At 42.2% G+C, this 144,179-nt stretch overlaps 1 protein-coding gene across 1 annotated transcript; it reads left to right on the forward strand.

Annotated features, from left to right (window-relative positions):
• The first annotated feature begins 854 nt into the window (after nt 1-854).
• LOC126235407 (probable glutamate receptor) lies at nt 855-120,861 on the forward strand. The gene is made up of 7 exons (XM_049944129.1): nt 855-957; nt 2,880-3,174; nt 69,514-69,684; nt 71,785-72,008; nt 87,211-87,410; nt 112,808-113,061; nt 120,630-120,861. Exons 1-7 carry the CDS (start codon nt 855-857, stop codon nt 120,859-120,861), a joined length of 1,479 nt encoding a protein of 492 aa, XP_049800086.1.
• Nucleotides 120,862-144,179: the final 23,318 nt, after the last annotated feature.

Here is a 144,179-nt window from a genome sequence, read left to right on the forward strand (position 1 = left end):
ATTTCCATTATCTCCTGCAACGCCAGCAACCTGCAACGTAGTACCGTTGTGCGGGTCGTCACTCCAGCACCGCAGGGGCGCCAGCCAAATGCAACAGAACTCCGCATGGCCTGCACGAAGGAGGCTAGTTACGAGGGCGCGCAAGGGAGCAGTAGAGGCCGCCAAAAGGACCTTCTGGTGCATCCACCGCGCCATTTTATTCAGCCAGTAGAAGCCCACACTGCTAGACCAATAGCTGTCTAGTGGTCATAGGCCACGCGGGTATAACAGCCTTTGCCCGTCGAGCAACAGGTAGTTCGTCACGCGCTCGACGCAGTGGAGTGCCGCTGCTCCACCGTGATGATCTCATCGATGTGACCTGGCGCACTTCTTCCGAAGAACAGGGTGGCGGATTTACGCTCGGTTGAACCTGCTTCGAACAGGAGTCATCCGGCCTCTCATGTACGACGACGGGAGAGGTTTTGCGTGTAGCAGACCAGCGCCAGGCGGAGCTACACCGATCGCGCCTCTCTCGGACTTCGGGATGGAGGATTCGTGTGATGATGAAGACGTACTGGTGTCCGACGCAGCACTGGGAGCGCGTCCAGCTGCGAAGTGGGAGAGCCGCAAAACCGCCAGCGTGCTGTTCCGTCTCGATGGTGAGTGGCGCGAGAGATCAGCTGCGGCGCAAATAGGCGTCCAAAAGAAGACACCAAAGAAGAAGAGACAGCCCACTGTCTCAACTACAGGGTGAAAGAAGAGCACCTTAGCAGACAACAGCGTGGCTAGGTTCGCCTGGACCGCCGTCTCGAGCGACGAGGCCACCTGCGACCCCCTCCGCACGGCCTACATCTACTGCTAACGGTTTTAACGCGATGACGGAAGAAGAGATGCCAGAGCAGCCGCCGCCAGAGAAGGATGGGAACACTACCGCTGCCTATAGAGGCCGCCCTGCACGAGAAGAAGATCAGCCGGCCGGTCAGAGAGAAGACTTCTCCCATTGTCTTACTAGTGGAGGAGGACTACCGAGGATTCCTGCAGCTCCTCACTAAATGGACTACCGCTGACTACATAGTGTGGGAAGTAGAAGAAAACCTCATGCGACCTCACCGGACTACCTGACTGTGACGGCCGATGCATCAGTACGGGTGATCCACTGGTACTCAAACGCCTCACACCCGGAGAAATTTCTGAAGATCGTATTCAAGGGCTTCCCCAAGGCGGATGGTCCTGAATTTCTGAAGAAGATGCTGACTGACATTAAATTTGGCGTGCCCAACGTGTCACACAGAAGGAGGCGACATCGCTGTTGGCCATCACCGCTCACACGCCTGAGAACAGACAACTCTTCCGGCTCTACATCTACATTTATACTCCATAAGCCACCCAACTGTGTGCGGCGGATGGCACTCTGTGTGCCACTGCCATTACCTCCCTTTCCTGTTCCAGTCGCGTGTGGTTCGCGGGAAGAACGACTGCCGGAAAGCCTCCGTGCGCGATCGAATCTTTCTAATTTTACATTTGTGATCTCCTCGGGAGGTAAAAGTAGGGGGAAGCAATATATTCGATACCTCATCCAGAAACGCACTCTCTCGAAACCTGGACAGCAAGCTACACCGCGATGCAGACCGTCTCTCTTGCAGAGTCTGCCACTTGAGTTTGCTAAACATCTCCGTAACGCTATCACGGTTACCAAATAACCCTGTGACGAAACGCGCCGCTCTTCTTTGGATCTTCCCTATCCCCTCTGTCAACCCGACCCGGTACGGATCCCACACTGATGAGCAATAATCAGGTATAGGTCGAACGAGTGTTTTGTAAGCCACCTCCTTTGTTGATGGACTATATTTTCTAAGGACTCTCCCAATGAATCTCAACCTGGCACCCGCCTTACCAATAATTAATATTATATGATCATTCCACTTCAAATCGTTCCGTAAGTATAATCCCAGATATTTTACAGAAGTAACTGCTACCAGTGTTTGTTCCGCTATCATATAATCATACAATAAAGGATCCTTCTTTCTATGTATTCTCAATACATTACATTTGTCTATGTTAAGGTTCAGTTGCCACTCCCTGCACCAAGTGCCTATCCACTGCAGATCTTCCTGCATTTCGCTGCAATTTTCTAATGCTCCAACTTCTGTGTATACTACAGCATCTTCCGCGAAAAGCCGCATGGAACGTCCGACACTGTCTACTAGGTCATTTATGTATATTGTGAAAAGCAATGGTCCCATAACACTCCCCTGTGGCACGCCAGAGGTTACTTTAACGTCTGTAGACGTCTCTCCACTGAGAACAACATGCTGTGTTTTGTTTGCTAAAAACTCTTCAATCCAGCCACACAGCTAGTCTGATATTCCGTAGGCTCTTACTTTGTTTATCAGGCGACAGTGTGGAACTGTTTCGAACACCTTCCAGAAGACAAGGAAAATGTCATCTACCTGGAAGCCTGCATCTGATATTTTCTGGGTCTCAGGAACAAATAAAGCGAGTTTGGTCTCACAAGATCGCTGTTTCCGGAATCCATGTTGATTCCTAAAGAGTAGATTCTGGGTTTCCAGAAATGACATGATACGCGAGCAAAAAACATGTTGTGAAATTCTACAACAGATCGATGTCAGAGATATAGGCTTATAGTTTTGCGCATCTGCTCGACGACCCTTCTTGAAAACTGGAACTACCTGTGCTCTTTTCCAATCATTTGGAACCTTCCGTTCCTCCAGAGACTTGCGGTACACGGCTGTTAGAAGGGGGGCAAGTTATTTCGCGTTCTCTGTGTAGAATCGGATTGGTATCCCGAGCGCGAGGCCAACACGAAAGCTGCCGTGAAAGCGTGAAGGAGAGGAAGGGGATGGTGCAATGTTTCCACTGCCAAAAGGTGGGGCATGTAGCTCGCCACTGCTCGTTTCCTGAGGTATGCGAGGAATGCGCCGAGAATCAAGCCAGCGGGCACTGCCGGTATCCAAAGAAGCGTACACCCAAGTGCGGAAACTGCGGCGGTCCGCACGTGGTGAGCTGCCTAGGCTGTGAAGTTATAATAGCCGCCGTAGCAATCCATCGCGACAAGGCGCCGCCCAAGCAGACGGCCGACCGCTCCGGCTGCCGTCCGCGGCGTGGCGCGCAGGCAACGGCGAGGCAGGCCCATGTGAAGACGACGCCGGCCAGCGAGAACGACACCCGTGGCCAGTCAGCAGGTAACAACAGAAGAAGGCTGCATCCATGCCGCGAAACCTGTCCGGAGGGTACATCATAAGGTCAACGTGCCGACACACCAAGAGGGAAGGCATGCAGAGCAGACGAAGACAACAGGACGGAAAGCGGAAGGAGTGGCAACATTCCGATTGCTACCAGCTCACCAATTGCATCTATGAGTCGTGAAGCGTCCTCTGCGAACAACAGCGACCTGGTTGCAATCGTTGAGTCACTTTCTGCAGTACTCAAGCAGGTGTCACACCTGGCTAGGCACTTGCAGGGAGTATCTGAGACCGTGCTGACAACCGCGGCCGCGCCGACTGCAACGCGGACAGCGGCCTAAGTCTCTCCCAGCACCGTCCGCGCCCGGAGTACTAAAGCCTGGGCCTCCCGAGGCCTACATCAGCCGACTGCCTCCGTCAGCACAGAAGCTAAAATCCTGAACAGGGCTAACCCCAGCTGACAACAACGATAAGAGAAGAAACTCACCAGTTACCAAAGGAACAATAGGGAAGGCATAGCAGCCAGGACTGCTGGTACTCCACTGAACGACCTCTGAACAGCCTCCCCACCCGCAACAGGCAGTTCTGTCTCCGTCAGCAGAAGCAGAGATCGCCAGCACCACGCCACCCGGACTCTGCGTCGTTCTTGCCACCCGGGATCACTGCGCATCGCGACCTGTTGCTCCGGCCGTGGACTCTGATGCTGGAACTCCTTGTACTGCTCGTCAGATGGGACTTTAATTTTCTGCCTACCGTGCATGTCTAAGAAGATAATCGTTTTCGTTTGCAGGAGAGCTTTTCAGAAGATAGTCTCACGCAAAGAGTTACTTATACTGTTCCCCAAGAACTTTAAGTTGTCAAAGAAGTTATTCATTTATTTTCAAGAAGGACTTTTCTTATTTGCTCTGCACTGCTAACGGGTCACAGAACTTACGTTGTGGACATAAACTGATTGTGTCAATAAACTGATTTGGAAGCGTAATCACTGTATTACTGTCAAAGTGCCACAAACCGGAACACTTCAATTTTCAAAGAGGATATTGACAATTTATGAAGGATGCCAGCACGAACTGTCACACGCTTGTTGGCCTTGCGGAATAGAATGACGGAAATTCTGAAAAAACTGAACTGAAGAGAGATCTCAACGTTCAGCGGAAAGCTACTTACAGAGATTCTTGGACCATTATCAACTGAGCAGCTTAAGAATACAACACAGCCATCTACGTATCACTCCTGTTGGGACTGCAAAAACAATGTGAGAATGGTTACATCGCGCACAGAGGTATTTAAGCAGTAATTCTTCCTGCGCTCCATACGCGAATGGGTCAGGAAGAATCTCTGATACGTGGCACAGTGAGATATACTCTATGACTTCATGGTGGTTTACAGATGTCGAGGTATTAAATTATATCGAATTACGTATAAAATCAAGTAGAACAGGAAAGTTTTGTAGTAATGAAAGATATTCCCGAAGGACTGTAACAGTCGAGGATATCCGAGAGGAACCAGGAACGAAGTGTGTTTTAGTTTTATCATGAAGTTAGGAAATAGACTGAGAACAGAATGTTAGAAGGTACCGAACAGAATGAAAGAAAGTTCTCGAAAATATTGACTCATATTCTGACCCACTTATTCTCATTTAATTATTTCACAGCGTCGTAGTCCGCCTCAAGAAATGTTTGCTTGATAAGCTGAAACTTTTCACTCCATCGTAAGATACAGACTTCCACGGCCGATTAGAACTGGTAAACTTATTAAACCAAAGATGAAAATCTATCATGCTGGGTGGTTATAACTAAAGCGCAACTATTCACGGATATATAGTGTGGGCTGTTGTTATTGTATGACAACGAAACTTGGCAGAAATGCTATTGCGTTAATGCAGAACCGATTTACCTTCTGAGACGCCCTGCTAAACGCGCAGGACAGGACAGGTAGTTTAAATTGTGGAAAGGGGCCAAATTGAGCGGCTGTCAGTTACACTCGAACATACAACTCTATTTATGTGACCAAACATTACGAGAGCCAAGAAAATTTAAAAAAAAAACACAGCATTAATTTTTGGAACTTAATAACCGGCTGAATACGCCATACAATCTCATGCCTTAAGGGCAAGACCACTTTAATTCAAAGGCCCTTCACTTAAGCCTCAACAAAATTAAATTTTTAAGAAGGCCAAATGCCTTACTTAAAACAGTTCTTTAAATTAGGCTGAAGACCCAAACAATCTTACGCCTTAAGGGTAAAACAAACTTAATTTAAAAATCGGCTAGAAGCCACACAAATGCAATCAACAAGAACAAATAGGAAAAGGCAGAACACCCAAAGGCGCTCAGAAGTTTCCGAGGGCCGGCCTGGAATTCAAACACTAACGTTCGCTTAGGTGAGACAGGCAGTCGGCCCCACCATTTACGATCCGACGACAGCCCAACCGACTGACAGTCAACGGACCCACTGACAAGATAACTTCCGCTCCACCTGACCAGCACGCAACAGGGAGTTCAATGGATCACTGTAGAAAGTATTGGTGCCCACAACCAATTACACATTGAGCTGTCAAATTACACAATGTGCTGGACAGCAACAACACGATAAGGAAAATACACTGCCTGAATTTACATCAACGGCCAGGGTCGGTAATCGGTATGTTAACGGCCCCTAGGTAGAAGATTCGGCTGCTGCATTTCAATCCAAAATAACCAAGTACAGTTAAACTCCACCGGAAGGTGGCTAAAATTTGCCAACTTGAAAACACACATTGTTGTTCGTGGGAATGTCCCAACAGCCGGCAACGAAATCCAAACGACACAATGTGAACAGTCATGGCTTGCCGGTAGATTAAGTCAAAACTCAACATTCATGTCAGGGTGGGTGAGCCACGAACCTCGTAGCAGTGGGAACAGCACCACACACTCCGACCGTGCGTAGACGCCACCAGTGGGCCCAGCCAAACTACGCGCGGCGGAGATTTCCTCGCTGCTCCACGCCAACCGACCAGCTCCTCGCACACAGCACAGCCGGAAACTACACTCCTGGAAATTGAAATAAGAACACCGTGAATTCATTGTCCCAGGAAGGGGAAACTTTATTGACACATTCCTGGGGTCAGATACATCACATGATCACACTGACAGAACCACAGGCACATAGACACAGGCAACAGAGCATGCACAATGTCGGCACTAGTACAGTGTATATCCACCTTTCGCAGCAATGCAGGCTGCTATTCTCCCAGGGAGACGATCGTAGAGATGCTGGATGTAGTCCTGTGGAACGGCTTGCCATGCCATTTCCACCTGGCGCCTCAGTTGGACCAGCGTTCGTGCTGGACGTGCAGACCGCGTGAGACGACATTTCATCCAGTCCCAAACATGCTCAATGGGGGACAGATCCGGAGATCTTGCTGGCCAGGGTAGTTGACTTACACCTTCTAGAGCACGTTGGGTGGCACGGGATACATGCGGACGTGCATTGTCCTGTTGGAACAGCAAGTTCCCTTGCCGGTCTAGGAATGGTAGAACGATGGGTTCGATGACGGTTTGGATGTACCGTGCACTATTCAGTGTCCCCTCGACGATCACCAGTGGTGTACGGCCAGTGTAGGAGATCGCTCCCCACACCATGATGCCGGGTGTTGGCCCTGTGTGCCTCGGTCGAATGCAGTCCTGATTGTGGCGCTCACCTGCACGGCGCCAAACACGCATACGACCATCATTGGCACCAAGGCAGAAGCGACTCTCATCGCTGAAGACGACACGTCTCCATTCGTCCCTCCATTCACGCCTGTCGCGACACCACTGGAGGCGGGCTGCACGATGTTGGGGCGTGAGCGGAAGACGGCCTAACGGTGTGCGGGACAGTAGCCCAGCTTCATGGAGACGGTTGCGAATGGTCCTCGCCGATACCCCAGGAGCAACAGTGTCCCTAATTTGCTGGGAAGTGGCGGTGCGGTCCCCAACGGCACTGCGTAGGATCCTACGGTCTTGGCGTGCATCCGTGCGTCGCTACGGTCCGGTCCCAGGTCGACGGGCACGTGCACCTTCCGCCGACCACTGGCGACAACATCGATGTACTGTGGAGACCTCACGCCCCACGTGTTGAGCAATTCGGCGGTACGTCCACCCGGCCTCCCGCATGCCCACTATACGCCCTCGCTCAAAGTCCGTCAACTGCACATACGGTTCACGTCCACGCTGTCGCGGCATGCTACCAGTGTTAAAGACTGCGATGGAGCTCCGTATGCCACGGCAAACTGGCTGACACTGACGGCGGCGGTGCACAAATGCTGCGCAGCTCGCGCCATTCGACGGCCAACACCGCGGTTCCTGGTGTGTCCGCTGTGCCGTGCGTGTGATCATTGCTTGTACAGCCCTCTCGCAGTGTCCGGAGCAAGTATGGTGGGTCTGACACACCGGTGTCAATGTGTTCTTTTTTCCATTTCCAGGAGTGTATAAGCGCCAGGCCAAAGATAGTACAAGGTGCGAATATCGATACACAGCTCTGCTGCCACTCGTGGAGAGAGAGGATAACGGCATAATCGCGATAACCGCGGGAGACTAAATACAGAATAGCCACCGAGGTTTAACCCAACGCATAACATGAGCCAGCCACGGCTCACGATGAGAAACAATTAGTTCAAATGTTGGGTACCAAGTGCAAATATTATGTTGTACACCGTTTTTATAGCGGTATGACACGCACGCTGCCATTTGGCAAGCCATAACGTGAGTAAACAGTATGGCTAACGGGAAGAGAGACGCTGCCCTGTTAGTGATACAGTATTATGTGAACGGCAGCGATTACAACGCTGCATTGCGAGAGTATCGCCAACTGAAAGTTCTAAGGAGAGGCCCGATGTCATTAAGACTTTTAAAGAAGATGATAATGAAATTCTAAAACACGTGTGAGCATAGTGAGATATCTGGAAGAGGAAGGCGTCCTATTACGGTGGAAGTTATTGACGAGGTTGCTGTTGCTGAAACTGATCATTCAGCACGTGCCGCGGGTAGTGTTAGTGCTCGTGCAGCGTCACGAAATTTGTACATCTCACGGTGAACAGTACTGAAAGTTTTGCGATCTATTTTGCACAAGATCCAGACGGTGCGGCAACCGAAACCTCGTCATCCACAGCAACATTCTGTATTTGCTCTTCAGTTTCTGGGACGGATCGATGTTGATGACATATGGCCGTGCAATATTCTGTGGAGTGACGAGGCATATTTTACACTGCAGAGTGCAGTGAATACACAGAACTGTTGAATTTTGGGTACTATTGAAACGCCGTGGTCTAGGGGTTGCGTCTTTGATCCATAATCAAAACGTCCTCGGTCCCGGGTTCGATCCCCACCACTGCCTACATTTTGATAAATGATCAGCATTGGCGGCCGAAGACTTCCGGCATAAGAAGGCAGCCTCATTCTGCCTACGGCCTTGTCAAAGAGGGCGGAGGAGCGGATAGAGGTTCAGGGCACTCTCTTGTCCTAGGGGTGGGACATGGCCCCTAAAGACGGAAGAATCTGCAATGATCAACGACATGAGGATGCAGAAGGCAATGGAAACCACTGCATTAAAGACACGTAACGTGTATCCACAGGACATGTGGCCTGTAATTGAAGAAGTGTCATGATGATCTCTCCATTGGCAAAAGATTCCGGAATAGTCCCCCATTCGGATCTCCGGGAGGGGACTGCCAAGGGGGAGGTTACCATGAGAAAAAGATTGAATAATCTACGAAAGGATAACGTTCTACGAGTCGGGGCGTGGAATGTCAGAAGCTTGAACGTGGTAGAGAAACTAGAAAATCTGAAAAGGGAAATGCATAGGCTCAATCTAGATATAGTAGGGGTCAGTGAAGTGAAGTGGAAGGAAGACAAGGATTTCTGGTCAGATGAGTATCGGGTAATATCAGCAGCAGCAGAAAATGGTGTAACAGGTGTAGGATTCGTTATGAATAGGAAGGTAGGGGGAGGGTGTGTTACTGTGAACAGTTCAGTGACCGGGTTGTTCTAATCAGAATCGACAGGAGACCAACACCGACAACGATAGTTCAGGTATACATACCGACGTCGCAAGCTGAAGATGAACAGATAGAGAAAGTGTATGAGGATATTGAAAGGGTAATGCAGTATGTAAAGGGGGACGAAAATCTAATAGTCATGGGCGACTGGAATGCAGTTGTAGGGGAAGGAGTAGAAGAAAAGGTTACAGGAGAATATGGGCTTGGGACGAGGAATGAAAGAGGAGAAAGACTAATTGAGTTCTGTAACAAGTTTCAGCTAGTAATAGCGAATACCCTGTTCAAGAATCACAAGAGGAGGAGGTATACTTGGAAAAGGCCGGGAGATACCGGAAGATTTCAATTAGATTACATCATGGTCAGACAGAGATTCCGAAATCAGATACTGGATTGTAAGGCGTAGCCAGGAGCAGATATAGACTCAGATGACAATATAGTAGTGATGAAGAGTAGGCTGAAGTTCAAGACATTAGTCAGGAAGAATCAATACGCAAAGAAGTGGGATACGGAAGTACTAAGGAATGACGAGATACGTTTGAAGTTCTCTAACGCTATAGATACAGCAATAAGGAATAGCGCAGTAGGCCGTACAGCTGAAGAGGAATGGACATCTCTAAAAAGGGCCATCACAGAAGTTGGGAAGGAAAACATAGGTACAAAGAAGGTAGCTGCGAAGAAACCATGGGTAACAGAAGAAATACTTCAGTTGATTGATGAAAGGAGGAAGTACAAACATGTTCCGGGAAAATCAAGAATACAGAAATACAAGTTGCTGAGGAATGAAATAAATAGGAGGTGCAGGGAAGCTAAGACGAAATGGCTGCAGGAAAAATGTGAAGACATCGAAAAAGAGATGATTGTCGGAAGGACAGACTCAGCATACAGGAAATTCAAAACAACATTTGGTGACATTAAAAGCAATGGTGGTAACATTAAGAGTGCAACGGGAATTCCACTGTTAAATGTAGAGGAGAGAGCAGATAGGTTGAAAGAATACATTGAAAGCCCCTATGAGGGTGAAGATTTGTCTGATGTGATAGAAGAAGAAACATGAGTCGATTTAGAAGAGATAGGGGATCCAGTATTAGAATCGGAATTTAAAAGAGCTTTGGAGGACTTACGGTCAAATAAGGCAGAAGGGATGGATAAAATTCCATCAGAATTTCTAAAATCATTGGGGGAAGTGGCAACTAAACGACTATTCACGTTGGTGTGTAGAATATATGAGTCTGGCGACATACCATCTGACTTTCGGAAAAGCATCATCCACACAATTCCGAAGACGGCAAGAGCTGACAAGTGCGAGAGTTATCGCACAATCAGCTTAACAGCTCATGCATCGAAGCTGCTTACAAGAATAATATACAGAAGAATGGAAAATAAAATTGAGAATGCGCTAGGTGACGATCAGTTTGGCTTTAGGAAAAGTAAAGGGACGAGAGAGGCAGTTCTGACGTTACGGCTAATAATGGAAGCAAGGCTAAAGAAAAATCAAGACACTTTCGTAGGATTCGTCGACCTGGAAAAAGCGTCCGACAATATAAAATGGTGCAAGCTGTTCGAGATTCTGAAAAAAAGTAGGGGTAAGCTATAGGGAGGGACGGGTCATATACAATATTTACAGCAACCAATAGGGAATAATAAGAGTGGACGATCAAGAACGAAGTGCTCGTATTAAGAAGGGTGTAAGACAAGGCTGTAGCCTTTCGCCCCTACTCTTCAATCTGTACATCGAGGAAGCAATGATGGAAATAAAAGAAAGGTTCAGGATTGGAATAAAAATACAAGGTGAAAGGATATCAATGATACGATTTGCTGATGACATTGCTATCCTGAGTGAAAGTGAAGAAGAATTAAATGATCTGTTGAGCGAAATGAACAGTCTAATGAGTACACGGTATGGTTAGAGAGTAAATCGGAGAAAGACGAAGGTAATGAGAAGTAGTAGAAATGAGACAGCGAGAAACTTAACATCAGGATTGATGGTCACGAAGTCAATGAAGTTAAGGAATTCTGCTACCTAGGCAGTAAAATAACCAATGACGGACGGAGCAGGGAGGACATCAAAAGCAGACTCGCTACGGCAAAAAAGGCATTTCTGGCCAAGAGAAGTCTACTAATACCAAATACCGGCCTTAATTTGAGGAAGAAATTTCTGAGGATGTACGTCTGGAGTACAGCATTGTATGGTAGTGAAACATGGACTGTGGCAAAACCGGAACAGAAGAGAATCGAAGCATTTGAGATGTGGTGCTATAGACGAATGTTGAAAATTAGGTGGACTGATAAGGTAAGGAATGAGGAGGTTCTACGCAGAATCGGAGAGGAAAGGAATATGTGGAAAACACTGATAAGGAGAAGGGACAGGATGATAGGACATCTGCTAAGACATGAGGAAATGACTTCCATGGTATTAGAGGGAGCTGTAGAGGGCAAAAAATGTAGAGGAAGACAGAGATTGGAATACGTCAAGCAAATAATTGAGGACGTAGGTTGCAAGTGCTACTCTGAGATGAAGAGGTTAGCACAGGAAAGGAATTTTGTGGCGGGCCGCATCAAACCAGTCAGTAGACTGATGACAAAAAAAAAAAAAAAAAAAAAAAAAAAAAAAAAAAAAAAAAAAAAAAATTAAAACGCGTGTTGTGGGTGAAGAGGCATTGCAGTCGCCGTATGTGACTGTGTGGTGTGGATTCAGAAGCATCTTTATTCTCGGTTTTCTCCTTTGTTGAAGGTGTACCGTGACGTATGCACGTTATCGGTACCTCCTGGCACAGGATGTGACTCCTGCTTTGGAAGAGTGCCAACTGTTTAGAAACCATTGTTTTCATGCAAGATGGGGCAACACCTCATGTTGCTCGAGCAGTGATTTGCTAACGCAACCTTCCACGAACTTGTCTCCAGAAGTTTTCCAGATTCATGGCCTACGAGATCACAGCCACGAGGAGTGGCCGCGTGGTCTGAGGCGCCATGTGGCGGAATGCGCGGCCTCTCCCGCCGGAGGTTAGAGTCCTCCGTCGGACAGGGGTGTGTGTGTTGTTCTTAGCATAAGTTAGTGTAAGTAGTGTATAAGTGTAGGGACCTATGAACTCAGCAGTTTGGTCCCTTAGGAATTCACAGATATTTGAACATTTTGACAAGATCATATGGCTTAAATCCATGTTACCTTTGGCTCTGTAGATATTTAAAAGGACGCGTTTACCAGATATACGTTCAGCTCTACTTGATCTGAAGGCCAGTATAAAGGAACACATTATTCAGATTCCACCGTAACTGCTGTGAGAAACTGTTGATCACATCGTTTTACGGATGCAGCGTCTCGTTGACGTCTCCGGTGCTCCTAATGAACAAACTGTGTACGCGGCGGTTACAAATAAAAATCTACGTTATGCCTTTTTCACTTGCTTGACCTTTCTTGCCCACATCTCATTCCTAATCCATCACATACGGACACATTTCTATATGTCTTTCTAGTATTCACAGGGCCAGATTTGCGACTAGAACTAATTTTTTCCAGCGTAAAGCGGTTCCGCATTGTTGCATTACGTCTACCATTTTTCACTGCCGTACCGTAATGAAGGCCATACTGGACTTCTGCTAACATACGATAATTACAGCCCACGTTCCATCTTTGTGAGCAGCTACACTTTACTTAGAATCACATGCTATTTGCGGAACGTGTTATACTACATGTATGCCACACGCATCAACGCTCTCATGTTGTAAAAGAAGAAATGAATAGATCGATCACAACAAAAAGTATTAAGATGGCCATTAAATTAGTGGGCCTTACGCTGTGGGAACTTCCTTCAAATCCGTTGCTCAGGAAAGTAACTTTATGTAAGTAGAGCAATGTTCGCTTTAGCAAGACCACATTTGATTGGCTCCCCAGACACGAAATGACGTGACAGACAGTTGTGCTCAGCCACAGGAGGACAAGCTACTAATCCAAGTACACTAGTTAGACATGATGATGTTACTTTTGGTGCAGGAACTGCTGCGTAAGTGGAAAACCTTCATATTACTAACATAAGCTTTCTCATGTATCTAATTGATTTCTGGTTTTCAAATTACTAACATATGATAGTTATTAGATTTGATTTCTGAAAATTTCTTGATGTCAAAATATTTCAGTAGACAATGATGGGTTTTTAATATTTTCCAGAAATGCTGGGAATATCAAGGATCCTAACGGGACTTCTCAGACAACTGGCAAAGCATCACCAGACGAGAGTCCTGCACAATACATTCCAAGAAACGTTTGTTCACAGTTGTGCAGGAATGCCGCTAGTCATTGTCCCGAACAAAGATTTGCTCTTTATAACCTCCAATCTAACGGTAAGGGAAGAATGTTTTTTGTATTCAAACACGATTCTCTTGCAAATCGTTGATGACGCCTTGAATAACAAATTTCAGAATGATGTATATGGGCCATCGTAACAATAGTTTAACATGAAATTTTCTTCTTCTGTTTGCATAAATTCACCCGCTAATTATCCTAAACTTATACTGGATATGGAAAGGAAAACAATTTGACTCTGATTTGTTCGCGAAGCTAACAGCTTTGTGTGGGATGAGCCACCACAACACAACCAGCTACCACCCGGCCAGTAACCGCATAGTAGAGCGTTGGCACCACACTTTTGAAAGCAGCCCTGATATACGACGATGCCGGGTGGACAGAAGCTCACCCGACGGTCCTGCTTGGCTTACGAAACTCATACAAAGAAGATCTAGACAGTTCCTCTTGTAATGCCGCTTCCTTTGGACGAAAAATGAAGAATATAAAAATAGTACCCCAAAGCTCAAAAGTCCCAAAAATCAAGTTCCAAATTTCATAAATGAAAAAAAAGAGAAAAAACAAAGTCCCTCTTGGAATAATGTTGCTTGAATAGTAGCTCGTAGTTAGAAAAGAAGTTCAGTACCAAGTAGCTTAGTGTTTTGAAAAAGAAAGAAAAAAAAGAAGATAGAATCCCATTAGTTTCAAAATAAAAACATAGTAGATCGCAAAGTACCGTAATTAAAAATCACGGAGTACGATGAACGATCTCAAAGATTACTCCTTATGAGTACTCTTTGAGAATAGTGTGTAATACCTAAGAAAGAGCCATGCATTGTTACTGTGTTACGAGAGTTTGCCGGAGCAAGTCGTACGTCAGCGTGTGCTCGTATACGTGAGCGCGACGAGATTGTTTTTTGAACGCTAAAGGTTTGCGATCTACTACGACGCACTGAACTTGTAAGAAGTAAGTCAGAAACTTCAAATAGGATATCACGTACAATCCAGATAGTGAAAGATTCGAAATTGTCTTAAATTGAATATTTTCAATAAAGAACTGGACATTACCCAAAGTTAGAAACTATTAATGATGGACCGATATAGAGACTAAACTTTGACTGAACTGTGAGAAAAGAATTAACTTTCGTAAAATCAGTTAATGGACTCAGGAACTTGCATAATATGTTGGACTGAAGTATACGTTATTAATTCCACCCAGATAGGAAAAGCTACTTCCTTACGGCAATGTTAGGATGTGCAGAGAGTGCAATAAACCAGCATTCAGTGTTATTACTGCGTTAATAACTTCTTTCAGTCCATTCAGTATTGTGTACTCAAGAAATAATTATCTGTGCGACGACATTAATGGTCCAAGGAACGCGGCGTGCATAAGTACTCTTTGCCGCATTAACAAATTACCACTCTGTTGCCGGCCGCGGTGGTCTAGCGGTTCTGGCGCTGCAGTCCGGAACCGCGGGTTCGAATCCTGCCTCGGGCATGGGTGTGTGTGATGTCCTTAGGTTAGTTAGGTTTAAGTAGTTCTAAGTTCTAGGGGACTTATGACCTAAGATGTTGAGTCCCATAGTACTCAGAGCCATTTGAACCATTCTGTTACTAACTATTAGGCTCTAGTAAACTGAAAAAAATTAGTGGAGATATTGATGTTGTGTATGTACTGAAGCCATAATTATTACCAGAATAGGAACTGATGTATCCCTACGTGTAGCTGTGTTTAAATACGCCGGGGAGCAGGTAATTGCTTGACCTGATCGAGACAAATAACACGCACTCGGTGGGATTTCAGCGCAGCCGAAATAGATTTTTTATGTAACGTCAATATATACAGTTCTACCGCTAGTTAGCCAGACTGGGACGTTATACTCTGCAGAACTAATGTACGGAGAGCCGTTATGACTGCCTGGCGAATTTGTAGACGTGACTCCACAGCCTTGTATAGACCCGTCTAACTTCGTCTGTCGCCTTCGTGATTATGCCAGGAAATCCCGGCCTCCGCAGTCGTCTAGGCACTGAACTGTTGCCACCTTTGTACACAGAACCTTGTACACCAGGACGTGCAGTCGCGTTATGTTACGAACTGATGGCGTCAAACCGCCCCTCCATGCACCTTACACCGGGCCACATCGAACCATCAGTAGGAGAGGTCGCAGCCAGAATATTCTTGTGAATGGAAAACGAGCCACTGTTACAATTGACAGGGCCAAACCAGCCTACATCTTCAACGAGTCGAGTCACCCCCCTGAGAGTCGGCGAACACAGCTTGGCCCACAACTTGACCCGGCAACAGCAGCTCCGGTACCACCACCGACCAGGACGTCAGCTGCAGGGGACCAGTGCACCACGAGGTCTGGTCGGCACGTCCACTTCCGGCGCGCTACCTGCACGGCGTTCCACTCCCGCCGAGTGGGCTGTTGAAGCGACTACATTAGCATTGCAGCGCAGAGCAGTTCAGTGCAATTCGGTTCACGAATGCATCACCCGCGTGTCGCATTGCAAGTATTTTATGTCGCGCGGATAAATTAGTTTCGCGCCGGCGCCAAGAGCGCTGTGTTGTGTCTGTTACTCCGTGCCGTTTATTCTTAGTATTTAGTTTTTTTGCATGTTCTTGTTTTCTCCATATTAGTTCTTAAATACCTTTTTTATATTTAGTCCTTGAGTAACCAGGCAACAAGTCACTTATTCGTTTTCGTGCGAGTATTGCCTTGACGTACACTGCCTCTAAAAGACGTCCTGTATTAATTGCCGAACGAATGAATAAAGATCTTGTCATCTCAGCATTGGAGATATCGTTGTGCGTTATTTATCGCAAACTAGAAGGCTAATCGGTCGGACGGGCCAAACACTCACCCACCCACCCATCCACCCACCCGTCCACACACACACACACACACACACACACACACACACACACATGAAATCCCTGCAGGCTAGCAGGAGAGAGCGGATGCTGTTATATTTGTGGAAAGGGGCCAAAATAAGTTACTGTCAGTTGCACTCAACTTATAAACATTATTTGCTAGGACAAAAAAAGATGGTTCAAATGGCTCTGAGCGCTATGGGACTTAACTTCTGAGGTCATCAGTCCCCTAGAACTTAGAACTACTTAAACCAAACTAACCTATGGACATCACCCACATCCATGCCCGAGGCAGGATTCGAACCTGCGACCGTAGAAGTCGCGCGGTTACAGACTGCAGCGCCTTGAACCGATCGGCCACCACGGGCGGCTTGCTAGAACAGACAATCACACAAGCAATAATGAAAAACTCTCAAGGTTTTAACGAAAGACCTCCTTCGATTTAATTTAGATCGGCTGAAGATCACATCCAAAATCCAAGGCACAAAGCCTAAGCAAGGAACTGAGGTACAGAGGAGTTCTTCTGGAGGTTTCACTTCTTTAGCAATTTTTTTTTATCTTCAATACAAATAGGCTGAAAGCCTTAGCTTAAATTTTTCCCATAGAACTCGGCTGAAGGCCTCACATTCAAAAAAATGGTTCAAATGGCTCTGAGCTCTATGGGACTTAACTTCTGAGGTCATCGGTCCCCTAGAACTTAGAACTACTTAAACCTAACTAACCTAAGGACATCACACACATCCATGCCCGAGGCAGGATTCGAACCTGCGACCGTAGCGGTCGCGCGGTTCCAGACTGTAGCGCCTAGAACCGCTCGGCCACTCTGGCCGGCGGCCTCACATTAATCAAGAACAGTGTTACGGCTTAAGGCCGAGATAAAGATTTTCAATGTTTAATCAAAATACGCTGAAAACTCGGCTGAAGGCCGCATATCAACAAAACAATTTAATGGCTTAAGGCCTAGGAAGAAGAACATTCAATTTGAAAAGGCTGAAGGGCTCATCTTAAAATATTTCGTGCAAAACTCGGCTGAAGGCCTAATACTAAAGAATAGCAGTCTTATAACTTAAGGGCAAGATTTTGAATTTTTAATTTAAGAGAGGTTAAAACTCGGCTGGAAGCCACGCACAATGAAAAAAACAATTTTGCGGCTTAAGGCCTAAAGGTAAGAGCTTCTAAATTTCAACTAAAATAGGGTAAAGGCTTTATCCTAAAATGTTTCACATAAAAATCGGCTGAAGGCCACATACGAAACCCAAACAATCTCACAGCTTAAAGCCCAGACAAAGAAATTTCCAATTTTCAATTTAAGCTGGAAAAATCGGCTGAAGGCCACATACAAACAAGAAAATATTTCTTACTGCTTAAGGCCTAGACAAAATTTTTCAACTTTTGATTTGGAAAGGCTGAAAACTCGGCTGAAGGCCACATACGAACTTCAAACAAATTCAGAGCTTAAGGCCTAGGCACAAGGGAGTTTCAATTTTAATTTTGAAAGGCTGAAACTCGGCTGAAAGCCACAAACCAAACAAGAAACTTTTTTTTTACAGCTTAAGGAGTAAGAAAAAAATGCCTTGCAATTTTAATAAGCTAAAACTCGGCAGAAGGCCACACAGAGTACTTAAGACTAAAAAGGAAATCACTGTGTAAAACACAAGGAGCGGCGCTCAGGAGGTTCCAAGGATTTGCCTGGGAAGGTAACACTAACACACGTTTAAGTGAGACAGGCAGCCAAACTGACAACCTCTTAATCGGAAGGAAACCCAACCGAAAGCCAGCCGACGAACCAACCAACAAGATCAGTTCTGCTCCACCCGACCAGCAAAACGACAAGATGTCAATAGCACAACGTTCTGGATACTGGTGCCCAATCCAGCCAAGTCATAATAAACGCCCAAAACTACCAACACACCTCAGCTGTCGAACTACACGCCGTGCAGGACAGCATCAACATGACGAGGAAAATACACTGTCGAAAATTACGTTAAGGCCCAGGGCTGGTAATCGGAACATCAATGGCCACAAGGCAGAAGATACCGGCGGTACACTTCATTAATGAAGGAATGAATTAAATTAAGTTAAACACCACACAGGAAAACGGCTGCAACACGTTGTTGCTCACAGGAATCTCCCAGAAAGCGACAACCAGGATCAAACGAAGAGATGTGATAGCAGTTGAGGCTTGATAGTAGGTGAAGTGAGCACTCAACGTTACTGTCCAGGATCGGTGGGCGACGAACTTTGTAACCCTCACAATGAGCGCCTCACAACTCCAACCACGCTTGCACGGCGCCAGTGGCTCCGGCCTGACTACGCACCACGCAGACTTCCTCGCTGCTCTGCCCCAACCGACCGGCTGCCCAACACCCGGAAACGGTCAAAAGATCAAATATACTTCGGCCAATGAGATGACCGACTGAACGACCAACCAACGGTCGTACCCGCCTCAGCCTTCTTCAGTCAGAGAGTACATGTGCGTCGCCAGCGGTCGGCAAGTACTGGCTGACCGCGCCTCACTGGCGCTCCATGCCCGATGCTCTTACCTCCCTGACCGCTGCTCCGTCCCCGACTGCACTGCTGGTCCGTCTCCAACAGACTTCCATACACACTACTGTAGGGAAGCAGCCTACTTACGCCGTAGTAAAAATGGTTCAAATGGCTCTGAGCACTATGGGACTCAACTGCTGTGGTCATAAGTCCCCTAGAACTTAGAACTACTTAAACCTAACTAACCTAAGGACAGCACACAACACCCAGCCATCACGAGGCAGAGAAAATCCCTGACCCCGCCGGGAATCGAACTACGCCGTAGTAAACTCACATCAGTCTTTCCATTGTGTGCCAGCCTAGTCCGCTGTAACTAGCTCTGACGTCATAAATGTTGCGCAATAGTTTAAAAATCAAGTAAATAACCTAAAACATTTCTAGCATGTCAGGAGTAATACTAAATTAATATGTGTTGAATATCAGTTCGATAACTTTAACCATTTTCGAAATTTGGACGTTTTTGTGTAAAAATCATTGGCGCAACTGAAAAGAGCTAGAGAATTAAAAATTTATATTTATATTCCTTTTTCATAATTATTTAATAGAAACAGTACTTTGGCTCTCACAAATTAAGATTTTAGTTGAAATTCATAATTTTCTGGTTTTTAACTTAAAAATTAAGGAAGCAAGATAGATTAAGTAGGCTAATAAATAAGGCTAGGATGTTTATATTTAAGTAGAATGGAGATCCGCTATAACCATAAGGATGTGAGAAGTTTCATTTGAATACCTATAAAACTATAGCGATAGCGTATCTCCGAAGGGCCAGTTCAGAGCTCGTCTACTGCGTGCAGTGTAATTAAATTAATTCTCTCGCCCAAAATATTTAACTTAGCCACGTCAAACTTTTATTATGATTACTTACCTGTGTGTTGAATGCACATTTAAATTAAAAGCTTCATCGGCCATCAGCAAGAGAAGCTATGATTTATTCGGTAACTTAATGTGGTGCATTACTAGCCCAGCGGCTAGTCGGGAGAGCCGATTTGATCAGGCGTTCCCTTAGCCGTCCGCACCGCGGCTTTATATATAAGAACGCTGCGCGAGGAAAAGGCCCCAGTTCTCTCCAGACGCTGAATAGCACGCCATCTGTGTCGGGAGTCGCGTCGCGTCGGTATCATTGCTATTAGAGATGGGCAAACTGAAACACGTAACTGTTTCGAAACAAATGAAACAGTACGATGTAATGTTTCGATACGCTGTTTCGAAACAGTGAAACAGTTTTTGTTTTGTAATCTAATAAATCTACACATTTTATCATCTTGAATGTCTACTGTATAAGTATGTTCACATAAACATAAATGACGTGCGAGAGCGCTAATCATATCGTAGAAAGTATGAAACTACCACTTAGGCGTCTTGGCAGTTTCGTATTTCCTTCAGCAAATGCGCTGCTTTCGTGTCGTGTGACTTTCATACTTTTCAATTGGCTGAGGACAGCCATAGCTGAACACAGAAGAACCACCACGAACGGAACTGGAGGTGGGAGCAAACTGCAGAAACAACGGATATGCTACAATGATTCCCACATTCCGTTAGTATGGGTAATATACTCATCTTGCTAATTTCCATGCACACAAAGGGAATCATTGTGGATAATAGGCAGTGACTATAGACTCACAAATAAGGCCAAATAATTCGAATAAGTAACAAAATATAACAAAAAAAATTGTCTTTCAAGGTGTTTCGAACCGTTACTATAAATTCACCATGCTTCCCAGCCCTTCCCGTTCACCATTACACTATCAGTGATATGTCAAACAGATTGCATGCAATTATACCTACATCAAATTTATCTATGTGTCTAATAACTGTCACTCTACGCCCTTTTTTATTCAAAATGTTGTAGGCTTACTTGCGTTTCTTAATATGATTACTGTGGATGACCAGAGAAACGTATGTTATGAAAAAAGTGTAATTTAACTGAATGATTTTCACGTATTTATTATTTTGAATGTGAATAGTATACGTTGTTTTATTGTTTGGTTAGTGTTTATAAAGCAGATGTTACGCCATTTCGGAATGGGACAGTCAAATAGAAACGAAGCTTTATTTTCGGATATCTTAAGCTTCATGCTATTGCATGTCAAAAAGATTTCGACACTCTTGAAAGTGTTTCACGAAGTGGTATGTTGTGTTTCAGTACCTGTGCCAAGCCCGAATCTCGTCCGACACAGAGCGGAATGAAACATCACTGTTTCGATACAATTTGTCCGTTCCAAGCACAGGTGGACTGAAACAGCCTCATTTTGAAACAATGATACAGTTTCTGTGCCTGGCTCGAGATCGAATCTGGTCCGGTTGTCCGAGACAGGGGCGGAATGAAACACCACTGTTTCGAAACAGTGAACCACAGCCGTTCCGAAACACAGAAACAGTTCCACGTATCGATACACTGTATCGAAACATAGAAACAGTGGCCAAGTCTAATTGCTATAAACAGCGTCGGATGCCGTATTAAGTTCTCGGGATACGCGTAACCATGAAATCATTTTCGAGTGAAGTGTTAATTCTGGGTTGACTTTAATTATCTATCTTCAGTTTGCGTATGTCGTATTTTCACGTGCCGTCGCGGGACAGATATTCTACCATTATTTAGCGTGGCGTTTGATGAACCTTATCATCAAATTATGGCGAGCATTCATTTAAATATTTAATTTGGACAGTTATAGTGGCATCAGCGCATTAGACTCTGAACTGCTCTGTTAGTTAGATTGTGTGGATTCTTTTGTTTTCATCTGTGACTTTCAGAATACAGGACGTTTTTTCACGACTATTTATAAATCCCAGACAATCATATAATTCCTCAGAGCTATAAGCTGTAACTATAAGTGTATTCTCAGATGAAGTGGGCACTAGGAATTCTAATTACAGGCTTCACGTTTTGCTAATCACTTTCTGGTTGCCAATATTGTAGTTAGAGAGCCAGTGTTGAGAACGGTGAAAGACAGCATAAATAACATTCTAAATAATAGGAACTGGTTTTACATTCTACAAACCAAACATTTATATAAACAACATAAAACTGATTAAATTCCACCCGCCGCCCCACACTACGGCCCGGAAATACTATCTGTCGCTCCAGAGATGGTATGACAGTGCACTACCGATACGCGCTGCTGCTGCCACTCATAGGCAAGTAAGGCAGGAAGTTAGAGACGCCAGTAAAAGGGATAAGATAACGATGCGGCAGTACCGTAATAGAAGATGACAAACAATAAATGACATGAACAGGAGCCGTGCACAGTTCAACACCCACATGCACACCCACCCACCCAACTACACACACATACACACACACACACACACACACACACACATACACACACATACTCATTCATACATACTCAATAATGTCTAATGAATAGAACTACTTAGAATTATCGCTGCAGCTTTCAAAGTTCACGCGATATGTGATACATCTCGCGACACACGTCAACAGGAAGATGGAGTGGTATTCTTATAACTGCCAAAGTGAGAGTCCTGCTTTCTTTTGTGGCTTTATGAGCAAATAAAGTCTATCGACTGGCGAGAGCATACGACAGAATACTTTTCAATCTAGTGTCCACCAAAACCGATCCCATAATATAGCCGCAAATTTCATTTTCATAACACAGATTTTTGAACTTCATATTTTCGTATATGTTAATGAGAGCTGCTCGTACATTTGCAGATGAGATGCTGTGTGCCCAAAATCCACAACGATCATAGAAATATGCAATGAATATTAAGTAAAAGGGTGCTATTGGATTATTCGGACATGTATATGAAACCAGACAGTACAACATAAAATAACGCTTTTCGTGGAGTAATGCACCGATATTAATTTTTGTGTTTAAGCATAAATAAATCCTTGAAGACGGCGGTACATCGCCGAAAAAGTCTGCGGAGTTGAATAAGAAAAACTGTGTGCATCAATGTGATAGGGACGCGAAAAACAGACCGATAAAACCAATAACAGCATTTTAATTTTGAATTACAGGTATTTTTAGGTATTTGTTGGTCTCGGTTATAGCACATATTTTTTACTTGTTAAGAATAATCGAGTAAAGAAACGAAATATCAATTAGCTACAGCAGTAGTGCTAAAATTCATCGTTTTCAATTTTTTTCTTTGAGGAGTAATTTTTATTCGTAAAACTTGCATTGGGTTGAAATTTTTCTTTAGTATAAAAAATGGGAAAAGAAATCACGGCTATTTCAGTAACAATGCAGACAAAAACGAGCAACAAACCGTAGTATAAGAATTGGATCAGCGTTACCGAGACAATAAACCACTCGTTGCCGTGTGTTGTGGCTTACGGTTCGCGTGCACGTGCGGTGTTTATAAGGCTTGCCCGCAGCTCCTCAGACGGTAGTTTCTCGCTGTCGTCGCCGGACATCATTGTATTCCAGAAACGCACCAATTCTAGTCTGGAAATATTTTTAGAAAATGATGGAGTAATGAAGCACAAGGCTTCACTTGCTTTAAGAGATAAAACATTTGTCTGCCGCTTTCATGAAATAACAAAAGACGAAGGAAATTATAGTAACTGTAATAAATAAAAACTTAATAAAATTTCCAAATAGTGGTATGATCCGCATTTACAATATAATTTTCTGAACAGAGTTTCAAAAAATTAGAACCTAGAGAAGAGTACGTGTGATTTTTTGTAGTATTCAACCACTTATCAATTTTCGTGAAAAGCAGCGAACGGTGGACAGACTAAGTTTTCTTTTATTTCCCTATTTAATTAAATATTTTCATTATATACATCTTGAAACTGAGTCAAAATTTTTCATTCTTTGCTCCATTTCTAGGTTTATTACATGAAATAATAGGATTGAAAACAGAGAAACGTTCATTTCAGAAACCGGTTGTTTTGACCGGTTTTGTCAGTCAGATTAAACTGACGTGGAGACAAAAACCTATACTATAAAAAAATACAGTATAGAAATTACAAATTGATATCTTTTACAAATTAATTGAAGCGTTTATTACACCACAAAACGTTGTTTTTTCATTTTGTGTAGTAACAAGAAAAATTTCTTCTGTGGATCTGCTCTTGAGTAAGCTATGGACGCTAATATCAGTCATTTTTCATTATCTTACCATGTAATCACATGTCTATCATAACCGCCGTGTCTAGATGTGCTTGACGGCCCTAGTGTTTTCCAATCCGCCTAGAGATTTAGAAAAGTATGTGTTTGACGATAATGGGCAGCAGTAGGCCCCCGTCAGTAATTTTCGATTATTTCTGCACGCTAGTTCTACTGCACGTCTACACCCGCCGGCCGAAGTGGCCGTGCGGTTAAAGGCGCTGCAGTCTGGAACCGCAAGACCGCTACGGTCGCAGGTTCGAATCCTGCCTCGGGCATGGATGTTTGTGATGTCCTTAGGTTAGTTAGGTTTAACTAGTTCTAAGTTCTAGGGGACTAATGACCTCAGCAGTTGAGTCCCATAGTGCTCAGAGCCATTTGAACCATTTGAACCACGTCTACACCCACCTCTATCCCAACCAAATCGTTGGGGAAGAAACGTCTTCAGAACTGCCACTCACCTTAGTGAGCCAGTTGCGTATCTCCTTCCAACTCCTACGTCCACTTCTAAATGCGCTAGGGGCTTCTTCTTTTCCTTCGTAGTAATTGATATGTATGCTACGTTTGGTAGAAATTTCTATAACTGCTCCAGAGTTATGCACATGCGTAAGCAAAAAAATGTTTAAATGTGTGTGAAATCTTATGGGACTTAACTGCTAAGGTCATCAGTCCCTAAGCTTACACACTACTTAACCTAAATTATCCTAAGGACAAACACACTCACCCGTGCCCGAGTGAGGACTCAAACCTCCGCCGGGACCAGCCGCACAGTTCATGACTGCAGCCCCCAAGACCGCTCGGCTAATCCCGCACGGCTGCCTAAACCCATTCTCTCCCCAACCCTCACCTAATCCGTAGGAGTTCTGGGACGTGACAGCCCCACAGCATTGCTCTCAAACAGTACGTCATACGTGTACCAAGCTTAGTTGAAGTATCCGCATTCGTTCCAGAGTCGTAGTTTATTTGTCACATTTCCTGCTGCCAGTCCCACTCAATTGTGGGACTGTTAGCAATCTGCTAAAGTACTCCGAAAACGGCTGGTCCCACACGAGTATCATTAGTTTTCGATTGTCTTTTGTTGTCATTGCTCCACATCTGCACTCCACCCATAGGGTGCTAAGGGTCTGCCAAACTAACAGTACTTTTTTGGGTAAAATTGCTTCCGGTGTTGCAGAGTTGTACTGAACGCATGTAGTATCATACCCAAAAGTTCCCGAACGACCGTTTCGCATAATTTGCACGCAACCAACATAACGTAGCTGTCTTCTACGTCCTCCAGTCTCTTTACAATACCGTCGTTTGATTATATACAATGCATATTACAAGAGATCAGTAGAGAACAATGTTCTTTAAGGTAATCCTCCCACACTTAAATCGACACCACAATATTGTAAATACTGGGAAATGCATCATTAGAGATGAGACAGCCATTGATACTTGTAAACAAAATTTTATTACTGTAAGTGACATTTCAAAATCACTACCACACTCATCAGAATTAGAGTTAAATACCTGTATTGCTTGAGACATTCCAGAAATCTTTAGGTAAAATTAAATATTCTTAATTTTGAGACAATATCCGGACTCCTCGAGTTCTATGACTAGTCGATATCTTTTTGCTCTTTAAAAGGTTTTCCCACATCTGTGAAACGTTGTTCTTGACACTAGAGTTTTATTATAAACTGGGTGTTGAAGCAACCGGTTAAAAGCAAAACTATTAACAGCCGTAAGTGCTGTATCGGAACCTAAAAATTAACATCGTATCACCTATAGTTTCTCTTTTCTCATCACATGTTTGAACTTTAAACGATATGATGAACTATTTTGTTCTGGATCTGTATTGAAACCAAGCACCTATAGCCATTGTAACTAAGCAAAACTATCGTGCCTGAGTGAGAGTCGATCCTAGCAACGTTCGTCATTGTAGCTACGCATAAAGCGTCGCGAAATATCGAAGTTTTCGCCTGTATTAGTTAGCCAATCTGAACTTGAAAATTTCTGTGCTGTGCCTGGAATCCTGTCGAGACCTTTATCTCCCTGTTACCTAACCACGAAAACGTTTAATATAATTTCAAGTGACAGCATTTGCACGTGTTTAATACGAAGTGCCGTGATGTTAAGTTTTGTGACAGGGACTCGAACCCAGCATGTAATTAGATTGTTGACTAAGAAAAATTAGATGTTAGATATCGAATTTTTTCACCAGTAAGGAGATTTTTGAATTTTAAATGAGGATACAGTTTTCTTTTTACCTAACCGTGAATTGAACCCTGCACCGTCCGCTATTGTTATCTGTCCGCGAGTTGCTTGTTCACCAATAATGACAAGTGTGCCTGTTTGACGAGAAGTAACGGGACCTATCGTTACTATTAACAAGACAAGAAGAGACTTTAAAAATGAAAGTTATTTATCAGAAGTAGTTCGGTGTGCATATGGTAGGGCTTGAAATGAAACCATGAATGTATTTGTGCTGGATCAGGATTCCATCGCACATACACTATGTGATCATAAGTGTCCGGGCACCTGGCTGAAAATGACTTATAAGTTCGTGGCGCCCTCCATCGGTAATGTTGGAATTCATTATGTTGTTGGCCCACCCTTAGCCTTGATGACAGCTTCCACTCTCGCAGGCATACGTTGAATAAGGTGCTGGAAGGTTTCTTGGGAAATGGCAGCCCATTCTTTACGGAATGCAGTACTGAGGAGAGGTATCGATGTCGGTCGGTGAGGCCTGGTACGAAGTCTGCGTTCCTAACCATCCCAAAGGTGTTCTACAGGATTCAGGTCGGGACTCTGTGCAGGCCAGTCCATTACAGGGATGTTACTGTCGTGTAACCACTCCGTCGCAGGCCGCGCATTATGAACAGGTGCCCGATAGTGTTGAAAGATGCAATCGCCATCCTCGAATTGCTCTTGAACAGTGGGAAGCAAGAAGGTGCTTAAAACATCAATCTAGGCCTGTGCTGTGATAGTGCCACGAAAAACAACAAGGGGTGCAAGCCCCCTCCATGAAACACACACCACACCATAACACCACCGCCTACGAATTTTACTGTTGGCCCTACCCACGCTGACAGATGATGTTCTCCGGGCATTCGGCATACACACACCCCGGCTTCGGATCGCCACACAGTGTACCGTGGTTCGTCAGTCCATACAACGTTTTCCCGCGGTTCAATCGACCAATGCTATGCTACTTACACTAAGGGAGGCGTCGTTTGGCATTTACCGGCGTGATGTGTTTCTTGTGAGCAGCCGTGATCGGGATGTAAAGTTTCTTTCAGCCATCAAACCCTCGATTCTAAGCCATTTTGAAATTTTAACTATTTCAAGAAATTTCTTAGATCGAGAGATAGCATTCGTGAGTAAAAAGTTACCAAATACTTCGATTATTACTGCCATTATCGCTGTTGCTCCTTCATTCTGCTGCTGATACAAGCTTGCTTAAAGGAAACATTTTATGGTTCTTGGTCATTTTTAGAGCCAGTGGCCCAAATGCAATGGAAAATTTAGTTCGCAGCAAATGGCTGCGATGTTCTGTGGCGACTGTGCCCTTTTTCCAGCCATTGCTACTGCGAAATACTGGAGAACGTAATGTTTCATTCTTTTCGTCAGAGATTTTCGGAGGCAGAATGATCTTCCAACATGAACGTTCTCCTGCCCATACAGCGAACTGTGCAAAACACTGGCTTCAAATGAACGGTTATACTGAGCTGTTGAACTGGCCTCCCAAAGATGCTGACCTAAGTCTCATGGACCACGTATGGCTAGATATGGAGAAAATTAGTACACCAGCACCGGCAACGAAGACAGCGCTGTCCCAAGCAATTGATGATGCGTGGGAAGAGTTGTCACAGAATAATAGATTCATCCGGAAACGTGTTGCCTCTATTCCCCGGAGGAGGAATAAGTCAGATGTTACAAGGCTGGAATGTATTTTATTTTATTTTTGACTTGAGCATAGCTACTCTAAATTCTGACCGTTGCTTTCGCACGAAGTAATTTTAGGGTTTCTCAAAATTTCATTATGATGAAGCCACCCTTAGTAGGTATCGAAAACTAGATCAATTGTACCAAACAGTTATTTTCAACCGGTCGGCTGTATAATTCCTACGTTTGAAATACTGTTGAAGATTAGTTTCTGTCTTGTGTTTATTGTTGTATTCAATAAAATGCACTGTAATAATTCAAATGAAATTCTGGTAACCACGATATCCTTATGTCCATTTTAATGAAACATGAAGTATATGTAACAGGAGCAAGCCTATGCCAGCACGAATTAGTGATATATTACTCATTCTGGCCTTCGAAACGGACTGTGTTTCGTTGCTGTCCTGTGTCACAATGATGTAGTATGGAAATGTGTCATATCATCAGTAAAAATTTCTTATTGACATTCGATTTTACTACCTGCAGCTCTGTCACGAAACAGCTAAAAATGTAGCCTTCAGCCGAGACTGCAACCAGGAACTACAGCAGCCCTCAGTTAACAAGCGACAACGTTACTACACAGCTAGTGGAATATTGCAGCGATCTGCTCTCCCTTGTTACTCCAGTGGGGGCTAGAGCAGTTAAGATCGCAACGTAAAAGACGAGATTAATTCCAAATTTCATGCTGAATGACTTTCCTGGACCGAAAACCACAAATTGATAACTTTATTTCATGCCTCGTGTGAAAATCACTCAGATTATTTAATGGAAACGATACGAACATAACAAGTGAATTTTGTAGGCTAAGTCTGTCATCCAGGAAGCAACTCGTCGTTCACAGTGTTGCCAAACATATCCTGCGTTGCTGTCAAGATTCAGTTCTACTTCTAGCTTGAGTGGTCTAGGATGTGACTACAGTTTGTGACTTAAAGACGTGGCGGCTGACAGTCGAAATAGCCAAAGTATATGTCAGTGAATCCTATTTGTGTTTCTGTAATTGGGTTCAGAGACTAGAGCGTCGTCACTAATAATATTCAGATGAGTCAGCTGTTTAGCTTTTAATCGACGCATCTGTAAACTAAACAACACAAATTATTAACTGCTACAATTATTTATGTTTTTCTGCCTTAATCGTACTGAAACTAAAAATGTCATCGCCGGACACGTTTCACAATTTTAGAATATCTCCAATAGTTATACTGTAAACGTTATGAGTAGACAACACATCTTTTTTTTACGATCATAGACTTGGAAAATATCTTTCTTGAAGTTGGTGTCATCGGCACGGTCCACGAAAGACAGTAGCTCAAATGAAGAGACAACAACACAGCATCGATTGAAAACTTCGTAAGGTACGACAAACATGAAGTTGCAAATCAAGAAAGGCCGCTGCGCAGTAAACATTAGGAAATCATAAAAAATGCAGGCTCAAAATTCCGTTGAAAATTAGACTAGCGAATGCAAGCAGCGCTACTTAACGTTCCAGCTCCTACTGACGCAGTTACTATCAGAAAGTGCAGCAAGGAACAAAAAACGCTGGCAGTAATGTCTAGAAAAGTCAACCTTGAGTAGAACTGTCATACAGTTAGTAAGAGAAAGATACGTATCATCTATCCGTTGTAATTACAATTTATCAGCTGCTGATACTTTGTCAATAAAAGCGAAAAGCGTCTGTGTTGAAGAGTTTTTCAACATTGATTATGCTTAAGACAGAGAGAACGCGAAATAACAACAGGTTTACCAAACCGAGCGTGGTACTGAGATTCTACTCGTCGCTCGCGCTGAGTGTTATTGATTTAGCACCTACCGTTTTAATACTCGTACAAACAGTTTCTTTTGGCTACCCCAGTAGTCAGTCACATGATAATTATGAATTTCTATTGCGACGGCACAGATGGTCAGTCGGTTCTAGAATTTGCGGGGACTATCCGTATGCTGCTGAATCATAACACCAAACCGCCACTACATCAGATTATAGACCTTACTTAATATCTACCTCTGAAAGAATTTCTCAGCAGACCGTGAATAACATCAGCACCACTGAACCTCACCCTATACACTACACAGTCCCAGTATACGCCAGTTAGTCACTGCAAAATGTTTTATGCTCGAATCTTCCTGCCACCGACTTAATATCTATCACAGGAATGACGTCCCATTACCGAGGCAATAAACAAGTGATATGGTCTACCGCACCATCGTTCACGTTCACTCCTTCCCCCCCAACCCAACATATCTACTGTAGACGTTTCATAAATTATGACACCAAACGCAGTTTTATAGTTAAGTTAACCAGCTTCCTATCAGATTTTCTAGTTGGGTGTTCTGCCGTTGCTCTGAAGAGAAATACTTAAGGCAAATACGAATATCCTGTATGGCTATCATCCATTCTTCCAGGTTCATTATTCGAAAATTTGTGAAAATAAGCGGCAGAGAAGCGTCTATGAAACAACAAATAATCACATCAAAAAAAGTTTTTCATCACCCTGGTTCCCACAACTCCTGAAGACAGACCATGTCTTTGGATATTGTATCACAGACACAGTCCCTTTGACTGTTCAGAGATGTCACTAAACCCACCCAAAGATGTAAACAACCATGCATGAGCAGAGCCTATTACACGGAGGGGGTCTGACACCCGATCAGCTCCACTCATTCCACCAGGGAGGAGGTACACGGCTCGTGTTGTCTGTAGTTCAACCATGCCTAGACGGCCAGTACCGCGGTTCGATCGCGTCCGCATTGTTACTTTGTGCCAGGAAGGGCTCTCAACAAGGGAAGTGTCCAGGAGTCTCGGAGTGAACCAAAGCGATGTTGTTCAGACATGGAGGAGATACAGAGAGACAGGAACTGTCGACGACATGCCTCGCTCAGGCCACCCAAGGGCTACTACTGCAGTGGATGTCCGCTACCTACGTATTGTGGCTCGAAGGAACCCTTACAACAACGCCACCATGTTGAATAATGCTTTTCGTGCTGCCACAGGACGTCAGGTTACGACTTAAACTGTGCAATGGGCGGCATGGTGCGCAACTTCACTCCCGGCGTCCATGACGGGGTCTATCTTTGCAACCACGACACCATGCACCGCGGTACAGATGGGCCCAACAACATGCCGAAAGGACCGATGAGTGTCGCATAATCGTCGGAGAAGTGTTTGGAGGGAACCCGGTCAGGCTAAACGCCCTAGACACACTGTTCAGCGAGTGCAGCGAGGTGCAGGCCCCCTGATGTTTTCGGGTCGCATTATGTGGGGCCGACGTACGCCGCTGGTGGTCATGGAAGGCGCTGTCAGGGCTGTACGATACGTGAATGCTATCCTCTGGCCGATAGTGCAACCGTATCGGCAGCATATTGGCGAGGCATTTGCCTTCATGGACGACAATTCGCAAATCGATCGTGAGCATCTTGAGAATAATTTGCTTCAGGATAACGATATCGCTCGACTAGAGTGGCCAACATGTTCTCCAGACATAAACCCTATTGAATATGCCTGGTATAGATTTAAAAGGGCTGTTTGTGGACGAGTTGACCCACCAACCACTCTAAGGGATTTATCCCGAATCGCCGTTGAGGAGTGGGACAATCTGGATCAACAGTGTCTTAATCAACTTGTGGGTAGTATGCTACGACGAATACAGGCAAGCATCAATGCAAGAGGATGTGCTGCTCGGTTATAGAGGTACCGGTGTGTACAGAAATCTGGACCACCACCTCTGAAGGTCTGGCTGTGTGTTGGTACAACATGCAATGTATGGTTTTCATGAGCAATAAAAGGTGCGGAGATGATGTTTATGTTGACCTCTATTCCAATTTTCTGTACACGTTCTGTAACTCTCGGAACCGAGGTGATGCAAAACTTTTTTTCATGTGTGTAATAATCAGTGAAACGTGGCATACTCCAAAAGCCATCTGACTATTATGAGAAACTACATTTTGACCTACACAGCACTGCAGTACAACTTAAGGATTTCGTAAGAATATGTTACTGAAATTAGTTGCAGTCTTCATCAGTTAAAATAGAGGAGGAGGAAAAACTATGGCTTTAAATATACTATTCCAGTGATATTTGAGCCTATTACTACAGCTTTAGTAGTACCCAGCTGCTGAGGAATCAAGAATGTGAAGAACATTTTTTCATTACTGTGGTACACACTAAGGCATAGAGAAGAACTTAACACATTGCAACGCATTTAAAGCGTGTTTTGCTCATCATCAGGCGCTTATGCATACGGAATACTGTTACATAAAGATAAGTTATCTTAGTCTAACTTGAAACAGAACTGTATTGTTCACTGTTCGCTGCTGGAGCAGCCATTGGAGTATCTGGAAGTGGGGGTGTCAGTGGGTGGCCACAGATCAACGTACAGTGGTGCCTTCTACTAGCGTGGATCTGTGTCTCGTTGTGATTCATACAATAGCCTGTGCGAGAAACATAATTCAGCAGCAGTATCGTGGTGTGGTATCATGTGATACACTTTTTACATGTCAGTTGTTCGCTCACGATTTAGGATTCGCAAACTTTATTTCTTGGTAACTTTAGCAGATATCCGATATGCAATTTAAAGAAATTAGGGAATGAAGTGGATACGAATGCACGAGTTTACGTTTAACAGAACACGAAGCTTACCACAACGCCACGAGGAGATACGTTTCCGTAACACCTCGAGAAGAATGACAGAACTTCCTCCAGTCACCTCCGCATCCTACGGTGTTGCAAGATCCTGCGTATGACCAGACGTAGAATTTTGTGGGGCGGCCAGGAATATTGGTCACCTAAAGTGAACAATTCGGTCTTCGTCTCTGAGGTGGCTCGTCTGCTGCAAGGTTTTACGTCTAATACTGTACTTTCTTGTCATGTCCATGAAATGTTCTAAATGGCTTCCAGTTGAGATGTGACGCTGAGTAAGTGAAATTAATTGTTTGAACCCAAATTTGGCGTTTGATACCTAAGCTAAGATTGCTCTCTAATGTCACGTTCCGAGCAATCTACGTTAGGAAATATGGACGTAATGAAAAAAGATGTACCGCAGCAGTGACATGATGGCTTCCCATCGCACCCCACTCATACTTTATTGTAAGATGGTCCAATGTATAGCCCCTTAAAAACTGAAGACAGATCAAGCGTGAAAACAGGAAGAAGGTGTATTGAACTGTGAAAAAAAGCAAAATAGAAACAGTGCACAGTCCAAGCTCAAGATGTGTGACATATAGCGGAACTGCATAGTCGCAGCATCATGGTTATGTGGTCACGGTGTTGGACTGCGAATGGGGAGAGCCGTGTTCAGATTTCCCTTGTGCCTCCCCCCTTTTATTCACAAAATTATGAACTGTCCGTCGGTCATTGACGTGACTGTCCTCTGTATTCAAATTTGTGTCTGTATCGTGGTGTAAAGTCCACTTGCAACAGCGAAGTGTAAGGAAGGACCTTCCAGACGTATGTTCCTCCTATTTGTTGTACAGAAGTATCATATTGTATGACCCAGTTCGCAAGTGTGACTGAAATAAACAGTTTTCTTTCATTACACCCAACTTTCGTCGTTATGAGAGAGACGACAAGTGTAGAATTCAGCTGTATTTTCAGAGACATTTCAAATATGGTGGTAGAATACATACTTCAAAGATTCTCAAGCCATTTTCTGCACGAACTATTGCTAACTGAAATGTTATGACGTGTTAGCAGCTATTAAGTTTTCAACTCTCCCCCACATGGCATCTGTAAAACACGCAAATATGATAAAATCAAGCAGAATATTTACTAGTAACTTTCAATTATCTTATGTTCTTCGTAACTCTGTTCATGTAATTCAAAGTCAGATGGACTGACTGTATTACCTCCGAAGACACACTGCGCTACTTTCACTCGGTATACCATTTCTTTTTCAGGAGAAAGTGTAACACTACAGGCCGTATCAGAACATTTCGCAAGCGTAACATACGTGACTAGTAGAATGGCGTACCGACTACGGCGGTCATTTTCTAATCTGCAGCTAGGCGTTTAGAATTCTGTCACTTCCATGAATTTTAATTGGTGGTAAGGGTTATTGGTTTAGGAGGACAACGAGAATTATTAAGTATTCATACGAGGGTTGCTAGAAAGTAATGCACCACATTCTTTTTCTCAGCCGAAAACAATGCTACGAATGCCAAACAATACGTATGTATTATTTGAGGTCTGATGAGTGAGCGCTCCAACTTTCCTTCACTTCCGACAGATGACGTAGCTGCAGGGCAGTTTCAAAATGTAGTCTGTAGGTGTTGCACGTTACAAGCAACGTCATTGAATTCCTCACTGCTGAGAAAGAAACTGTGGGGAATATTCACAAACGCTTGTGCAACGTCTATGGAGCATCTGCTGTCGACAGAAGTACAGCTTCTTGCTGTGCAAGAAGGGTGAGGTCATCATAAGGAGGTTCGGCGGAGCTCCATGTTAGCAGCGGTCGGGGAGACCATCTACGGCTGTCACACCTGACATGTTGACCGAGCTGATGTTGTCGTTTCCGAGGACAGATGCATACGACTCGACAGTTGACACTGTATCTGTCAATCAGCAAAGGAAGTGTGGATTCAATTGTCCGCACTCTTGATTATTCAAAAGTGTGTGCAAGATGGGTCCCGCGGTGTCTAACGGTGGATCACAAATGACACAGGAAAAACATTTGTCTTGATTTGTTGCAACGTTTACAAGCTGAGGGGGAGGCCTTCTTGTCCCGGGTTGTGACAGGTGATGAAACCTAGGTTCACCATTTTGAGCCCGAAACAAAGCGACAGTCGATGGAATGGGGCCATTCCAACTCCCCACAGAACAAAAAATTCAAAGCAACTGCTTCCGCTGGCAAGGTAATGATCACCGTGTCCTGGGACTGTGAAGGTGTGATTCTCATCGATGTCATGCCAAGAGGCGGTACCATTAATTCAGAAGCATATGTCAACATATTAACGAAACTCAAGACGCGTTTCCAGCGAATTCGGCGCCAAAGCAACACAGGAGATGTTTTGCTGCAACACAAAAGTCTGAGGATGCTGAACACATCGCAAAAGAGGGTTGGATAGTTTTACCCCATCCACCCTAAAGCCCTGTCCTAGCCCCCTCGGGCTTCCACTTGTTTGGGCCATTAAAGGATGCCATTCATGGAAGACACTTGAGGACGATGAGGAGGTGATTCACGCAGTAAATCACTGCTTCCGACCCAGGAAAAGGACTGGTACCGAAAGGGCTGACACGTCCTTGCTTCGTGCTGGAGGAAGACGGTAGAACGGGCTGGAGATTACGTGGAAAAATATGGCGTGTAGATAAAACATCATTATTTCGTCTGTGTAATTCTCATTAAATAGAATAAAGAATTGTTGAAGAAAAAAGTACGGCACTTTACTTTCTGGGCGACTTCGTAATTGGAAAGTTTTTCGTCTACACCGCCGGTCTTTCACCACTTTCCTCTTTAAGTGATGTGATTTCTGCTTGGCATTAGAAGAAAATGCTATCTCTTTTGTGCTTTCGTCGGTGTTGGTGTCCTGCCATCATGTAAATAAAAAGAATACAATGTCATTTTTTTGCTTGACGTAAAAAAAACTTAAAACATTTTCTTTGATAGCTTCATCAGCATTGACAGCATGCTCCATGTGCCAAAAAATTTAGTTTCACGTTTGTCTCAGTTTTTTGGATCAAAAGCCGTAAAAAGATTTAAAATCTGGAGTCTATTGGACGACTGAGAATAGTGAAATAGACAGCCTAGTAGTTACGTATTATCCGCCCGGTCTTTTTTTTTTGTTTAGGAGATAAATCGCAAAAATTTTCTTCTTATTCGAGGGAGAACAAAACGCTCATTTGTCACAAATAATTTTTCCCTAACAGCACAATAATTCAGTACCGTGTCCAGTTGATGTCCTATTCTACAACTGCATTTAGCAGCCAGAGAATAGAGGCAACAAGTTTCCGGATGAATCTGTTATTCTGTGACAACTCTTCCCATGCGTCATCAATTGCTTCGGACGGCTCTGTCTTCGTTGTCAGTGCTGGTCTATCAATTTTCTCCATCTCTGCCCGTAAGTGTTCTATGGGACTGAGGCCAGCACCTTTGGGAGACCAGTCCAGCAGTTCAAACTCTTCGTTCATTTAAAACCAGTGTTTTACACAGTTCGCTGTTTGAGCAGGAGAACGGTCATGTTGGAAGACTATTCTACCACCCGGAAATCTCTGACGAACAGAAGGAATAAACTACGTTCTTCAGTATTTCCCGGCAGTAATTACTGGAAAAAGGACGGTCCAGTTGCCACACAACCCCTTAACCATTTGCCACTTGCTGCGAAATAATTTTTTTCCTGAATTTAGGCCATTGATTCCAAAAATGATCAAGAACCATTAAATGTTTCCTTTAAGCAGGCGTGTAGCAGTAGTAGAACGAAGGAGGTTTGAGCAATAATGGCAGTAATAATCTAAGTGTTTTTTATACTTTTGAATGCTACTTCACGATCTAGGAAATATCTTGAAATAATGAAAATTTTAAAATGGCTTCGAATAGAGTCTATGATGGCTAAAACTATCTTTACATCCCGATGATATGAGATTAGCATAATCTCCGTCTCAGAAGCCTGCTGATAGACCAATTAATAGAGAACTGAATTTATAAGCTAAGTACACCATACGTTACGACACAATCATGAAAATAGCAAATTTGGACTTCAGCAGTCTATGTGTATTGATCCTACTTTCTTAGTAATGAGCTGTGGGTTCGGTTCCCCTTTCCGACATGTATTTTAAACAGCCATTGACAGATCTCTTCACCTATAGGTTTGCCAAGTAAACAACGACATGTTGCCTCGTAGTTCAGAATACGCATTATAAACATCACATTCCTTTGTTACCAAATAGGGCAGAGCCGGTTTAGGTTGGGCCGCAGCAGAGGCGGAAGTCGCTGCAAACAGAAACTCTGTCACCAGTGAGTTTCCTTACACTAGAAACTTTATTTTATTTAATATGTCGGTGGCTATTTGCGGTCATAGGGCTCTTATCGTATCTGAGCTTGAGACATTGTAGAACTTGGTGCTGGATTGGAATTCAAATTCAGATCTCGTCTTTTGTGGTATCTGACCCAGACAGAACGATATGGTTCTATCATTTCATTGTTTTCCTCAAGACCGCAAGCTCCTCTAGGTCTCCACAGTATCTGGGTTCGAATTCTGATCTAGCACAAAAATATCCACGGCTTCATTTCAAGCCCTACAATGTGCACACCGAACTACTTCTGATAAATAAATTTTCGTTTTTAATGTCCCTCCATGTGTTGTCAACAATAACAATAGGTGCCGTTACTTCCAGTCAAACATGAACACATCACACTCTTGGTGAGCAAACAATTCATGGACAGAAAACAACTACGGTAGATGCCGGGTTCGATTCTCGGTCAAGCAAAAAACGCAGGATTCTCATTTCAAATTCAAACAACTCCCTGCTGGTGAAAAAAATCGATATCTAACATCTAATTCTATTTAGTTAACAATCTGATTACGCGCTGGGTTCGAGTCCTCCTCAAAAAACTTTACATCAGGGCATTTCGTTTTACACACATGCAAATTACTTCACTTGAAATTTTATTAAACGTTTTTCGTGTTTGCTTAACTGGGAGATAAGGATCTTGACAGGATTCCAGGAAGAGCACAAAAATTCTAAAGTTCAGATTTGCTAACTGATACTGGTGAAAACTTCTATATTTCTGCACTCTTTATGTGTAGTCACCAGTGACGAAAGTTGCTATGATCGAGTCTCGCTCAGGCACGAAAGATGCTCTTGCCACTGTTAATGGCACTGCTTTTAACTGGTTAGTTCAACATCTAGTTTATGACAAACCTCTCGCATCAGGAACGACGCTTCACAGGTGTGGGAAAACCTTTTAAAGAGTAAAAAGACTTCTACTTGTCATAGAACTTGAGGCGTTATGGTATTATCTCAAAACATCTTGTTTAGAAAAATATTTAATTTTGCCTAAAAATTACTGGAATGACTTATGTGATAGTCAACTCAAATTCTATCGATTGTGGTAGTGAATTTGAAATGTCCATTATTGTAATAAAATTTAGTTTACTAACGTTAAGGTCTGCCTCATCTCTAATGACGTATTTACTAGTATTTACAATATTGTGATTTTGATTTACATCTATCCTGATTACCTTAAAGAACGGTGTTCTCTAGTGATCTCTTGTGGTATCCACATTACATAGTCAAGCGACTGTACTGCAAAGAAGTTAGAGGACTTGCAAGACTCCTAGATGCGCACGCAGTCACTGCGCAGAAAGATCTAACCCCATATTTTACAGAAGTTACATGAAAATTCCTAAGGAGGACCTCGTCGGAGACTCAAGATTAACGGCCAATTATCACCGCCATACCTACTCAAACAGGGAGTGTGACAAAGATGTCCTCTCCCGATGTCCTTATACGCAGTAGCAATAGAATTACTTCTCCAAAAGCGTGAGATGTAGTTAAAATGCTTGGAAACATGAAGTGTTGAAACAGTCTGTCACGCATACACTGACGATGTCAGAGTGATCGTCAACACAAATTAGTAGCGTGGAGGCCTAAAACGAATTGTCAAAGGTTACAGCAAAGCTAGTGATTCCACAATAAACACCCGAAAATCTAAAATAATGCCCAGATCACTTTTAAGTTTCTTGGCTAGAAAGTACGAATGAGAAGAAACAACTAGGTATGAAACTAAAGCTTAAATCAACAGAAATGTCAAAGGACAAGTGGCAAAATAAACTTAACATATTACGAGCAACGCTCAAAGATCGTTGCATAAGAGCGTTCGATAGGTTTCAACGAACACAATACGTAAACGGTTACGTATGAAGCGATGTATGTAATATCGTAGGTGTGATACCCGTACAGCAGACTGTATCACGAAGTATCTTAGTTCTGTCCTATTGGCATGGCTGGAGAGGGAGTATATTCAATATTCTTTCAGACAGCGATTTTACACCGAACCGAAAACGCACTTTATATTAAAAACGCACTTAATGTGACCGTTTTTATAACAAGAACATGCAGAATTATAAGGAATAATCAAATGGGAATTAGAAAGACGTTTTCACAGACTTGGATTTTCCACCAATGAACGTTGGCCACATCTGCTCCGAGTTAGGCCACGGTTGCACCTTTTATGTAAAAAAAAAAAAAAAAAAAAAAAAGTGTCTACAAGATATACCGCGTCTCCCTAATACGTAAACTATATATTATGAAATCATCGAACGACAATTACTGAACCAAATCGACAGGAGGTACTAGAATAAAATGTGGAAGAACGTATAAGGGAACATTAATAGCGCCATATTTCAATCTAAAGTCATCTCGGCTTGTTCCGACGTCACAAATTGGTATTTCGGATAGGAGAAAGTCTCCACAAAAACAGTCTTAGAGCTAGGACACTGAAAAAAGCGCAACCGGGTTGAGACTTTAACTCACATTCTAACTTGTGGAGGCAAAAGCCGAGTTCAGAATTGGAAAAAAGTGCTCTTTATATAAAGAACGTCACATACCATAATAATTATCAACCAGGCACTCCATCCAGAATGGAAACTATTCCCTGACGAAAACAGCAGAAGTCATACCTGAAGTCCAGAACAATATGTTTACTACATACAAAAGACGAAAACAGAAAGCATGCATGATTTGATCAACAACCTAGAGGAAGAACGTCATAATAGTAAAAATCATACGAAGTATGAAAGATGGTTCAACGATTTCCTGGAAACTGAATTATCAATAGCACGAAAATGTTTTAACTGTAAATTTATTCATCGAAAAAACATCCAGACATTAAAAAATTTACGTTTTAACGTACGTAGGATAAATAATAATCGCGAATTAGTATGAGCAGAAGCATTCGTCAGTTCCAATGCAAATACTTATATGCCGTCAAGAATTTCAGTTTTTTCTTTTTGTTAATGAATCAGTTTCCATGAACGTTTAATTTTTAGAAGTAAAGTTTTATTTCAATTTGGAATTACAGTGAAGACTTTACTATAGCCTTAAAGTGATATTTTAGTTAACCAAGAAGTTTTATTTACTTAATTTTCATTACTATTTTAAGAATACGTTTCAGTTTTCCAAAAGTTTTAAAGCAGAAACTATGCTTTCAATTATTTATAAATACCTAAGATATACAAGGACTTAACAGATGGCCCTATAACACTGGTAAAGACACATTTAAAGCAGAAAAGTGAGGCCACAGAGCGTATGCAAAAAACGATATCGTTAGAACACTTCCCTATGGTAGTGAAACGGACTGTGGTAAAACCGAAACAGAAGAGAATCGATACGTTTTAGATGTGGTGCTACAGACGAATGCTGAAAATTAGGGACTGAGAATGTAAGGAATGGGGAGGTTCTGCGCAGAATCGGAGAGGAAAGGAATGTGTGGGAAATTCTGACCAGGAGAAGGGACAGGATGGTAGAATATCCGTTAAGACATCAGGGAATGACTTCGATGGTAATAGAGGGAGCTGTAGAGGGCAAAAACTGCAGAGGAAGACAGAGATTGGAGTACATCCAGCAAATAATTGAGGACGTAGGTTGCAAGTGATACTCTGAGATGAAGAAGACGTTGGCACAAGAGAGTAACTCATGGCGGGCTGCATCAAACCAGTCAGAAGTCTCATGACCCCTTGATGATACTATATCTTTCTTCATCACTAGCTGATAAGCTACTACACGCACACAGTGGGTATTTAATCTTGATCCTCGCCTCGTGCTTTTCTTTGATATGGTGCTATTGCCTATTGTGTAGCTTCAGTGATATTGGCTTTCTTAAAGTGGCCGGGAGATGAGATGAGACCCTCTCCCCCCTCCCACCACAAGGGCCCCTCAAATCACACACTGCTTGAAACGGTCATTCGCCAGGGAATTCCATACGCAGTAACCTATCGCTTTACCTGCTGCCCACCTGACCGATGTAGTTTACTTCTTGGTCGGTACAATCCACCAATAACGGTGACTCACCTGTTGTCTACACATGTCTGACAGCTGCAACACGTCACCTCCTAGGGAACAATGCGCGCCTCTACGGGTAATGCCAGTCCCCACCATCTCTCAAACCTGCGCATGTTGGTCGTCCTCGTATATGAATAAAATCTATCAGAAACATACAAAAATTAACTATAGTTTAATCACAATAATTACTTTGTCTATTGCGTTCCCCTAAGATCAGAAACCTTGTTACATACACAGAAGAGCCAAAGAAACTGCTACACCCGCCTAATATCCTGTAGGGCCCCCGCGAACACGCAGATGTGCCGCAACACGACGTGGCATGGACTCGACTAATGTCTGAAGTAGCTGAGGGAACAGACACTACGAACCCTGCAGGACTGTCCATAAATCCGTAAGAGTACGAGGGGGGCGGAGATCTCTTCTGAACAGCACGTTGCAACGCATCTCAGATATGCTCAATAATATTCATGTATGGGTAGTTTGGTGGCCAGCGGAAGTGTTTAAACTCAGAAGAGTGTTCCTGAAGTCACTCTGCAGCATTTCTGGACGTGTGGGGTGTCGCATTGTCCTGCTGGAATTACCCAAACGCGTTGGAATGCATAATGGACATGAATGGATGCAGGTGATCAGACAGGATGCTCACGTACGTGTCATCTGTCAGAGTTGTATCTAGACGTATCAGGAGTCCCATATCACTCTAACTGCATACGCTCCACACGTTTACAGAGCCTCCACCAGCTTGAATAGTCCCCTGCTGACATGCAGGCTCTATGGATTCATGACTTTTCTCCATACCCATTTGCGTCCCTCCGCTTGATACAATTTGAAACGAGAGTCGTCCGAACAGGCAAAATGTTTCCAGTCGTCAACAGCCCAATGTCGATGTTGACGGGCCCAGGCGAGGCGTAAAGCTTTGTGTCGTGCATTCATCAAGGGTACACGAATGAGCCTTCGACTCCGAAAGCCCGTATCGATGATGTTTCGTTGAATGGTTCGCACGCTGGCAGTTGTTGATCACCCAGCATTGAAATCTGCAGCAACCTGCGGAATTGTTGCACTTCTGTCACGTTGAACGATTCTCTTCAGTCGTCGCTGGTCCTGTTCTTACAGGATCTTTTTCCGACCGCAGCGATCTCAGAGATTTGATGTTTTACCGGATTCCTGATATTCACAGTACACACGTGAAATGGTCGTGCGGCAAAATCCTCACTTCATCGCTACCTCGGAGATTCTGTGTCCCATAGTTCGTGCGCCGCCTATAACACCACGTTGAAATTCACTTACATCTTCACACCCTGCCATTGTTGCAGCAGTAACCGATCTAACAACTGTGACAGACACTTGCTGTCTTATATAGGCGCTGCCAGCCGTAATGCCGTATTCTGTCTAGTTAGATATATCTGTATTTGAATAGACATGTCTGTACCAGTTTCTTTGGTGTTTCAGTGTATTACCCAGTTTCTTGAAATATTACGTCTCTGTTGAACGAACAACAGCTTTGGCTGATTCGGTCGCAACAATGGACACAATGAGTTGTGTTACGGTCTGTGCCATCACGTTATTGAAGATGTCAGACACTGTGTTATGCAGTCTGTCGACTCCTGAGTCGACCTTAAACATCACAGTAAAAAGTAGCGAATACGAGGTGTCGCTAGAAAAAAACCGGACTAGTACTGGTGAAACAATAAAACGAATGCAATAAGGCTGAAAGTCGCGTGGCCTGTCACGTGACTCTCGCTCCGCCTACTGCTCGAGTTTCATCTGTCTCCTGCACTCAGTCTGCCCGTGGCGTCTGTTTTAAGTAGTTGACGTTTTGTCTGTGCGTCGGAAAATGTTGAGTGTACAGAAAGAACAGCGTGTTAACATCAAATTTTGTTTCAAACTAGGAAAATATGCAAGTGAAACGTTTGTAATGTTACAACAAGTGTACGGCGATGATTGTTTATCGCGAACACAAGTGTTTGAGTGGTTTAAACGATTTAAAGATGGCCGCGAAGACACCGGTGATGACACTCGCACTGGCAGACCATTGTCAGGAAAAACTGATGCAAACATTGAAAAAATCGGTAAACTTGTTCGACAAGATCGCCGTTTAACAATCAGAGCAGTGTCTGAGTTAACAGGAGTTGACAAGGAAAGTGTTAGGCAGATTCTTCATGAAAGTTTCAACATGAACAAAGTGTGTTGAAAAATGGTTCCAAAGTGTCTCACAATTGAACAGAAGGAACGCCGAAGAATGATTTGTTCTGACATCCTGGAAAACATTGAAAGTGATCCCACCTTCTTACAAAATGTTATTACTTGCGATGAAGCGTGGTTTTTTACTTACGATCCCGAAACTAAACGCCAATCGATGCATTGGAAAACTCCTGGTTCTCCACGACAAAAAAAAGCACGAATGTCAAAATCGAAATTCAAGGCAATGATGATTGTTTTTTTGACACCAAAGGGATTGTGCACATTGGTTGGGTACCAGAGGGACAAACAGTGAATCAGCATTACTACATTAGCGTCCTGGCTACCCTACGTGAGCGAGTACGGAGAAAACGGAACGATTTGTGGAGAAAAAAGTCGTGGATCCTTCACCAAGACAATGCCCCAGCTCACAGTGCGTTGTCAGTGAAGACGTTTTTGGCAAAACACAACATTCCCATCTTAGATCATCCACCCTACTCACCTGATTTGGCCCCCTGTGACTTTTTTCTTTTCCCTAAAGTCAAGTCAGCTTTGAAAGGAACTAGATTTGAGACTGTTGAAGCAGTAAAAGAAAAAGCGACGGAAGTAATGTATGGACTTACCGAAAATGATCTGCAGCATTGCTATGAACAGTGGAAAATTCGTATCGAGCGGTGTAGAGACCGAGGAGGAGAGTACATTGAAGGAGATAACATGAAATTGTAAATAATTGTAAATAAATTTTTCCAGCATCAGTCCGGTTTTTTTCTAGCCGCACCTCGTACATGTTCTGTTGCAAATATGTTACTGAATAAACCTACTTACGATAGCATCGAAATCAAAGTTTTTGATGGAAGCATTGTTTGTGAAAGATGTAAGTAATTCAGCTCGTAAATTCCTTTGGTTAGTAATTTTATTTTTTGCAACACACAGGATCTGTTCGAGAAGCGGCAATCAGAGTTCATGTGGCTGTTGGTACTGAATGAAAGGAAGCCAGATTTGGTGTTGCACGATCTGCACATTGAGTTCAATTCGAATTTCTACGTAGTGGTGCCATCTGTTCGAGGTAGACTCAACATACTGGAAGCTTACAGGGTAGGCAAGGGCTATCCTCTGGTTACGAAGAAATACTGCACGTGGCATGCCAGCAAACAGCTTATCTGTGGAAACGAAACCGTCAGTATGCGCCGGAAAGACCTGATGGGATACAACATGAAGGTGGGGACAGTTGTGGTAAGTCATCTTTCAATTTACTAAAACAAAAAAAGTTGAAACTTCTAAAACTGAAAAATCGTTGAATTATGTCTGGCGCTTACTACTGGTACAATGTGTCAACTAGAAGTAAGCACCTCTATTGGGGCTGGTGGAAGCTAAAGGGTAGAGCAGTGCAGAATGAACAGCCATCTCCGAAATCAGAAGTGACGAATGGAGCTAAAATAAGCTTAAATGTTATGTGTAATCGAAATGAAATTGTCTTTTATAGTGACATGCTCAGTAATGATATTTGTTGCTAGAAATGAAATTCAGGGTGTAACAACGACTGCACGTGGTAGTGCACGAATTAAGGTTTCCACGGTATGACACTGCAATAAAATTTCTTCGGATTTCTTGCTGCGCCTATGCGTAGTGATTCCATGACTTTTCAGCTCCTTCCGTCTGCTCGCGCACTTCCAGTGAGTCAAAGTCCGTCTCCTTTATACAGTCGTCTGCGGCGGGGGTTGACATTTAAAATTCTGCAACGCTGGCTCCACAACGCTATTTAACTAGCACTCCATCACCTTTAGAGGAGAACTTCCGCGTGGTGGAATTTTAGGAAATCAAACTAACGCTCTTCGCAGTATTTGAATAAATGCGTAGACGATACGTTCGTGATACGGCAACATGTGAGGGACTCCATCGACAAATTCCCTGACCTATTAAATAACATTTATAAATACATGAAGCTCGCCATATCTGTCGAGAAGAATAGCTGCCTATCATTTATGAACTTCTACGTGAAGAGGAAACCTCACGGTGCTCTGGGACGAGGGTATACAGAAAACACTCTCACACGGACCTGTATCTGCCCCTGTGTAGCTGCCATAATCGAGGACAGGCATTTTCATCTCGGTGGTGGTACGTATAAGGCGCTCGACAGAGTGGTCATCAGCGCCTGTATTCAACTGATAGAAGACGAATGTTGTTTTGTTTTGCGAAAAGTATGCAACATATTGTAAAATATAAAATATAATCCTCAGCCACCCTCGGACACTGTCTCTCACTCGCACTCACACTTTCGTTTCTGATTAAAATAGACAGACTATAATTACACACCTAACACAGTGCAACAGAAAACTGTGTGTGGCTTATGAATTGGAAAATAAAAGTTGAGGTAACCACCCTGGAAACACGTTAAAACTTCAAACTAGAATACTGTTAAGAGAACCAGACATCACACAGGAACCTAAAACACGGACCTCCTTCGATTTATCATCTCCTAAAATAGAGGGCACGCCAGCTGCTAAGTTGGTTGCAGCCACCATGATTTGGTATAAAAAGGTTCAAGAACGGTATTAAAAATTCAAGGTGAAGAGGTATCAACGATAAGATTCGCTGATGACATTGCTATTTTTGGTGAAACTGAAGAAGAATTACAGGATCTCTGAATGGACTGAACAGTCTAATGAGGGCGGAATATGGATTTAGAGTAAATCGAAGAAAGACGAAAGTAACGAGAGGTTGCAGAAATGAGAACAGCGAGAAGCTTAACGGTAGAATTCGGGATCAGAAAGTAGACGAAGTTGAGGAATTCAGCTACCTGGGTAGCAAAATAAACCATGAGGGACGGAACAAGAACGAAATACAAAGCAGACTAGTACTGGCAAAAAGGACATTCCTGGCTATTAAAAGTTTACTAGTATCAAACATAGGTCTTAATTTGAGGAATAAATTTCTAAGAATGAAAATTTGGAGCACAGCGTTGCATGGCAACTAGTGATTGACTGTGAGAAAAGCGGAACAGCAGAGAATCAAAGCATAGTAGAAGTAGTGCTGCAGAATAATGTTGAATATTAGTAGGACTGATAAGGTAAGGAATGAGGACGTACTCCGGAGAAAAGGCGAGGAAAGGAATGTATGGAAAACACTGACAAGAAGACGGGACAGGATGACAGGAAATGTATCAATACACTAAGGAATAGCAGCCATGGTACTAGAGGGAGCTTTGGAGCGTAAAAATTACAGAGAAAAATTGGAATATATTCAGCTGATAAGAATTTATGTAGGTAACTGGCTACAACCTGAGATATTTATAGAAAAGCACAACACCACATGGTGCCAATACTGAAATAAATTATGTCAACTAGTATGTGACTGTAGGCTTTCCCGGCGTAAACTGTTGATCTGACCTTTTCACCCTGTATTGATACAGTCGAATATTCACTTATTTTGTCGATGGAATACGTGTAATTGAGGAATGAGTCCATGACCACCATGGGCTTTCCTCCACAGATATCAGATGAATGTAGTTCACATATTATTTGTCACTGATGCTGTGTCATTTCTTGCGTTGTAGTTCATTACTGTTTATTATTTTCAAGTACTGGCTGCTTGTGGCGATACTGTACTCCTTGTGTTTTTATAAATGAATTAATAATGCTGAATCATTGTTTTACATTTAGTTAATAATATGAGCACCTTATTTGTACTAGACAACCTATCACAACAATTTAATTGTTGCAGCCATTCCCCTAATAATTCATTGTATGTCAATTAGGGATTTAGTAGTATTTCCTCATTCGCGGTGGTTCTGTAACTACTAGGTTCACGGGGACTGTCCTTAGCATATAATGCGCCAAACGCCTTCAGCTCGAAGAAACGCATCACTTGATAAACTAGCCTCAACTTATAATAGACTTTAACGTTCTAGGAAAATGAAGAGTTGGTTTAGTTGTTTGTATAGTTTTCTTGTATTTTTGTGTTAAAATGTTGTAGACAGGAGACACCTATGTTCGAGGAAAGCTACGTTGTGTCAATTCAGCGAGTTTCCAACGCCCAGCCGGCTGCTGAACCGCGGCGTGCTTCAAAGATAAGAAGTACGATGCAGCTGGCCACTACAAACGTTGGCCGGCGGCTGCTAAGAAGAAAAAAATGTTCAAATGTGTCTGAATTCCTAAGGACAACATACACACCCATGCCCGAGGGAGGACTTGAACCAACGGCGGCAGGGGCTGCACAATTAGTGGCAAAATGGTTCAAATGGCTGTCAGCACTATGGGACTTAACATCTGAGGTCATCAATCCCCTAGAACTTAGAACTACTTAAACCTAACTAACCCAAGGAAGTCACGCGGTTCCGGACTGAAGTGCCTAGAACCACTCGGTCACAACGGCCGGCGATTAGTGACATGGCGCCTCCAACCGCGCGGCCACTCCGCGCGGCCTTCTAATAAGAAACACTTATTGTTAAAGAGAGAATTAGCGTGGTATGTTTGTTCGCAGAGATTGGTTCTTGGCTTGTCGTTTTAGAACTTCAGTTGAGCATCCGAGTATTGTTCGAGTAGTGAGTCTCGAGAGAGATTAGCTCAAGAGTGTGATAATATCGGTTCACACGTAGGATACGTGAATTAGTCTGCAAGGAGGACAGAAGTCAACTGTGTTCAAAAGAGTGCTAAGTCGCTCAGAAAGATTATCGGCTTGTGTCGAAACTGATTATTTTGGCGATTATGGTAGAGTGTAGACTCGCCACGTATAGGAAATGTCCGATTTATTGAAGTGTGTGATTAGTTCCTCCTACTTGTGATTAATGGTGCGTTGTGCTGCTTAATAGTCATGTGTTTGTAGGCGAACCATGTTTCAGTATTTTTGGCGGATTTACCGTTGGATGATGTAAGTGAAGAGACGTGTTCAGGCGAAGTCGTTTAGTTATTTTGTGGTTTTGAGGATTAAAGCACGCACTAAAAGATAGAAGCGCTGCGTTGCATTATTGTTGTTATGTAAATGTACGTAAACACTGTGGAATAGTGACTTAGCGATATTTGGTTAGGATTTATTGTGTGACTTCGGCATGAACGTCGTAATATCGTAAATTCAGTGAAATATCGTTGGATACACTGAATGTGTAGTCTATATTAGGGAGAACGGTCGTCCTACGAAACAGTTATTTATTGAGAAACAATCGGACGTTTATTGCGAATTTGATAGCTCTTCCCCTTGTCCCTAAATGACAAATCAAGAACCATTTGCTAGCTCCGTCTACGTTTCTCTTAATGTTTTTAGTTTCGACAGACATAATATTGTGACTATGCGTCTTTATCCTGTTTTAATTTTATTCTGTTACATGGCCAACGTCTGACCCTCAAAATAATTTAATTTTTGTAAGTACCACGATTTTCTTTATTTTGAAATCATTAGATTGATGATATATTTCAATGTGTAAAATATGTCCGTATGGGTTAATTTATAGGTTCTGAAGAAGATACCATTATTGGCACCGAAACCTAGGTAAACTACTAAAATTTTACCTTGCAACTGAAGGCTGAGTTTTTTAATTTCCGAACAATGCACTGTTGCTGAAGAGCTACACTATGTTAAAGATTTGTACATTTACTAGAAAACACAGTAAATCTTTATGAAAGAGATCATCGAAAGCTGTGTTTCGAGTTTTAAGTATTAGTGGGTCGCGGAGGTCAACGCCTGACGTGGTTAACCTTTGTTTGATTATTTAAAGCTCATATAGGTTGCTGTTACTGGTAAAGTAAATATAGAATTCCTACTGCCTGTAGACTCTCGCATTTAGTATTTTTCTGGTGATTGATATTAGCTTTGGTGGTAGTTTATCTTTCTAACCAAGTGAACCCTGGTAGTCAGACGCGTTGTTGTAATTAATTCCCAGATAGCTACCGCTGACCCCATTATACCACTAAAAGTGTTATTGTGTCCATCCTTTTGTACATACTGATGTCGTAGCGAGCTGTAACGTAATTTATAGCGTGAGAAGCTGAATATCATATCTGACGTGGCTTCGTTGTGTTAGAACAGACGACTATTTCAAATCACACAATTACGTCGTTGAGTGTAGGCAAGGTCTTGTCAGTGCAACTTGTTGTAGTATTACGAAAATGAGCTACATTATCTGACGTTGCTTTTCATCTACGTATTGCGGTACCGTTAGAGCCCGTTCATACAGTGTATCTCCTACGAGTTAGTGGTACCTAAAGGATGGAGCATTACGAACACTAGTTCCAGAGTGTCAGGAAATAGTACGAACTTTGCTCCATCAGCTAAGCATGTTAATCGTATTGTAAATGTAGAGCGACAGTTGTCTACTGTTCTCACGACTGAATGTAACGTCTTGTCATTTTGTAGGTGCTGTTTCCACAGCTCATAAATCGTGACATATGTCATGGAATATGGTCTGCGAAAGTAGGTGTATATGGTTAAAGACAGGATATAAGCGTAATTTTTCTTTTCCTGCCGTCGTAGACCAAGTAACCAATTACCTAAGTTTCAAGAAAGAATGCTCACCAGGTTTCGAGGCAAGTAGAGCAAAATTGCGTATCAGTTTCTGAAACAAAGAATGTTAACTGTTTACTTGCTTCAGTACTGACACAGCATTGTAAACAGAATTATGACATGACTGGCTAGAATATTCATGGAAAATGCAGAGATCCCCATTCCACTGGCCTCAGCATTCAAGGTCAGCGACGATGATGCGTGGAGACCAACCTAATCCCTTTTGTGGGGAGGAAGCCAACCAAAAGACTCAGGTAACAGCCAGACTCTTGTCCACCACGACACTTCAGGCAAGTCTGATTCCGTGGCAGACGGGGGTTGTTTAAACTCATACTAACGACGGTACAGCGACGAGATTAACTTGGACTGGTTCACAGTATACAAGTTGGAACGTAATTTAAAGGTAAATGTGAGTTACGATCTATACTTACTAGGAGAAAAGGACGCCACCTATTCCTGGTGGGAACATTTGATGATTAACACTCTGCAGCGACCGTTGGAAGAAGATGAGGCATTGACTGGAACACAGATGACTGGAACGCCACAATTAAGAATTCAAAGTCCTTCCTCGTTTGTACATTCTGTTTATTATAACCAAACTGAAAATCACTGTGTTCGTCTTGTTCACTGTACACACACCCATCGCAGAAACTGTAACCCTTCTACACACTTTAACTTTTTTCCTATGGCGTTTGCCAATTGCAACACGCCAGAGCTTTGGTGTACAAAAGGTAAGAGAACTACCTTAATTGTTACTAGCAAATGAAACAAAGGTTATAGATAATTTTATACAGTGGTCTATATTCAGATTGTATAGCTGTCCTGAAAATGATCACATATTGTGTATGTCAACAGTATCGATCAGATACTGGTTTTCTGTGGTTGATCTCCAGTTTTATTTATTTTGCACTTGTATGAAAATAATAAGTTGCAGACGTTGTCCATTGTGTATACATGGGAACCAAAATTTAAAATTGGGTATCAAAAGGGCGCTTTCAATTATTTTTTTAAGTCGCGAAACCTGTCTTCACAATCTTTTCACAAGGACACTCTGTGATCAGTAGCGATGTGTTGTACAAGCTCTTTGTGTTTATGTCTCATTACGATATGGCAGTGGTAGAGTATGATCCTCTGGTGAGTTTCAGTCGCACTCAGCCTATCAATACAGCGAGCAGTATTGTACCATGGTAGCGAGGGTCTTTAACACATGCTTTGTTCCAGGGTCGCTGAGGCGAGAGGTCTTGCATTTTGGAGAGGGAACCTGCAGTTACAGTTTTTGTGAGTCTGCTTCGGCTATCTGCCACGACTGTTAATAGGCGACGTTATCACTCGTTTCACTCGTGTGATATTCGTGTTCTCACAGTTGCTTTACGATCTTTGCTCGCGCCGAATTTGTGATAAACTGCGAACGTGTTCTCTTAGTTAAACGTGAGAGGTTACGGAGCCTCGCTGTTTTTCGTAAGTTAGAAATTGGTTACAGAAGCAGGTCATAGTCAGTCAGTCCTAAGTTTATACATTCAATTTTGTCACTCTCTCCCGCATTTTAGGTTATGCAGTATTTTACTGAAAGTCGTGTGGAGAAAATCTATGTTTTCGTGACAGCTAGAATTTCGACTCATGTTTCGCTTGTAACTCCCACGCGGAAGATGCCCAGTGTTTGATTATTCTGTCCTCAATGTAAAATACCAGATCAAATTTGCTGCTGCTCATTTCCACATTCCTCAGTTATTTATTGAATTATCGTACGTAATTGTGATCCATGATTTGTGTAACATCATCTTATGCACACCTATTATGAGGAGCTCCTTTTGTAAAGGAAATTGCCCATGATGTAAGCTATGAAACAGTTCAGCTTATATACATTTCTCCCACATCAACAAAGACAAACACCCTCACTCTTGCATGTACGATTTTCAGGTCGTGAAGGTTAGATTTTTGGTCGTTGGTTCCAGTATTGCTGCATTCCTGTTGCAAATTTTCTACAGTTATATTTGCTCATGTCTCCACAAAATAACTTGTACGAAGTGCGATGTTAATGCTATGAGCAGTTCCCAGTAAAACTCACCCATGAAATAGTTCAGTGGTTAGCACAGAGAACTTGCATTCGGGAGGACGACGGTTCAAATCAGCGTCACGCCTTCCTGAATTAGATTTACCACGATTTCCACAGATAGTTTAAGACAATTACCGGGATGGTTCCTTTTGAAAGGGCACGCCCTATTTCCTTCTCCATCCTTCCGTAATCCAAGTTTATATTCCGCTCCTAATGATATCATCTTCGATGGAACATTGAACACTAATTTCCCTCTTTCAGTAGTACTTGCAGAGAGTTTCTTTCGAATCTCACAATTGTTCAGTTGCTTTGGTGGAGCCTTAACAATAGTTAACTATTTAAAATTTGCGTTTACAGTCCAGGCGAACCGTTCCATTGAATAGCGTCTGGCTAAAGGTTGATCCCTTCTGTACTCTGCAGCCTTTATAGGATTTCACGAGCGATTGTTTGATGTTCAATAATACAAACTACGCCTGCTAGTTTCTAGCTGGCTGTTTCTTGTGAGTTTTTCCTACTATAAATGTTTCTTTTTCTTATTTTCGAAGTCAGATTGAGTTACAAAACTGATAATTGGGACATGAATACATCTATAACAAGGCAATATATCAGAGTTTCGTCTAACTATATATTTTAATAGACTAGTTCGTAACACAGTAGGCCACCTGCAACATCAGGTAGATTTCTATGGTGAAAGTGTCGGGCCTCATAATTTTTGATTGGCTCTTCGACACACGTGGCCGATATCTTTATAGACAGTTAATCCAACTTAAAATTTTTTGAAACTGGCAATGGCTATAAAATACTATTAAAATACAACAAAAACAGTTTAGACTGCTTAAAATATTGTATTTAACAGTCTAGGGATGATAAAAAATTGATCGAAACCAGTCACCGTTATTAAAATAAAATATTTTATGAGATGTTTAATCCGATGTTCGGTGGTTTCAGGATTGGCCTTATGTGACTTTCTCCAACAAGACACACTGTAGAGGACATCTCTGTGAAGTGTGGAAAGTTCTCTCGCAGCGGCTTAACGTCACGTGAGTATGTTTTTGCTTAGGACGTACACGGAGTGGAGAAAGAGCAATATTTCATAAGCTGAAGAAGTGGCCTTTCAGAGCAAACGAAGATGTGCTAGACATGTCCTCTGCATCGATGAAATTGCGAGATGAATCCTTCTAAATACTATATTTAAAAAAATTGATTTACCTACTGTATTCTAAGATTACAAGAATAAAATGATGTAGAAAGAGTTTTCTAGAAAGCCACAAAATTTTTAAAAAGTCCTTCATGAACTTCAATACACTCTTATACTCAGGAGAGAAAGTTCAAAAATGTTCAAAATGTGTGTGAAATCTTATGGGACTTCACTGCTAAGGTCATCAGTCCCTAAGCATACACACTACTTAACCTAAATTATCCTAAGAACAAACACACGCACCCATGCCCGAGGGAAGACTCGAACCTCTGCCGGGACCAGCCGCACAGTCCATGACTGCAGCGCCTTAGATCGCTCGGCTAGTGCCACGCGGCGCGAGAAAGTGTTATACCGCTGTATTATGGTTTATATATGTTGCTTTATGAGAACAGCAATGTTGATGACATTTATAATGTGCCTATGACGATACCTAGCAGTTTATCTCACGTAGTGCACCACAGCTGTGGTAGAATATGAAGGGATAACGCAAGCTGAAAATTCATTCACATACCCTACTATATGTCTTCTAATTGTTCAACTAAGATGTTGTTTTAAAAAGACGCAAGCAAATGTATCCTACCATTCATTGTTCCAAAATAAGAGGACTTATCAATAAATCACCCATCATGCTCCTAGACACTTTGATAGACCCACAAACTTCTGAAACTTCTGAATTCTTTTCACCTGTGCCTTGTGACCTGTCCTAGAATAATCGGTGGTTCTTATGTCTGTTCTCGACTGCGCCCTGTGTAAGTGTAACTCCAACACTAAACACTGTTTTGGAAAGCATGTCTCGATTGGTATAAAACCAGTGACAAAACTGAAATCACGAACTACTGTCTCGAATGTGAAGATGTTGCACACACACCTTGGTGACATGGGCGCAAGGTTTCAGCATGCTGTGCTCGATTTACAAGTGTTCGTGGAATATCATAACGTGCAGGAAGTTGTCGAATGCTGCTGTTTCCTGAATATTTTTGAGTAGCGAGTAAATGACATGTTGTCAGTTGTTGTACAAGAAATCTATTTACACAAACAAGTTTTGAGAATTTAAAATCTCGTCATCAGTGCAGTACATAAAAGGAAATTACGAACACAATAAGTCGAATAAAACTGTTTTCTCACAATTTAAAGCAACTAACATCAAAGTTTTCCATTAGGCGTACTTTTGTTTTTGAGGTAGCATCAGCGCTGTTGAATGATTTTAAGAGAAATTCAGAATACCGGCTTGATTTTATATGTATTTGTTTTGCTTACGCTACTAGTTTAGGGATTTAACGATACCATTATCAGATGGCAGAAGCTCACAACAGGTAGCGTTTGTATTCGCGCCACAGTTCAACAATTATCGGCCATCATGTGTACTGAGGTGCTTACAGAATATACATGCGACTCTAGTCACCATTTAATTTCATCTTAGTTTGTGATGTTCCATTCTTATTTTGCTTTAGTGGACTTGTGAAACGGCGAAGTATCCAAAGCAGTATATACGAAATTGAATGTTCACGAGCAGACCTGAGGAAGATTATTTACTAGCCAAAGTATTCCAGCGGTAGTGGAAAATATAGAAATATACCAAGAATGAACATTTAATACTAATAAATAAATAGATATGCGTTCGCTTATTGGTTTAGGCACTTGCTCTCTCTATAAGACCCTCCTTCCAACTTTATTACCTCTCCCTTTCCTTCCAACTTTTTTCCTCCTCCCTCTGCCTCTTTCTCTCACGAACATGAAACTGTTAAGAAGAGAGTGTAATATCGGCGGCATATTTTTGACGCCGGTTCAAAGCTGTAACTTATAAATTGTGATGTGACATAAACGGTGACGTGACTCATCATCAGTGAAGAAAGTTTCAGAATCGAGAAACTTAACATTAAAATTCAGTACTACGAACTAGACGAAGTGAATTAATTCTGTTCTGCTATCTTGGAAGCAAAACTATGCATGATAGACGAAGCGAGAAGGATATAAGAAGCAGACTTCCACAGGCTAAAATGAGTCTACTTGTATTAAACATCGGTGCTAATTCGGGGAAAACATTTCTAAGAATGTACATTTGGAGCACAGTATTGTGTGGAAGTAATTCACGGATAGGGGAAAACCAAAAAATAGCAGGGTCGAATCATTTGAGATGTGGTGCTATAAAAGGATTTTGAAAATTAGATGTACTTATAAGAAATGACGAGGTTGCACACAGGATCAGCGAGGAGAGGAACATCTGAAAAACATCGGCAATAAGAAGAGGTAGGATGATAGTACATTTGTTGGGACATCAAAGAATAACTTCTAAGCCACTAGAAGGAGCTATGGGGGCAAAAGTACAGAAAGAGATAGAGGTTGGGATATATCTCACAAGCAATTGAAGACGTTCGTTTAAGTACCACATCGAGATGAAGATGTTGGTACAGGAGAGGAAGTTATGGCGAGTTTCAGGAAACATTTCAGTAGGTTGGTCTAGATTTTATTAGCAGTAAAACGAAACGAAGTTTTAGTCTGCATGATATTGCTGGCCAATGTAGCGAGGGGGGTGAAACACACGAGTGGAGGTTTGTAGTGAGCCATGCGGAGTGCTAGGGTAGCAGTAGTCGTCAGCACACATTGTCTGGAATTCTCAAGCAGTTAAGAGCCCGCTCGGTCTGCCTGCTCGCAAGCAAGCAACACCAGCATGACGAGACAATGGCAGTGCCGGTATAAGAATAGAATATTCACGAAAAATCAATATTGTTAGAAAAACAGTATTGTGAGAAACAGTGATAAATAGGAAAGCTGTTGAAAATATGCAACCTGTTATTGATGGTAAGGTGGGAGGAAGGGAAGAAGTATCATTTCTGTAGTAACGGAATCCTTCAGTCAGCAAATTAGGTGCAATGGGCTGATAGAACTAGCAGTAACTGAAGACAGATTGGCACAGCAACAGGAGCTAGAAGCAAGCCCATTAAAAGGGAAATTTTATTGCACATCTGCACAGTGGAAAACATAGTTGTTAACACTGATGATGATGATAATGATGATGACAGAAAGAGAATAGGATTCCATAAGGAATTGACATATAAAAAAATGACGGCTCATTTAAGGATAAAACAAGATGACAAATTATTTGGTTGTGGTCAGATGTAGTTACAAATATCTTCTGGTTTTTGTCATAATGTATATATACCGAAGAGCCAAAGAAACTGGTACAGCTGCCTAACATCGTATACGGCCCCAGCGAGCAAGAAGAAGCGCCGCAGTGCCACGTGGCACGGACTCGACTAATGTCTGAAGTAGAGCTAGAAGGAACTGACACCTTGAATCCTGAGGGCTGTCCATAAATCCGTAACAGTACGAGAGGCTGGAAATCACTTCTGAACATCATGTTGCAAGGTATCCCAGATATGCTCAATAATGTTCATGTCTGGGAGGTTTGCTGGCCTGCGGAAGTGTTTAAACTCAGAAGAGTGTTCCTGGAGCCACTCTGTAGCAATTCTGGACGTGGGGTGTCGCATTGTCCTGATGGAATTACCCAAGTCCGTCGGAACGCACAACGGACATGAATGGGTGCAGGTGACCAGACAGGAAGCTTACGTACGTGTCACCTGTCCAAGTCGTATCTAGACGTATCAGGGGTCCTATAACACTCCAACTGCACATGAACCACACCATTACAAAGCCTCTATCAGCTTGAACATTCGCCTGCTGACATGTAGGGTCCACGGATTCATGAGGTTATCTCCATACTCGTACGCGGCCCTCCGCTCGATACAATCTGAAACGAGACTCGTCCAACCAGGCAACATGTTTCCAGTGATAAATAGTCCAATGTCGGTGTTGTTGGGCCCAGGTGAGGCGCAAAGCTTTGTGTCGTTTACTCATCAAGGGTACACGAGTGGGCCTTCTGCTCCGGAAGCCTATAGCGATGATGTTTCGTTGAATGTTTCGGACGCTGACACTTGTTGATGGTCCAGATGTTGCCGACCGCTGGCCCGTATTCTGCCTGTTTACGTATCTCTGTATTTGAATATGAATGCTTGTATCAGTTTCTTTGGCGCTTCAGTGTATATGACTTTATTGTTCCCTTAATTAACCTCAACTGATGGCAATGCACAGCAGACATGTGATAATCCAGGGAAGGGTTCATATAGTCAGTGGGAGTGATAGGCCTGCTTATCTGAGCAGTCAATTAATTAGGAATTCTGTTGTTTTTTACTAGTTGATTCGGCTCGTGATAGATGCACAACACTGATGACTGTGTACACATATGAAAGTGAAACATCCGTAGTTGGACGGATGCAAGAAACTGATCATCTCCATCTGAAGGAACCATCACCAGCCGTGCATCATGGTGAAATTACCGTTCGTTTAATGAAAATGAAGTTTATGTGAGAGACAAATGCAGGGTCATTGGAAGCCCATAAGTAAACTACTAATTATAGTAAGAAAAAATGGAATGATTTAATTAGATGCAATTGTTTCTATGAATTTATTGGTGTTTAAGCCATATGTTTAAGACATATTCATGCAAGTATAAGGGCAGCCTAATGGTAACGAATCAAATGGAAAAAATAAGTAAACTGTTTACTATTTCAGAAGTAATCACCATAACTGTAAATAAGCAATGCATACATACACTGTTCCTGTTTCAGCCAGATGTTACGCAGAATGACTACGTGAAGCACATCATATCGGGACCGAAAATGAATGGTAACTGTCTCGCATGCGGACCCTGGACGCTCAGGAGAGTGGTCAAAAGCGCTATAACACCAAAAACCGACTAGTGAGATGCAGTCCAGGGGATGTGGTACTGATTTTTATGCTTGTGGGGAAAGAGGGGCTTTCGGAAAAGTTACTAAACCGCTAGTCTTGGTCGTCGATTACGAAGCTTACGGGGAGGGGCTCATCATAGTAATACCACGTTCAGAACGTAAGGACCTCTTCATCGCTGCCTTAAGGAGGAACATTGAAGAGGTCTATATCCAGGATGCTGTAATCGGCTCCACTGAGAACTGAAACTGTTTTTCCGGGAGTGGGAGTAATTACGCGAGCCGTGAGGTAAGGAGCGTGACGTAGTACTTAGCGTCACCGGATGTCGTACTGCGGGTCACCATTTCATACTGCACAACCTGCAATTTTGTGTTATGTGATATTTATCATTTCTGGAAAGTTCTTGAATGTCTTGTGTGTGTAATGTTTGTATATTCTGGAACCGTATAAATACCAGCATTCTGGAAAATTCGATGTTTGTACAAATAGTTGCACTCTCTGTCTAGGGAGTCAGTTCTGTTCTGCCTGCGCTTTAGTGTCCGTGATAAAAGTACTTTCAGTTCTAAATGTTGTACTTCATTAAAGATTCTACCTTTGGATTTGGACTTGATTGTGGTTTCGACCGTGGCACTTGTTGTTTTTTGTTGATGTGGTCTTCAGTCCAGAGACTGGTTTGATGCAGCTCTCAATGCTACTCTATCCTGTGCAAGCTGCTTCATCTCCAAGTGACTACTGCACCCTACATCCTTCTGAATCTGTTTAGTGTATTCATTTCTTGGTCTCCCTCTACGATTTTTACCCTCCACGCTGCCCTCCAATGCTAAATTTGTGATCCCTTGATGCCTCAGAACATGTCCTACCAACCGATCCCTTCTATTCAAGTTGTGCCACTAATTCCTCTTCTCCCCAATTCTATTCAGTACCTCTACATTAGCTACGTGATCTACCAATCTAATCTTCAGAAATATTCCTTAGCACCACATTTCGAAATCTTCTATTTTCTTCTCGTCTAAACTATTTATCGTCTATGTTTCACTTCCATACATGGCTACACTCCATACAATTACTTTCAGAAAAGACGTCGTAACACTTAAATCTACACTCGATGTTAACAAATTTCTCTTTTTGAGAAACGCTTTCCTTGTCATTGCCAGTCTACGTTTTATATCCTCTCTACTTCGACCATCATCAGTTACCTTGCTCCCCAAATAGTAAAATTCATCTATTTCTTTAAGTGTCTCATTTCCTAATCTAATTCCCTCAGTAAAACCTGATTTAATTTGACTACATTCCATTATCCTCGTTTTGCTTTTGTTGATGTTTATCTTATATCCTCCTGTCAAGACACTGTCCATTCCGTTCAAATGCTCTTCCAGGTTATTGGCTGTCTCTGACAGAATTACAATGTCGTCGCCAAAACTCAAGTTTTTTATTTCTTCTCCATGGATTTTAATTCCTACTCCATATTTTTCTTTTGTTTCCTTTACTGCTTGCTCAATGTACATATTGAATAACATCGAGGATAGGCTGCAAGCCTGTCTCACTCTCTTCCCAACCACTACTTGCCTTTTATGCCCCTCGACTCTTATAACTTCCATCTGGTTTCAGTACAAATTGTAAATAGTCTTTCGCTCCCTGTATTTGACCCGTGCCACTTTCAAAATTTGAAAGAGGGTACTCCAGTCAACAAGCTGTCTCTAAGTCTACAGATGCTAGAAACGTAGGTGTGCCTTTCCTTAATCTATCTTCTAAGATAAGTTGTATGGTCAGTTTTGCCTCCCGTGTTCCAACATTTCTACGGAATCCGAACTGATCTTACCCAAGGTCATCTTCTACCAGTTTTTCCATTCGTCTATAAAGAAATAGTGTCAGTATTTTGCAGCCGTGACTTATTTAGGTGTCTGGAAGCGAGCGACCGCTACGGTCGCAGGTTCGAATCCTGCCTCGGGCATGGATGTGTGTGATGTCCTTAGGTTAGTTAGGTTTAATTAGTTCTAAGTTCTAGGCGACTGATGACCTCAGAAGTTAAGTCGCATAGTGCTCAGAGCTATTTGAACCACTTGAACTTATTTAGGTGATAGTCCTCTAATTTTCACACCTGTCAACACCTGCTTTCTTTGGGGTAGGAATTACTATATTCTTCTTGAAGTCTGAGGGAATTTCGCCTGTCTCATACATCTTACTCACCAGGTGTTAGAATTTTGTCAGGGCTGCCTCTCCCAAGGCTATCAGTAGTTCTAATTGAATGTTGTCTTCTCCTGGGGCCTTGTTTCGACTTCCGTCTTTCACTGTTCCTTCAAAATCTTCACGCAGTAACATATCTCCCATTTCATCTTCCCCTACGTCCTCTTTCATTTCCATAATATTGCCCTCAAGTACATCGCCCTTGTATAGACCCTCTATATACCCCTTCCATCTTTCTGCTTTCCCTTCTTTGCTTAGAACTGGGCTTCCATCTGAGCTCTTGATATTCATACAACTGGTTCTCATTTCTCCAAAAGTCTCTCTAATTTTCCTGTAGACAGTATCTATCTTGCCTATAGTGATATATGCCTCTACACCCTTACATCTGTCCTCCAGCCATCCCTGCTTAGCCATTTTGCACGTCCTGTCGTTCTCATTTTTGAGACGTTTGTATTCCTTTTTGCTTGCTTCATTTACTGCATTTTTATATTTTCTCCTTTCCTCAATTGAATTCAGTATCTCTTCTGTTAACCAAGGATTTCTACCATCCCTCCTCTTTTTACCTACTTGATCCTCTGCTGCCTTCACTACTTCATACCTCAAAGCTACCCATTCTTTTACTACTGTATTTCTTTCCCCCATAGGTGTCAATCGTACCCTTATGCTCTCCCTGAAACACTGTACAACCTCTGCTTTAGTCAGTTTATCCAGGTCCCATCTCCTTAAACTCCCACATTTTTGCAGATTCTTCAGTTTTAATCTACAGTTCATAACCAATAGATTGTGGTCAGAGTCCACATCTGCCCCTCGAAATGTCTTACAATTTAAATCCTGGTTCATTAATCTCTGTGTTACCAATATATAATCTACCTGAAACCTTCCAGTGTCTCCAGGCCTCTTCCACGTATACGACCTTCTTTGATGATTCTGCAAAATTCAACCATCCAGCTTCCTCTTTCATACACTCCTGGAAATTGTAATAAGAACACCGTGAATTCATTGTCCCAGGAAGGGGAAACTTTATTGACACATTCCTGGGGTCAGATACATCACATGATCACACTGACAGAACCACAGGCACATAGACACAGGCAACAGAGCATGCACAATGTCGGCACTAGTACAGTGTATATCCACCTTTCGCAGCAGTGCAGGCTGCTATTCTCCCATGGAGACGATCGTAGAGATGTTGGATGTAGTCCTGTGGAACGGCTTGCCATGCCATTTCCACCTGGCGCCTCAGTTGGACCAGCGTTCGTGCTGGACGTGCAGACCGCGTGAGACGACGCTTCATCCAGTCCCAAACATGCTCAATGGGGGACAGATCCGGAGATCTTGCTGGCCAGGGTAGTTGACGTACACCTTCTAGAGCACGTTGGGTGGCACGGGATACATGCGGACGTGCATTGTCCTGTTGGAACAGCAAGTTCCCTTGCCGGTCTAGGAATGGTAGAACGATGGGTTCGATGACGGTTTGGATGTACCGTGCACTATTCAGTGTCCCCTCGACGATCACCAGTGGTGTACGGCCAGTGTAGGAGATCGCTCCCCACACCATGATGCCGGGTGTTGGCCCTGTGTGCCTCGGTCGTATGCAGTCCTGATTGTGGCGCTCACCTGCACGGCGCCAAACACGCATACGACCGTCATTGGCACCAAGGCAGAAGCGACTCTCATCGCTGAAGACGACACGTCTCCATTCGTCCCTCCATTCACGCCTGTCGCGACACCACTGGAGGTGGGCTGCACGATGTTGGGGCGTGAGCGGAAGACGGCCTAACGGTGTGCGGGACCGTAGCCCAGCTTCATGGAGACGGTTGCGAATGGTCCTCGCCGACAGCCCAGGAGCAACAGTGTCCCTAATTTGCTGGGAAGTGGCGGTGCGGTCCCCTACGGCACTGAGTAGGATCCTACGGTCTTGGCGTGCATCCGTGCGTCGCTGCGGTCCGGTCCCAGGTCGACGGGCACGTGCACCTTCCGCCGACCACTGGCGACAACATCGATGTACTGTGGAGACCTCACGCCCCACGTGTTGAGCAATTCGGCGGTACGTCCACCCGGCCTCCCGCATGCCCACTATACGCCCTCGCTCAAAGTCCGTCAACTGCACATACGGTTCACGTCCACGCTGTCGCGGCATGCTACCAGTGTTAAAGACTGCGATGGAGCTCCGTATGCCACGGCAAACTGGCTGACACTGACGGCGGCGGTGCACAAATGCTGCGCAGCTAGCGCCATTCGACGGCCAACACCGCGGTTCCTGGTGTGTCCGCTGTGCCGTGCGTGTGATCATTGCTTGTACAGCCCTCTCGCAGTGTCCGGAGCAAGTATGGTGGGTCTGACACACCGGTGTCAATGTGTTCTTTTTTCCATTTCCAGGAGTGTACCTTACCACCAGTCCATATTCACCTACTACTTTTTCTTCTCTTCCTTTTCCTAGTATCGAATTCGAGTCCCCCATGACTATTAAATTCTCATCTCCCTTCACTATCTGAATAATTTGTTTTATCTCATCATATAATTCTTCAATCTCTTCTTCAACTGCGGAGCTAGTTGGCATATGGACTTGTACTACTGTGGTAGGCGTGGACTTCGTGTCTATCTTGGCTACAATAATGCGTTCACGATGCTGTTTGCAGTAGCTGACCCGCGCTCCTATTTTTTTTATTCATTATTAAACCTACTCCTGCATTATCCCTATCTGATTTTGTATTTATAACCCTGTATTCACCTGACCACAAGTTTTCTTACTCCTGCCAACAAACTTCACTATTTCCCACTATATCTAAATTTAACCTATCCATTTCCGTTTTTAAATTTTCGAACCTACCTGTCCGATTAAGGGATCTGACATTCCCCGCTACGATCCGTAGAACGTCAGTTTTGTTCCTCCTGATAATGACGTCCTCCTGATTATTCCCCGCGCGGAGATCCAAATGGAGGATTATTTTACGTACGGAATATTTTGCCCAAGAGGACGCTATCGTCATGTAACCATACAGTAAAGCTGCATGCCCTCGGGAAAAATTACGGCTGTGGTTTCTTCTATACTTTCAGCTGTTCGGAGTACCAGCACAAGAGAGCCGTTTTGGTTAGTGTTACAAGGCCAGATCAGTCAAACGTCCAGACTGTTGCCCCTGCAACTACTGAAAAGGCTGCTGCCCCTCTTCATGAACCACACGATTGTCTGGCATCACAACAGATACCACTCCATTGTGGTTGCACCTGCGTCACTGCCATCAGTATTGGTGAGGCACGCACGCCTCCCCACCAACGGCAAAGTCCATGGTCCATGGGGGGACCGTGACACTTATAAGGCAGATATACCGGGTGATCAAAAAGTCAGTATAAATTTGAAAACTGAATAAATCACGGAATAATGTAGATTGAGAGGTACAAATTGTCACACATGCTTGGAATGACATGGGGTTTTATTAGAACCAAAAAATACAAAAGTTCAAAAAATGTCGCACAGATGGCGCCTCATGTGATCAGAATAGCAATAATTAGCATAACAAAGTAAGAGAAAGCAAAGATGATGTTCTTTACAGGAAATGCTCAATACGTCCCCCATAATTCCACAACAATATCTGTAGTCGAGGAATAATGTTGTGAACAGCACTGTAAAGCATGTCCGGATTTAAGGTGAGGCATTGGCGTCGGATGTCGTCTTTCAGCATCCCTAGAGATGTCTGTCGATCACGAGACACTTGCGACTTGAGGTAACCCCAAAGCCAATAATCGCACGGACTGAGGTCTGGGGACCTAGGAGGCCAAGTATGACGAAAGTGGCGGCTGAGCACACGATCATTACCAAACGACGCGGGTAAGAGATCTTTCACGCGTCTTGCAATATGGGGTGGAGCGCCATCCTGCATAAACATCGTACGTTCCAGCAGGTGTTTATCAGCCAGGCTGGGGATGATACGATTCTGTAACATATCGGCGTACCTCTCACCCGTCACGGTAGCAGTTACAAAACCAGAATCACGCATTTCCTCGAAGAAAAAAGGCCCGATGACGGTAGATGTGGTAAATCCAACGCATACCGTGACTTTATTGTCGTGCAGTGGAGTTTCCACGACAGTTCTAGGATTTTCGATAACCCAAATTCTGCAGTTGTGGGCGTTGACAGACCCTCGGAGCATGAAATGAGCTTCGTCGGTCCACAACACATTATTCAACCAGTCGTCATCTTCCGCCATCTTTTGAAACGCCCACACCGCAAATGCCCTCCGCTTCACTAAATCACTGATTCTCTCTCTCATTAGAGCTCCTTTCAGTACACGATTGTCATGCGCAGTCATTGACGTTTTGTTGTCCAGCGCCATCTGTCGGACATTTTGTGAACTTGTTTTTTTTTCGTTTCTAATAAAACCCCATGTCATTCCAAGCATGTGTGTCAATTTTTACCTCTCTATCTACATTATTACGTGGTTTTTAAGTTTTCAAATTTATACTGACTTTTTGATCACCCGGTATTTAGGTTACTGTAGGGTGGAACTGAGACGTTACCAGCACGAGCTCTATTCAAAAAGATATACTTTTCCACTACAAAAAGATGAAACGTGAAACATAATCAGGAAATCTGAAGCTCCATGGAGGGTCGTGAGGAGTCAGGTAATGACTGTTCTCCGTCGACTTTAGGTACCTGCTCGTTCTAACTGCCTAGGACGGGATTGTTTCGATAGATCTAATACAGTTGTTACTCGATTTGGTTACATTCTGTGGTAACCGACGTAAAATTTGTAATACCCAGAAAGAGTGGCCAGAAGTAATCCAAACTCGAAGACAGTGCCGATCAGTGTATAAGAAGAACTCGCACATGCAGGGTCACAAATCGTTCACCGTCTTGTGTGGCTGGAAAGCTCATTGTTATTCCAAGTGCGGTTCAAAGAGCAATGAAACGAAATGGAAACGCGAAACCAAGCTCTAGCATAAATTACCTAAGTTAAAGAGCGCTGTGCAAACAGTGCTTTTGAAATGGGCAGAACGATGTCGGTCTAACCTGTAGGTCAAACCGTGACAACTGATCTCACACGAGCTGGGTTTACTCAGTGAATTATGTCCTAGTGCACCCAATGTTCCCACTTACTACTAAACATACATCCGATTTTCTCTTTGATCATCTGTGAGCAAGAGAGGAACAAATTTTGCAGACAGCCATCACATGTGCAAATCTTCAGTTAAAATTCGATGAATTGTGCTCCTGACACTTTCGTTTCTTCACAAATTTGGTCAATGGTACTTCGACGATTTTGATCAACTCAGCGTTTTATTACGGCAATGTTTTCGTCACTTCTTCCTATCGTAGGACGATTGGGGCATGGCATGTTTCAGTAGGCACGTTGCCAGATTTTAAACGAGAAAACCACTTGTAGATCTGTGATTTGCAAAATTCTTCGTCATTAAAGGTTTGCCAAATTATCCCAATACTCTCCGCGCAGTTGTGCCCAACAGAAAACAAAATTTCACACAGACTCTTTGCTCCCTCTTGTCGGCCGTGTTATTAAACGCCGAAGGGTTCAAACAGCAACGCGAACAACAGAGCACCGCAAACAAACCACTTACCTACAATTGACTCCAGTTTACTGAATGGCGTGGGAGACCCCTACTAAGGCCACCTCGTGGCACCACGCATAACTACAAAGCTTGCGCGCGCGGGTGTTCGATTCCGATTATTTTTGGGTCCCCCATTCGTAAAATGTCCGACCCAGCTGGGAATCGAAACCAGGTCCCCAGTATCGCAGTCAGCTGCGCCGAGCACTCAGCGGACATAACATTTAAAAATACACTACTGGCCGTTAAAATTGCTACACCACGAAGATGACGTGCTACAGACGCGAAATTTAACCGACAAGAAGAAGATGCTGTGATATGCAAATGATTAGCTTTTCAGAGCATTCACACAAGGTCGGCGCCGGTGGCGACACCTACATCGTGCTGACATGAGGAATGTTTCCAACCGATTTCTCGTACACAAACAGCAATTGACCGGCCTTGCCTGGTGAAACGTTGTTCTGATGCTTCGTGTAAGGAGGAGAAATGCGTACCATCACGTTTCCGATTTTCATAAAGATCGGATTGTAGCCTATCGCGATTGCGGTTTGTCGTATCGCGACATTGCTGCTCGGGTTGGTCGAGATCCAATGACTGTTAGTAGAATATGGAATCGGTGGGTTCAAGAGGGTAATACGGAACGCCGTGCTGGATCCCAACAGCCTCGTATCACTAGCAGTCGAGATGACAGGCATCTTACCCGCATGGCTGTAACGGATCGTGCAGCCAAGTCTCGATCCATGAGTCAACAGTTGGGGACGTTTGCAAGACAATAACCATCTGCACGAACAGTTCGACGACGTTTGCAGCAGCATGGACTATCAGCTCGGAAACCATGGCTGTGGTTACCCTTGACGCTGCATCACAGACAGGAGCGCCAGCGATGGTGTACTCAACTACGAACCTGGGTGCACGAATGGCAAAACGTCATTTTTTCAGATGAATCCAGGTTCTGTTTACAGCATCATGATGGTCGCATCCATGTTTGGCAACATCTCGGTGAACGCACATTGGAAGCGTGTATTCATCTCCATTCTGGCGTATCACCCGGCGTGATGATATGGGGTGCCATTGGTTACACGACTCGGTCACATCTTGTTTGCATTGACGGCACTTTGAACATTGGACATTACATTTCAGATGTGTTACAACCCGTGGCCCTACCATTCATTGGATCCCTGCGAAACCCTACATTTCAGCAAGATAATGCACGACCGCATGTTGCAGGTCCAGTTCGGGCGTTTCTGGATACAGAAAATTTTCGACTGCTGCCCCGGCCAGCACATTCCCCAGATGTCTCACCAATGGAAAACGTCTGGTCAATGGTGGCCGAGCAACTGGCTCGTCACAATATGCCAGTCACTACTCTTGATGAAATGTGGAATCGCATTGAAGCTGACCTGTACACGCCATCCAAGCTCTGTTTGGCTCAATGCCCAGGCGTAACAAGGCCGTTATTACGGCCAGAGGTGGTTCTTCTGGGTACCGATTTTTCAGGATCTATGCACCCAAATTGCGTGAAAATGTAATCACATTTCAGTTCTAGTAATATTTGTCCAATTAATACCCGTCTATCATCTGCATTTCTTCTTGGTGTAGCAATTTTAATGGCCAGTAGTGTAGCACGTAATGCAACGTAATTAGAATAACCAAATATTTTCATCGATTAGGATACTGTAAATTTGGTTAATATTTCTAGTAGGCTGTCTGTCTAGTGTTTCGCTTTGTGTATAGGGCCAGATTGGACTAACCGACGATACTGAAAAAATACGGAGAAAGATAGTCACGAAGATACCGAAGGAACTGAAATGGTAGACACCTGAAGGAAGAGAGTAGCTGTGAAAACCTGCTTCGAAAGTTTGTGGAACACACTTTAAATGATGACCCTAGGAATACATTACAATTCCTCTACATATCAGTCCCATAGAAAAAGCAAAGACAATTTGAAACTAGTTAGTCCACACACGAGGTCATTTCAGCAATTATTCTCCTGCGCTCCACACACGAAAGGAACGCGAAAACGTCCTAAAAACAGATTCAGTGGAACGTATTCTCTACCATGCACATCTCAGTGGTTTGCCAATTAACATATAAGGAATATGCCATCGTAAAATGCAGGGCTGTAAACTATTTACGAAAGATGAATTCAAGGGATGTTCTTTCCATCTCCATCGTCTCTGGTAATCTTTTTACGTTATTTGCCCTTCCTAGTCTTCTTTTCTCTTGTTTATTGTGATACGCATGCTCCAGAAGTTTTCGTAGAAGGTAATAAACGTTCAAGGAGTGCAACTAACCGAAATAACAAATTAAAAGAAAGGAAATCGACACGCAAGATAGAAATGTACAAATAGTGCAAGAAAATGAGAATATTTGTGACTAATATACAGATTGAACCCAAATTCCAATGACAAAATGTCAAAGTTTGTTTAGTAATATTTTCTGAGTATTTTGGTATAAGGGAACAGTGGTTTCTGGTGACTCATTACAGAGTAATATTGTAACTATAATTTATTCTATTTGCTAACTCAGTTACCTCGCAGCATGCAATTACTAAAATGTAAAATACAGAACACAACCACCAGTGATGTGGTTGCCATAGCTACAGGAAAAGCTCATTGTACTGTTACTGGGTGGAACAAGTTATATTCCGAGGAACACACAGTGCATGCCGTATTGTGCAGATATTTTCAGTGCAATGTATATAAAGGTATAAGTGACGACAAGAATTCAAACGAAACAGAACTACTCTTAACGAATGACTGGAGACGAAGGTGCAAAAATACTTATGAAATATCCACAAACACTATATGAAATTTTATCGGTTGATTTCTGGATTACGTTGTATTTCCCTAGTGTTCAATATAATTCTGTCGATGACTGTAAATTGTAAAGAAAAGGAAGTACTAAGCTAGTTAGTATTTTTGTTTAGATTTTTCATCACGTCTTTGGCCATGCATTAATGCTCATTTACAAGTTCATTAAAGTGTGCAACAAAGCGCACGGTAAAGGAAATGGGACAGGTCGCATTTGGTTATAGTAGCAAAAAGCGCACAGCAGTACTGCACACACAGGTAGCAGACAGACATCAGTATACCACGTATTTCCTCTACAGCTTCAAATGGTTCAAATGGCTCTGAGCAGTATGAGACTTAACATCTGATGTCATCAGTCCCCTAGAACTTAGAACTACTTAAACCTAACTAACCGAAGGACAACACACACATGCATGCCCGAGGCAGGATTCGAACCTGCGACCTACCGGTCGGCGTGTTCCAGGCTGAAGCGCTTAGAACCGCTCGGCCACATCGGCCGGCCCTCTACAGCCGTTGTATTATATGCCGTGGCAGTGAACACCACAAAAGGAGGAAAATGGCGTTACAGATGAAGGAGTGAAGCAGGGGACGATGTGAGTGGGAAAGCTTGACATTTCTTCGAAAACAATTTCTTTTAGACGACGAATACTCGTTTCGAACTTGACTGAGGGCTTGTGCGACAGAAATTGACGAGGCAGGATGCTGATGAGAAAATCAATTACTTTTTTTCCAAGAAGTTATCAATTACTCTATAATTCCATGCCACTGGTTGATAAATTATGTTAAAAATATGCGTTTGGTACTAACATTCTCATTGATAGCACCACTTCTCTTCGAGGCTTCAGCGATATCTGTCTCAACAATAATGTGAAGGTAGAGTTTTTACTTTCCTTTTTGGTTTCCTCCAGTGTTGTCTCCAGCCTACGCTCTTTTAATGTACAGCATATTCCGTCTGATACTGTATAACGTTTTGTTATTGTGATAATCTTTATTTCTCGTGTCAAAAAGACTTGGCTTCAATTCATATTGACAGTTAAAACACACAAGTGTCTTTTGCGCCAAGTTGCAGTGTTCTACCTTCTTTCTTGTCGAAATCACTTTGTGAGCACGCAGCAGGGGGCTGTGATGTGCATAGTTGCAGACGTCTTTACTGCTTGGAGGCACACGAGTGAGTAGAAGTTCGGTTTATATCGACAGTATTCGTGTAATATCGTACGTGCTTTCAAGCACGAATATAGACTTCTATTTGGTTTCGTCCAACATGCAGCGTCAAGGGGTGACAGCGAGTTTAGGAGGTCTGCCCAGTATGGTGTATTCGTGTTGTGCACTTAATGCAGTGTGTAAATGGGCACTGAGAGCAGCAGCATCGAGTGCCTACTGTTGAGTGAGTGTGTCTGCTGCGGACAGGTACACTTTCGAAAGGAGCGAACTCTTTGGAGGCCGTTCAGCGAACGGCACTTGGGAAGGCGTCGTGGGGCAGCTGATGAGAGGTCACACAGACTTCGGGCTGGCGCTCATGATGCTGACGACGGCGCGTCTGGACGCCGTAGATTTCTCGCTGCCACTCGTCTTCTCGCGGTAAGTCACCTATGGCTTAAAATAAGAGACCTTCGTTGTCATCCAACAGCTATACTGAAACTTCTGTGACAATTCTAACACTTAGAAAAAAAGTTCCAAACGAATGCAAAAACTCGAGATGTTCAAAAGTCTTCGAGCAATAAATACACTACTGGCCATTAAAATTGCTACACCACGAAGATGACTTGCTACAGACGCGAAATTTAACCAACAGGAAAAAGATGCTGTGATATGCAAATGATTAGCTTTTCAGAGCATTCACACAAGGTCGGCGCCGGTGGCGACACCTACAATGTGCTGACATGAGGAAAATTTCCAACCGATTTCTCATACACAAACAGCACTTGACCGGCGTTGCCTGGTGAAACGTTGTTCTGATGCCTCGTGTAAGGAGGAGAAATGCGTACCATCACGTTTCCGATTTTCATAAAGGTCGGATTGTAGCCTATCGCGATTGCGGCTTATCGTATCGCGACATTGCTGCTCGGGTTGGTCGAGATCCAATGACTGTTAGTAGAATATGGAATCGGTGGGTACAGGAGAGTAATACGGAATGCCGTGCTGGATCCCAACAGCCTCGTATCACTAGCAGTCGAGATGACAGGCATCTTATCCGCATGGCTTTAACGGATCGTGCAGCCACGTCTCGATCCATGAGTCAACAGATGGGGACGTTTGCAAGACAACAACCATCTGCACGAACAATTCGACGACGTTTGCAGCAGCATGGACTATCAGCTCGGAGACCATGGCTGCTGTTACACTTGCCGCTGCATCACAGACAGGAGCGCCTGCGATGGTGTACTCAACTACGAACCTGGGTGCACGAATGACAAAACGTTATTTTTTCGGATGAATCCTGGTTCTGTTTACAGCATCATGATGGTCGCATCCGTGTTTGGCAACATCGCGGTGAACGCACATTGGAAGCGTGTATTCGTCATCGCCATACTGGCGTATCACCCAGCGTGATGGTATGGTGTGCCATTGGTTACACGTTTCGGTCACCTCTTGTTTTCATTGACGGCACTTTGAACAGTGAACGTTACATTTCAGATGTGTTACGACCCGTGGCCCTACCCTTCATTCGATCCCTGCGAAACCCTACATTTCAGAAGGATAATGCACGACCGCATGTTGCAGGTCCTGTACGGGCCGTTCTGGATACCGAAAATGTTCGACTGCTGCCCTGGCGAGCACATTCTCCAGATCTCTCACCAACTGAAAACGTCTGGTCAATGGTGGCCGAGCAACTGGCTCGTCACAATACGCCAGTCACTACTCTTAATGAACTGTGGTATCGTGTTGAAGCTGCATGGGCAGCTGTACCTGTACACGCCATCCAAGCTCTGTTTGACTCAGTGCCCAGGTGTATCAAGGCCGTTATTACGGCCAGAGGTGGTGGTTCTGGTACTGATTTCTCATGATCTATGCACCCAAATTGCGTGAAAATGTAATCACATGTCAGTTCTAGTATAATATATTTGTTCAGTGAATACCCGTTTATCACCTGCATTTCTTCTTGGTGTAGCAATTTTAATGGCCAATAATGTAATACTGTAGACTGATGACTAAATGGTGGCCTCTCTTGTATCACTAGGAAGTTCAATGATATTCACAGTGTCAGGGGACGAAAAGACAAGAAACTAAGCTGAAATATAAAACCAAGTAAAAGTGTGTTTCTTTATCTTAATAGCTACAGTATATTACATTTGTGTAGATCAGAGTGATCGATCTGTAGGAAACGGGGTTACTGTAGCGTTATGTCTTTGATGGTACAGAGCGTGCATCTCAGATTGTATGATCCATGTGTGGGACCAGTAGATAGCATACATTTGTATGTAGTAAAGAAGGTGTTCTACACCACAGAATGTGGTCACAACACAAATAATCATCATTCACTCCACAGAGCCATAATGGGCTCTGAAATGTCAGCACCAGTGTTTTGCAAATTTGGATTCATTTCGATCATACCTTTGAGTATTTCTATTTCACAGATGTATATGTTTTGTAGCAGAGAATATTTAATTCTATAGGTTAAAGCAGGTGAACTGTTTGGATAACAAGAATCAGTAACCTGTTTTTAGTTCCTGCTTGCAGGGTGGTCGTAATTATTCAGGAGCCAAAGGAGGAGGAGACGACGTGGAATAGCTTTCTGCGGCCCTTCGATGTACGTCTCTGGCTGTGCATTATCGCAATCATTGCCCTCGTCTGGGCTGTCCTCAGAGTTCAGAGGAGATACAGAGCACGTGTGGGGCATCACGACGACTACAGCCAGACGTACAGTGATGTATTGCACGTCGCAGGAGTATTCTTCATGCAAGGTATGTATTTTTTGAAAGGTCTGGCTAGAATTTGTCATGATGTGAGGAATAACTTATATTAGATTATGTATGACTAAAAACAACATAATATTTGAGTCAAATAAACAAAATATGTGACAAGCAGTCGGATGTGGTCGCATTTAGAACTGGATATGATATGTTAACGATATAAATTCTACTATGATGTAATAATAATTCGTGATTAATTATAATAATTATAATTCAACAATGCTAGAAGCTGAGGAAATGCCTTAAAATTTGTGCCATAGCTGGGACTTAAACCTGCGTCTCCTGCTTACTAGGTAGATGTGGTAACCTCTTACAACACCATAACACTATGGATAACAAACATGCACGGACAACCCTAGTCCAATTCCCTTCATAACATAGCCGTCAGTACACGCCTTCCATGGTGTTGTAATGCTTACACATCTGCCTAATATGCAGGAGATCTGCTGTCCCAACTGTGGCTCAGATTTCACTCATATATTCTGCTTTTCTCATTAATGAAAATAAATTTGAGAAAAATGTTGTTCCGTCAGATTAATAATTAGAATTATTCATAAAAATGCAAAAACTGTTGCATTTAGAGCAGAACTGTATAATAAAGAAAAATTAAAATTGAAACGTCCCCCTTTTGAAAAATTACTGACACACAATATTTTTTTAGCACAACACAATCTGACTTTCAATAATCCCTACAAAAGAATGGCCCTGACTAACATTAACCTATACCTTTCACAAATCACTTACCTCACAAAAATCTTGGTTACTCGAAGTATTGCAATACAGCGAGCGCCACTACTGCCAGCTAACTAAAAGATTCAAACTACGGAAGGCACTAACTACTGATAGGCATAGTTAGCAAATGAAGGATTTTAATAGAGAACAAACAATGTATTTACCTTAATAGTATTGAAAGATCATAATATACATAGGAGTTCATAACATCCATTCTTACAAATTTCAAAACTCCGCCATTTCGCTCCCCACATCCACCACTGCTGGCGGCTCACCTCCAACTACGCAACGCTACGCGCTGTTCACATCCAGCTGCCGCTGCCCAACACTACAATGGCAGACAACAATGCAAACTAGCCACAGACTGCACACAGCACACCCAGTGATTTTCATACAGAGCGCTACGTAACATTGCCAATAAGAAAACAAACAGCCTACTTACATAGCCCCCATGCTCCCCACAAAAAGTTTTACAAATTGTTTTTGGCACTGGCCAATACAGATTTGAAAAATTTTTTCATAATTACAGTAAGAAAGATATCAAATGCACACACTTATTAATACAATGTTGGTCAAAAGCTAAAATTTTCTCTCAGTCCATAAAGACAGTCCTGATCATTCATCACAGTAAAATTCCAGTGTTTTTCTCAAAGTCTGAGCAGTAAAAGAAAATGCACACAGAAGTAATGGATTTCCATGCAGTCTTGAAGAAGTAGTGTTGTCCTTCCAACGGAAAGACAGTGCTGACTCTTGACATGCTGACAGGTAATGGGCCACTACAGAGCAAACCCACAGCAGAGTCATTCGACGTTTTGAAGAATATTGTTAGGTAGGTCATCACAGAGCAGACCCACTGTAGTCCTGGTAGAGACTACGGTATTGGTGGGCCACCAGAGGTGCAGACCCACTGCAGTCCTTGTAGAAATAATGGTATTGGTGGGTCATCAAAGATGCAGACCCACTGTAGTCCTTGTAGAGATGGCCAGCAGCCATCTGTTGCGACTGTGCAGGTGCACAATCACCATCGAAGAGTCTTGCGGAGAGTATAGCAAGTCCATAAACCACCACTTGTGCACTCACAGAGTTTTTTTCTAATTGTCCTTAGAACCAGCAATGCTGTTATCCAGTCCCTTGCTGAATTATTAACACACGTGCAAACACTATCAGTCCCTACTTCTCACATATTGTCCATATACTATGACCAACAGAAACGTGTGCAGTGAAACATAACTTACAAGTTACTTAATTTGATGAACTGGTATCAATTACAATTTTATAACATAAGAATACAATAACAAAGGTACAAAATACATCATTAAAAACATAATAATACAGACAACATTTGTAGTAATACAGGCTTTACAAAAGAATCGAAATAACATCAGTGTTACAAGAATTATGACATGAGTACATACATGAAAGACCAGAATAACTTTTGAAACATCAACTTCACACATGAGCATTAAAACAAAACAGAATAAATAATGTCTAAACATCTTTATAAAGTAAATAACATAGTATTAGAAAATTTCTACAACATAACTCTCATCAGCTAAACACATAAAGACAGGAAAAAGACAAATACGCAAGGGTACATAAACACATAGCGGAATAACACAATGGAAAGGACAGGGTTCGTTTTCAGTGTAACATTTGGTACTGCAGTCCAACCCAAAACTTCATTCCATAGATCTTTCGTCTTATTTCAACATTTGTTTTCACCAAAACATCATATCCAAGCATGCTTACTGTATTTATATGTACACATATTTGTTACCTCATTATTTATTTTCCATTATCTTACATCATTTATTTCCAAGAAAATCCTACCTAAACTTGTTGTCTCTAAACCCTACTTTTTTTTCATATCCTCTTTCAAAATATTTTTTTCGCCAAACAATATTCTTATAGCTTCTCAATACATTTCTTCCAATTCATCAAAACTCGTTCTCTTATGTAGCCTACCCCATTTTAAGCTAACATAAATCTACTGAGCTCAATGGTAAACTAAGGAATGAGGCAATGCAGCAGCACAAAACAATTAACACAAACAGCAATGATAAAAAATACAAAAGGCAAAGCAAGCAGCAAAAATTTGCAAAGCAAATGCAATATTACAACTAATATAAGGCAATGCGCAGCAAACAAGAAAAATAAATTCTTAGTAAAACTGGCTTAACAGAGTAATACAAAGTGAAATTTAGTAGCACTATGCCTGGCAAACAGCAGTAGCAAATGCAATAACTTATATCTAAACATGACAAAGCTCAAGCAGAAAAAATAGTACACTAAAGACAACAACACAGATAAGGGAAATGTATATTCACATCTTAATATCTATGTCATTAAAGTGGTGCACCACAACTTACTCTACCATAAAAATTACCAAGTACTTGAAAAGAAAATTATATATGCAGTTACTGTTATTAGTCCCTTCTTATTGTTCTTTCCATTTCAAGAGCTCCTTTTTCAAAGAATGTGGATCATAAACTAATTATTTAATAGATCTGTTGACAGAAAGTGTTCACATTAGCAAATGCATTTAATTTTGCTTTATGAAACCAATGCTGCAACACAGCTGGAGATCTGATATTAAACAAAATGAGCAATCTCTCAACTAGAAAGACAATAGATGTAAAATGTTTCTCATCATTTCATTAGGCATTTTAGTAAATATCATAAATTAAGAGCTCCACAGTATAATCATATGTTTTCTAGTTTGAGTGTGTCGTATTTGCGATGCTTTCAACAAAGAAATGTCAATAGCGAGGATAATGACCTCCTTTTTTCTCCACCTGTGCCTCTGAAAGGCACACACTAATGGCTTTTTTCCAGGCAACTGTCGCACAGCTGCCCACATAATGTGTCGTGCCCACGACGCATTACGTGAATGTCACTTAACTTTCTTACCGAAATATTTACAACACCAGTTTGCACTACAGTGGCAGTCTCATGTACAAAATTTCACGGGTCGAGAATTTGCGTTGCAAATGTGTAGAAACAAAATCTTATGAATATAACAGTGTCCAAAAAATTTTTGCCGGCATTGTGATACATTCACGCATTTACACACATTTCATAACTCTTAAAGTACAATTCTTGGTATCCAACAATCTTTTTCACAAGTCAGAGTCCCTAACCACTATTCATTACTCCTTACCTTATTACACATATACATATTCGTCGACACTTCTTCAATATTTCATCTTAACAAATACATAGCATAATCAAATTCTTCATATAACATCAGCTTATTGATCATAAACATACCTCAACAGCATAATACACATCGTCGTCATAAAAATAACATCAAAACACCTCAGTCAAATCTCAAAAACGTCGTAGCTTTCTGCAATAATGTCAAAACAAAAAAAAAATACTCTGCTCATTTCAATAGTGTCATCTACCTCAAACGTACTTTAAAATCATGCTCCCTTACCAAAGACATCATTCAAAGCTCTCATAGTATCACAATGGTTCTGAAAAAATATGAACAGTTCACAAAGTACAGACAAAATACAAGTTCATAAGTGTGAAGTTATCCATCTGTGTAATTACGTAAACATGTGTCACTGATGTAGTAAAAAAAATGTTTATCTCTCAGTTAAATGATCAGATAGCTGTGTAATACTGTGTTAGAGAAATGTGGTACCGAAGTGTAAAGTTGTATAAGCAAATACCATATTAGCTAGGGCTCCTTGTGCTTGCCAAACACATGGTACACAAAGTAAGCGTGTACCCCCCTGAAGATTAATGTAATTATACCCTCAGGTGTTACAGATTACAGAAATGGAATGAAATGTATCACGGAAAACTTTCGCTGTAATTCAAAAATCTTGAAAAATAAATGGTTTAAGTACAAAATTAATCACTCAAATGCGTCTCCTGTAGCACTGAATGTGCGTCTTGCTGTAAGATAATTCTGTGGAACTGTCGTACTTATCGTCCTCTGTAAGCAAAGTTCTGCTGAAGTCAATGTACTTGCCTCATGATAAACAAAAGTGAAATGCTTTGCGTATAGATACCTTACTTATTACGTTTATTGCCGTGATGAAGAAAGTACTGTACTGTAACATATTGTTGTGCTATGGAAAAGGCTGTCTCATTGTAGCTATACCACAAAAGTTACTAGTAAAACATGTTTTACTTTCCAGAATAATTCAGAAAAACTGTGCAGATATAAAACAGATACACCGCAAAAGCAACAATGTAAATTGTGTCACACATTAGTAGCATTGTGATATAATTTTGTAGCTGTCAAAGAAACCAAATGCTAAGTCATCTTTAATCCCACAGAAAGTACTTCAAATAAAGAATGTCTTTTCAAGTATACCAAAATGTTGCATTAAAATCTCATTAACGGTACAAGTTCTAAGTATGTAAGCCTGATAGTCATTACGTAATCGTGCAACTTGTTGCAAGAATGTACAACACTGTGTCATCTGTTCACTATAACAATGCATTCGTAATTTCTGTTTAAAAAAGTTCCCTAGGATATTTAACTTCAAAACATTGTTGCATGTTAACAGTTTCTCAGTGTGACAAATTGTACTAATGCGTGAAGTGAAAGTTTTATGGCAAAGACTAGGTTAAAAAACAGATTATCTTTCAATAAACGGTTTTACATGAGAAATGTGGTGGAAACCTTTACTCTTCCTAGTACGCAGAGTTTCAACTTCAACGCAATTATCGTGCGGTATACGTCGGTAAAGAATACTGGAATTTTTCTCAAGGTTAGCGTCTATGTTATTTTTCTCTGAGCCAGCCGGCGCACGCGGCTGCCTGCGGTGCGAGTCATTGTCTGTCTCTTTGTTGGCGCGCGCCGTTATTGGGATTAGGAGACCGAACTTCTACAATTTCACCATGTCGAGAGTGCCCTGCTCTGTTTGAATCCCACCAGTTCTGATGGAATTCAGGTCTGTCGTTTTGTCGGTAGTTTACATAGTTTCTTGTTTGTCGGTCATGTGGTGGAGAATTTCTCCCGGAATCATAACTGCGTAGTGGACTGTTGCGTCTGATGTTATTCTGTCTCCATTGATAATAAATATCTTGGTTCCTATATTTTCTGTTTCTATGGTTGTCTCTGTGATAGTTACTACCGCGGAGAGATGATCTTTCCCTGTAATTATTACTACTCTGCCAACGGATGTCATATGTGTGGTGTCTGTTTTGGTCATGATTCGTGTTGTGGGAATAGCCTTTTCGTGTCCAGTTATTAAGTCTTTCATCGTGGAATTGCGACGGATGTGACCTGTAATTGTTGTGTTCCTGTTTTCGCGTTCTGCGATTGTCAGTGTCAATTTCTAATTCTTGTAAGAGTCCCTGAAAAGCTTCAATGTCGTCTTTGCAACGTCCTGCCAAAATAATATGCCGTAAATCTTCAGGTAATTTGAATAAGCAAATGCGGATGAGTTCTGAGGGGCTGTATGGGTTTGACAGGTACTGATTCTTGTGCAACATGTCTTCAAAATATTTCACAAGACTGGAAAATTCAGATTGTTCGAAATGTTTCATCATTACTCGGTCTTGTGTGGCTTGAGACCAATATGCTGAGAGGAAGGCATGGTAAAATTCTCCTTCACTGTGGCAATCGTGAATGACCGATCGCATTCTTACAGCTGGTTCATTCTCTAAGTAGCCACACATAAATTCTAATCTGTGTTCTAATGACCAGTTGGGCGGAAAACAATGAGAGAATTGATGAAGCCACACTTGTGGATGAATGTCGTTGCCAGAATTCTTAAATGTTTTGAATTTACATGTAGTAATGAACAGTTTATAGTCAAAATCATCATTTCGGCGAGTCGCATGTCGGTCATTGTTACGTCGTTTCGGCGGTTCCATCTCAAATTTCGGTGTACCTTGCCAATTTCTTTCATAATTTCCGAAGTGCCCTGTGTTATTATTTTGTGGCTGTTCCGTATTTCTATGTCCCTCTTCCCCTATTGGAGCGCGAGTGTCCTCTAAAATATGTAATTCCTGCATTACCTGTGTCAACTGATCTTGTACTTCCCGGATTTCTCTTTGGCGTTGCGTATGAATTTGATTCTGATTTTGTTTGAATTTCCTAATTTGTTCACACTGGTCTGTGTCATTAAAGACTACTGGTTTTGTGTCATTCAGATTATCATCTACCTTCGTAGAAAAATTATTTAGCTGATCCGAAAGTTCAACTACTTTATTTGATAATGAACTAATTTCCTCCATGTGTCTTTCTGAACCAATTTTCAGAGTATCTACTGTGTCCTTTAAGTTTTCCTTAGTTTTTGCAAGTTGCGTAACCGAATCGGTAGATGTAACTGAGTCAATTTTAGCTTGCAAGGTGTCGTGATTTTCATGAACTATAGTTTGCAGTTCTTTTATGGCTGCTTCGTGATTCTGTAATGAATTTTCATGACGCGAAAAAATAGGTTGGAAATGCTCTCAAATTTGTGTTTTTACGTCATTACAGACTTTTTGACATTTCGATTCGATTTTATGTAACTCAGTAGTTAAATCTTCACGTGTTTGTTCAAGTGTGGTGTCTAACTTTTGAAAATTTTGTTCCAATGTGTCTAACTTTTGAAGATTTTGTTCCATTGTGTCTAACTTTTGAAGATTTTGTTCCCTTGTGTCTAACTTTTGTAGCCTTTGTCCCATTTGTTGCATTAACTGTAATAACAATGCACTGGTGTCTGAAACATGTTCCTCGGTGCTTTTCGGCAGTGAAGTTGTACCGGAAACATTCACATTTTGACAAGCAGAAAATGTGTCTTGACTTATTTGAGAAAACGGTGAGGACCCAAAACCTGAATCTGCAGTAGTTGCAAAATTGTGTCCTGTCATTCCTGATTCCTGAGGTGAGCTGTTGCCGACCGATCGATCCATAATGCTTCCCTGTTCACTAATTGTTTCACTGTCTACACCATTGTTTGCCGCCCACTCCAATTCCCTATGCACAATTACCAAATTACTACTTTGAACATTAGTTAATTCATTATACGGTGGCGCTAACACACTGCTTTCGTCTTCACTGTCATTTCTCAGTTTACTTTCGAGCCTAGTATTAGGTTTTTCACACGCCATTATTGTCACAATATTTCACACGACAACACAGAAAAGCACAATTTGAAGAGCACAATAAGAAAACACATTAACATAGCATTGAAAATGATATCTCGTTAATTGCAAGCGCAGCTGCAAAATACTTGGTGCAAATTTACATGCATGCCACAACTGTTTTACTGTACAACAATGAAAGACTGCAACTACAAAGGAGATTCTCTCTACAATTAAATTACACAAACTACAAGAAAATATCAGAAGATTCCAGTGAGGTATCCTCGGCTAAGGGTCGACATATGAAATGTCCCCTTTTGAAAAATTACTGACACACAATATTTTTTTAGCGCAACGCAATCTGACTTTCAATAATCCCTACAAAAGAATGGCCCTGACTAACATTAACCTATACCTTTCACAAATCACTTACCTCACAAAAATTTTCGTTACTCGAACTACTGCAATACAGCGAGCGCCACTACTGCCAGCTAAATAAAAGATTCAAACTACTGAAGGCACTAACTACTGATAGGCATAGTTAGCAAATGAAAGATTTTAATAGAGAACAAACAATGTATTTACCTTAATAGTCATAATATATATAGCAGTTCATGACATCCAGTCTTACAAATTTCAAAACTCCGCCATCTCTCTCCCCACATCCACCACTGCTGGCGGCTCACCTCCAACTGCGCAACGCTACGCGCTGTTCACATCCAGCTGCCGCTGCCCAACACTACAATGGCAGACAACAATGCAAACTAGCCACAGACTGCACACAGCACAGCCAGTGATTTTCATACAGAGCGCTACGTAACGTTGCCAATAAGAAAACAAACAGCCTACTTACGAAATTAATATGAAACATAAAATGTTTAAATAAACTTTAAATCTGTAAATGTTAGAGGCATATCTTTAAATCTGTAAATGTTAGAGGTATATCTTACAATCATTTCCACAAGAAAGTGTACGCCATAATTTTAAATGTGAAAGTATACACGATAATTTTAAATGTAACGTCCGCAGTGACATCTCTGGTAGTGGTCTTGAATCTGTAATCAATGCGCTTTTGCACTGTGTATGAATAAACAGCGTGAGAATGAAATGTTATATTTTGTCAGTTGCAGTTTAAAATTACTGCCAAATTTCTGAAGCGTCACGAGGTAGTGCCTCTTGTAGATCATTCAAAAGGACCAAAGCTTTCATATGGAGCTGCTGCTAAAATTCTTTGAAGGTCAAAGACACTTGTTGCAAAGTGGGCCCATCAATATTTAGAGGTTGGGAACGTTGATGATATACAGGAGAGAAGGCTAAGGCGCGAAGCAATACTCGATAAAGGAGGCGATTGGATTAACTATTAGGTAATTGTGCAATTAGTAATAACACATGTTTTCATGTAAACATATATGTATAATTGTGTCTTTTATTACATACAAATAATGGCGCACACTGTCTTGTGAAACTCATCGTATATTCAGATTTAAATACTCTATGTGAGTAACTTCCTTTTTTTGTAAGACATTTATGTCTCGTCAGTGTGCTGCTGAAGAGGAACATTTTGAACAATTATTTCCCATGCATAACTGGATCAGTTTCAAATCTCTGTAATTCAGCTTGCTATTAATAACAAAATATTGAAACTTCAACTGTCAGATCATTAAAAAATATGGAAATAACTGAAATTGTCTCTCAGGTGGATATTAAAATATTAGACAGCCTGATAGGTATATTTAGATATTTGAGGAAGAAAATTTTGAAAAAGTTAAGTGGAAAGTCTCCATGTATGAGATTTAAAAGTATGAAAAATGAATAATCCAAGCTGAGGATTATTTTTTTTATGAAATGTGTAGACATGGAGGAAATCCAACTTAATAGTATGTACAATATTAAATGGTCCCAAAAAGATAAATTGTAGAAATGTTCATTAAAAAATTATATAAAAACGATTTAACATACAATGCAATCAAGGAAATGAAAAATCTAAACAGGAAATGGAATTTTTTCTAGTTAGTTAAACTTCTTTGCACAATATCTAGTAATGGAAATTTTACAAGTGCAGGTTTCTCTCTGAAAATGTTTTCCTCTTTGAAGTAATTTTTGAGTTCAAAATGTTTCTTCTAGGGTATGTCCTTCATTTTATACTTTTTAGCTGTACTTTGCTTTTATCTACAAGTTTTGAACAAGTGTCTATTCTTTCTGTGTCAACTCACCTTTGTTGTCAGCTCTCGTGACACGTCATGTTACTAGACTCACCTTCGTCAGAATCGTGGTTATTCATGTACTTTAAGACAAAGTATCCTCATGTTGCGTTAACACTATGATGCCCATCTCAAATCTAGTGCTGTAGTACGAAGCACAGGAATTTCTGAAGGTCATACATAACACATGAAACAGAACATGGTAAATTAACCTTGAAATTGCAACGTAATCTTCATACTCGTGGTGGTACAGTTAATGTTATAACTCGACCTGGTAGGAAGATTACCGTCGCTTGTCCCATCCTACAGCTCCTACATGTTACTCTCTGTGGTAATGGTTTAACAAATTCGTGTGGTCCACGAAATTACAGTTACTGCTGGGGTATAAATAATTTCTAGCGGGTGGGTTTAACCAACCGGTAAAAATTTGAATGCAACGGATAACGCAAAATTTTTGGAACCACTACAGAAGGCTCCTATGCAGGGCTTAATAGAGAGCATAGAGCCATTATTTACTTTCATGATCCAGCATTCAGCTGTGGTACTGACTTTCACGTGTTCTTTATGATGAAGGGAGGATATAATCAGTCGAGGGTACAGGTTAATTGATATTTATTCAATACCGATGGCATTTCAATAACTAGCCGTGTGTCTGTTGGAATATACATCGTCACAACTCGTGTCTCTAGTTAACATGATTCACTTTCGCCACGTAATTATGGAAAGGGAGAGGGGAGCGCAGAACTGGCTTCAATGTACTTTTATTAAGGCACACAATTATACCTAACCAATGCTTATTACAGTCAGTTACTATAGGTCACGCAGAACAAGTCCAGCAAAGACACTACAAGCGAACTCGGTCAAGGTGGACGAGTATTTGCCTAAATATTTCAATTTTCGTTAAAACGTATGCTGAAGAATGGGTAGCAAGTGGTGCACTTAACTATGACTGTCAATTTTGCTTCAATCTTTCTTTTTGAAACAACACCACATTACTCAGCTGGGGGGAAGGACATTTACTATCATATGGCGGGAAAATTTTGCGAGTCTTTGTTCTGTCAATGGGCATTAAATTCTGAACTTTTCTAGATACAAGAGTTTAAACCTTGTATTTTACCTAACGCACTTCATTGTCGGCGAATCAGATAGTTATGGGGGCACAAGGAACATTAACTATCACATCGGTACTATTCCACACATGTGGCCAAGTAGCGGTAGCCATCAGAAATGCAAAGATATGGACACACAAGATCATTCCTTCCCTATCTTACACTCGCCCACTATAGTATGGTTATTCACTCGTCTAGTACACTTCTTCAGACCGAAACTATAGTTTACCAATGAGGTGGTTGCTCCAACCGACCACGTGGCGGGAAAGCAAGTACACAAAGGTAACATATGAAAAATAAATAAAAAAAACACCAAAATATTACTGTAAAAGAAAGACCACAACAAAATACATTAAATGAGTGGAATTCTGTTAAAGGCAGAGCAATAATGTGACCGTGAGCTTAAGACCCATGGTGCGTGGCCTAACCAAGGCACAAACAGAAGGTTCTACTGAAATTATTCGGGAGGACGACGGTTCAATTCCGTCTCCGGCCATCCTGATTTAGGTTTTCCGTGATTTCCCTAAATCGTTTCAGGCGAATGCCGAGATGGTTCCTTTGAAAGGGCACGGCCGATTTCCTTCGCAATCCTTTCCTAAACTGAGCTTGCGCTCCGTCTCTAATGACCTCGTTGTCGGCGGGACGTTAAACACTAACCACCACCACCATCTACTGAAATTTGACTAAATTATGAAAATAAGCTCCCTTGTGGGGGTTTCGTGGTAATATCACACCTGATTTCAACATCTGGACCATACTAACGAGCAGTTTTGAGACATTCTGATACCTTTGTTAACATTACCAGAATCGAGAGCTGAGTCTCCACGTCTGTCCAGCGTGGCTTCCCAGGAACAAGTAGACCTGCGGACACCTCGCCTAAGCGTTGTTCGTTCAAAAGCTGGTGGAGGGGATGGTTCGCCAACCTGTCAGAGCCAATACTCGTGCCTTCGCGACCTCTCTGCCCTGACTTGTACACTATCTTTGCTAAACTTGTTCGCTTTTAGGGGTTGGTACTATCCTACGACAGAATCACTGCACTCATGCAATGTTACGACCTCTGACTAAAGCTTTCTGCTGCTTCACATAATATCTCATTCATACAGTCCAAGGTATTACAAGGGAAAGGATGCAGGGAAACGTGGCACACACGAAATAAGAAATCAATGAATAAATAAATAAACACCGCTTGGTCCATTCTCTTCTGCTTGTCATCCACGGACTTACTTCCGCAGAGTAATAAACACTCTCTCCATAATTCTCCTGTACCGGAATTTATTGAGAAAACTATGGAACGGGACAACAAGTAACGTTTCAGAATGAAGTGGAAAGGTCCTAAAAGACTTTTGCTCTCTATCTCCAAATGCATCTTTCGACAACGCACAGGCAGTGAAATCAAGTGGAAAATTCCGAAAAAACTTTCGCCCCTATCTTCAAACGCATCTTTCAGTATTGTACACAAATTAAATAAATAGACAAACTAACGAAAGAATTGATAAATATAATCAGAGCTGATGATATACTCCGGCAACATATAGTTTACGACTGGGTGGATATTAAGCACTAGTTACTGGACTGCAAAACCAGAATACCAAATAAATTGTTGAAAAACGGAAAGTAAGTAAAAGTTCTGAAGAAAATAATAAAAGTCAACTGCTGGAGCAGCAAAACTTTATAGAAATAAATCTCAGGGCGTTGGCCGTCAAGGTCCTGTAACATTTGCAAAGCTTCCTAAGCAACATAGAAATACATGAGGAAAGATCTTAAAATTAATCATCACATGAAACCGAAACTTGCCTAGTTTTATGGTAGTGAGCCATCATCCTTCGACACTAGTACAGTAACAACGTTAGACTGTTAAGTAAATCAATGCAGTGGTTGTCAGTCGACTGGTGTTTGTCTCGTTGATATATACACTACTGGCCATTAAAATTGCTACAACAAGAAGAAATGCAGATGACGAACGGGTATTCATTGGACAAATATATTATACTAGAACTGGCATGTGATTACATTTTCACGAAATTTGGGTGCATAGATCCTGAGAAATCAGTACGCAGAACCACCACCTCTGGCCGTAAGAACGCCCTTGATACGCCTGGGAATTGAGTCAAACAGAGCTTGAATGGCGTGTACAGGTACAGCTGCCCATGCAGCTTCAACACGATACCACAGTTCATCAAGAGTAGTGACTGGCGCATTGTGACGAGCCAGTTACTCGGCCACCATTGACCAGACGTTTTCAATTGGTGAGAAATCTGGAAAATGTGCTGGCCAGGGCAACAGTCGAACATTTTCTGAATCCAGAAAGGCCCGTGCAGGACCTGCAACATGCGGTCGTGCATTATCCTGGGGAAATGTAGGGTTTCGCAGGGATCGAATGAAGGGTGGGGCCACGGGTCGTAACACATCTGAAATGTAACGTCCACTGTTCAAAGTATCGTCAATGCGAACACGAGGTGACCGAGACGTGTAACCAATGGCACCCCATACCACCACGCTGGGTGATACGCCAGTATGGCGATGACGAATACACGCTTCCAATGTGCGTTCACCGCGATGTTGCCAAACACGGATGCGACCATCATGGTGCTGTAAATAGAACCTGGATTCATCCGAAAAAAATAACGTTTTGCCATTGGTGCACCCAGCTTCGTCGTTGAGTACACCATCGCAGGTGCTCGTGTCGGTGATGCAGCGTCAAGGGTAACTGCAGCCATTGTCTCCAAGCTGCTAGTCCATGCTGCTGCAAACGTCGTCGAGCTGTTCGTGCAGATGGTTGTTGTCTTGCAAACGTCCCACTCTGTTGACTCAGGGATCGAGACGTGGCTGCACGATCCGTTAAAGCCATGCGGATAAGATGCCTGTTATCTCGACTGCTAGTGATACGAGGACGTTGGGATCTAGCACGGCGTTCCGCATTACCCTCCTGAACCCACAGTTTCCATATTCTGCTAACAGTCATTGGATCTCGACCAACGCGAGCAGCAATGTCGCGATACGATAAACCGCAATCACGATAGGCTACAATCCGACCTTTATCAAAGTCGTAAACGTGATGGTACGCATTTCTCCTCCTTACACGAGGCATCAGAACAACGTTTCACGAGGCAACGCCGGTCAAGTGCTGTTTGTGTATGAGAAATCGGTTGGAAACTCTCCTCATGTCAGCACGTTGTAGGTGTCGCCACCGGCGCCAACCTTGTGTGAATGCTCTGAAAAGCTAATCATTTGCATATCACAGCATCTTCTTCCTGTCGGCTAAATTTCGCGTCTGTAGCACGTCACCTTCGTGGTGTAGCAATTTGAATGGCCAGTAGTGTATTGTCGTTTCTTGTAGTTGGAGGGATGGATGTAACTCCCAGTCGACATTGAGGTCATCACAGTCGGCCATTGGTTGGATTTTTCCGTTAGGTGCTGCCACTGGCAGAACATGTTGTTCATTTTATTTGTATACTAGCATTCAGTAAAGACTTCACTGACGTTAAAGGAAATCTGACGTTTATTACGCCTGCACAGAGATTCTGTAGTGAAGCCTCGGGAACTGTTGGACGCTTTTCAAGAATGCAGATCTGTTTAGTATAGGAAAATCTACTAGTTATTTATGAGTATTTTGACAAAAAATGCTTTTCTCTGAAGCGGCCCACAATGAATCCCTCACTGGCAAGGTACAGAAATGCGTGCCGCCGTCTCAGCTACGAAAGAAATACACAGTTACTGCTTCAATCTCTCTCTCTCTCTCTCTCTCTCTCTCTCTCTAGCTTTAGTTTACTTTAAAAAAATTCCGTAAATTAAAATATGATTCAGATAACTCATTACTTCGACACTCTTATATTCGTAAATGTTGTGTTACTTCCTTAAATGCAGAAAGATGAAAGGGTGGACATATTTGAAGAAATATCACATGAAACCGCAAATGTTTCTCAAGCATAAAATTGCCATCCCCTTTTGCTGTAAGCAGTCGTGCTTCGTCAGTACACAGTAATAGGATAACTGAATAAAGTGTAACACCTGACAGTAAGCCTCATAGAGTGAATTAGATCATCCTAGGATATCTTCTTAAGAAATTTGCTATTTGCAAACCAAACTGCTTATGGACATCTACGGGATCGGCAGGTTGCGGCGGGGGTCGAGACACGAAGTCGTGCGACAGCGTGCGGGCGTCTCTGCTGGTGGCGTCGATGTCTGCGCTTTTGGTGTACACTGCCTACTGCGGCGCTCTCACCGCCTCATTGGCTGCGCACCGCCTTAAGATGCCCTTCACAGACCTGAAGGGCCTCCTGCAGGACGGTTCCTACAAGTTGCTGGTGCTCTACGCCTCTGGAGAGATGACCATATTCGATGTCAGTAAATTTAGGTTAAGTAGTGTGTAAGCTTAGGGACTGATGACCTTAGCAGTTAAGTCCTATAAGATATCACAAACATTTTTTTGATGTCAGTAAAGCCCTAATATATCTTAATGTCATTCATCTACGTATGGCCAATGCTACACTGATGTACGTCAAAACTGAAGCGCCAAGACGGAACCATTTGGCTGGGAATGACATCATAGCACAAATAACATAAATGACATTACACTGCACATAATGGCCACGCTAGTAGGTGGGTGACAGGATTGGCAATGAATTTAAGGGATAAGATGAAGGGATAATTGACAACAAAGTGTTTTATTGAAAAAAAAGGATGCAGGTGCCCTATGATACATGGGCCCTACATATGGGGAGGCAAGATGGAAAACTTCAGCCTCTCCAATATCGGTCTGTTGCGTTTTTGCGTTTCAAGGCCAGTAACAGAGAGAGCAAGCAGCTTCCCAGGCCAGCTATAGGTAAAATCCGCCCAGTCTCTTTGGAAAAGCTCACTGGTCTCATGGGAAGCGCTACACTATCAGTGCTGACATTGCGTCAGCAATGGCGTTACGACACGTAGACCCTCGCTTCCCTGTTCTAGCCTCGGTGGAAGGTTCGAAAATATTGAAGCTGTTACAATACTTAGGAGTAATTACACATTTTCTTCTCCTCCCTCTTCTCAAAGATCCGCGTAATGTGATGATTTTTCTCTGATTGCCGGCCAGGGTGGCCGAGCGGTTCTAGGCACTTCAGTCTGGAACCGTGCGACCGCTACGGTCGCAGGTTCGAATCCTGCCTCAGGCGTGGATGTGTGTGGTGTCCTTAGGTTAGTTAGGTTTAAGTAGTTCTAAGTTATAGGGGACTGGTGACATCAGATGCTAGGTCCCATAGTGCTCAGAGCCATTTGAACCATTTTTCTGTGATTGGGGGTTTATAATAATTAAAGACAAAGAAAAGGTTAACGGTGTTACATTCGCAATACACAATTTGCAAAAGCCATGAAAACAAAGACAACAACAGCATTTATATGACTGGCCTTATGATGAGTGGTGACATGACAGACGAGGTATACACGACAGAGAAGCCGCCAGGCTGGTACTAGTGGGTACGTGAAGGTAAACAAAATGTTGCACTGCTCGTATTCGCATAGTAATTGGTGATTTACTACATTATCATCCTACAGGGAGGGATTATAATTCAAAATTTATGTGATATTTTGGCTGATTCAAAGAAGTTACAGTCAATCAGTGTAACTTTTTACCAGTTGGGGTATCTTTATGCCGTTTACCACTTTTGTTTCAAATGGCTGCTGCTTGACCTACTTGCATTATTTTGCAGTAAAAGTAACAGTTTTATTACTGTGTGATTTCTAATTAGTATTTTAGTTTGTTTTCCCAACCTCATAACAGATTTTAGGCTTCTAATTATCCTTTAATTGCGTTGGCTGTGAAGAGATTTTCTGGTGACAGCGATTTAAGTTGAACAATGCCAGGTCGATACAAATATCTTGACATTTCAAAGTAAGCCTGCAGTACTGAACTGATATTGTTTGTTTTCACCTCTTATTAACACCTGATTTTATTTTGGCACTATCTGAATTTGCCCAGAGCGTTAGATATAGGAAAAATTCTTAGTTCCTGAAGACTGGTTTAATGTTATCCTGAATGACGTTGTAACTTTGTACCAGCATTAAAATTGAAATTTTAATCTATTAGGGCATAGGTAGTATACATTTTCACTTTTCCAGGAACTCAGTAAGTGTAGATGTAAAATGTTACAATGTCTCTTGTGGTGTGTAGTTTATTTTCTGTCGAGTTTTTTCAAAAAAATGGTGAAAATGGTATACAATTTCCATGATTGACTGTAGCAGTTAACAGTTATTATTGTGATTTTTATTTTCTTTCTTTGAGAATAGGATAACATATTAATGGGTTAAGAATAGCAGTGAGAGAATTTAAGTTGAATAATTCATGCATCTTTCTGGGAATTATGAAAAATGGCATAAATTAAATCTACTTAATTCATCATAATGTGACACATCGCGTGACCTAAAGTTGTTTATTTTGACTGAAGACATTGAAACAGATCGAAAACTACACATCGGATCATTAAAAGTTGTAATTCAATTTGTTCGTCTCGGAGGAGACATTCAATGACACCACATTCGACACCCCATAGACTCGAGAGTCCTTGAATATGCCATGGCACTTGGGACTCCACCTCCATCATAGCCGGCCGCGGTGGTCTCGCGGTTCTAGGCGCGCAGTCCGGAACCGTGGGACTGCTACGGTCGCAGGTTCGAATCCTGCCTCGGGCATCGATGTGTGTGATGTCCTTAGGTTAGTTAGGTTTAAGTAGTTCTAAGTTCTAGGGGACTGATAACCACAGCAGTTGAGTCCCATAGTGCTCAGAGCCATTTGAACCAACCTCCATCATACTGCGAGCACAGGACAGGCCAGCATTTCATAACTTCTAGTTGGAAACCCCATTCGCAACGTTCCATTCCTCCGACACAGCGAACAAGGAACTACTCGACGTGCAACTGTGGCCATGGCCGAGGCGAACGTTACTCTACTTTTTCAATTACAGTAGGTGTTCGAACGTAGTACCGCCAGCTTCAACACACTTAGTGATTCGATTTTCAAATGACCGTACACAGGACAGAAGCATATCTGTGGGAATGCTAGCACAGGCGTTTCTGATGCCGTTGACGATGTCTTTGCAGCCTGTTGGCAGTTGCTGGTATACGTTACCTTTTAAATATCCCCACAGAAAGAAATCCTGCAAGTCAAAATCCGGCGACATGGCGGGCTAATTAATTGCATCACCTCTGCCGATCCACCGACTAGTGTAAACACACGTGCTTCAATTTCGTAATGTGCTGGACAACCATCATTCTGAAACCACACACGTTGTCGAACGTCCAGGACAAGTTACTATAATACACTCCTGGAAATTGAAATAAGAACACCGTGAATTCATTGTCCCAGGAAGGGGAAACTTTATTGACACATTCCTGGGGTCAGATACATCACATGATCACACTGACAGAACCACAGGCACATAGACACAGGCAACAGAGCATGCACAATGTCGGCACTAGTAAAGTGTATATCCACCTTTCGCAGCAATGCAGGCTGCTATTCTCCCATGGAGACGATCGTAGAGATGCTGGATGTAGTCCTGTGGAACGGCTTGCCATGCCATTTCCACCTGGCGCCTCAGTTGGACCAGCGTTCGTGCTGGACGTGCAGACCGCGTGAGACGACGCTTCATCCAGTCCCAAACATGCTCAATGGGGGACAGATCCGGAGATCTTGCTGGCCAGGGTAGTTGACTTACACCTTCTAGAGCACGTTGGGTGGCACGGGATACATGCGGACGTGCATTGTCCTGTTGGAACAGCAAGTTCCCTTGCCGGTCTAGGAATGGTAGAACGATGGGTTCGATGACGGTTTGGATGTACCGTGCACTATTCAGTGTCCCCTCGACGATCACCAGTGGTGTACGGCCAGTGTAGGAGATCGCTCCCCACACCATGATGCCGGGTGTTGGCCCTGTGTGCCTCGGTCGTATGCAGTCCTGATTGTGGCGCTCACCTGCACGGCGCCAAACACGCATACGACCATCATTGGCACCAAGGCAGAAGCGACTCTCATCGCTGAAGACGACACGTCTCCATTCGTCCCTCCATTCACGCCTGTCGCGACACCACTGGAGGCGGGCTGCACGATGTTGGGGCGTGAGCGGAAGACGGCCTAACGGTGTGCGGGACCGTAGCCCAGCTTCATGGAGACGGTTGCGAATGGTCCTCGCCGATACCCCAGGAGCAACAGTGTCCCTAATTTGCTGGGAAGTGGCGGTGCGGTCCCCTACGGCACTGCGTAGGATCCTACGGTCTTGGCGTGCATCCGTGCGTCGCTGCGGTCCGGTCCCAGGTCGACGGGCACGTGCACCTTCCGCCGACCACTGGCGACAACATCGATGTACTGTGGAGACCTCACGCCCCACGTGTTGAGCAATTCGGCGGTACGTCCACCCGGCCTCCCGCATGCCCACTATACGCCCTCGCTCAAAGTCCGTCAGCTGCACATACGGTTCACGTGCACGCTGTCGCGGCATGCTACCAGTGTTAAAGACTGCGATGGAGCTCCGTATGCCACGGCAAACTGGCTGACACTGACGGCGGCGGTGCACAAATGCTGCGCAGCTAGCGCCATTCGACGGCCAACACCGCGGTTCCTGGTGTGTCCGCTGTGCCGTGCGTGTGATCATTGCTTGTACAGCCCCCTCGCAATGTCCGGAGCAAGTATGGTGGGTCTGACACACCGGTGTCAATGTGTTCTTTTTTCCATTTCCAGGAGTGTAGTACAGGTAGTTCCTCGTCCAAAAACGTTGGATGTTCGAGTCCGTTCAACGTGCTATCGATTAAACACGGACCAATCAGTTTGTTCCCTATGATACCACAACATACGTTAACCGACCATGGACGTTGATGGTCAGCTTACCATAACCAATGGGGATTGTCTACACTCCAACCGCTTAGCGCTACCTTGATTAGTGAATGTAGACTCATCGGAAAATAGTATCTCGACAAAGAACATGTGGGGCTTTGCATTTGTTGATGTACCCATTCACAAAACACTACCCTGTTATAGAAATTGGCGCCATGAAGTTCTTGATATAGCGACTCGTGGTATGGATGAAACTTATGGCTATGCTGCACTGTGACTACGGACATACCGGTATCGCGGTGTAATTGCAGGGCGGCTACCCATGGGTTGTTGTGCACTGCCGCAAGTACAGCTACTTCATTAGCTTCTCCTGTAACACGTTCGCTTCTTTTTCCTTTTGCCAGTCTGTGCGCTGTCATCAGTCATAAAAGCGTTCACAACCTTGTAAAAGACGAACGAGAGCAAACATGCTCAGGAAAACTCTCGGCATACAAGGCAACAGCAGCCCCAACATTTCTTCTACATTCTCCGTAAGTCAGGGTCATTTCAAAAATTTTTTTCTTCTGTGGTTGCAACATTCACCCTCCACTTGTATGTCTGTTCTCCAAATGATAGGTAGGTGTGCAGGCAATAAACACTGCTTAGGTATTTTAATGTTTAGAGCCGCTATCTGTTCTACGTCTGCCCAATACGTGAGCTCCAGTCGCGCTACCTGTTATGAATTGTCGTAGTTCGCTACACGGCCACGGTTGTGCGTCGAGTAGTCAGTATGTTGGGCGAATACAACGTTGCGAATGGGGTTTCCAGTTACAGGTTCTGAAACCTGTCCTACCCTTGCAGAATAGCGGCGGAATCCACTTGCCACTGAATATTCAACGGCCACTGAGTAGCATGTCGTAAGTTACGATTGTGTGCCCATTTCTATTCCTCCGATTACAGTCCCGTCTGTGGAAAAACAAAGAAAATGCTTCAGACAAAATGTATGTATATTTTGCCGTCCAATTATAATCTGCAATAAAAAACAACGGTTCCCATTGAAGAGTTCAAAGTTGCCTCCCACCCGCACCCAGACAATGGAATGTCTCAGTGCAAGATAAACAAATTGGAGTTATAACTGTTTTAGTTGCGATGTGTAGTTTTCGAGATATTTCAATGTCCTCAGTTAAAATGAACACCCTGTATATTCTCAGTGACTTATTACGTTCTTGGACTAAGAAAACAAGTGAGCACTACGCTGATCTGTTTTACATGTCTAGAAATAGGTTAAATATTGCAAAATTATGAATTTTATCTTCATGATAGCCATAACATCCTCTTCTAGTTACTCATCCTCGCAAGAATCAGTCACCTGAGAAAATAAGAAATACTTAGAAAAGATCTCTTCAGGAATGAAGCATTCTAGGAAAGCACATGCAGGCTGAAATAAAAGTCGTTAGCTAAACCAATATTAATGTGGATATGAAACTGGAAGAATATTCGTGCTTGCCTGCATATAATCATCCCAAATGTTAATACACAAGAAACACAATAAACCCATCTTCAGCAGTTTGGTGGGCGGTTTGGTAATAGTGGCGTATTCTAATACGAAACAATGATAATAATTTGCCAAACCAAGAAAGGGCTGTTATCCTTTCATATTACAAGGAGCAGGAAAGTCCTTTACTGCATTTATTAACCATGGATAGGATGGACCTCCATCAGCTGAAATTGTACAGTCCAAATAACTCACTTGGAGCTCTACAAATTTATATTTCCGTAATTTTAGGTTGAAATTTGCGTTTTGTGTTTATGAAAGTACAGCTCTTAGTCACTGCGCATGTTTTTCTAGGGAACTGCAAAATACAGTTATGTCACCTAAATACACAGGGGGCATAAAAGGTTTCAGTCCCTCAGCAATAAGTACACTAATAGTTGGAGTGTTGTGGGTCTGTTTCATAATCTGAAAGGCATTCTCAATTATTCATAGTTCCCTGTCAGTACTAAAATCGTAGTTTTCTGTCGATCTGCTGGGCGATGTATATCTAGTGATGGCCAGAATGTGTGTCTAGCAACGTGAAATATTGACAAGCTTCGTGCTCACATGTCGACACATATTTGGTATGCTTTGTCTCCTTCTTGTGAGTGTTTAGGGATGATAGGTGAAACCCAAAAACTTTTTGGTGGTCGTGTTATCCCAGTGTCCAACTTTTCTCTAATGCTCCATTCAACAACAGGTTGCAAAATGACAGGCTGTTACATGAAGTTTTTGACTAATTACCCCAGTGTACACAGCAGGAATCTCATGACATGTCAGATTTGTAGTAGGCACAAGTCACGCCACTTTTCAAGAACTATACAAAATATTTCATGTACAGCAGTGTGCTTCCTGCCGCCGTTGGATAAGCAGCTGCAGCTCAAAAATCAAAAATGGTTCAAATGGCTCTGAGCACTATGGGACTTAACTTCTGGGGTCATCAGTCCCCTAGAACTTACAACTACTTAAACCTAACTAACCTAAGGACATCACACACATCCATGCCCGAGGCAGGATTCGAACCTGCGACCGCAGCGGTCGCGCGGTTCCAGACTGTAGCGCCTAGAACCGCTCGGCCACACCTCAGCTGCAGCAGCAAGTCGTATACTCCTAGCTCACTCATTTGTTACATAGTTTAATTCTTAATTTCTTTGCGTGTTTTTGGTACTTGCATTGTTTAATTCATAAATTTCTGGCGTATTATAGTATTTGAGAGTTGTAGCATCGCGTTTTAGTACCTGAATAGTGTAAAATCGCGTAGTCTCCTTCCGCCGCCGAGCAGTGTGTCAGCAGTGCGCAAGTAGCAGCATTACTGCATTTACTAGGCAATCTTGTATTTTAATAACCGTTTAAATTTTGTCGATTTGTTTGCGCTCTCTGTAGATTAGTTCAGACGTTCTTTGCACAACAGTTTTTAGCATGGATAGGGACTGCAACTGCTGTGTTCGGATGCAGGCTGAGTTGGCATCCCTTCGCTCCCAGCTTCAGGCAGTGTTGGCTTCGGTCACACAGCTTGAGGCTGTTGCCAATGGGCATCACTGTGGGGGTCCGGATGGGGGTTTGTCGGGGACGGCCAGCTCGTCCCACGCATCCCCCGATCGGACTATGACTGTGGTTGCCCGGGATACTGCCCGCATTGAGGCTGATCCCTCACCTGTGGTGGAGTGGGAGGTCGTCTCAAGGTGTGGCAGGGGGTGAAAGACATTCCGGAGGGCTGAACGGAAGGCCTCTCCAGTTTGTCTGACGAACCGGTTTCAGGCTCTGTCTCAGGCTGATACTGATCTTCGGCCTGACATGGCTGCTTGTCCTGTTCCAGAGGTTGCCCCTCAGTCTGCAAGATCGCAGAGGGTGGGCTTACTGGTAGTTGGGAGCTCCACCGTCAGGCGTGTAATGGGACCCCTTAGGGAAATGGCAGCAAGAGAGGGGAAGAAAACCAATTTGCACTCCGTGTGCATACCGGGGGGAGTCATTCCAGATGTGGAAAGGGTCCTTCCGGATGCCATGAAGGGTACAGGGTGCACCCATCTGCAGGTGGTCGCTCATGTCGGCACCAATGATGTGTGTCGCTATGGATCGGAGGAAATCCTCTCTGGCTTCCAACGGCTATCTGATTTGGTGAAGACTGCCAGTCTCGCTAGCGGGATGAAAGCAGAGCTCACCATCTGCAGCATCGTCGACAGGACTGACTGCGGACCTTTGGTACAGAGCCGAGTGGAGGGTCTGAATCAGAGGCTGAGACGGTTCTGCGACCATGTGGGCTGCAGATTCCTCGACTTGCGCCATAGGGTGGTGGGGTTTCGTGTTCCGCTGGATAGGTCAGGAGTCCACTACACGCAACAAGCGGCTACACGGGTAGCAGGGGTTGTGTGGCGTGGTCTGGGCGGTTTTTTAGGTTAGATGGCCTTGGGCAAGTACAGAAAGGGCAACAGCCTCAACGGGTGCGGGGCAAAGTCAGGACATGCGGGGACCAAGCAGCAATCGGTATTGTAATTGTCAACTGTCGAAGCTGCGTTGCTAAAGTACCCGAACTTCAAGCGCTGATAGAAAGCACCAAAGCTGAAATCGTTATAGGTACAGAAAGCTGGCTGAAGCCAGAGATAAATTCTGTTTAGAAAGGATAGATTGCATGCAACCGGTGGTGGAGTTCAAAAATGGTTCAAATGGCTCTGAGCACTATGGGACTCAACTGCTGTGGTCATCAGTCCCCTAGAACTTAGAACTACTTAAACCTAACTAACCTAAGGACATCACACACATCCATGCCCGAGGCAGGATTCGAACCTGCGACCTTAGCAGTCGCACGGTTCCGGACCTTCGCGTCTAGAACCGCGAGACCACCGCGGCCGGCGGTGGTGGAGTGTTCGTCGCTGTTAGTAGTAGTTTATCCTGTAGTGAAGTAGAAGTGGATAGTTCCTGTGAATTATTATGGGTAGAGGTTACACTCAACAACCGAGCTAGGTTAATAATTGGCTCCTTTTACCGACCTCCCGACTCAGCAGCATTAGTGGCAGAACAACTGAGAGAAAATTTAGAATACATTTCACATAAATTTTCTCAGCATGTTATAGTCTTAGGTGGAGATTTCAATTTACCAGATATAGACTGGGACACTCAGATGTTTAGGACGGATGGTAGGGACAGAACATCGAGTGACTTTATACTGAGTGCACTATCCGAAAATTACCTCGAGCAATTAAACAGAGAACCGACTCGTGGAGATAACATCTTGGACCTACTGATAACAAACAGACCCCAACTTTTCGACTCTGTATGTGCAGAACAGGGAATCAGTGATCATAAGGCCGTTGCAGCATCCCTGAATATGGAAGTTAATAGGAATATAAAAAAAGGGAGGAAGGTTTATCTGTTTAGCAAGAGTAATAGAAGGCAGATTTCAGACTACCTAACAGATCAAAACGAAAATTTCTGTTCCGACACTGACAATGTTGAGTGTTTATGGAAAAAGTTCAAGGCAATCGTAAAATGCGTTTTAGACAGGTACGTGCCGAGTAAAACTGTGAGGGATGGGAAAAACCCACCGTGGTACAACAACAAAGTTAGGAAACTACTGCGAAAGCAAAGAGAGCTTCACTCCAAGTTTAAACGCAGCCAAAGCCTCTCAGACAAACAGAAGCTAAACTATGTCAAAGTTAGCGTAAGGAGGGCTATGCGTGAAACGTTCAGTGAATTCGAAAGTAAAATTCTATGTACCGACTTGACAGAAAATCCTAGGAAGTTCTGGTCTTACGTTAAATCAGTAAGTGGCTCGAAACAGCATATCCAGACACTCCGGGATGATGATGGCATTGAAACAGAGGATGACACGCGTAAAGCTGAAATACTAAACACCTTTTTCCAAAGCTGTTTCACAGAGGAAGACCGCACTGCAGTTCCTTCTCTAAATCCTCGCGCCAACGAAAAAATGGCTGACTTCGAAATAAGTGCCCATGGAATAGAAAAGCAACTGGAATCACTCAACAGAGGAAAGACCACTGGACCTAACGGGATACCAATTCGATTCTACACAGAGTACGCGAAAGAACTTGCCCCCCTTCTAACAGCCGTGTACCGCAAGTCTCTAGAGGAACGGAGGGTTCCAAATGATTGGAAAAGAGCACAGGTAGTCCCAGTCTTCAAGAAGGGTCGTCGAGCAGATGCGCAAAACTATAGACCTATATCTCTGGCGTTGATCTGTTGTAGAATTTTAGAACATGTTTTTTGCTCGAGTATCATGTCGTTTTTGGAAACCCAGAATCTACTATGTAGGAATCAACATGGATTCCGGAAACAGCGATCGTGTGAGACCCAACTCGCTTTATTTGTTAATGAGACCCAGAAAATATTAGATACAGGCTCCCAGGTAGATGCTATTTTTCTTGACTTCCGGAAGGCGTTCGATACAGTTCCGCACTGTCACCTGATAAACAAAGTAAGATCCTACGGAATATCAGACCAGCTTTGTGGCTGGATTGAAGAGTTTTTAGCAAACAGAACACAGCATGTTGTTATCAATGGAGAGACGTCTACAGACGTTAAAGTAACCTCTGGCGTGCCACAGAGGAGTGTTAATGGGACCATTGCTTTTCACAATATATATAAATGACCTAGTAGATAGTGTCGGAAGTTACATGCGGCTTTTCGCGGATGATGCTGTAGTATACAGAGAAGTTGCAGCATTAGAAAATTGTAACGAAATGCAGGAAGATCTGCAGCGGATAGGCACTTGGTGCAGGGAGTGGCAACTGTCCCTTAACATAGACAAATGTAATGTATTGCGAATACATAGAAAGAAGGATCCTTTATTGTATGATTATATGATAGCGGAACAAACACTGGTAGCAGTTACTTCTGTAAAATATCTGGGAGTATGCGTGCGGAACGATTTGAAGTGGAATGATCATATAAAATAAATTGTTGGTAAGGCGGGTACCAGGTTGAGATTCATTGGGAGAGTGCTTAGAAAATGTATTCCATCAACAAAGGAGGTGGCTTACAAAACACTCGTTTGACCTATACTTGTGTATTGCTCATCAGTGTGGGATCCGTACCAGATCGGGTTGACGGAGGAGATAGAGAAGATCCAAAGAAGAGCGGCGCGTTTCGTCACAGGGTTATTTGGTAACCGTGATAGCGTTACGGAGATGTTTAATAAACTCAAGTGGCAGACTCTGCAAGAGAGGCGCTCTGCATCGCGGTGTAGCTTGCTCGCCAGGTTTCGAGAGGGTTCGTTTCTGGATGAGGTATCGAATATATTGCTTCCCCCTACTTATACCTCCCGAGGAGATCACGAATGTAAAATTAGAGAGATTAGAGCGCGCACGGAGGCTTTCAGACAGTCGTTCTTCCCGCGAACCATACGCGACTGGAACAGGAAAGGGAGGTAATGACAGTGGCACGTAAAGTGCCTTCCGCCACACACCGTTGGGTGGCTTGCGGAGTATTAATGTAGATGTAGATGTAGAATAGACAAATTTCTGTCCTTCTCAGGTAGATGCAACAACTTTCCTTGTAACCTCTGTTTTAAGAGGGTTGTGATGTATACATTATGCTGGCTTTTGCGGTAGGGTGTTCCATTCATCCACGAGTGCAGCTGACGGTTGCTACATGGTTATTAGCGAATGCGGATGTGCTGCAATACGTGGACTCAACACGTACCAAATTTGCTTGACAGGATTTATGTCAGGGGAATAAGCAGACCAGTCCATTTACCGAATATGCTCTCATTACAAGAGTCCCTTCAACTGCACTGTTCGATGCGGGCGCTCGCTCATTGTCATCCAAAAAATGAAATCAGAGCCAAATGCACCCTGAAAAGATGCACATAGGAAGGACTACAATTTCACAATAATATTTGTAAGAGAGTGTATCGTGTTCAAAGATTTGGGGCTATCATGTGACACCACTGTTCATTGTCCCAGTCCTTATGCTCTTGGGACTATCGCAAATGATGTCATTGATGTGCAGGTGTCAACCGAAAGCAAGGATGCAAGGTACTGGCCAGTAAGCAAAGAGACTACACCCATGCAGTCACTATACCAATGTGGAACGTGAGATTTCGTGGCTTATAGTTGTGTTCAATATAGATGAACTGCACCTGCTGATTGATGTAAGTCTCTTTCTGCCTGATACAAAATTAAGCAGTCATCTGCTGCTGTTGTCCACCAAGGCTGATCACCTCATCTCTTGTGGGCAGCTGTGCCTGCAGTTTGGAATTCTCCCCATGCACATGAAACAATGCTGTGAGTAATACGAAATTCCTGGGCCACGCTCGTCATACTTCATGCTTCTTTCAGTTTCCTGATGATTCTTTCGTATGTGGAGTGATATATTCTCTCTGGTCCATGTTGTAATGAAGAACAACACCACAGTGCACCATAATTGCTTAGTGATTGATACTTACTGTGTTTTCCCATTCCTTCAACTGCCTCATGTTGTGAGGTCAGCCCCGCTTTCTATTACAGTCACACTGACGTCACGCCTTGTGACGTCAATCTTTCTGTACGTGACTGGGAGACCTCTGGAAATATGCTCCGCGCTTTTATTCATTTCCACTGAGTAGTTAATATGTTATGCTACTTTATCTGACTTGTTCTTAAATTTTTAAGAGTAATGCATTTCTTCATCGAGTACAATCGGTTGATACATCCTTCTTTTCAATGCACTTCCAGTTCATCTACCAACACATTCTGGGGTATCAGAGGAACCAGGATAAAAGAGTACATAGGAAATTTCAATTTGATCTTCACAGAGAGAATATTTCCCAGTTCACCACTTATAATTTGGAATCAATAGCCTTAATCTTCTGAGAATGGCAGGACAGATTCTTTCCTGCCCTTCAGTCCTGTTCCTGTCACTGCCAAATAGGAATTCTTGGTCACCTATTTGGACACTACGTGGCCCAGAGTCAAATACATCATGGACGCAGCACAGGTAATCATTCCACGGGAGCACATAAAAATTTGGATTATCGCATGATAATATATGTACTATAAGTGCAAATACTTCTACACCAGTCCTGAAATTAATCTCCCGCACGGCTACAGGACGTATTATCTCAAGTCCTAAGACACTCAGATTACAGCGGGTGAATGTTAAACCCACCTGTGATACAGAATCAAAAGTATCTTCCTTACCTAATTCTCCAACCATCGTCATATATTTCACCTTTTTCAATCTTTAACTTCTCACGGGATTGTTCTGGATCAGTGTGAGCTCAGAGCGATGGCCACTCCAACTACCAAAGCGTTACTGCCTCTAGTGTTTCTGCAGTTGCCTGTTGCTCGTAGCCGAATTCTCTACCATGCGCTCAATATGGTGCTTAGCTATTGTGCACGTGCTGTCCTAGGCGATGGCAACGACCAGACTTGGATCCGGTTACGAAGATGTAGCACACATCAAATTGGTTTGCCTCTTCCCTCAACAGAGCGAGTCGTTTGGTTTCTTGTAAGATACTAATAGACGAAAATTTGATCTTGTCTCCTACTCTAGGATCAATTCCTTCAATAAAGGCATCTATATCGCGATCGTCGGGCTCGCAAAGTACGATATCGTCATGTTCTTAACATTCTGTCAAAACATATGTTCGACAAAAAACAGCTCCGCTTCTATCAGCAAACGATTCAAAATCCTCTGCACGTTTTTTCGTCAATGTAGATCACAAGTACTGATAAAAACTAACTCATTTTTTACCTGGAAGTCTCTTAGCTGTGTAACATGACAAATCCAGAACACTTCACGCACATGTATCGGTTCAGTTAGAATCATTTCGTAATAATGGCGAACAGCGCAGTCTGTTAGGGGTTAGGGGTAGCTGAAAGATTCTCATGCAAGGAGAGCAGCGGCAGAAAAAGTTTGTCTCAAGTTGGGTGGTCGGTCTGGGAAGATCCCAAGGGCCTGCTCTTTTCGTTCTGAATTTGCGGTTTCTGAGTGTTAATACTTTATGCGCAGCCACCTTATCCCCCAAGTTCCTACCTGAAGTACAACATGTATATATTCAGCATTAACGTCACCAAGAATCCGGCCTTTCCGTTCCCACGAGACGTGAGTAATTTCGTACTATTTCAATAGTATTTCTTCTTGTATAATTCCATGTTTAACCTCCCTTATTAGACACTGTGTATGCCATGTCACGCTGTACTAAAAGACCGTTCAAACGCCGCGGGGTGTGGCCGCACGGTTTGAGGCGCCATGTCAGGAATTGCGCGGCCCCTCCCGCCGGAGGTTCGAGTCCTCCCTCGGGCATGGGTGTGTGTGTTGTTCTTAGCAGAAGTTAGTTTAAGTAGTGTGTAAGTCTAGGGACCGATGACCTCAGTAGTTTGGTCCCTTAAGAATTCACACACATTTGAACATTTCAGACTCAGCACCAATCAAGAAAATAGTTTTTGCGCTTTTGTACACCATGTCAAGAGAACTTCAGCAGTGTTTCTCTCTGTTCTTATTCTTCGAGGGACTTTCTCGTTCATCACATTGGCTACAAGCTTGCTACCACCCCTCCAAAGAGAATCTGCGCTGAGCACAGAGAACTTGGTATTCTTTTGTTCACTTTCTGCCATTCTGATGATTCGCTTCCAGGCTGTCGTTCTACGCTGACAGTGCAGTTTGAAGATGTTAAGTGTCGCGTTTTGCTACTCTCACTCCGAGAACCTCGCATTTATCTGGTTGTTTCTGCATCTTGGATGCGTGATTCATGGATTATTTTTGTTGTTTGTGAAATGTGCAGATGAGGAATTCTGATTTTGTTCTTCTTTCGGTCTTATTTACGATTTCAATTGAAGTCCTGCATAATTAATTTCAGCATTTCTTGTTAGTGTTCTGTGTTTTTTCTTCTTCGAAGAGTCACATTGCAGCAATATTCCACGTTGTTCTTCAATTTGAATAAATATTTGGTAACCTGATATCGACTCCATTTACGAACCTTACTTCGTACTACCTCTCCCCTGATTAGGCGAGACTTCTTTAATAAATACAATCAGATATGATTTCCCATTGTGTGCAGCGCCCCAATTCTTAATGGAATTTTGCATAACATGCAAAGCTGTTTATTCTTATGACGAGTAGGATTTTATTTCAGAGCTCAAACCATTACTAATGTACATTAGTTTCAGTAGCCACGAACAGAAGGAAAAGTTTCAGACTGGATCGCCATTCTGCAGACCAGTGTAGAGGATGGGCAAGCTAGGAATGTGGAAGACAGGATAGGGATTGATCTTAAGAGTAATAAGATGAAGCAATAATTGGCACCAAAGTGGTTCATTGGAATAGCGGGTACAAAGACCATACTTGGGGGGGGGGGGGATGAAACAAAACTGACTTCAGGCTCTTCAAAATCGGTCAATCGTGTATCGAGGCAGTAAGAGCAGTTTCCCAGGCCTGCTATAGGTAAAACTCGCCCAAAGCGATTGGGGAAAGCTCATTGGTAACTTCGGAAACACCACACCATGGGCTGTGACGTCGCATCGTCATCACTGACTATACGGCACGTGAGCGTTCGCTTCCGTGCACTAGTGTCAGTTGAAGAATTAGAAGTACCTAGGCTGTTACAATACTTAGTAATAATTATGCACTGTACAACAGAAACAACGAAGACTACATAAATAAAAATGGATAGAATACTATCTTTGGAATTCTGAAGGGAGCCGGAATGAAATGCAAGGGTACGAAAGAACACATATAACTTGTGTAGGTACGAGACTGCAGTTTTAGAGACTAAGGACGTGAAAGGAAAGACGTAGTTGGGAAGGAAATCAGAGAAGTATGTAGGCAATTCCCCATGTCATTCAATAAATACATTGAGCAAGCAGTAAAGGAAATCTGTGAGAAAATGGGAAAGGAGTTAACGTTCAGGGAGAAGAAACGATAACTTTTACATTTGTCAGTTACGTTTTAAATCTGCCTAGGATGGCAAAGCACTCCAAAGATAAGCTGAAGCTTATGGATTGTGTTCTAAAAAGAGTTTGTAAGATGAACATCGACGATAGTAAGCTAGAGTAATGGAAAATATTCAAATTAAATCTGATGCCGGTAAGGAATTACATCGCTATAAGTTGCAGGTACGTTTTCTAATTGGACAATAAAATGACTGACTATAACTGATGTAGAGAGAAAATGAAATACAGATCGTGAATAGAAAGGAAACCTCTCTGACAAAGGAAATTTTTTTAATATCATGTATAAAATTTTGTTAAGTTATTTTTATGATATTTATCTGGGGAGCAACATTGTATGTACCTGATATGTGGACAATAACTTGCTCAGACAAAATACAATAGAAGCTTATGAAGTGTGGAGAATAGCGTGGCTATAGGTATTCTGGCCCACACCGTTTACGCTTGTGTCACCATACTCACAGGTTAGTACAGTACCCTGCGTCCTTTCTATGATGTCACTGTGCCTCCTCCCCTTTCCTAAATCACGTCCCTTTCCTCGAATCAGACCAGTCAGGGAGCTTCTACGGAAACATCTACACATTTCGCTCAAACGACATTAATTTTCCCAGGCATTAAAACGAAACAGCCAGTCCCCCTTTTGTTCCCGGTACATCCTACTTTTCAACAAGTGCAAGATACTACGGACGCTAAAATTAAATATTTCCACATCTGAAATACCTGTATTATTTATCAAAAAACATGTGCCTCTAATGCTATGAACTTACAACTTAGTTATGTGTTAGTTATGTGTGTACTTGCTACTTGCAAGGAACACCTTGAGTTTCAGGTCGCAAGTTCGATTGCTCATTTGAAAGCATTATTATGTCAGTTAGGGCAGGTAAAATATTACTTGATAATGACTCACAATGTACATCAGGAGGGCGACAGAAAATGAATATCCCGGTGGTGCAGAGATCAACCTTATATGGGACGTATATATTACACTCCACAAAATGGACATCGTCAACTTCAAGAAATGTGCAAAACAAACATTAACTTGCGCCAGGAACACTGAATGAAAAATGACTCTCCACAGTGATCACAAAGTTTCGCATTATCAAGACCGAAGATGAACTCCTTTGGAGTAACAAATCGTGCAAGACGTTCAGATAGGTATTCACATTGAAAGAATGCATGCAGCATCATGCTGGTGTAACAAGGTGATGAGAACTGATGGAATGTGATGCCACGCAACCGAAAGCGAAACAGTCCATCGTGGAGCTTACCATAAAAATGGCTATTCTTTAAGGCAAAGCTGCAGTAAACCGATAATATGTTTTATAGGCACGGAAAAAACAAACATCCAGAGACAGAATTTGTCCATTGGCTACAGTGGTATGAATTGCAATGTCACACACTTTTCAGGAGGGATAGAGTGCTCTAAAGGGGTACGACATTTATACACAGACCAGGAATCAAGCAAAAGCAAGTTATTTTGACCAGATATTGGCCGAAAGCAGTGCTCAAACCATAGTTATAGTTTTCTTACGCCCATTTCCCACTTTTCTTGCTGTGACGTAAATATTCCCTATTATTCTTGCCTGACCATGCACATGAAAAAGAATTTTATGAGGCCACCCATTGCTCCTTTGAAATCACTGTAATCTATGTTGTGAGCAATTTGATGTGCATAACGTAGTAGATCACTATTACGCACATCCTGTAAATTGCATAGATCATCCTTCAAACGCGTAGACACCAGGTTTTGTAACAAGTGCGCCTTGTTCTCCCTTGAATATCTGTAGTTTTTCTTATCCACTACATGGCCATATTGCTATGGACCTATTCGAATTCTGGTCGTAATTGTTTTTCGCTCTGCTGTGGATGATCTTCCACGTACGTAATTACGTTTAGTACCCGCTGCTTGACAACGATTGTCCTTTATTATGTTTCACTGGAGACGGAATTTTTGGCTTCCTGTCCGACAAAGATGATGAACTGCGTGGCTCGACACCTGTTTCAGTGTCACTTTCACTTCCTGAGCACGTATCGTCGTCATTGCACTCCTCATGTACATTGTCCACACAGTCGAGCGCATACGACGCCATGCATTCCACTGATTCATTTTGCAGAAACACGAATGTTTCATCTGCCACTTCTTTTTCAATCTGAGAAATTCCTTGTGTTCATTTTTGACGAATTGTGAACTTCGGCAACGTTGTTGTAGATATAATGAAATGTTTTCTTTGTTTATCGCTGCCATTGATCTGTTTTGTATTATCATCTGTAGGAGTTAAGCACTGTCGAATGTTACTTGTCGACTAAGCAGTTCAACTAAGCTTCGTAGCCTGAAGCTGTGCTCACCATTGGATACCGCCAGTTCCGCTCCCTGTTTCCATTAGCAACAAATATTGTAGTTGCATGTTAGGCGAAATGTGGGGCGTCGAAATCTGGAAACTTCATTGGCCTTTTGTGACATCGCACTCAAGGGATTCATTGTAAGTAATAGTAACTGTGAGCAACTGGTCCTACTACATATCCAAATCTACGTACGTCAGAAGAGGAAAAGTTACTTTTCATGGATAAGTACCATAAAGATCTAAATCCAGAGCCATCTTTGGTGTTGAAAATATGTAAAGCATGTATTTACATACACATACTAGATAAATCTGCTAATGTGGGGGTGTGCTGACAGCAGTTCATTGAATGTATACACATACAGAGCAGATGGAGGGGTAGGAAAGTAGTGTTTAACGTCCCGTCGACGACGAGGTCATTAGAGACGGTGCACAAGCTCGAATTAGGGAAGGATGGGGAAGGAAATCGGCCGTGCCCTTTTAAATGAACCATCTCGGCATTTGCCTGAAGTGATCTAGGGAAATCACGGGAAACCTAAATCAGGATGGCCGGACGCGGGATTGAACCGTCGTCCTCCCGAATGCGAGTCCAGTGTACAGAGCAGATAGATAAGTTTTGTATATGACAGAGTGAGTCATTACATCGAGCTTATAAAGATTTTTAAACCACTGTGTTGATTTTAAAGTAGTCACAATAAGAAATTGTAGCACTAGTACCTTTCTCATGAAGAATGATTCTTAATGTCTAATTTCTTACTAAAAGTGACCTACAATGAATAAAACTACTATTAATTTAGTACACGAATAATGTAGACTAAACATATGTCCCCAAAAATGCGAAGTCAGAGGAATTTCTCCCCTCCCCCCTCCAAAAGAGGTTTCCTATAAATCCAAAATTTGTTGCATGTCATAACTCCAAATTTACGTAATTGGTTGCAGAGAAGTTTCTACGAGCTAAGGCCTTGCAGATGCTGACTCCCAGAATTCACAGTTGCCTAAATAACCTTCAAAATTTACTTTGCCGTTTGAGTTGCTTGATGGCTATTAATGTAAGATGTAAAAATGCTTTAACACTAAAAGAGGCCTCGATCTTCGATGATATTACAAAATTTTACAGTTAGCAGGATTCTGCGATTTTAGCAATCACGGACGCCACTCGTTTTCAAACATAATATCAGTTTATTAAAGGACATAATTTCACTCAACGATCAATATACTGTTCTTTCATCATGTCTCATCTCTTCGCTTTGTTTGCAGCCTGTATACTAATTTTTTACCTCAAGTAATTTTCATAAGCTTTCATTCATATTTGTAGTTACTTAAGCAAATTGGAATACTTGACTTTACTTTTGAACACTGTCAAAACTATACGATTGTACTTTTCAATAACTAAATGGCAGTATTTATTAAACACTCCCTCAGGATAAAGTTGTCTTCTGTAGCAGGATCTAAATTAATTTTCTCTCCCATTACCCATTATATTTGTTTATATCTTTTACTGTCTCGCACATCCGTTAAAAGCTATTGGCACATGTTGTTTGTTGTAGTCTTCAGTCCTGAGGCTGGTTTGATGCAGCTCTCCATGCTACTCTATCCTGTGCAAGATTCTTCATCTCCCAGTACTCACTGCAACCTATATCCTTCTGAATCTGCTTAGTGTATTCATCTCTTGGTCTCCCTCTATGATTTTTACCCTCCACACTGCCCTCCAAAGCTAAATTTGTGATCCCTTGATGCCTCAGAACATGTCCTACCAACCAGTCCCTTCTTCTTGTCAAGTTGTGCCACAAACTCCTCTTCTCCCCAATTCTATTCAGTACCTCCTCATTAGTTATGTACCCATCTAATCTTCAACATTCTTCTGTAGCACCACATTTCGAAAGCTTCTATTCTCTTCTTGTCCAAACTATTTATCGTCAATGTTTCACTTCCATACATGGCTACACTCCATACAAATACTTTCAGAAACGACTTCCTGACACTTAAATCTATACTCGGTGTTAAGGGGCTCCGGAACGCCCTATACTTGCAATGTTAAAATAACGCTTATAAATTACATCTTTCCTCACAAAGTATTTGAGGTAGGAAGTTGAACTTTTTACAGATTATTTATTGGAATATGGGCTACAACTTAACACAGGGATTTTACAAAATTTTAGTTCAGTTATTAAAGATGATTTTCTTTCAATTGTAATTAAAATTCACAACATTTTTTTGCAATTTTTTATTTATATATTCAAAAATATACAGTTTTTTTGGAAAAAGACTGTGTTAAATTATGCAGAAGGTACTGTGTAACATTTACTGAAAGTTTGAAACAAATATGTTTGGAAGATCCTTAGAAAACATGTAATTAGTATGAGAAAATAAAGTTTTGGGAATCGAGCGACAAAGATTGGATTAACTTTTTAGTGCATTCCAGGTCCATAGGATGGATTATCTTCATCCTCTGCAAACTCCTCCTCCAGCTTCCTCTTGTTCCTCCTCCTGTTTACTCTTGCTTGTATTTCTAGACTCTTTACAGCCCTGTCTGCAGCCCGAAGGCGTTCCTTGTCTAAAGCAAGCATCGCTCGTACCATGTTAGAACCTATCTTCATTCCCATATTTCTAAATACCTTGCACCTTACAACGTTGCCATCATTGAAAGTCGCAACAGCATCATACACACCAAAGTGAAGTGTTTCTATTCCAACAAATACAGTCTTGGGGATTCTCGACCATATAACACTATTTACACTTTCATTGGGGTTTTGATTTTTTCCGTGAATACACTTTTTCAACAGTTCAGGTGCTGCTAAGTCTCTGAGAATAGGTTTTATCACCTCCATTATTGCATGAGGCAGACTATGCTTATGAGTGTACACTTCACCAGTTAGCAATCCTTTGTTATATTTACACCAACTGTCTTCTTTGGGACACAAGCTATGTTGGGGATTTTCATCGTGTTTGTTGTTTACAGTAATAACACATACCTTTGGCTTTCCAACATTTCTCCTTTTCTTAAAAGCCTTCAGAGGATTTCTAATAACTTTACTTTTACTCATTATTATACTTCAACAAAACAGAGACTCAAGAAACAGAATTAATTACGAATATTTTCGAGATAACGTCAGAGTAAATAAACATGAAACAATCGACAATCACACCAGCGATATATATTGAACCATCACAGGTTAGCCACAACACATACTTTATCTCACATCACTAAAATGTACCTGATGAACACGGACGTTAATAATAACACCATTTGACAGCAGTTTAACAGCGCCACAGTGGGTCACGCCCACGTAGAACACATTTCAAAAAAAATTAAAAATAGTTGTAGTCTTCGGAATTGAATAAATTATATATCTATTAAAAGGTAATAGTCTGCAGATTCAGAAAACGCAAAAAAGTAAAAATTGAACTTTTCATGATTTTGAGCCTTTCCGGAGCCCCTTAACAAATTTCTCTTCTTCAGAAACGCTTTTCTTGCCATTGCCAGTCTACATTTTATATCCTCTCTAGTTCGACAATCATCAGTTACTTTGCTCCCCAAATAACAAAACTCCTTTACTACTTTAAGTGTCTCATTTCCTAATCTAATTCCCTCAGCATCACCCGACTTAATTCGACTACATTCCATTATCCTCGTTTTGCTTTTGTTGATGTTCATCTTATATCCTCCTTTCAAAACACTGTCCATTCCATTCAACTTCTCTTCCAAGTCCTTTGCTGTCTCTGACAGAATTACAATGTCATCGGCGAACCTCAAAGTTTTCATTTCTTCTCCATGGATTTTGATACCTATTCCGAATTTTTCTTTTGTTTCCTTTATTGCTTGCTCAATATACAGATTGAATAACATCGGGGAGAGGCTACAACCCTGTCTCACTCCCTTCCCAACCGCTGCTTCCCTTTCATGTCCCTCGACTCTTATAACTGCCAACTGCTTTCTGTACAAATTGTAAATAGCCTTTCGCTCCCTGTATTTTACCCCTGCCACCTTTAGAATTTGAAAGAGAGTATTCCAGTCAAAATTGTCAAAAGCTTTCTCTAAGTTTACAAATGCTAGAAACGTAGGTTTGCCTTTCCTTAACCTTTCTTCTAAGATAAATCGTAAGGTCAGTATTGCCTCACGTGTTCCAATATTTCTACGGAATCCAAACTGATCTGCCCAAGGTTGGCTTCTACTAGTTTTTCCATTCGTCTGTAAAGAATTCGCGTTAGCATTTTGCAGCTGTGGCTTATTAAACTGACAGTTCGGTAATTTTCACATCTGTGAACACCTGCTTTCTTTGGGATTGGAATTATTATATTCTTCTTGAAGTCTGAGGGTATGTCACCTGTCTCATACATCTTGCTCACCAGATGGTAGAGTTTTGTCAGGACTGGCTCTCCCAAGGCTGTCAGTAGTTCTAATGGAATGTTGTCTACTCCCGGGCCGTGTTTCGACTCTGGTCTTTCAGTGCTCTGTCAAACCCTTCACGCAGTATTGTATCTCCCATTTCGTCTTCATCTACTTTCTCTTCCATTTCCAGAATATTGTCCTAAAGTACGTCGCCCTTGTATAGACCCTCTATATACTACTTCCACCTCTCTGCTTTCCCTTCTTTGCTCAGAACTGGGTTTCCATCTGAGCTCTTGATATTCATACAAGTGGTTCTCTTTTCTCCAAAGGTCTCTTTAATTTTCCTGTAGGCAGTATCTATCTTAGCCCTAGTGAGATAAGCGTCTACATCCTTACATTTGTCCTCTAGCCATCCCTGCTTAACCATTTTGCACTTCCTGTCGATCTCATTTTTCAGACGTTTGTATTCCTTTTTGCCTGCTTCATTTACTGCATTTTTATATTTTCTCCTTTCATCAGTTAAATTCAGTATTTCTTCTGTTACCCAAGGATTTCTACTAGCCCTTGTCTTTGTACATACTTGATCCTCTGCTGCCTTCAGTACTTCATCCCTCAGAGCTACCCATTGTTCTTCTACTGTATTTCTTTCCCCCATTTGTGACAATTGCTCCCTCATGCTCTCCCTGAAACTCTGTACAACCTCTGGTTTAATCAGTTTTTCCAGGTACTATCTCCTAAAATTCCCATCTTTTTGCAGTTTCTTCAGCTTTAATCTACAGTTCATAACCAATAAATTGTGGTCAGAGTCCACATCTGCCCCTGGAAATGTCTTACAATTTAATACCAGGTTCCTAAATCTCTGTCTTACCATTATATAATCTATCTGATACCTTCTAGTATTTCCAGGATTCTTCCATGTGTACAACCTTCTCCTATGATTCTTGAACCAAATGTTAGCTATGATTAAGTTATGCTCTGTGCAAAATTCTACCAGACGGCTTCCTCTTTCATTTCTTTCCCCCAATCCATATTCACCTACTATGTTTCCTTCTCTCCCTTTTCCTACTGACGATTTCCACTCACCCATGACTATTAAATTTTCGTCTCCCTTCACTATCTGAGTAATTTGTTTTATTTTATCACACATTTCTTCAATTTCTTCGTCATCTCCAGAGCTAGTTGCCATATAAACTTGTATTATTGTAGTAGGTGTGGGCTTCGTGTCCATCTTGGCCACAATAATGCGTTCACTATGCTGTTTGTAGTAGCTTTCCCGCATTCCTATTTTCCTATTCATTATTAAACCTACTCCTGCATTACCCCTATTTGATTTTGTATTTATAACCCTGTATTCACCTGACCAAAAGTCTTGTTCCTCCTGCCACCGAACTTCACTAATTCCCACTATATCTAACTTTAACCTATCCATTTCCCTTTTTAAATTTTCTAACCTACCTGCCCTCCCCCATGACCCATGGACCTTGCCGTTGGTGGGGAGGCTTGCGTGCCTCAGCGATACAGATAGCCGTACCGTAGGTGCAACCACAACGGAGGGGTATCTGTTGAGTGGCCAGACGAACGTGTGGTTCCTGAAGAGGGGCAGCAGCCTTTTCAGTAGTTGCAAGGGCAACAGTCTGGATGATTGACTGATGTGGCCTTGTAACAATAACCAAAACGGCCTTGCTGTGCTGGTACTGCGAACGGTTGAAAGCAAGGGGAACCTACAGCCGTAATTTTTCCCGAGGGCATGCAGCTTTACTGTATGATTAAATGATGATGGCGTCCTCTTGGGTAAAATATTCCGGAGGTAAAATAGTCCCCCATTTGGATCTCCGAGCGGCGACTACTCAAGAGGATGTCGTTATCAGGAGAAATGAAAAAGCTTGCACAGGATAGAGTAGCATGGAGAGCTGCATCAAACCAGTCTCAGGACTGAAGACCACAACAACAACAACAACCTACCTGCCCGATTAAGGGACCTGACATTCCACGCTCCGATCAGCAGAACGCCAGTTTTCTTTCCCTTGATATGACGTCCTCTTGAGTAGTCCCCGCCCGGAGATCCGAATGGGGGACTATTTTACTTCCGGAATATTTTACCCAATAGGACGCCATCATAATTTAACAATACAGTAAAGCTGCATGCCCTCGGGAAAAATTACGACTGTAGTTTCCCCTTGCTTTCAGCCGTTCGCATTACCAGCACAGCAAGGCCGTTTTGGTTAGTGTTACAAGGCCAGACGTATTTTGCGCTAATCACAATGAATTAACACCGAAAACTAAATACACAATTTTAATAAGGCTTTAAATTTGAATAATGCAAAACGGAAAGAAATATTAACAATGATTTTACAAAATACGTTGCAAAGTGTCAGTTCAAGCAGAGCGCAACTTCTCCTGGTAACGAGTTGCCATGTTTTAATTGCGCTTCCCTGTCACAGTCTCCACAGCCGATAGCTCTTATACCCTCCCCGTTTCTAGTAGTCCCAGTACTCTATAGACTTCTTAATTGTGTGCTTTAAATGCCTAAACCAGTTTATAAAATCCGTCTGGTTTTTCCTTCTTTAGTAGTAGACGTAGTAGACAGAGCTATACCAGTCAAATATTAGGAGCCGAAATTAAGTTTACAGTGATATGTGTGTTTCCCTTGTAACGGTCAGGAATATGCATACAACTAATTGTGCTGCTTGCGATAAAATATTCTTGCTAATGTAATCTTTGTTAGGTGTACCACTGACAAATTTCTTAGAGTATGAATCAGTAATAACTTAGATATCTTCTGAAACTACAGTTAAATTTGTGAGATCCACTTCCGTTGTTAACATTCATTAATTTATTTCAATACAGAATACTAGCGACGCAGTTCTCAAGTCTGTTTACGAGAAGCACGTCGAGAAAGATAAGATTCCAATACGCAACAAGGAAATATTTGAGAGAATATGCAACTCACATAAAAATGCAGCACTGATAACTGACGTTGTGTACAGAGCGTACAAGAGGTCAACAAAATGTCCTGTAATAAGCGCTCAGGAGTACATGAGTATTCAGACGGCTGTAGCCTTCAGGAAAGGAAGCCCTTATCGTGAACTCATTAACTATCAGTAAGTATTTTTTTAAAAAGTTTGCAACCAAGTCACTTCCTTTTTATGTCAAATTCCATTATTAATTACTTTTGTTCATGTAATCTTATTTTAAATCTGAAAAGCACACGTGACGGAGAAAAAAGACAAGGAGATGTCCCTGAAGCAATGTGTAGGTCGAAATTTCTGCTTTACGAAGAAAAGGTGAAAAGTTCTCACTCTATATAAATGAAAATTATCATTTTTCGAACAAACAATTACTTCATATCCTCTCTGCAGTTTTCCTATTGTAAAAACTCCTTTGTAAACTGGTGCACTGCCCTGAAGAAGGATGAAATTTTTTAATCCAGGCCTCTACATCGCCACTGGTTCTCACCCGATCATCTGATATCTGTTTCCTTTCTGACATGAAATAGTGACTCACTTCCCATCGACAATAACAAACCAGTAACGTAGTCTATCGAAATTTTCTTAAAACAGTTCAGATATAGTCAGGAAATTCCTGCACATATTTAGTTCTTATTAGAGTTGTGAAACTACCGTAGACTATCGTAAGAAATTGTAAACTACAGTAGGTTTCCTAATAGCTTGGGTCAGCTAATATCGTAACCGTGTCACCTGTACATTAGGAGCGTTGCGGATCTGTTAGGTGTTACCTGAGTTCGATCGCTTTGTTTGCATATGCTACCAGTGTCTTACTATAGTCCTCCACAAACTGGAACGGTGAACCGTCTGGAAACTGAATGTGCATATATAAAGGGCACCATAACCTACGGAAAATTTTCGTTGTACATAGTTATCCTCCTGCCTGTTACTTAAAATAAACAGTATTTCTAGCTAAGTTGAAACTGTCCTTTAGTTCAAGCTTCATTCGAAAATTGCTGATTTGTAACGTGAAACAGAGGGATGATGTGTACAGAGTTGTGATACAGTGTTAGAAAACGCAATTTCCTCGAATAAAAGGGTAAAATTAAAAAAAAAATACATTAAGCAAAATGGAAAAAAAAGAAAATCACATCAAAAATAGCTTCAATACCTCGTCGAGCTTATGTAAAACATGTTTCTCTTATTGATAAATAAGTTTCACACTTATCAGTTATAATAGGAAACTCTTGCGTTTGATACTGTTCTACTGAATACAAACTAACAAAGATGCTTATATAGATTTTTTGTGTTCGTGCATTTAAACTATACTTGTATCAAAAGTTATTGTTTTGGTTACATAAAAGCGTAGGAGTTACGCGAGCAGTTTACTTATAAAATGCAGTTTATATTTTGTGAGGATATAAGATACACAATGGATCAACACTGAATGGCGTACGGTTCTCATTATGTGCAAAACAAACAAAGAAACAAACAAAAAACAGTTCCTCTCTCACATATTCATTTATGTTTCTTTCTCTGCCAAATCTATCAGTACTACTGGTTATGTTACCGCTTACTACATCATGCATGTAGTGTCCCAAAACTACCAAACCACAGTTTTGGCAGAGCGTCTCACACTTGTGACACCAAGCGTGTAAAATGTTTTCTCGCTATGTAATATATAGCGACAAAATTCCTGTATGACTGTGGCGTTAGCTTTTCCTCTCTGCTATATGCATGATAGTAGTATTGTGGCGGAGCTATGCTGCTCTTTATTAAACTGATAGTAGTTACACATGTATCACTACAAGAAGATAGTACATGCTCTGATAATGGTCTGTATATACAAGCAGCATTCGAAATGCATTCCACAGACAAGCTAGGCTAACAGCACGTGCACAAATAATTCAGAGTACAGTCACAAAAAAACAGGCAGCGCTGTTGTCGAAAGATTATATGTCCATCAAACTGTCGAAGTCAACACGTTCATGAACCAGAAAAACTAAACCTCTCGTTCTGTTACCTATTATTACCCGAGCTGAACTGCTAGAGAACAGATCCAGTGTACAAAGTGTGCCTACGAGCGCAGCGATTTGTGTCCACTTTTCGTCACGTTCTGTGACGGGATGCCGTCTCTAGTTTCGTTTATGAAAATTTGATAACGATATATTGCTGCCACATCCTGCTACATTGTATCCCGCATGTAGGGCCAAAAACGACTCCTCCAGTGTCTTCTGAGATAGTGACGGAATGTTGTTGGTTTGATTTGTCTGGTGTCGGTGTCCTGTATACCGATGTCCATCGGGTTGGACTTGGGTGGCGAGGGTCTTCGCTTGTCTCACGTGGCTGGTGGCCTGGGAGCGCCCCTGCACCTGTACTTGTTTCCCAGTGTTGCCTAGCAGAGGCATGGAGCGAGGGGTGATGTGGCCAGTGGATCAACGACTGGTGGCATCCAGACCGGAAGGTGAATAGAACCCAGGATGGTGAGCGTTTCTCTGATTGGGCAGAGAATCAGAGTTAGGATGCTTGCTGGTAAACTTGTAAGAAATATCGTACTTATATAGAATCGAAGGCCCACTGTCGCAACTCTTGTGTTATTTCTGTGACGTTCACCAAACGAAGCTAACAACGGCCTGTGATCTGTTATCAGATGGAACTTAGCATAATACAAATAAACGTGCAAGGTAATTTGAGAGTCAGTGCTTCTCTCTCAGTTTGAGACAATGTTTTATGCGTTGGCAATTGGTTGTTCTGAGGTACCTGAGGTAATATGGATCAGTACTGCGGACAAACAGTATTGTAATGGGTCTGTAGCCGCCAACAGTCCTTTACCTGGAATGTATATTGCTAAGCCAAATCCCGATTGCAACATATATTTTTATGTTTGAAAGGCCTGCACAGATACCACAGGGCAGGAGAAAGAGGTACGTTTTTTGTGGTAAATTGTTCAATGAGTTCACGAATCTCCCACTTGGGGCATAAATGTGGCACAGCAGAAATTAAAAGAAAGAAAAAAAATAACATCCTTATAGAGCTTAAGCAAATTTAGATGAGTTACCGTTGCCGAAAACCTGTTCAAAACAAGAAATTTTATGGTGAACCAGTTTTCATTTCCAGAATGAATTTTTCACACTGCAGCAGAGTGTGCACTGATGTGAAATTTCATGGCATATTAAAAGTGTGTGCCGGATCGGGTTTCGAACTCTGAACTCTGTCAAGACGGATGGTGAAACGTGCTTGGGTAGCTCAGTTTGTAGACCACTTACCCGTGAAAGACAAAGTTCCCCGTTCTAGTCCGACTCACAGTTATAATCTGCCAGAAAGTTCCTGCATTCAGTTCATCTGTTTGTTAAAAATACACGTTCCACGAACAATTCTAAACGAAGAGTAAACATTCTCGTCTTTCGGATACTGTAGCTCCTCGTATTTTCTGTGCTTGCTAAGAAAAGTTAGAGAAGAATTCTGCCTTATGTAAGATACCGTTCCATAGTTCACTTAGTATCAACATTTTTCAGCAATTTATGTGCTATCTTCAGTCGGATTTTTCCTTATTTTCTTTTTGAAAAACTTTTATTACACGTTAACCTCTTGTGTAGTTGATACGAATGTTCAGCTCAAAGATATTTATCTTTACAAACGAGCGATTATTGGGAGTCAAATATTTTGCATTAGTTTACATACAGTATACCTTAAAACGTGTGTCACAGAGTGGAGGTATTAAATATGATTCATGCTTAAAGATTTAAGTCTAGGATACTAAATTTTGGAAATAAAACGTTTATGTATTTGGTGGCATACCTCACATGAGGCTATTACATGTGTATGTTGGTAGTTTTATATCTGCCATATAATCTGGAACTTGCCAGCTCCAAACAAGGAAAGGTTTTTAATTTTTCTATTTTTCGTCACATTTCAGACTGTGAACCAATATAATATCGCGTTATTTAGCACGTTATTTGCTGTTTATCTCATATTTGGTGTTTCTTCCTTATTTATGACGAGTTAAAGCAGTTATTTCTTTTGCTGCAGTTTTTCACTTGTTGTCGCCATTTCCTTCTGTTAGACACGCATTTTATACATTTTATCAGCAAATCACAAGCTTTGTGCCGCTAGTTTACGTGTTATTATAGCTATGTGTTCATTTGTTTCGTTTCAAAGTGTGTTGACATTTGAAATATTTCTTACGCGTGTGTGCTCACGCGCGCGCGCGCGCGTTTGTGTGTGTGTGTGTGTGTGTGTGTGTGTGTGTGTGTGAAAGAGAGGGAGAGAGAGAGAGAGAGAGAGAGAGAGAGATACGTTAGTACTAAAGCTCACCGGTCTGGAAGGGTTTGGAGAGTGTATAAAGTATATCTGAGGGACGCAGAAAACAATGCATTTGTTGTCGTAATGCGGAAACGGAGTGATTCATCTGACGCCCAATTGGGTATGGTCAATGGGTTTCGGGCCACAGGTGGAAGCATTTCCGAAGTCCCTAAGTTTGTAAGCTATTCGTGTGCCGGCGTGGTTAAAGTATACTGTATACGGCAAAATGGCGCTGTCGAAAACTGTTGTCGGGGCAACTTTGGTGCACCATGGGCCATTGATGACAGAGTCGAGATGTGGCTGCGGAGATGTGTACTGGCGAATAGACGTGCAAATGTTGAGCAACTGACAGATGAATCAAGGCCCTACGAACAGTGTTATCTCAACGACCATTCACCGAACGTTGTTGTGTCTGGGCCCCCACAGCTGGCGCCTACTTCATGCACCCATGCAGGCTGCTGTACATTGTTGATTTTTGCTCATCGGTGACGAAGGCTGAAATTAGCTCGTCAGAACCACAAATGGACGTCCGATGAGTGGCGACAGGTGACCTTTTCAGGTGAATCATGTTGTACGCTCCATCATCTCAGAGCAAACATCCTGCAACAATCGTCGTTAGTCTCCAAGCCGGAGGAGGAAGCGTTATGCTCTGTGGAATGTTTTCGTGGTATTCGTTGGATGATTCCGTCATTCAGGAAGTCACAATAAATCAACACAAGTATGCATCTATCCTTGGGAACCATGTCCATCCAGACAAAGTAGACATTGCAACAGTATAGATTATTCTCGCATGCCTCCCATCAGACGCAAATTCTCAAATATCCACACACTACCAACGCGGTGTCCCTTGCCAATTATCCTCATTACTTGCTACATTGCGCCTATTCCCATAAGAGTTCGAACCTAGAATGCATTTGCGATGAAGAGATCGTTTGCCGTCTCTCCTTAATTATAGGGTCTGTTCTTTCGGATATATTCATTATGTTCAACTGAGTCTTCTTTGCTGTTCTAGGATCACTGCTGGGCTGTACTTTCCAAAGAAAGTACAGATTTTCCAAACACATCATATCATCCCACTTGCTGTATTTGGCGACTCCGTTGCATCCTTTCAATCTTTTCATGGGCTCCGTAATAGCGTCTCAGAAAGATATTGATGTCTGCCTGGTGTGTACCTGACAACTGTTGCGCTGGAATCGCCTGGTTTTCTGAATATACTGCTCTTGTATTCCGGTTTCTGTGCGTTTAGGCGACGGCTTTTATATGACGTCCAGGGTGATATAGATGTTTTGAAGTGCCTGGCGTCTCCATAAGACAATAATTTTTCGTAAGCACAATCAAGTCCAAATACGAAGCCAGGAACGTCAGGGAAGAACTACATTTAGCACTAAAAGCCCTTTTATTAGCGACACCAACATACGGACAGAACAGAACTGCCTCCTGGTTGGAGAGTGCTACTTTTTACACAAACATCGAGTATTCCACAACACGCTGGCATTACAAACATATGAAAATTCTAGAATCTTCTAGAAATGATAAATATTAAGTAAGAAATATTTTTGGTGATATGATTTGAAGTGGCGACTCCCGCCATGCTAGCCAGTGACGCTAAGCGATATTCCAGATTGCATGCAACACAGCTTGTGGGAATATGTTCATATGGGTACAATAAAACTAAAATAAAGTATTTCTATCAGTTGATAGGAAAGACTTATTACTCCAAAAGTAATAGAGAGAAAATATTAAGAAATACCATAAAGTATGGATTATACTACTGTCTCTGACGACAGGAAACAGAAATACCATCATTGAATAACATACACCCACGTACACATCAGCACTTCCATTCCACATTCGAACTCATCCACATAATTTGAAAATGAACAAAATCGCTCGTAAACTACGATTAGCGAGTCTTCAGTTTTCCTTATTATGGCAAATGAATGAAATTAGAAAGTATGAAAGACTACTGATGCTGGCGTTGTGCAATGAACTGACATAGAAAAAAACGTAGATGAATTAAGTAAACAGTTATAATTACAATGCTGTGCGTTTATTATACGAAAATATGATTACAGATTTTCTATAACTCAGTGTAACAATCTAGCATCAGAGCTATGACCAGAGAAAATAATGTATGCTCCACCAGGATGTATTTCTTGGAAATGAATTGAGGAGGGGGAAGGGAGGAGGGAATGAAGGGAAAGAGGGAGCCCTAGGAGGAAAAACTCAGGAGGAGGAAGTGGAGGATCAAATCTGGTCGGAGGGGTAGATGGAGGGGATGAGGGCATCATTCGGGAGGGGGAATTGGCAGAAGCCACCTTGGGCAAGGGTGTGGTGAGTGTGAAGATAGAGAGCAGGTGGGACGCAAGAGCACAGGTGTGGCAGCGGGTTGGGATGGGAGAGGATGGGAGAGACAAGTGGGTGGGGAGGATCAAGCTTGCAGGAGGTGTAAAGGAGCCGTATCCATTCGAGGAAAAGGAGGAGGTGCGGGAAAGGAATCAGGTCATAAAGGATCCACGTAGGGGACAGGAGATGTATGCGATAGGCGAGGCGGAGCACATGGTGTTCAAGGGTTTGAAGGGACTTATAGTAGATCGGAGGGACGGATATCCATGCAGGGTGTGCATAACGAAGGATGGGGCGGATGAGGGACTTATGAGTGTGGAGGATTGCAGAGGGGTCCAGACCCCATGCTCAGCCAGAGACAGCTCCACCAGTCCACTGCACTTTTATGCCTTGTGTGAGCGCTACTGCCGCCATCTGTATATGTGCATATCGCTATCTCCTGACTTTTGTCAATTCAGTTTCTCACCAGCCTTTGGTTTTGTATGAGAACTTTGCCTTTCAAGTTGGCTACTGCAGTTACAAATTTGGTAACTGTGGAGGACACAAAACTGTTGGCAGTTATTTCGATTTTGCACTTTAATTAACTATAAAGGCATCTTTTCAATTTCATAAACATAAAATATTATTCTTGTCCTTTAAGCATATCAATAACTTCCAAGTCCGTATTTCTTCTTTTCCTTTACTCTGCACAATACCACACTGAAAAGGAAGTAGCTTACCAGGCAACACAATCATAATTCAGAAGCATTATAGCACCTACATGGGGAGAATGTCAGCTGCAGAAGGGAATTCTGGCAGCAAAATCCTCGTTTCTAATATTCATATTTGCAACGTTTTCATGATCAGTTAGAAGCTTACTAGTAAGTATATTTACGGAAAACCGTATTTGGAATCCAACGAAAATGTAATTGTAACTATCGCTAAGGTACATGAAATACTTTGATCTCATTGACAGTTTTTTTTTCATACAGACTGGGCCGTTTCGTTTCAAGTGTTTGAGAGTACCGAATTGTATCCCCCAGAGGCGGCTGCTGTTCTTTTGTTCGTGTGAAGTAATGCTGTGTGATGGTTCGCAGCCTGCTGCAGATGCGGAGTGAAGGGCTGACTCACCGCATCTACTGGAAGCACTGGTTGCTGCGCGATGGTCAGGAGATGCGGGAGTCTCTCAAGCCGGTGACCATCCAGAGCGTGATTCCTGCACTCGCCGTCTTGGTAGCCACGGCGCTGCTGTCACTGTGCTTGCTGCTGCTCGAGAGGAAATCCTACAACAGGCCGGTTCTGAGGGACGCAGCCACAAGCACAGACTAGAAGCGTGCACGTGTTCCACTGCCCAGTGAAGCTGTTGCCACAATCTAACAACACACACAGTCGTGATACCCACTGTTGTGAAAACTGTTACTGTATGACAGTTGCAGAGACTAGTGCCCCAAGAGAAAACCAGATGTCTCTTTAAACCTTTCGTGGTTAGTGGGACACAAGTTTCCGAAGGAGTAATACACAATTTTGACAACTGGGCGTCAGTATTCCGTATCTGTCTAGAGCTACCGCCTAGATGCATTCGGTATTCGGAGAAAAGCACTGCAGACCATGGTGAGGGGGTGGAGGGTGGGGTGGGGGGCGGGGTAGGGGTGCGATATATAAAGGGGTGTGAGCGATCAAATGCGGTGGCGCCTGCTTCTAGTTGGCACTGTACTTCCGTTTCACGAAAATCACATCTCATCACTGCCCTGTCTGTTCCAACAGTCTCTGAAGTAACTAATTGTGTTTTCCTTTATACGATAGACATTGTTCTGTAACATCAGTAGACTTCTTAGAATTCTGATTGCTTGTAAATAATTTCTATTGAGTGGGACGCACATGCTCCAGAAAATTTCATGGTATGTAGAAAATATTAGTGAATGATATGCTAAAGGTACTTTGAAACTGACAATTTCTGTGCAATATTTGATGTTACTTTTTCTATAATTGTCATTCTGATGAAATTACTCTAGAAATAAAAAAATTAACTTTGAAAATCCTAGTTTCGTATGAAAGCATAGACCTAATCAAGTCCATGGGACATGGGGCACACCCCACCGATTTTCCAAATTGGTCAGCTTGAACTTTTATGATAGTATTATTGAACATGACAAATGTCTTTATATTTTTCAAATAGATACATGCAGTGATTGATATTTTACGGTGCACACCAATACGCCGTACCAGTATCTCTGACGAGAAAATATCAGAACAGAAAATTTTGAAATGTGGTACAATAGAATTTCTGCTGCAGTTGAAGAGATGTAAAACAAATGTTGTATCCAAACTTTTAAAATGCCCAGGAAATCGTTAATATAACGTTTTAGGAAGTCTAAATTAAACACCCCTAGCAATTTACAGTATCGGAACATCTTTTTTTTCTTAAAATAAAAAAAAAGTGCAAATGAGGATTTAGGTACATGAAAAATAAATTCTAACTATGAAAGCGTTAACGTCATTCCTACGAAACAGTTATATTTATGGATCGCAAGTGCTATTGAACTAATAAGAGACACGAACGATTGTGAAACAAATGTAAACGGAGCGAAAACTCAAGAATGAAATAACATGAACTACGACGTCTTCGTGAAGAAATACTTTCGGAACTTGTATGTTTGGTAATTGCAGCCCCAACCCTCACCCCCCACCCCACTGTTCTACAGAAACATTATGTCCAGTGCATAATTTGCCGCTCAAGACGAAACCTTGTTAGGATATGTTAACGATGACCTAGCACTCTGAAAACCAAGAGTGTAGCACATCCCATGTCAATGCAGGAGAGATGTGAGGAGTTCAAATGTAAGAATCAACCACCTAAGTCCAGTTGTGGCGGAGCACATTGCACGAATTATAATGGCACCAAGTTATTAAACATTCCAACACAAATTTGGAGCTGTGTTTTCAAAGACTACATGAGGAGCTGATAAATAAATACAGAGGTTTCCAGCTATGTAAGGCTTGGGACAGCTTTGAGCCTATTCAAAGCACGAAGACAGGCTGTGGGAAGATCCATTCACACGACGCCGACTGAAGAGCTTACACTCAAACCCAGATGTCAGACACCCAGATCTGTACCAAAAGTTGTACGTCTATAGTGTATCAACCAAAACTGCTATACAGTTCGTAGTATGTGCTGTCGTCAAGCAGAACGGGCGTAAACGTTAATTAAAAGTAACACAAAAACTACCAGAGCACAACCAAAGCGTATCTATGATCTATAAATGTGTTTGAGTTCCATGTTTGAATTGGTAGTGCATGCTATCATCGTACGAAGAGTTTCGGATTGGAATCTCGCTGATGATAACTTTTATTTTTTTTTAACTGTGAAATGTCAATAGAAAATCAACCAGGCCAAAACATAAATAAATCAAAGTAATAATCTGATGAAAAATATTTATAAGCTAAGAAATACATAAATAACAATTACAGTGTGTAAGAAAACTGTTAAGAAAAACGTTCTGTAAAATTAATTTAATTTCTTTACATACCAATGGTGACAGTGAAGTATCCGCACCAAGCTCTTTGTTGGCGGAAGGGTCCGCGCGTTGATACATAGGGAGCGCGGCGAGTAGTGCACAGAATTGTTGATAGGACACTCTTGAGTCAATATTTGTGCAGTGAAATTGTGTGTAGAGACAGAGCGGTGTGCCTGTTCGCCACCAGCTATATATTACGTGAAGAATACTTTAATTATATAATTGGTAATTATTTATGAATTACTAAAAATCGACGCCATGAAGACATCAAAGGTATTTAAGTGCTAACTGCATATTGTAAGTTCATTGCTACATTTTTAATCTGCGTTATGTAAACGATCACCAAACTAAACTTTTATAAATTGAATCACTATAAAGAGTTAAAAATTTATATTCAGTCAATTTCAGAATAGATTAGTTTATCTCAGTCAGTATCGTATTATTTTGCATTGAACCCAATAACCACAAGATTTAGCTTTTGTTGAGTTTTATCAATATTTTTTATTTAATAATGACATTGAATTTTGCACCAGTAACTTCAATGAAAAAAGCAAATGAATAATAAGTACAATTTTACTTCACGTATTTGCAATGCTAGTAAATGAATGCCAACCCAAATAATTATCAACAATCGATCAGAGTGAGTATATTCAGACATGCTGTCAGATGACGTTATCCAGAGGCGACCCAGTAAAATAAAAGGTAAGGAAAATATATATGTATGTTTTCAGGTTCACTGCATAGAAAGCCAGTACTAGGGCCACGGCGTAAGATTATGCGTTCACGTCGAAATAATCTTCTTTTGATCAGTCACACTAATATTGTTACCAATAAGGGCACAAGGCGTACAACACTGTGTACGCTAAAGACTATTAGATCAGACGCGTTGTCGAAAGCAAGTCCAGACAGGAAAGCTGCAAGGCACAAAAAGTTCAATTCTCTTTCTTTCTTTCATTAGACGGAAAGTAAGTAAAATTATTTTATTCTAGATGGGAATGTTATCGTCTAATCACATTAAGTTCAATCATTATTTCTTTTATTTATTCGATGGGAAGGTTACACTTGGCGATATCCGAACGGTATTAATACTTAGAGAATCTACTGTGAAAGTGTGGATACACTGACTGATATATTTTCTTGTTAAGCTAATGTTAAGTGGCGCAACGCATTTACTGATGTGTATACGTTTATTTACAGCGCATCAGCAATTCTGTTTGCCTTTTTTTGACTCCGCTTTGTAAAGTGATTTATTGTGGTGGACGGTGTTAATTACCGACCATGCCGCGCAGAACCATTACTCGTACCTTGCGCGAAAGGAGCGTAGAAAATACAGACACAAATTTTTTTTCAGCAGTAATTAATAATCCTACACGTGATGACCCCAGTGGTGAAGTTTCAGAGAATCAGATGTCCGGGAGTGTAAATAATTTGCAATCCAGTGACAAACATATGAATTTAGCCATGCCATCAGACAATGCGACAACAATGTAAAACGATATACTTCCAAATACAACAGAAGGTACACAGCTACAGAATCAGCGTAGCAGACATGACAGTCAAAATAATGAAGACGCCACAATGCAGTAAAATAAAACGTAACAATCTGACAACATTGCACGATGCAACATGTACAAATACAACAGATGATACTCAGCTACTGAATCCGCTTAGCAGACACGATAGTTACTATGACGAAAATTCTGAAATCACGGAAGACGTGATGAATGAATCGGATACCAATTTAGCAACAGACGGTATCTCAGCAACAAATACACAGTTACATTCATCTTAAAGTGTTCAAATGAACACAGATGCTCAACTTTCAACAACCAACATAGGAACAAACACGGATCAATCCAAAACGGATCCAATGGTGGTAGTTTTGCTGCAACTCAAACTACAAATGGACAAACAAGAAAAACAGGCACAAAAACTAGACAAGCAGTCACAAGAATCAAAAGACACAAGGAAAGAAATTAAATCAGAAATTAAAGCAGTCGCTAAAAATGCTCACAGACAAAATTAGAATTACATGACAAGTTTAAGGAACTATCAAAAAAACAGGATGAACTCGCACGTAGTCCTACGTGAGACAATGGTAGGAAACTTTGTCTAACAAAACGCTCAGATTGACGAACGTTTCAATAATCACATACAAAATTGCTTGATACGTCACCGCAAATTGGTGCGATCACAAGACAAAGAAAGGAAAGCATTATTACACACTATCACTAAACAGCGACAGGAAGACAAAAGAAAACTGTTTGCCCATGGAAAAACGTATGTAGATAATAACATTGCATCAATTTCGGAAGAAATCTCACTGAGATACAGATGAACACAAAAGAGGCGAAAACAAACAGACACTGAAATACAGAATGTCAAGGACAAACTTTCAGACGGCATTCAAACACTTACTGACAGAATAGAGCAGATAGAAACTGTACAAGATCTAGAAACTTTTAAAGCAGACTTAAAGAAAGTGACTAAAAGAAATCGTAAGTTACAAAAAGAACTCACAGAGAAAATCGATGAGCTCACTACGAGAATGGATATGTTAGACACTAACAACGATACCAAATCAGATGACACTACACCAAATGATACTCGACCAGACCCACTTCAACAGACTTCTGAAAGTTAGAGTATGCAAAGTCAGAATGTGCAACAGACAGTTTCAGATTTAGAATCACGTAACATCTTGTTACACCAAAAAATTGATTCATTACAGCAAGTAGTAGCTGAAACACATGAAACTGTTCCAAACAATCTGTACCAGCAAAACGCACATTATTATATGTCACAGGTGCAATCCATACAACGTAGGTAGACTACAGAGAGTAAGGGATCTTGATCACGAACAAAGACGCATAAACCCATGCTCACACCATTGTGATAACAGTTACACATACAAAAATGATGCTTTCGACCACAAAAATTTTCTATCAGTTTGGAAATTCAAAATGTTCAAGAATGACAGAACACAAATACATCCCTTAGAATGGATACAACAATTTAACGTTGCATTCCCACCGTCATGGCCAGTACAACACAAACTGGAATTCATTAGCAGCTTCCTTGAAGGTTAACTGGCAAAGAGAATGAGACCAATTGCAAGGCAATGTCATTCACTAGAAGCATTTCAAGAAGCATTTTTATCAGCATATTGGTCAGACACAACCCAAAGCAGTATTAAAGACCTGTTAACTAGTCTGTCAAACTTTGAGAATTTCAACTTTCACACCATAACACAATTCTTTGAAAACATGGTAGACCAAAATAGGTATTTAAATGAACTGTACAGCCAATCCGCACTAATACAATTGTGCATTTCAAAACTTCCAAGATCATTGAAGGTTTAGTTACCAACAGGCCAACAGAAAGACAACATTTCCGCATTTAGGCAACTATTACAACTACTAGTAGTACGCCAGCCTGATCATGCGTTTGTCAACAAAAAAATTTTCAAGACATAACGCAAATCAGCCAAACAAAGGTAATTTTGAACGGTCACGGTTTGTGAATAACAATCGTAAGAACTGCTATCCCATTGAAGGGGAAAATTTTGTTTTAGCTTACACACAGGGCTATAAAGAAACGAAGTATAGTAACAATGCGAGTTTGAACGAAGCCCGCCGCGTAACACGGCACAACCTTCCAAATAGGATTAATTTCGACATGACTCAGCCTCCAACAAACACGCCAGCGGTGACTCATTCTACGGCGCCACAGCAAAGAAACCAATACATACAAAAACCGCAGTCACACACCATATAACAGCAGTTATAATGACAGGTGTAGAGGAAACGAACAGGGATCACAATGCACATTCCACAAAAGTAATTTTAATCAGTATCACAACAATTTACAACAGAATAATTAGCGTATGAACGAACCTATTACTAGATTTCATCCATCACAAAACGCCAACAATCAAAGTGTTAGAACTGTAAGGATAATGGAAAACTCACAACATTCCTCGACGGGAAATGACACACCAGAACATGTTTGACTACTAACAGCCCCTGACGCGTTTCTGAATGACGACACAAATAAGAAGAAACAGAATGTATCATGACTGAACATGCCATTGCATTCGATGATGTACGTGATACACTACTTCATGAGAAGCCAGTAGTACGGAAAACCATATGCCACCCTACAGTCCACATAAGGATACAATCACAGGTTATCCCAGCAATAATTGATTCAGGATCACCAATGTCAGTAATTAATGAAGAAACTTTTAAAAGATGCAATATGAAGAATAACTATCCCGTATTCACATTAAGTAAAACGAAAGGTGCGTTTCCAGGGAAAGGAACAGAAGTAAAGAGACAGATACAATTATCACTTATTCTTGCAGGTAGAACATTCCACACTAATTATTGGATAGTTCCACTATTGACAACAGACGTCATATTGGAGTTAATTTCCGCGTGCAGTACGATGCAAATGTTGATTTTAAACTGTCATATCTAACACTACATAATGGAGACAAAGAAATTTTACCGTTATTCCAAAATACATTATCAACGGAAGAACAGAGCATTTATAGGATTGAAATTATACCAGATTCTTCTGACAATGATTGTTATTTAACATTTTACACAGATGTAAATAATGGCGATATGCCAGAGGACCATGAATATAATCTAATGGAAATAATTGCACGCAGAGTAGGGGAAATTATGGCGAATAGCAAAACAGAGCGTACAGAATTAGAGAATACTCTTGTGCACCATGAAACAGTCTTCAATAACATTTCCGGAACTATGACAGAATTCATGTATGAATTCCAGGTAAAACCACATGAAACTTTTAAAGTAAAACATTATCCCATTCCACATATACATAGAGATGAAGTAAAGAAGGAATTAAAAGCAATGCTTAAACAAGGAATAATTGAACCAGCAGCCAACCAGTATATAAATCATTTGCATATTGTAAAAAAGAAGGATGGGTCGCTTCGTTTAGTTCTTGATTCACGTCAAGTGAACAACATAATAGTTACAGACGCTTGAGGAGTTATTACGGAAATTCCATGGCACTTCCATTTACACAACTCTAGATTTAAAATCCGGATTTTGGCTAATCCAGCTACACTCAAACTGTAGAAAATACACGGCATTGCTTTGGGGAATGATATCAGTTCTGTAAACTTCCATTTGGATTAACGATTTCTTCAGCCGAATTTATAAGAGGCGTGAAAACAATACTCCCACAAGAACTCAAAAACAAAATCACAACATACGTAGATGATATTATCATTGCAGAAGCTAATTTGGAACAGCATAACCATACTCTTGAACAGTTGCTGAGAATATTCCAGCAAGAAGGTGTAGAAGTAAACTTCAGTAAATCAAGGTTTGGAAAAGCTGCAACAAAATTTCTGGGTCACATAATTTCAGAAAAAGGCATTGAAACAAGTCCCGATAAATTGCAAGCGTTACATGGCATCACTGTCCCAACAAACAAAAAGGAACTTCCTGGCAGATTAAAACTTTGTGCCGGACCGAGACTCGAACTCTGGACCTTTGCCTTTCGCGGGCAAGTGCTCTACCAACTTTTTTTTTCCTACTGCACATTGTGCAACAGAAGTTAAGATTACAGGATACTGTGATGAGACAAGAAATTACTTCTTCCGAGAAGCTGTCGGCTACTCTTAAGATTCCTTGTCGCTGGCGAATCGAAGTCTGTCAAAAAACTGGTAGCGCCAATTCTCTTCGAGATCTCAATGACCTGTCTTTCTCGGCAGTACTGTCAACGCAGAGTTCTTACTCTCTTTCCTATTTCCATCTACTGTTGTCTGCTGCCTAAGTTCTTTTAACGTACTGCATATTCCGCTTAATACTGTATCACATTTCTTCCTACTGTAATGGTCTTTATTTCTGACGTCAAAAAGACACGGCTTAAAGTCCATGGGGTTCAATTAAAACACGTTTTCTTTGCTCCACGCTGCCGAATTTTATGTTCCTTGTTCTCGAAATTCCTTTGTCAGCGCACCTCGGGAGCCGCGTCCTCACAGCTTTACTTCTGCCAGTACCTCGCCTCCTACCTTCCAAGCTCAGTTGGTAGACCACTAGCCCGCGAGAGGCAAAGGTCCCGAGTTCGAGTCTCGGTCCGGCCCACAGTTTTAATCTGCCAGGAAGTTTCATATCAGCGCACACTCCGCTGCAGAGTGAAAATCTCATTCTGGAAACAAAAAGGAACTTCGGAGTTTCTAGGCCTAATTAACTATTTTCGTAAGTTCATGCATTACAAAGCTCTAGACATTCCCTTGTTATACCAATTAACAAGCAAAAATACAATTTGGTCCTGGAATGAACAATGTAATGTAATAAAATAAAAATAGTTAAGACTCTTATTCTTTACTATGAGTGTAATGTAATAGAATGAATATTAACCGTGACTTATATAAAAAAAGTAACACACATTAATGCAATGGCTCAGCATGGAAGAGAAATAACTAATGTAGGAATATTATTAACCGTGTTTAATTTAGCCCGACGCGTATAAACACTCAGTCAACTAGCTCAGTTCTCAGGGGTTACGGAACTGTAAATATTCATTTGTTTAACTATTAAAACACCACAGATATTCCTCAATATATGCCTAGTCGAAGTCAAGTTAAAAGTCGTGTGCTTACAGCACCGGAGAATATTTCACCAGTACGTTCACTGTACAAAAATAAATTCCGTAACTCAAAATCGTGGTTCCGTCTTGATTCCCAATATAAGATAACAAGCGTAGCTTTTGCAAATAAAATCTTATACCAGAACTAGAATCCTGTGACCAGGCCTTCCTGCCTGGGATGTTATCTCGCAACTGAGAAAATCTGAAAGTGAATTTTATGGCCGGCCGCGGTGGTCTCGCGGTTCTAGGCGCGCAGTCCGGAACCGTGCGACTGCTACGGTCGCAGGTTCGAATCCTGCCTCGGGCATGGATGTGTGTGATGTCCTTAGGTTAGTTAGGTTTAAGTAGTTCTAAGTTCTAGGGGACTGATGACCACAGCAGTTGAGTCCCATAGTCCTCAGAGTCATTTGAACCATTTTTTTTGAATTTTATCAAATTATTTTTAGGGGCCGCCAGGCTCGTAGAATCTGAAAGAAAGGTTTAGTTTTCTAATCGGCGGTACATCTCGGCGATGAGCCAAAAGAAAGTTCTTAATTATTTTTTAAGATGGCAACTAACAATGAAGGATTTATCTTAAGGCCCATGTCTACTCTAGACAAGCAAGGTTTAGGATTACAAATGATTTCAACACGGACACAATTTTTAAGTCACAAACAACTCAATTTTCAGTTTTGTTAATAACTTACATTGGTTGATACAGCAAGATGAACCTTCGTTAAACGCTCCTTACGGTTCGCGTCATGATCATAAGACAAGAGGAAGAACAGTAATGATAAAACAGGGCAGAGTTCAAACACAGTATCTCAGTTCCATGGAATAGGCATACATTGTAGCATAATATATTGATTTTTTAACGTTATTGATTTTTGTACATTATGTACTTATTATTAATCTTATTATTTCGTTTAAATTACTACTATTAATTTTATTATGTGCATTATTATTATTACTACTACAATTACTATTAGTTCCGCACGTGTGGTGGAATTGTTTCTTTAACTGCTGTTCTGAGTGTATACTCTGTGAAACTACAAATGTGCTCAATAGGTTTGCTACCTTTACAGAAATAGAAGCGAAAACAGACTGCCTAAACATTTTCCCGCATAATACAGTAAAAAAAAATACTATCAACGAGATTCGAACCCGAGATCCTTCGTACGACAATTTTTTAAAAAGAAAATAACTCTGTTGAAAAGAAAAAAAAACCTAACGAACGAGACTCGATCCAGCTTTTTCTTTTTTCAGTAATCTGTGTTGAACAAACTAACAGTACATATTTATACACAATGCAACAATTCTTCAAGGTACCATTTAAACAAATACAAATGATAATTAGTTATACAAAAATATTAGAGAAACATTAAATACAACAAAATATTACATATTCTCTCTCTCTCTCCCTTTTTTTTCGATGCATGAGAACGTGAATAAGGGTGTTGCATCATGTGACGGGTAGTCATGGCACACCCCAGCTTTGAGGGGGGGTCAAGGAAGACGCTGCGGAGATAACCGACAAAAGTTTTTCGGTAAGATGGTTTTCGGTTGAGGGTGCTATGCGCGCTTACAACTTTGTACCAGAAGTCAAGGACTGTATGCGGACCACTCTGAAAGAGGTATTCTAAAGCCTGTCCTCGAAACCAGATGAGTGTATGGTGCTTAGCAAGAGGGTAGTGAAATGCCCCCCTTTGAGGGGGCACGTAAGACGGTGCTCGTCGGTATCTTCGAGCTGACAGTCAGGGCAGAGTGGGGAGGTGGCCAGTCCTACGCGATTAAGTCGACTATTAGTCGGGAATTCGCCATAGACTAAAACATACCTGAGTGCAGACACAGACGCCAGTTAATGTCAAGGTGCTGTAGCACCGTGGGGTCGCAAGGGTTGGACAGCATAAACAAACGATAGTAATCTTTTGTACGGGGTGGAGGAGTGACTGGAAGATCGGCCCGAACGTAACTGAGTTCTATGAAACAATTGGCGACGTGGTACAATAATGGATAAATAGGTGCCACATTGAGCGATGGATCGAGAGAAGCTGGTCGGAGGATATCTAAGAGACTGCGTGTTAAGGTCGGGACCGGCCTCTGCCAGTGCCGCAACTTAGTGTGGACAAAGAGTGCAGAAGATCGTGCCCGCACGTTGACGAGTCCGAGGCCACCTTTTGCAGGAGGCAGTGTTAGAGTGCTGTAGCGGACTTTGAAAAGTGCACCTGCTGACACGAAATATCCAAAGGCTGACTGGATGCGGCGGGCAAGGAGTAACAGCATTTGGAGGATCTGGGCGACGTGTACCAGTTTAGGGGCGACATACATGTTGACACAGGACACGTTACGGTGCACTTGATCGCGGACAAGGTGCCGAATCGACTGCAAAAGCCGCCGGTAAGCGAGGGCCACTGTGCGGTGTGTGGAGCTCGTAAATTCGATACCCAAGTAACGAAAGGTGGTACTGACTGGGAGTGGGGTCGGCGCCGTGGCCGGGAGGCCGCCAAATGTGCGTCATAGTCGATTTACGGACATTAACAATGCTACCTGAAAGACGTACATACTGGTGGATCCATTGGATGGCGTTATTGAGTTCAGTGGAGGAACAGGTGAGAAAGAGGAGGTCGTCCGCATAAGCCCTGCAGTGAAAGGTGGAGTCACGTAAAGTCAGACGCTGCAGTCTAGAGGTAAGACCAGTGACCAGGGGCTCAAGTGCAATGGCATATAGTAAAGTAGACATAGGGCATCTTTGACGCACAGAGGGGCGTATTGGAATCGGTCCTACAAGCCTCCCATTGACTTGTACCATCGAGACCGCGGGAAGTAATAACCGGTGAATGGCATCGACAAAAGGTAATGGGAACCCCATACGTGTCGCCACCATGAGGAGAAATGGGTGTCCAACGCGATCAAAGGTACTCGTGAAATCGATGGATACCAGTGCTGCGCGAAGGCGACAAACTGCAGACAGCGCGATGAGGTCACGGCATTCTCCTAGGCCTGTTTGTAAGGTGGCCCCACAACCACGTGCAGTCTGCTCCGGTGAAAGGACCGTAGGTAAGACTGTGCGTATGCGTGCTGCTAAGAGGCGTGCATAGATTTTATAGTCTGCAATCATCAACGTAAGGGGGCGATATGAAGAGACATGAGACCCTCCCTTCGGCTTAGACGATTTAATGCTCTACCAACCCAACAACAGATGTTTCCGTTTATATCCCCCAGATACGCTTTTGTTGTGGTCTAGTAGTTCTGGTGTTACTTTTAATTAGCGCTTATGCCCGTTCCGCTGGACAATAGCACATTTCACGGACTGAATAGGAGTTCTCGTTGATACTCTATTGACATACAACGTTTGGTACAGGTCTGAGTGTCTGATATCTGGAGGTTTGGATGTCAGATCGCTCCACGGCCCAGCCGTGCAGGTGCGCGGACTGGGGGCCGCAGTTTGTGTTCCCCGTCACACTACCCCTTCACCTCGCCGGCGGAGCCGCTGCGTCTGCGTACCGTGGAGGCGAGCTGGACAGCGGAATGGAGGGAGCATGTAAGACGGCGCCCATAGACTGATATAACTTTGTAATTTGTGAAATATGGGTGTTATTAATATGAGTTATGTTAGTAATAAGTAAGATATGTACCTTCAATTTAAGTCCTTTTTATAAAATGGCAAATCGCAAATTTAATTTTAAACTATTTTCTTTATGTTGTAAAACGTGAAATTGCCAATTTTTGTAAAGCATGGCTAACTGCACTTATACAAAAGAATATGAAATAAATAAATTTCCATGTGCACCAATCGGCTGGAAAGAGAACACTGCAAGTGCTGAAGCTGCCCGTTTCACGCCCTCAGTGTGAAGGACCAAAAGTCAAAAGAAAGGGAAGACAAATCTGTTAGTACAATCGCCTGAAAAAGGCAACGAGTCTGTTGGCCGAAATTTCGTAGCATTTGGACGACGGTAAGCGGCTGAATTCCCGAAAACGTTTCAAACACATATCGTTATTGCTCGCGTACACGACGTCTTACTGCAAAATGTCATGTATTCTGCTATTTACTAACCATTCGTTGCCTTAAAAGGAACGTTATTCTTCAATACCTCTCTGTAGAATGCAAAAAAGTCACTATTAAACGGTCCTGTAAAGTGCTGTCTCACGCCCACAGAGGTGGAGAAAATATGGAAACACCAAAAACATGACACATTACCATGCATAATACGGTGTAGGAATACCGATGGCATTCAAAGCAGCTTCGACTCGTCTCGGAATGGTTAAATGAAGGTCCAGTATGATTTTCAAGGCAACAGTACAACATACGTCTGGAAAAACAGTGACAATTTAAGGTAACGATGATGGAAATGGATAGTGGTAATTTCCAAGAATGATTGCCTATCGAAGTCGCGGGTTCCAAACGATGCATATCGAACGTTCCATCGTAAATCGATCATGCGATTCTGGTGGCGGGTGTTATGAGTATGTTTACGTTGGTCATTACAGCAACGACAAAAGAACAGCGGTACAAAAATACTTGTAATTGCAAAGGAGACGACTTACCTTACTCGTCGTCGGTGTTATCGTCATGTGAAAGTCCATTACGATGGTCTGGATGGATAATTTGGAAGAGTCGAACCACGTATTTTTCCTGATACTCGTTCGTTTTCCGCACTGTCCGCAATGAAATTGTAACGGTATTTCAGCATCGAAACTGTTCTTACGAAGTTTTAAACACTTCGCCCCACCACAGTCTACACAGTCCCTTCTTTGTTCGTCCGGTAGTACTCCATATTTGCGACAAAAAGTCGAACAATTTTCTGCGCTGATAAACATGGAATTAGATTTTTCCATGTGAGAGAATCCGCTGAAGAAACATCAAGAACACCAGTAAACCCACTCACTAACGATATAAATCGTCTAATTTAACCTAGCAACGCACAAATAATTCGCGGAGGTATGTAATTTAGAGCAACTAAGGGAACGACGGAAAACAGATAAAAATGACGATCACAAATAATTGATCACAACGCTCGCCACCGGAGTCGCATGATCGATATACGATCGCACGTTCGATATGTATCGTTTGGACACCGCGACTTCGATAGGCAATCATTATTGGCAGTTACCTGAATAGAGATCACGCAATCTAAAGTAGACCACCTAACTCAATTACACTGAGATCTGGTGACTGTGGTGGTCAGGACAGATGCGAAAGTTCATCCTCGTGCTCGAGAAACCAGTCCTGGTCGATGCGACTTGTGTGAACGGGTGCCCTGTCGTCTTGGAATATAGCATCAGCACTGGGAAACAAATATGGGTTGGACTTCATCAGCCAAAGTGGTCACATAATCCTTGGCAGTAATGAAACTTCGCAGAGTAACCCTGGAGTCCATGGAAGACCATGGTATGGTTGCCTAAATCATCACCGAATCCCCGCTGCCTGCCGTGGTGGCCGTGCGGTTCTAGGCGCTGCATTCCGGAACCGCGGGACTGCTACGGTCGCCGGTTCGAATCCTGCCTCGGGCATGAATGTGTGTGACGTCCTTAGGTTAGTTAGGTTTAAGAAGTTTTAAATTCTAGGGGACTGATGGCCTAAGATGTTAAGTCCCATGGTGCTCAGAGCCATTTGAACCATTTTTGAACCAATCCCCGCTGTGTTTCCCTCTTGGGACGTGAACTCGGCCAAAAACTGGAAACAGTGTGAAGCAATACTCATCCGACAAAACGAGTTTCTTCCATTGCTTCATAGTCCAGATTTTATGACTTCGTTTTCCCGGTACGGGTATTTGCATCACTGATGAGCGGTTTTGGAATTCCAGGTCGCTCTGTGGTTCGCTGTTTATTGAGTTTACTTAATGTTGTTTTGGTGCTGACGGGGTTCGGGAGTGAGACATTCAGTTCTGCAGTGACTTTTTTAGCTATCGTTCTCTTATTTATCGCGACAATCCCCATCAACGACCGTCAGTCACGATCACGCAACACACTATTTCGTCCACGTTGTGACTCGATGGATCATGTTTTCTTCCATACCCTGTATGCGGTTCAAATCTTCGGTATGGTGCCTCTTGAAACAACCACCCATCATACGAACACTAACAATTTGCCCATGTTCAAATTCACTTATCTCCAACTTAATGCACCCACAACTTCACAAAACACTGTTACGACCACGACAGACATTTTCAGCGTACTCAGGGCACTGCACAGGTGCCGTTTGTGGTCAAATACAACAGCGCAACCTTCAGGTTTGGCTAGCATCTGGATTTACATTCATGCATCCGTTTCTCACGGTGTTTCCATATTTTTACCCAACCCCTTCATCTCGGTCCTAGGGAAATGTCTGCTTTTTGTTATTGACAATTCCTTGCGATACATAAATTTCTTTTGTAAAAGCCCTGTTACAGATCAAAATAAACAATGCTATTTTTATTCATCGAATATCGTGTTCAACATTGCAGTTTACTGACCCTTTGGAGTGCTACTGTCGCAGTGTGTGGCATCAATGATATGGAGTGTGATGACAATATGTGTTACACTGTGCTTTTAGTACCTACACTTAATGCCTTGCACCACACCGTTTCACTGGTCACCACTCACGGCGAAGAGACGCTGTTAGCAGTTTTGTTTTTCTTCCATCCGTTAGCTCCAGAAGCCTTATTTACTGCCTACCCATTCCATCTTACTCATTAACAGAAATCCTTTTTATATGAGAGAAAGCTCTGTTCATACACATTAACGAATTCGAGATCGTAACATGCGGATTCATTGTAAGCCACTCCAAATGCTGTTGAAATATATGTATTTCTATTTGCTTTTGATCACCGTTTTAGAAATTATGTCAGTTCTTGTAAGAATCCGCCTGATACTTAATTCATCATCTAAAACGTAATGTACTCTTTCTCTTCATGTTCTTATGGTGTCTGGGGAAGAGAAATGGGCGTCTGTAAGAAAGATGAAGGAGCTCCGGTATTAAAGTCAAAGTTTAACAGAGCTTTGAAAGACATGCGATAAAATAAGGAAGAAGGAATAGATAACATTCCTTCCAAATTTCTGAAATAATTGGGGAAAGCGGCAACCGAGTGAATATTCAAGCTGGTGTGTGCAGTACATCAGGTTTGAGATGTAACTTCAGAAATATGGAAAAATATCATCCACAAAATCCCGAAGGTTGCAGGACTCAACAAGTGAAAGAATTACAGTTTAAAAGCTCATGCATCCAAGTTGCTGACAAGAATAATGTACAGAAGAATGGAAAAGAAAAATTGAGCATTTGTTAGATAAAGATCAGTTAAGCTTTGGGTAAGGCAAGGAAGCAAGACTTGTGAAAATTCAAGACACATTCATAGAATTTGTCGATCTAGAAAAAAGTTCGACGATGTAAATCGTGCAAAATGTTTGTAATTCTGAGAAAAACAAGAGTAAACTTTAAGGAATGACAGGTAATACATAACATACGTAAAAGCCAAGAGGAAACAATAAGAATGGAAGACGAAGAACAAAATGCTCGGATAGTAGGAGCGTGACATAATCTTCTTCTCTTATTGCTTAGTAGTCGACGCATCGATGAAGCGATGTAGCCGACACATCGAAGAAGCAAAGTAGGAATTAAAAGAAGGGTTCAAGAGTGGGATTAAAATTTAGAGCGGAAAGATATAAATGGTAAGATTTGCTGCAGACGTTTCAATCCTTAGTGAATATCAAGAATAATTATTATTGGACCTTCTCAGTGGAATGAATGACCTGACTGCATAATATGGGTTCAGAGTAAAACGAGGAAAGACGAAAGTAACGAGTAGTAACAGAAACGGGAATAGCCGGAAACTAAACATCAGAATTGGGACCATAAAAAAGGAAATAAAGATTTCTGCTACATTGGAAGCAAAATAAAATTTAACGAGAGAAGCGAACAGAATACAAAAAGCTGATCAGCGCAGGCAACAAGGGCAGTCCTGGGCAAGACAAATCTGCTAGTATCATATAAAAGACTGTTGAAAACTAAGTGAGCTGATAAGATAAGGAATGAGTAAGCCTTCCAAAGAATCAGCAAAGAAAGGAAAGTACTGGAAACACTGACAATAAGACGGGACAGGATATTGGACATGTCTTAAGACCTCGGGGAATAACTTCCACGATACTAGAGGGAGTTTTTGAGAGTAAGAACTGTAGGGGAAGACAAAGACTGGAAAAAATGCCACGTATTGAGGATGTAGGTTCTAAGTCCTGTTCTCAGTGAAGAGGTTGGAAAGAGAGAAATTCGTGAATTCGTGGCGGGTGCATCCGCCCAATCAATGGACTGATGACTCAAAAAAAAAAAAAAAAAAAAAAAATCTGTCTGTGTCTATTAAAATTACCTGTTGACATGTTTCGATTAGTTCAAAACTGGACAGTATGAGCGTCCCAAGCAACTAACTAACGCGTCAACAATGGCCAGCGTTAGTGGTAGGTATAAGAATGGAAGGTCCAGCGAAGTGGACCGGAGGCTGAGATCCTGGACTCACTTTCGGAGGATGTGGGATTCCTTTTGACCTTGAGACACTCCTCCTCCCCCCTGTGTGGTACCTAGTCCCCCCTCCCCCCCCCCCCCCCCCCCCCCCGACAAAATATCTCCTTTTGTAGATTTGGGACAGAATGTTTACTGTCGCTGGAGGAGGAGATGTCGAATACATGATGTGTCAAGTGATTGTTGTGCATTTCTTTTATCATGTAGAATCCATCACTATTACCACATTTTTAGGTTACACCCAAATGTAACCCAGTAAATTAAAATCAGTTTCTTGTCTTATCCATTACAGATGTTGAGTCTACGCCTGTGGTTCAAATATTGGATGGTTGTATTGGTACCAACCCCATGTAGGTTCATCCTCAGATGGCGGCGCTGCGGATCATATACCAGGCGCAGCCGGTCGCTGGGATCACAACGTTGATGAAAGCAGGTGCAATGTCTGCAGGGTCTGCCGTTTCATGCATGTAAATAGAGGGTTGTGCTGTTATTTTTAAGGATCGTTTTATGGTGCCACACTTACGAAGTCACGGAAAACATAATGTATAAGTTGCAAAGTAGCGCACAAGTCTTTCATTTGTGCGCATAAAACGGCGGTATCTACATACTCTTCAACTATTCTCGACAAGGCCATGATTCTAGTGATCGGTTACAGCAAATATAAAACATAATTGATGTTGTTGTTGTTATTGTGGTCTTCAGTCCTGAGACTGATTTGATGCAGCTCTCCATGCTACTCTATCCTGTGCAAGCTTCTTCATCTCCCAGTACCTACTGCAACCTACATCCTTCTGAATATACTTAGTGTATTGATCTCTTGGTCTCCCTCTACGATTTTTACCCTCCACGCTGCCCTCCAATATTAAATTGGTGATCCCATGATGCCTCAGAACATGTCCTACCAACCGATCCCTTCTTCTAGTCAAGTTGTGCCACAAACTGCTCTTCTCCCCAGTTGTATTCAATACCTCCTCATTAGTTATGCGATCTACTCATAATCTTCAGCATTCTTCTGTAGTACTACATTTCGAAAGCTTCTACTCTCTTCTTGTACAAACTATTTATCGTCCATGTTTCACTTCCATACATTTTATATCCTATCTACTTCGACCATCATCAGTTATTTTGCTCCCCAAATAGCAAAACTCCTTTACTACTTTAAGTGTCTCATTTCCTAATCTAATACCCTCAGCATCACCCGACTTAATTCGACTACATTCCATTATCCTCGTTTTGCTTTTGTTGATGTTCATCTTAAATCCTCCTTTGAAGACACTGTCCATTCCGTTCAACTGCTCTTCCAAGTCCTTTGCTGTCTCTGACAGAATTACAATGTCATCGGTGAACCTCAAAGTTTTTATTTCTTCTCCATGAATTTTAATGCCTACTCCGAATTTTTCTTTTGTTTCCTTTACTGCTTGGTCAATAGACAGATTGAATAACATCGGGGAGAGGCTACAACCCTGTCTCACTCCCTTCCCAACCACTGCTTCCCTTTCATATCCCTCGACTCTTGTAACTGCCATCTGGTTTCTGTACTAATTGTAAATAGCCTTTCGCTCCCTGTATTTTACCCATGCCACCTTCAGAATTTGTAAGAGAGTATTCCAGTCAACATTGTCAAAAGATTTCTGTAAGTCTACAAATGCTAGAAACGTAGGTTTGTCTTTCCTTAATCTACTTTCTATAATAAGTCGTAGGGTGAGTATTGCCTCACGTGTTCCTACATTTCTACGGAATCCAAACTGATCTTCCCTGAGGTCGGCTTCTACCAGTTCTTTCCATTTGTCTGTAAAGAATTCGTGTTAATATTTTGCAGCCGTGGCTTATTAAACTGATAGGTCGGTAAGTTGCACATCTGATAAAACATAAATTGCCTCGTGATGACTGGGTGTTGTGTGATGTCCTCAGGTTAGTTAGGTTTAAGTAGTTCTAAGTTCTAGGGGACTGATGACCATAGATGTTAAGTCCCATAGTGCTCAGAGCCATTTGAACCAAAACATAAATTACCTGTAAACACCCACCACCTGAGGATGAGCTTACTTCGGCTCCGATAATAATTATCATCGTTTTACCAACAATGTGTTTAATAGTGGATGACATTTTTTTACATGTTTGTATCTGTAGCATGGAATGGTACATCCACAGATTTGAGTTCCAACATCAAGCGCAGTAAGTTTTTAACGTGGATTTTGGAACACACTGATAATTGCTTCGTAAGTGTAGGTAAAACACAGGGATTGTTCGATGTGGGTGATGCTATGTATTGCATGCGTGAAACACCTTTAGTGGAGGAATATAATAGCCCCACCTGCTGTCGTTAGCCGCGCGGTCTTAGGCGCTGCAGTCATGGACTATGCGGTTGGTCCCGGCGGAGGTTCGAGTCCTCCCTCGGGCATGGGTGTGGGTGTTTGTCGTTAGGACAATTTAGGTTAAGTAGTGTGTAAGCTTAGGGACTGATGACCTTAGCAGTTAAGTCCCATAAGATTTCACACACATTTGAACATTTTTTTACTGTCGTTAACCTGGGCTACCACATGCACGTCCGCGAGCACTTGGTACAATCAACAGAGTAGAGATATACTAGGAGTGAGCATGGAGTACTGTGCGCATTCTCAACATCAAACTGAGATCGTCACATGACTTCGGTTAGTTTACAATTTGCACTGAGACACGTATTTGTCATGATTTTACACAGTTCTTTATTGGTAAAACTGTTGGCGAATTTATGTTATTGCGACGGATACAAATCAAAAAACATGAAAGAAAGAATTCGTACCATTATTGAATAGAAAGTTAAAGCGATTTCACACTTCGGCAATAAGCAAAATTGGCACATTTGGGGGACGGAGAATCCACATTTCGCGATCGAGAAGTCTCTTCACTCTCAACGGGTGAGCGTGTGATGTGCAATGTCCAGTCACGGAATAATCGTTGCGATATTTCTCGATGGCACGATGACTACCGAACGGTACGTGGAGGTTTTGGAAGATGATTTCATTTCCATTACCCAAAGCGACCCTGATTTCGACAAGATGTGGTTCATGCAAGACGGAGCTCGACACCATTGGAGCAGGAGAGTGGTTGATGTCCTGGAGGAGCATCTGCGTACCTCATTTTCGTTCTGGGATGCCCAGAGGCCACTGGCAAGGGCCTCCATTGGCTGCCATACTCTCCGGATCTGAACACACTCGACATCTTTCTGTGGGGCTGTATTAGAGACAAGGTGTACAGAGATAACCGCAAAAGCATTGCTGAGCTGAAAACAGCCATTCAGGAGTTCATTGACGGCATCGATGTTCCAACACTTCAGCGGGCCATTCAGAATTTCGCTTTTGGTCTGCGCCACATCATCAAATGGTTCAAATGGCTCTGAGCACTATGGGACTCAACTGCTGTGGTCATAAGTCCCCTAGAACTTAGAACTACTTACACCTAACTAACCTAAGGACAGCACACAACACCCAGCCATCACGAGGCAGGGAAAATCCCTGACCCCGCCGGGAATCGAACCCGGGAACCCGGGCGTGGGAAGCGAGAACGCTACCGCACGACCACGAGATGCGGGCGCCACATCATCGCCAATGATGACAGTCATATTGATCACGTCGTAATCTAAATCCGAATATCTGTGGCAACGTGTACATGTCGAACAAAGTGTGTTCACGTCATAGTTTGCAACTAATTTGTTTTCGTTCATATAGTTCAATAATTGTCACCCCGTACGTTAGTTTCTCAACATCACTCGTGCACCCCAATGGGCTAAGCCGGTACAGCGTGCACATACATACTTAAAGCACTTTCATACCATGCAACTTTCTTTCTTTCTTTTCTTTCTTTCGCTTAGGCCATAGTCTTGCAGCGATCGCAGGGTCGGCGTGGTTAGAATGGATGTGGCAAGGTTAGTGTTAGGGATGGCCAGATGCCCTTCCTGCCGACACCCCAGGATGGAATCAGTGTACCCCAACTGTCTGCGTCTAGTGTAAATCGTGAAATAGTGCGAACGTGTTTCAAATGTCTGCGACGCGTGTAACTGTGGCGGAACGTGGGGACCAGCCCGGTATTCACCTATCGGGATGTGGAAAACCACCTAAAAACCACATCCAGGCTCTCCGTCACACCGGCCCTCGTCGTGGATTCTATCCGGGGCCGGCGCGCCTACCCGAGTCCCGGAAGCAGCGCGTTAGCGCTCTTGGCTACCCTGGCGGGTCTCTTTCATACCATGCAACAGTTACTTCTAATTGAAGAAAGTGTGTGCACTCCGTTGTTTGAAAGTAATTTACGTGTTTTTCATATAATTCAATAATTTTCACCCTGTATTGTCCTACACATCGGAACTAAAAGTCTACCTTGACACCAACTGTAAGTTGCCGGTTCATGGAGTTGTAGCAGGCGTCATCGTGGTACAGTTACCACGCTAGCTCGCCCGTTCATCTGATTTGCGAAAATATGCAAAGATTTCACTTTTCAAGAGGTCAGAGCACCATCGTATTGCACTACTAGCATGCTAGGTAGCCTGATTTTTCGAAATGCGTCTTTCTGTGGGGTTTGTGACAGCTATGGGTGAATGCCGACGCAACATACCAACAGTATTGAGTCAGAAACTCGAAACACGTCTTGAAAGTATGGGGTGAGTTCCCTTATATTATACACAGTCCCAAACCACTGTGCTTATTTTCAACTAGACTTTTTATTTTATTGTTGAAAAGAAGCAACGTTTCATATTTTGACAGATGAACAGTGTTGTGTGTCGACAGTTTGACATAAAAAATTGTCATAATAAAACCATGTGGGTAGCCCAGATACAAAAGCCGCTAACTGCATGACAAATGAAACTGAGATAATCGCAAAAAACCCGTCCCATCTAAACTATTAAACACTTCATTTCTTTTCTAAAGATTAGTAAAAAAATAATTAATTACACGGTATTAATGGCTGAAATCTGTGATTATGTTTTATACGTAAAAATCTTAAGTGAAATATTGACTTAGAGGTTTTTGCACCCGATTTATGCAGTTAGCAGGCTGGTCAGTCAAATTACAAAAAAAGCATTTGGTTTGCTAAATCCGCTATTAGGAATGACAGAAAGGTGAAATTTAATTATTGCGAATATAAGCAGAATACGTTTTATTTCAAAGAGAAGTCTGAAAATTTTACGAAATTGGCATATAAAAATACGAAGGTGACAGTATTTTACCAGGAAAAACTGACTTACTTAATGCCAAAAAGAGAACAAATATCAACGCTCAACATTAGACTATTTTTTTATATTTTTTAAACACACCAACGCCCTTTTTACACCACAAGATACTGTAGAAAGTAAAACAAGTTCCAAATTACATCTTAGTAAAAAGTCAACAGTCTTTAGAAAATAGTAAAATTGGCGGAAAGTTGCACCTCACTTAAAACAGCGACAAAGAATTTTAGAAAATGAAATTAGTTAAAAACTAATTTTAAGAGACATCGACCTCAACACTCTCCATCAAATCAAAGTTGCTTACGGCATCTTCACCTAGTTGGCAGCGGTAGGAGAGATTCTAGGAATGCCTTCCTGCTCATCTAACACCTCGGCGAAGAATTTGAGTCTGTCGTTGGTCACCCAGTCTTCACCAAAGTGGAGCTCTAAAAGTTTTTTGATATATCCGAGTTTGGATTCTGAAAGTTTTACACCAGCTGTGTTTGGAGTTGGGCCGTTTCCTTTGCTGAAATTTTTTCCCCTCTTCAGGATGATCTTCCCGCCTCCAGCTTGAAAGTTGTAGAAGGGGTCTCCATAAACTAAACAAATCTTCTTGTTTTCGCTTTTCGTGAATACGATTTTTTTGGTTTTCTGAATCTGGAAATGGAAGTTACAAGTAACTTTCACTAGTCCTTCCACATATGTCGTAACAATTAGTGTCAACACACTATTCATTGTATGACATTGCTTTACAGTACATTTGACGTTCTTGCCTTTCTGTTTTGGAAACATTTCTTTCCATTGATCAGGACGCCTCTCCTTTTCCGGGAGGGACCGTCGCGCTCGGTCTAGTTCT

Source organism: Schistocerca nitens, chromosome 2 (genome assembly GCF_023898315.1).
Source record: "Schistocerca nitens isolate TAMUIC-IGC-003100 chromosome 2, iqSchNite1.1, whole genome shotgun sequence".
NCBI lineage: Eukaryota > Metazoa > Arthropoda > Insecta > Orthoptera > Acrididae > Schistocerca > Schistocerca nitens.

Bases quoted from the DNA above. Each gene is read 5' to 3' on its own strand.
- LOC126235407 (XM_049944129.1), top strand. From the start codon at position 855: ATGACGGAAGAAGAGATGCCAGAGCAGCCGCCGCCAGAGAAGGATGGG. The intron at 72,009-87,210 runs GTATGTATTTTT...CGGGATCGGCAG, and splicing joins AGGAGTATTCTTCATGCAAG to GTTGCGGCGGGGGTCGAGAC. The intron at 87,411-112,807 runs GCCTCTGGAGAG...ATTTCAATACAG, and splicing joins ACAAGTTGCTGGTGCTCTAC to AATACTAGCGACGCAGTTCT.